Raw genomic sequence first — 144,179 nt, 5'->3', positions numbered from 1 at the left:
AAAAGGTTTACCGGCATCGTAGACCCCCTAAAGTCCAGAAAATGTTGGTGGCCCAAAGACATTGTGAGAGAGCTCTGAATGTCCCAAAAACATTAGCAGCACAAAAGGGACATGAACCCAAATCCTAGACCACTGAAATTACCAAAAATATTTCTGGCACGAAAAATGCATCCTACACCCCTGAAAGCTCAGAAAATGTTAGCAGCCCAAAAAAGGCCTTAAAATGCATCTTAGGCCTGCAAAAATGTTGAAATGTTTGGATGCCCAAAAAAGGGCTTTACAGGCATCGTAGACCCCCTAAAGTCCAGAAAATGTCGGTGGCCCAAAAACATTGTGAGAGATCTCTGAATGTCCCAAAAACATTTACAGCCTAAAAAGGGGCATTAACCCACATCCTAGACCACGGTAATTCTCCAAAATATTTTTGCCACGAAAAATGCATCCTACATCCCCGAAAGTACAGAATATGTTAGCAGCCCAAAAAAGGCCTTAAAATGCATTTTAGGCCGGCAAAAATGTTGAAATCTTTGGAGGCCCAAAAAAGGGGTTTACGGGCATCGTAGACCACCTGAAGTCCAGAAAATGTTGGTGGCCCAAAAGCAGTGTGAGAGAGCTCGGAATGTCCCAAAAGCATTTTCAGCTTGAAAGGGGCATTAACCCGCATCCTAGACCACTGAAATTCCCAAAAATATTTTTGGCACGAAAAATGCATCCTACCCCCCTGAAAGTACAGAATAAGTTAGCAGCCCAAAAAAAGGCCTTAAATGCATTTTAGGCCTGCAAAAATGTTGAAATGTTTCGAGGCCCAAAAAAAAGGTTTACAGGCATCGTAGACCCCCTAAAGTCCAGAAAATGTTGGTGGCCCAAAAACATTGTGAGAGAGCTCTGAATGTCCCAAAAACATTTGCAGCCTGAAAGGGGCATTAACCCACATCCTAGACCACTGTAATTCTCCAAAATATTTTTGCCACGAAAAATGCATCCTACATCCCCGAAAGTACAGAATATGTTAGCAGCCCAAAAAAGGCCTTAAAATGCATCTTAGGCCGGCAAAAATGTTGAAATCTTTGGAGGCCCAAAAAAGGGGTTTACGGGCATCGTAGACCACCTAAAGTCCAGAAAATGTTGGTGGCCCAGAAGCAGTGTGAGAGAGCTCGGAATGTCCCAAAAGCATTTTCAGCTTGAAAGGGGCATTAACCCGCATCCTAGACCACTGAAATTCCCAAAAATATTTTTGGCACGAAAAATGCATCCTACCCCCCTGAAAGTACAGAATATGTTAGCAGCCCAAAAAAGGCCTTAAATGCATTTTAGGCCTGCAAAAATGTTGAAATGTTTGGAGGCCCAAAAAAAAGGTTTACAGGCATCGTAGACCCCCTAAAGTCCAGAAAATGTTGGTGGCCCAAAAACATTGTGAGAGAGCTCTGAATGTCCCAAAAACATTTGCAGCCTGAAAGGGGCATTAACCCAAATCCTAGACCACTGAAATTACCAAAAATATTTCTGGCACGAAAAATGCATCCTACACCCCTGAAAGTTCAGAAAATGTTAGCAGCCCAAAAAAGGCCTTAAAATGCATCTTAGGCCTGCAAAAATGTTGAAATGTTTGGATGCCCAAAAAAGTGGTTTACAGGCATCGTAGACCCCCTAAAGTTCAGAAAATGTTGGTGGCCCAAAAACAGTGTGAGAGAGCTCTGAATGTCCCAAAAACATTTACAGCCTGAAAGGGGCATTAACCCACATCCTAGACCACTGTAATTCTCCAAAATATTTTTGCCACGAAAAATGCATCCTACATCCCCGAAAGTACAGAATATGTTAGCAGCCGAAAAAAGGCCTTAAAATGCACCTTAGGCCGGCAAAAATGTTGAAATCTTTGGAGGCCCAAAAAAGGGGTTTACAGGCATCGTAGACCACCTAAAGTCCAGAAAATGTTGGTGGCCCAAAAGCAGTGTGAGAGAGCTCGGAATGTCCCAAAAGCATTTGCAGCTTGAAAGGGGCATTAACCCGCATCCTAGACCACTGAAATTCCCAAAAATATTTTTGGCACGAAAAATGCATCCTACCCCCCTGAAAGTACAGAATGTGTTAACAGCCCAAAAAAGGCCTTAAATGCATTTTAGGCCTGCAAAAATGTTGAAATGTTTGGAGGCCCAAAAAAAGGGTTTACAGGCATCGTAGACCCCCTAAAGTCCAGAAAATGTTGGTGGCCCAAAAACATTGTGAGAGAGCTCTGAATGTCCCAAAAACATTTGCAGCCTGAAAGGGGCATTAACGCAAATCCTAGACTACTGAAATTACCAAAAATATTTCTGGCACGAAAAAAGCATCCTACACCCCTGAAAGTTCAGAAAATGTTAGCAGCCCAAAAAGGCCTTAAAATGCATCTTAGGCCTGCAAAAATGTTGAAATGTTTGGATGCCCAAAAAAGGGGTTTACAGGCATCGTAGACCCCCTAAAGTCCAGAATATGTCGGTGGCCCAAAAACAGTGTGAGAGAGCTCTGAATCTCCCAAAAACATGTGCAGTCTGAAAAGGACATTAACCCGCATGCTAGACCCCTGAAATTCCCAAAAATATTTTTAGCACCAAAAATGCATCCTACAACCCTGAAAGTTCAGAATATGTCAGCATTCCAAAAAAGGCCTTAAAATGCATCTTAGGCCGGCAAAAATGTTGAAATCTTTGGAGGCCCAAAAAAGGGGTTTACAGGCATCGTAGACCCCCTAAAGTCTGGAAAATGTTGGTGGCCCAAAAACATTGTGAGAGAGCTCTGAATGTCCCAAAAACATTTGCAGCCTGAAAGGGGCATTAACCCAAATCCTAGACCACTGAAATTCCCAAAAATATTTTTGGCACGAAAAATGCATCCTAAACTCCTGAAAGTACAGAATATGTTAGCAGCCCAAAAAAGGCCTTAAATGCAATTTAGGCCTGCAAAAATGTTGAAATGTTTGGAGGCCCAAAAAAAAGGTTTACCGGCATCGTAGACCCCCTAAAGTCCAGAAAATGTTGGTGGCCCAAAGACATTGTGAGAGAGCTCTGAATGTCCCAAAAACATTAGCAGCACAAAAGGGACATGAACCCAAATCCTAGACCACTGAAATTACCAAAAATATTTCTGGCACGAAAAATGCATCCTACACCCCTGAAAGCTCAGAAAATGTTAGCAGCCCAAAAAAGGCCTTAAAATGCATCTTAGGCCTGCAAAAATGTTGAAATGTTTGGATGCCCAAAAAAGGGCTTTACAGGCATCGTAGACCCCCTAAAGTCCAGAAAATGTCGGTGGCCCAAAAACATTGTGAGAGATCTCTGAATGTCCCAAAAACATTTACAGCCTAAAAAGGGGCATTAACCCACATCCTAGACCACGGTAATTCTCCAAAATATTTTTGCCACGAAAAATGCATCCTACATCCCCGAAAGTACAGAATATGTTAGCAGCCCAAAAAAGGCCTTAAAATGCATTTTAGGCCGGCAAAAATGTTGAAATCTTTGGAGGCCCAAAAAAGGGGTTTACGGGCATCGTAGACCACCTAAAGTCCAGAAAATGTTGGTGGCCCAAAAGCAGTGTGAGAGAGCTCGGAATGTCCCAAAAGCATTTTCAGCTTGAAAGGGGCATTAACCCGCATCCTAGACCACTGAAATTCCCAAAAATATTTTTGGCACGAAAAATGCATCCTACCCCCCTGAAAGTACAGAATAAGTTAGCAGCCCAAAAAAAGGCCTTAAATGCATTTTAGGCCTGCAAAAATGTTGAAATATTTCGAGGCCCAAAAAAAAGGTTTACAGGCATCGTAGACCCCCTAAAGTCCAGAAAATGTTGGTGGCCCAAAAACATTGTGAGTGAGCTCTGAATGTCCCAAAAACATTTGCAGCCTGAAAGGGGCATTAACCCACATCCTAGACCACTGTAATTCTCCAAAATATTTTTGCCACGAAAAATGCATCCTACATCCCCGAAAGTACAGAATATGTTAGCAGCCCAAAAAAGGCCTTAAAATGCATCTTAGGCCGGCAAAAATGTTGAAATCTTTGGAGGCCCAAAAAAGGGGTTTACGGGCATCGTAGACCACCTAAAGTCCAGAAAATGTTGGTGGCCCAAAAGCAGTGTGAGAGAGCTTGGAATGTCCCAAAAGCATTTTCAGCTTGAAAGGGGCATTAACCCGCATCCTAGACCACTGAAATGCCCAAAAATATTTTTGGCACGAAAAATGCATCCTACCCCCCTGAAAGTACAGAATATGTTAGCAGCCCAAAAAAGGCCTTAAATGCATTTTAGGCCTGCAAAAATGTTGAAATGTTTGGAGGCCCAAAAAAAAGGTTTACAGGCATCGTAGACCCCCTAAAGTCCAGAAAATGTTGGTGGCCCAAAAACATTGTGAGAGAGCTCTGAATGTCCCAAAAACATTTGCAGCCTGAAAGGGGCATTAACCCAAATCCTAGACCACTGAAATTACCAAAAATATTTCTGGCACGAAAAATGCATCCTACACCCCTGAAAGTTCAGAAAATGTTAGCAGCCCAAAAAAGGCCTTAAAATGCATCTTAGGCCTGCAAAAATGTTGAAATGTTTGGATGCCCAAAAAAGTGGTTTACAGGCATCGTAGACCCCCTAAAGTTCAGAAAATGTTGGTGGCCCAAAAACAGTGTGAGAGAGCTCTGAATGTCCCAAAAACATTTACAGCCTGAAAGGGGCATTAACCCACATCCTAGACCACTGTAATTCTCCAAAATATTTTTGCCACGAAAAATGCATCCTACATCCCCGAAAGTACAGAATATGTTAGCAGCCGAAAAAAGGCCTTAAAATGCACCTTAGGCCGGCAAAAATGTTGAAATCTTTGGAGGCCCAAAAAAGGGGTTTACAGGCATCGTAGACCACCTAAAGTCCAGAAAATGTTGGTTGCCCAAAAGCAGTGTGAGAGAGCTCGGAATGTCCCAAAAGCATTTGCAGCTTGAAAGGGGTATTAACCCGCATCCTAGACCACTGAAATTCCCAAAAATATTTTTGGCACGAAAAATGCATCCTACCCCCCTGAAAGTACAGAATATGTTAGCAGCCCAAAAAAGGACTTAAATGCATTTTAGGCCTGCAAAAATGTTGAAATGTTTGGAGGCCCAAAAAAAAGGTTTACAGGCATCGTAGACCCCCTAAAGTCCAGAAAATGTTGGTGGCCCAAAAACATTGTGAGAGAGCTCCGAATGTCCCAAAAACATTTGCAGCCTGAAAGGGGCATTAACCCAAATCCTAGACCACTGAAATTCCCAAAAATATTTTTGGCACGAAAAATGCATCCTAAACCCCTGAAAGTACAGAATATGTTAGCAGCCCAAAAAAGGCCTTAAAATGCATCTTAGGCCTGCAAAAATGTTGAAATGTTTGGATGCCCAAAAAAGTGGTTTACAGGCATCGTAGACCCCCTAAAGTTCAGAAAATGTTGGTGGCCCAAAAACAGTGTGAGAGAGCTCTGAATGTCCCAAAAACATTTACAGCCTGAAAGGGGCATTAACCCACATCCTAGACCACTGTAATTCTCCAAAATATTTTTGCCACGAAAAATGCATCCTACATCCCCGAAAGTACAGAATATGTTAGCAGCCGAAAAAAGGCCTTAAAATGCACCTTAGGCCGGCAAAAATGTTGAAATCTTTGGAGGCCCAAAAAAGGGGTTTACAGGCATCGTAGACCACCTAAAGTCCAGAAAATGTTGGTGGCCCAAAAGCAGTGTGAGAGAGCTCGGAATGTCCCAAAAGCATTTGCAGCTTGAAAGGGGCATTAACCCGCATCCTAGACCACTGAAATTCCCAAAAATATTTTTGGCACGAAAAATGCATCCTACCCCCCTGAAAGTACAGAATGTGTTAACAGCCCAAAAAAGGCCTTAAATGCATTTTAGGCCTGCAAAAATGTTGAAATGTTTGGAGGCCCAAAAAAAGGGTTTACAGGCATCGTAGACCCCCTAAAGTCCAGAAAATGTTGGTGGCCCAAAAACATTGTGAGAGAGCTCTGAATGTCCCAAAAACATTTGCAGCCTGAAAGGGGCATTAACGCAAATCCTAGACTACTGAAATTACCAAAAATATTTCTGGCACGAAAAAAGCATCCTACACCCCTGAAAGTTCAGAAAATGTTAGCAGCCCAAAAAGGCCTTAAAATGCATCTTAGGCCTGCAAAAATGTTGAAATGTTTGGATGCCCAAAAAAGGGGTTTACAGGCATCGTAGACCCCCTAAAGTCCAGAATATGTCGGTGGCCCAAAAACAGTGTGAGAGAGCTCTGAATCTCCCAAAAACATGTGCAGTCTGAAAAGGACATTAACCCGCATGCTAGACCCCTGAAATTCCCAAAAATATTTTTAGCACCAAAAATGCATCCTACAACCCTGAAAGTTCAGAATATGTCAGCATTCCAAAAAAGGCCTTAAAATGCATCTTAGGCCGGCAAAAATGTTGAAATCTTTGGAGGCCCAAAAAAGGGGTTTACAGGCATCGTAGACCCCCTAAAGTCTGGAAAATGTTGGTGGCCCAAAAACATTGTGAGAGAGCTCTGAATGTCCCAAAAACATTTGCAGCCTGAAAGGGGCATTAACCCAAATCCTAGACCACTGAAATTCCCAAAAATATTTTTGGCACGAAAAATGCATCCTAAACTCCTGAAAGTACAGAATATGTTAGCAGCCCAAAAAAGGCCTTAAATGCAATTTAGGCCTGCAAAAATGTTGAAATGTTTGGAGGCCCAAAAAAAAGGTTTACCGGCATCGTAGACCCCCTAAAGTCCAGAAAATGTTGGTGGCCCAAAGACATTGTGAGAGAGCTCTGAATGTCCCAAAAACATTAGCAGCACAAAAGGGACATGAACCCAAATCCTAGACCACTGAAATTACCAAAAATATTTCTGGCACGAAAAATGCATCCTACACCCCTGAAAGCTCAGAAAATGTTAGCAGCCCAAAAAAGGCCTTAAAATGCATCTTAGGCCTGCAAAAATGTTGAAATGTTTGGATGCCCAAAAAAGGGATTTACAGGCATCGTAGACCCCCTAAAGTCCAGAAAATGTCGGTGGCCCAAAAACATTGTGAGAGATCTCTGAATGTCCCAAAAACATTTACAGCCTAAAAAGGGGCATTAACCCACATCCTAGACCACGGTAATTCTCCAAAATATTTTTGCCACGAAAAATGCATCCTACATCCCCGAAAGTACAGAATATGTTAGCAGCCCAAAAAAGGCCTTAAAATGCATTTTAGGCCGGCAAAAATGTTGAAATCTTTGGAGGCCCAAAAAAGGGGTTTACGGGCATCGTAGACCACCTAAAGTCCAGAAAATGTTGGTGGCCCAAAAGCAGTGTGAGAGAGCTCGGAATGTCCCAAAAGCATTTTCAGCTTGAAAGGGGCATTAACCCGCATCCTAGACCACTGAAATTCCCAAAAATATTTTTGGCACGAAAAATGCATCCTACCCCCCTGAAAGTACAGAATAAGTTAGCAGCCCAAAAAAAGGCCTTAAATGCATTTTAGGCCTGCAAAAATGTTGAAATATTTCGAGGCCCAAAAAAAAGGTTTACAGGCATCGTAGACCCCCTAAAGTCCAGAAAATGTTGGTGGCCCAAAAACATTGTGAGTGAGCTCTGAATGTCCCAAAAACATTTGCAGCCTGAAAGGGGCATTAACCCACATCCTAGACCACTGTAATTCTCCAAAATATTTTTGCCACGAAAAATGCATCCTACATCCCCGAAAGTACAGAATATGTTAGCAGCCCAAAAAAGGCCTTAAAATGCATCTTAGGCCGGCAAAAATGTTGAAATCTTTGGAGGCCCAAAAAAGGGGTTTACGGGCATCGTAGACCACCTAAAGTCCAGAAAATGTTGGTGGCCCAAAAGCAGTGTGAGAGAGCTCGGAATGTCCCAAAAGCATTTTCAGCTTGAAAGGGGCATTAACCCGCATCCTAGACCACTGAAATGCCCAAAAATATTTTTGGCACGAAAAATGCATCCTACCCCCCTGAAAGTACAGAATATGTTAGCAGCCCAAAAAAGGCCTTAAATGCATTTTAGGCCTGCAAAAATGTTGAAATGTTTGGAGGCCCAAAAAAAAGGTTTACAGGCATCGTAGACCCCCTAAAGTCCAGAAAATGTTGGTGGCCCAAAAACATTGTGAGAGAGCTCTGAATGTCCCAAAAACATTTGCAGCCTGAAAGGGGCATTAACCCAAATCCTAGACCACTGAAATTACCAAAAATATTTCTGGCACGAAAAATGCATCCTACACCCCTGAAAGTTCAGAAAATGTTAGCAGCCCAAAAAAGGCCTTAAAATGCATCTTAGGCCTGCAAAAATGTTGAAATGTTTGGATGCCCAAAAAAGTGGTTTACAGGCATCGTAGACCCCCTAAAGTTCAGAAAATGTTGGTGGCCCAAAAACAGTGTGAGAGAGCTCTGAATGTCCCAAAAACATTTACAGCCTGAAAGGGGCATTAACCCACATCCTAGACCACTGTAATTCTCCAAAATATTTTTGCCACGAAAAATGCATCCTACATCCCCGAAAGTACAGAATATGTTAGCAGCCGAAAAAAGGCCTTAAAATGCACCTTAGGCCGGCAAAAATGTTGAAATCTTTGGAGGCCCAAAAAAGGGGTTTACAGGCATCGTAGACCACCTAAAGTCCAGAAAATGTTGGTTGCCCAAAAGCAGTGTGAGAGAGCTCGGAATGTCCCAAAAGCATTTGCAGCTTGAAAGGGGTATTAACCCGCATCCTAGACCACTGAAATTCCCAAAAATATTTTTGGCACGAAAAATGCATCCTACCCCCCTGAAAGTACAGAATATGTTAGCAGCCCAAAAAAGGACTTAAATGCATTTTAGGCCTGCAAAAATGTTGAAATGTTTGGAGGCCCAAAAAAAAGGTTTACAGGCATCGTAGACCCCCTAAAGTCCAGAAAATGTTGGTGGCCCAAAAACATTGTGAGAGAGCTCCGAATGTCCCAAAAACATTTGCAGCCTGAAAGGGGCATTAACCCAAATCCTAGACCACTGAAATTCCCAAAAATATTTTTGGCACGAAAAATGCATCCTAAACCCCTGAAAGTACAGAATATGTTAGCAGCCCAAAAAAGGCCTTAAATGCAATTTAGGCCTGCAAAAATGTTGAAATGTTTGGAGGCCCAAAAAAAAGGTTTACCGGCATCGTAGACCCCCTAAAGTCCAGAAAATGTTGGTGGCCCAAAGACATTGTGAGAGAGCTCTGAATGTCCCAAAAACATTACCAGCCCAAAAGGGGCATTAACCCAAATCCTAGACCACTGAAATTACCAAAAATATTTCTGGCACGAAAAATGCATCCTACACCCCTGAAAGTTCAGAAAATGTTAGCAGCCCAAAAAAGGCCTTAAAATGCATCTTAGGCCTGCAAAAATGTTGAAATGTTTGGATGCCCAAAAAAGGGGTTTACAGGCATCGTAGACCCCCTAAAGTTCAGAAAATGTTGGTGGCCCAAAAACAGTGTGAGAGAGCTCTGAATGTCCCAAAAGCATTTGCAGCCTGAAAGGTGCATTAACCCACATCCTAGACCACTGAAATTCCCAAAACAAAAATATTTTTGCCATGAAAAATGGATCCTACAACCCCGAAAGTACAGAATATGTTAGCAGCCCAAAAAAGGCCGTAAAATGCATCTTAGGCCTGCAAAAATGTTGAAATGTTTGGAGGGCCAAAAAAGGGGTTTACAGGCATCGTAGACCCCCTAAAGTCCAGAAAATGTCGGTGGCCCAAAAACGGTGTGAGAGAGCTCTGAATCTCCCAAAAACATGTGCAGTCTGAAAAGGACATTAACCCGCATGCTAGACCCCTGAAATTCCCAAAAATATTTTTGGCACGAAAAATGCATCCTACAACCCTGAAAGTTCAGAATATGTCAGCATTCCAAAAAAGGCCTTAAAATGCATCTTAGGCCTGAAAAAATGTTGAAATCTTTGGAGGCCCAAAAAAGGGGTTTACAGGCATCGTAGACCACCTAAAGTCCAGAAAATGTTGGTGGCCCAAAAGCAGTGTGAGAGAGCTCGGAATGTCCCAAAAGCATTTGCAGCTTGAAAGGGGCATTAACCCGCATCCTAGACCACTGAAATTCCCAAAAATATTTTTGGCACGAAAAATGCATCCTACCCCCCTGAAAGTACAGAATGTGTTAACAGCCCAAAAAAGGCCTTAAATGCATTTTAGGCCTGCAAAAATGTTGAAATGTTTGGAGGCCCAAAAAAAGGGTTTACAGGCATCGTAGACCCCCTAAAGTCCAGAAAATGTTGGTGGCCCAAAAACATTGTGAGAGAGCTCTGAATGTCCCAAAAACATTTGCAGCCTGAAAGGGGCATTAACGCAAATCCTAGACTACTGAAATTACCAAAAATATTTCTGGCACGAAAAAAGCATCCTACACCCCTGAAAGTTCAGAAAATGTTAGCAGCCCAAAAAGGCCTTAAAATGCATCTTAGGCCTGCAAAAATGTTGAAATGTCTGGATGCCCAAAAAAGGGGTTTACAGGCATCGTAGACCCCCTAAAGTCCAGAATATGTCGGTGGCCCAAAAACGGTGTGAGAGAGCTCTGAATCTCCCAAAAACATGTGCAGTCTGAAAAGGACATTAACCCGCATGCTAGACCCCTGAAATTCCCAAAAATATTTTTGCCACGAAAAATGCATCCTACAACCCTGAAAGTTCAGAATATGTCAGCATTCCAAAAAAGGCCTTAAAATGCATCTTAGGCCTGAAAAAATGTTGAAATCTTTGGATGCCCAAAAAAGGGCTTTACAGGCATCGTAGACCCCCTAAAGTCCAGAAAATGTTGGTGGCCCAAAAACATTGTGAGAGATCTCTGAATGTCCCAAAAACATTTACAGCCTGAAAGGGGCATTAACCCACATCCTAGACCACGGTAATTCTCCAAAATATTTTTGCCACGAAAAATGCATCCTACATCCCCGAAAGTACAGAATATGTTAGCAGCCCAAAAAAGGCCTTAAAATGCATCTTAGGCCTTAAAAAATGTTGAAATCTTTGGAGGCCCAAAAAAGGGGTTTACAGGCATCGTAGACCACCTAAAGTCCATAAAATGTTGGTGGTCCAAAAGCAGTGTGAGAGAGCTCGGAATGTCCCAAAAGCATTTGCAGCTTGAAAGGGGCATTAACCCGCATCCTAGACCACTGAAATTCCCAAAAATATTTTTGGCACGAAAAATGCATCCTACCCCCCTGAAAGTACAGAATAAGTTAGCAGCCCAAATAAAGGCCTTAAATGCATTTTAGGCCTGCAAAAATGTTGAAATGTTTGGAGGCCCAAAAAAAAGGTTTACTGGCATCGTAGACCCCCTAAAGTCCAGAAAATGTTGGTGGCCCAAAAACATTGTGAGAGAGCTCTGAATGTCCCAAAAACATTTGCAGCCTGAAAGGGGCATTAACCCACATCCTAGACCACTGTAATTCTCCAAAATATTTTTGCCACGAAAAATGCATCCTACATCCCCGAAAGTACAGAATATGTTAGCAGCCCAAAAAAGGCCTTAAAATGCATCTTAGGCCGGAAAAAATGCTGAAATCTTTGGAGGCCCAAAAAAGGGGTTTACAGGCATCGTAGACAACCTAAAGTCCATAAAATGTTGGTGGCCCAAAAGCAGTGTGAGAGAGCTCGGAATGTCCCAAAAGCATTTGCAGCTTGAAAGGGGCATTAACCCGCATCCTAGACCACTGAAATTCCCAAAAATATTTTTGGCACGAAAAATGCATCCTACCCCCCTGAAAGTACAGAATATGTTAGCAGTCCAAAAAAAGGCCTTAAATGCATTTTAGGCCTGCAAAAATGTTGAAATGTTTGGAGGCCCAAAAAAAAGGTTTACAGGCATCGTAGACCCCCTAAAGTCCAGAAAATGTTGGTGGCCCAAAAACATTGTGAGAGAGCTCTGAATGTCCCAAAAACATTTGCAGCCTGAAAGGGGCATTAACCCACATCCTAGACCACTGTAATTCTCCAAAATATTTTTGCCACGAAAAATGCATCCTACATCCCCGAAAGTACAGAATATGTTAGCAGCCCAAAAAAGGCCTTAAAATGCATCTTAGGCCGGCAAAAATGTTGAAATCTTTGGAGGCCCAAAAAAGGGGTTTACAGGCATCGTAGACCACCTAAAGTCCAGAAAATGTTGGTGGCCCAAAAGCAGTGTGAGAGAGCTTGGAATGTCCCAAAAGCATTTGCAGCTTGAAAGGGGCATTAACCCGCATCCTAGACCACTGAAATTCCCAAAAATATTTTTGGCACGAAAAATGCATCCTACCCCCATGAAAGTACAGAATATGTTAGCAGCCCAAAAAAGGCCTTAAATGCATTTTAGGCCTGCAAAAATGTTGAAATGTTTGGATGCCCAAAAAAATGGTTTACAGGCATCGTAGACCCACTAAAGTCCAGAAAATGTTGGTGGCCCAAAAACATTGTGAGAGAGCTCTGAATGTCGCAAAAATATTTGCAGCCTGAAAGGGGCATTAACCCAAATCCTAGACCACTGAAATTACCAAAAATATTTCTGGCACGAAAAATGCATCCTACACCCCTGAAAGTTCAGAAAATGTTAGCAGCCCAAAAAGGCCTTAAAATGCATCTTAGGCCTGCAAAAATGTTGAAATGTTTGGATGCCCAAAAAAGGGGTTTACAGGCATCGTAGACCCACTAAAGTCCAGAATATGTCGGTGGCCCAAAAACGGTGTGAGAGAGCTCTGAATCTCCCAAAAACATTTGCAGTCTGAAAAGGACATTAACCCGCATGCTAGACCCCTGAAATTCCCAAAAATATTTTTGGCACGAAAAATGCATCCTACAACCCTGAAAGTTCAGAATATGTCAGCATTCCAAAAAAGGCCTTAAAATGCATCTTAGGCCTGAAAAAATGTTGAAATCTTTGGAGGCCCAAAAAAGGGGTTTACAGGCATCGTAGACCCCCTAAAGTCTGGAAAATGTTGGTGGCCCAAAAACATTGTGAGAGATCTCTGAATGTCCCAAAAACATTTACAGCCTGAAAGGGGCATTAACCCACATCCTAGACCACTGTAATTCTCCAAAATATTTTTGCCACGAAAAATGCATCCTACATCCCCGAAAGTACAGAATATGTTAGCAGCCCAAAAAAGGCCTTAAAATGCATCTTAGGCCGGCAAAAATGTTGAACTCTTTGGAGGCCCAAAAAAGGGGTTTACAGGCATCGTAGACCACCTAAAGTCCAGAAAATGTTGGTGGCCCAAAAGCAGTGTGAGAGAGCTCGGAATGTACCAAAAGCATTTGCAGCTTGAAAGGGGCATTAACCCGCATCCTAGACCACTGAAATTCCCAAAAATAATTTTGGCACGAAAAATGCATCCTACCCCCCTGAAAGTACAGAATATGTTAGCAGCCCAAAAAAGACCTTAAATGCATTTTAGGCCTGCAAAAATGTTGAAATGTTTGGAGGCCCAAAAAAAAGGTTTACCGGCATCGTAGACCCCCTAAAGTCCAGAAAATGTTGGTGGCCCAAAGACTTTGTGAGAGAGCTCTGAATGTCCCAAAAACATTAGCAGCCCAAAAGGGGCATTAACCCAAATCCTAGACCACTGAAATTCCCAAAAATATTTTTGGCACGAAAAATGCATCCTAAACCCCTGAAAGTACAGAATATGTTAGCAGCCCAAAAAAGGCCTTAAATGCAATTGAGGCCTGCAAAAATGTTGAAATGTTTGGAGGCCCAAAAAAAAGGTTTACCGGCATCGTAGACCCCCTAAAGTCCAGAAAATGTTGGTGGCCCAAAGACATTGTGAGAGAGCTCTGAATGTCCCAAAAACATTAGCAGCCCAAAAGGGTCATTAACCCAAATCCTAGACCACTGAAATTACCAAAAATATTTCTGGCACGAAAAATGCATCCTACACCCCTGAAAGTTCAGAAAATGTTAGCAGCCCAAAAAAGGCCTTAAAATGCATCTTAGGCCTGCAAAAATGTTGAAATGTTTGGATGCCCAAAAAAGAAGTCTACAGGCATCGTAGACCCCCTAAAGTTCAGAAAATGTTGGTGGCCCAAAAACAGTGTGAGAGAGCTCTGAATGTCCCAAAAACATTTACAGCCTGAAAGGGGCATTAACCCACATCCTAGACCACTGTAATTCTCCAAAATATTTTTGCCACGAAAAATGCATCCTACATCCCCGAAAGTACAGAATATGTTAGCAGCCCAAAAAAGGCCTTAAAATGCATCTTAGGCCGGCAAAAATGTTGAAATCTTTGGAGGCCCAAAAAAGGGGTTTACAGGCATCGTAGACCACCTAAAGTCCAGAAAATGTTGGAGGCCCAAAAGCAGTGTGAGAGAGCTCGGAATGTCCCAAAAGCATTTGCAGCTTGAAAGGGGCATTAACCCGCATCCTAGACCACTGAAATTCCCAAAAATATTTTTGGCACGAAAAATGCATCCTACCCCCCTGAAAGTACAGAATATGTTAGCAGCCCAAAAAAGGCCTTAAATGCATTTTAGGCCTGCAAAAATGTTGAAATGTTTGGAGGCCCAAAAAAAGGTTTACAGGCATCGTAGACCCCCTAAAGTCCAGGAAATGTTGGTGGCCCAAAAACATTGTGAGAGAGCTCTGAATGTCCCAAAAACATTTGCAGCCTGAAAGGGGCATTAACCCAAATCCTAGACCACTGAAATTACCAAAAATATTTCTGGCACGAAAAATGCATCCTACACCCCTGAAAGTTCAGAAAATGTTAGCAGCCCAAAAAGGCCTTAAAATGCATCTTAGGCCTGAAAAAATGTTGAAATCTTTGGAGGCCCAAAAAAGGGGTTTACAGGCATCGTAGACCCCCTAAAGTCTGGAAAATGTTGGTGGCCCAAAAACATTGTGAGAGAGCTCTGAATGTCCCAAAAACATTTGCAGCCTGAAAGGGGCATTAACCCAAATCCTAGACCACTGAAATTCCCAAAAATATTTTTGGCACGAAAAATGCATCCTAAACTCCTGAAAGTACAGAATATGTTAGCAGCCCAAAAAAGGCCTTAAATGCAATTTAGGCCTGCAAAAATGTTGAAATGTTTGGAGGCCCAAAAAAAAGGTTTACCGGCATCGTAGACCCCCTAAAGTCCAGAAAATGTTGGTGGCCCAAAGACATTGTGAGAGAGCTCTGAATGTCCCAAAAACATTAGCAGCACAAAAGGGACATTAACCCAAATCCTAGACCACTGAAATTACCAAAAATATTTCTGGCACGAAAAATGCATCCTACACCCCTGAAAGTTCAGAAAATGTTAGCAGCCCAAAAAAGGCCTTAAAATGCATCTTAGGCCTGCAAAAATGTTGAAATGTTTGGATGCCCAAAAAAGGGGTTTACAGGCATCGTAGACCCCCTAAAGTCCAGAAAATGTTGGTTGCCCAAAAACATTGTGAGAGATCTCTGAATGTCCCAAAAACATTTACAGCCTGAAAGGGGCATTAACCCACATCCTAGACCACGGTAATTCTCCAAAATATTTTTGCCACGAAAAATGCATCCTATATCCCCGAAAGTACAGAATATGTTAGCAGCCCAAAAAAGGCCTTAAAATGCATCTTAGGCCGGAAAAAATGTTGAAATCTTTGGAGGCCCAAAAAAGGGGTTTACAGGCATCGTAGACCACCTAAAGTCCATAAAATGTTGGTGGCCCAAAAGCAGTGTGAGAGAGCTTGGAATGTCCCAAAAGCATTTGCAGCTTGAAAGGGGCATTAACCCGCATCCTAGACCACTGAAATTCCCAAAAATATTTTTGGCACGAAAAATGCATCCCTCCCCCCTGAAAGTACAGAATAAGTTAGCAGCCCAAAAAAAGGCCTTAAATGCATTTTAGGCCTGCAAAAATGTTGAAATGTTTGGAAGCCCAAAAAAAAGGTTTACAGGCATCGTAGACCCCCTAAAGTCCAGAAAATGTTGGTGGCCCAAAAACATTGTGAGAGAGCTCTGAATGTCCCAAAAACATTTGCAGCCTGAAAGGGGCATTAACCCAAATCCTAGACCACTGAAATTACCAAAAATATTTCTGGCACGAAAAATGCATCCTACAGCCCTGAAAGTTCAGAAAATGTTAGCAGCCCAAAAAGGCCTTAAAATGCATCTTAGGCCTGCAAAAATGTTGAAATGTTTGGATGCCCAAAAAAGGGGTTTACAGGCATCGTAGACCCCCTAAAGTCCAGAATATGTCGGTGGCCCAAAAACGGTGTGAGAGAGCTCTGAATCTCCCAAAAACATGTGCAGTCTGAAAAGGACATTAACCCGCATGCTAGACCCCTGAAATTCCCAAAAATATTTTTGGCACGAAAAATGCATCCTACAACCCTGAAAGTTCAGAATATGTCAGCATTCCAAAAAAGGCCTTAAAATGCATCTTAGGCCTGAAAAAATGTTGAAATCTTTGGAGGCCCAAAAAAGGGGTTTACAGGCATCGTAGACCCCCTAAAGTCTGGAAAATGTTGGTGGCCCAAAAACATTGTGAGAGATCTCTGAATGTCCCAAAAACATTTACAGCCTGAAAGGGGCATTAACCCACATCCTAGACCACTGTAATTCTCCAAAATATTTTTGCCACGAAAAATGCATCCTACATCCCCGAAAGTACAGAATATGTTAGCAGCCCAAAAAAGGCCTTAAAATGCATCTTAGGCCGGCAAAAATGTGGAAATCTTTGGAGGCCCAAAAAAGGGGTTTACAGGCATCGTAGACCACCTAAAGTCCAGAAAATGTTGGTGGCCCAAAAGCAGTGTGAGAGAGCTTGGAATGTCCCAAAAGCATTTGCAGCTTGAAAGGGGCATTAACCCGCATCCTAGACCACTGAAATTCCCAAAAATATTTTTGGCACGAAAAATGCATCCTACCCCCCTGAAAGTACAGAATATGTTAGCAGCCCAAAAAAGGCCTTAAATGCATTTTAGGCCTGCAAAAATGTTGAAATGTTTGGAGGCCCAAAAAAAGGTTTACAGTCATCGTAGACCCCCTAAAGTCCAGAAAATGTTGGTGGCCCAAAAACATTGTGAGAGAGCTCTGAATGTCCCAAAAACATTTGCAGCCTGAAAGGGGCATTAACCCAAATCCTAGACCACTGAAATTACCAAAAATATTTCTGGCACGAAAAATGCATCCTACACCCCTGAAAGTTCAGAAAATGTTAGCAGCCCAAAAAGGCCTTAAAATGCATCTTAGGCCTGAAAAAATGTTGAAATCTTTGGAGGCCCAAAAAAGGGGTTTACAGGCATCGTAGACCCCCTAAAGTCTGGAAAATGTTGGTGGCCCAAAAACATTGTGAGAGAGCTCTGAATGTCCCAAAAACATTTGCAGCCTGAAAGGGGCATTAACCCAAATCCTAGACCACTGAAATTCCCAAAAATATTTTTGGCACGAAAAATGCATCCTAAACTCCTGAAAGTACAGAATATGTTAGCAGCCCAAAAAAGGCCTTAAATGCAATTTAGGCCTGCAAAAATGTTGAAATGTTTGGAGGCCCAAAAAAAAGGTTTACCGGCATCGTAGACCCCCTAAAGTCCAGAAAATGTTGGTGGCCCAAAGACATTGTGAGAGAGCTCTGAATGTCCCAAAAACATTAGCAGCACAAAAGGGACATTAACCCAAATCCTAGACCACTGAAATTACCAAAAATTTTTCTGGCACGAAAAATGCATCCTACACCCCTGAAAGTTCAGAAAATGTTAGCAGCCCAAAAAAGGCCTTAAAATGCATCTTAGGCCTGCAAAAATGTTGAAATGTTTGGATGCCCAAAAAAGGGGTTTACAGGCATCGTAGACCCCCTAAGGTCCAGAAAATGTTGGTGGCCCAAAAACATTGTGAGAGATCTCTGAATGTCCCAAAAACATTTACAGCCTGAAAGGGGCATTAACCCACATCCTAGACCACGGTAATTCTCCAAAATATTTTTGCCACGAAAAATGCATCCTACATCCCCGAAAGTACAGAATATGTTAGCAGCCCAAAAAAGGCCTTAAAATGCATCTTAGGCCGGAAAAAATGTTGAAATCTTTGGAGGCCCAAAAAAGGGGTTTACAGGCATCGTAGACCACCTAAAGTCCATAAAATGTTGGTGGCCCAAAAGCAGTGTGAGAGAGCTCGGAATGTCCCAAAAGCATTTGCAGCTTGAAAGGGGCATTAACCCGCATCCTAGACCACTGAAATTCCCAAAAATATTTTTGGCACGAAAAATGCATCCTACCCCCTTGAAAGTACAGAATAAGTTAGCAGCCCAAAAAAAGGCCTTAAATGCATTTTAGGCCTGCAAAAATGTCGAAATGTTTGGAGGCCCAAAAAAAAGGTTTACAGGCATCGTAGACCCCCTAAAGTCCAGAAAATGTAGGTGGCCCAAAAACATTGTGAGAGAGCTCTGAATGTCCCAAAAACATTTGCAGCCTGAAAGGGGCATTAACCCAAATCCTAGACCACTGAAATTACCAAAAATATTTCTGGCACGAAAAATGCATCCTACAGCTCTGAAAGTTCAGAAAATGTTAGCAGCCCAAAAAGGACTTAAAATGCATCTTAGGCCTGCAAAAATGTTGAAATGTTTGGATGCCCAAAAAAGGGGTTTACAGGCATCGTAGACCCCCTAAAGTCTGGAAAATGTTGGTGGCCCAAAAACATTGTGAGAGATCTCTGAATGTCCCAAAAACATTTACAGCCTGAAAGGGGCATTAACCCACACCCTAGACCACTGTAATTCTCCAAAATATTTTTGCCACGAAAAATGCATCCTACATCCCCGAAAGTACAGAATATGTTAGCAGCCCAAAAAAGGCCTTAAAATGCATCTTAGGCCGGCAAAAATGTTGAAATCTTTGGAGGCCCAAAAAAGGGGTTTACAGGCATCGTAGACCACCTAAAGTCCAGAAAATGTTGGTGGCCCAAAAGCAGTGTGAGAGAGCTTGGAATGTCCCAAAAGCATTTGCAGCTTGAAAGGGGCATTAACCCGCATCCTAGACCACTGAAATTCCCAAAAATATTTTTGGCACGAAAAATGCATTCTACCCCCCTGAAAGTACAGAATATGTTAGCAGCCCAAAAAAGGCCTTAAATGCATTTTAGGCCTGCAAAAATGTTGAAATGTTTGGAGGCCCAAAAAAAAGGTTTACAGGCATCGTAGACCCACTAAAGTCCAGAAAATGTTGGTGGCCCAAAAACATTGTGAGAGAGCTCTGAATGTCGCAAAAATATTTGCAGCCTGAAAGGGGCATTAACCCAAATCCTAGACCACTGAAATTACCAAAAATATTTCTGGCACGAAAAATGCATCCTACACCCCTGAAAGTTCAGAAAATGTTAGCAGCCCAAAAAGGCCTTAAAATGCATCTTAGGCCTGCAAAAATGTTGAAATGTTTGGATGCCCAAAAAAGGGTTTTACAGGCATCGTAGACCCCCTAAAGTCCAGAATATGTCGGTGGCCCAAAAACGGTGTGAGAGAGCTCTGAATCTCCCAAAAACATGTGCAGTCTGAAAAGGACATTAACCCGCATGCTAGACCCCTGAAATTCCCAAAAATATTTTTGGCACGAAAAATGCATCCTACAACCCTGAAAGTTCAGAATATGTCAGCATTCCAAAAAAGGCCTTAAAATGCATCTTAGGCCTGAAAAAATGTTGAAATCTTTGGAGGCCCAAAAAAGGGGTTTACAGGCATCGTAGACCCCCTAAAGTCTGGAAAATGTTGGTGGCCCAAAAACATTGTGAGAGATCTCTGAATGTCCCAAAAACATTTACAGCCTGAAAGGGGCATTAACCCACATCCTAGACCACTGTAATTCTCCAAAATATTTTTGCCACGAAAAATGCATCCTACATCCCCGAAAGTACAGAATATGTTAGCAGCCCAAAAAAGGCCTTAAAATGCATCTTAGGCCGGCAAAAATGTTGAAATCTTTGGAGGCCCAAAAAAGGGGTTTACAGGCATCGTAGACCACCTAAAGTCCAGAAAATGTTGGTGGCCCAAAAGCAGTGTGAGAGAGCTTGGAATGTCCCAAAAGCATTTGCAGCTTGAAAGGGGCATTAACCCGCATCCTAGACCACTGAAATTCCCAAAAATATTTTTGGCACGAAAAATGCATTCTACCCCCCTGAAAGTACAGAATATGTTAGCAGCCCAAAAAAGGCCTTAAATGCATTTTAGGCCTGCAAAAATGTTGAAATGTTTGGAGGCCCAAAAAAAAGGTTTACCGGCATCGTAGACCCCCTAAAGTCCAGAAAATGTTGGTGGCCCAAAGACTTTGTGAGAGAGCTCTGAATGTCCCAAAAACATTAGCAGCCCAAAAGGGGCATTAACCCAAATCCTAGACCACTGAAATTCCCAAAAATATTTTTGGCACGAAAAATGCATCCTAAACCCCTGAAAGTACAGAATATGTTAGCAGCCCAAAAAAGGCCTTAAATGCAATTTAGGCCTGCAAAAATGTTGAAATGTTTGGAGGCCCAAAAAAAAGGTTTACCGGCATCGTAGACCCCCTAAAGTCCAGAAAATGTTGGTGGCCCAAAGACATTGTGAGAGAGCTCTGAATGTCCCAAAAACATTAGCAGCCCAAAAGGGGCATTAACCCAAATCCTAGACCACTGAAATTACCAAAAATATTTCTGGCACGAAAAATGCATCCTACACCCCTGAAAGTTCAGAAAATGTTAGCAGCCCAAAAAAGGCCTTAAAATGCATCTTAGGCCTGCAAAAATGTTGAAATGTTTGGATGCCCAAAAAAGAAGTCTACAGGCATCGTAGACCCCCTAAAGTTCAGAAAATGTTGGTGGCCCAAAAACAGTGTGAGAGAGCTCTGAATGTCCCAAAAGCATTTGCAGCCTGAAAGGGGCATTAACCCACATCCTAGACCACTGAAATTCCCAAAACAAAAATATTTTTGCCACGAAAAATGGATCCTACAACCCCGAAAGTACAGAATATGTTAGCAGCCCAAAAAAGGCCTTAAAATGCATCTTAGGCCTGCAAAAATGTTGAAATCTTTGGAGGGCCAAAAAAAAGGTTTACCGGCATCGTAGACCCCCTAAAGTCCAGAAAATGTTGGTGGCCCAAAAACATTGTGAGAGAGCTCTGAATGTCCCAAAAACATTTGCAGCCTGAAAGGGGCATTAACCCAAATCCTAGACCACTGAAATTGCCAAAAATATTTCTGGCACGAAAAATGCATCCTACACCCCTGAAAGTTCAGAAAATGTTAGCAGCCCAAAAAGGCCTTAAAATGCATCTTAGGCCTGAAAAAATGTTGAAATCTTTGGAGGCCCAAAAAAGGGGTTTACAGGCATCGTAGACCCCCTAAAGTCTGGAAAATGTTGGTGGCCCAAAAACATTGTGAGAGAGCTCTGAATGTCCCAAAAACATTTGCAGCCTGAAAGGGGCATTAACCCAAATCCTAGACCACTGAAATTCCCAAAAATATTTTTGGCACGAAAAATGCATCCTAAACTCCTGAAAGTACAGAATATGTTAGCAGCCCAAAAAAGGCCTTAAATGCAATTTAGGCCTGCAAAAATGTTGAAATGTTTGGAGGCCCAAAAAAAAGGTTTACCGGCATCGTAGACCCCCTAAAGTCCAGAAAATGTTGGTGGCCCAAAGACATTGTGAGAGAGCTCTGAATGTCCCAAAAACATTAGCAGCACAAAAGGGACATTAACCCAAATCCTAGACCACTGAAATTACCAAAAATTTTTCTGGCACGAAAAATGCATCCTACACCCCTGAAAGTTCAGAAAATGTTAGCAGTCCAAAAAAGGCCTTAAAATGCATCTTAGGCCTGCAAAAATGTTGAAATGTTTGGATGCCCAAAAAAGGGGTTTACAGGCATCGTAGACCCCCTAAGGTCCAGAAAATGTTGGTGGCCCAAAAACATTGTGAGAGATCTCTGAATGTCCCAAAAACATTTACAGCCTGAAAGGGGCATTAACCCACATCCTAGACCACGGTAATTCTCCAAAATATTTTTGCCACGAAAAATGCATCCTACATCCCCGAAAGTACAGAATATGTTAGCAGCCCAAAAAAGACCTTAAAATGCATCTTAGGCCGGAAAAAATGTTGAAATCTTTGGAGGCCCAAAAAAGGGGTTTACAGGCATCGTAGACCACCTAAAGTCCATAAAATGTTGGTGGCCCAAAAGCAGTGTGAGAGAGCTCGGAATGTCCCAAAAGCATTTGCAGCTTGAAAGGGGCATTAACCCGCATCCTAGACCACTGAAATTCCCAAAAATATTTTTGGCACGAAAAATGCATCCTACCCCCCTGAAAGTACAGAATAAGTTAGCAGCCCAAAAAAAGGCCTTAAATGCATTTTAGGCCTGCAAAAATGTTGAAATGTTTGGAGGCCCAAAAAAAAGGTTTACAGGCATCATAGACCCCCTAAAGTCCAGAAAATGTTGGTGGCCCAAAAACATTGTGAGAGAGCTCTGAATGTCCCAAAAACATTTGCAGCCTGAAAGGGGCATTAACCCAAATCCTAGACCACTGAAATTACCAAAAATATTTCTGGCACGAAAAATGCATCCTACAGCTCTGAAAGTTCAGAAAATGTTAGCAGCCCAAAAAGGACTTAAAATGCATCTTAGGCCTGCAAAAATGTTGAAATGTTTGGATGCCCAAAAAAGGGGTTTACAGGCATCGTAGACCCCCTAAAGTCTGGAAAATGTTGGTGGCCCAAAAACATTGTGAGAGATCTCTGAATGTCCCAAAAACATTTACAGCCTGAAAGGGGCATTAACCCACATCCTAGACCACTGTAATTCTCCAAAATATTTTTGCCACGAAAAATGCATCCTACATCCCCGAAAGTACAGAATATGTTAGCAGCCCAAAAAAGGCCTTAAAATGCATCTTAGGCCGGCAAAAATGTTGAAATCTTTGGAGGCCCAAAAAAGGGGTTTACAGGCATCGTAGACCACCTAAAGTCCAGAAAATGTTGGTGGCCCAAAAGCAGTGTGAGAGAGCTTGGAATGTCCCAAAAGCATTTGCAGCTTGAAGGGGCATTAACCCGCATCCTAGACCACTGAAATTCCCAAAAATATTTTTGGCACGAAAAATGCATTCTACCCCCCTGAAAGTACAGAATATGTTAGCAGCCCAAAAAAGGCCTTAAATGCATTTTAGGCCTGCACAAATGTTGAAATGTTTGGAGGCCCAAAAAAAAGGTTTACAGGCATCGTAGACCCACTAAAGTCCAGAAAATGTTGGTGGCCCAAAAACATTGTGAGAGAGCTCTGAATGTCGCAAAAATATTTGCAGCCTGAAAGGGGCATTAACCCAAATCCTAGACCACTGAAATTACCAAAAATATTTCTGGCACGAAAAATGCATCCTACACCCCTGAAAGTTCAGAAAATGTTAGCAGCCCAAAAAGGCCTTAAAATGCATCTTAGGCCTGCAAAAATGTTGAAATGTTTGGATGCCCAAAAAAGGGCTTTACAGGCATCGTAGACCCACTAAAGTCCAGAATATGTCGGTGGCCCTAAAACGGTGTGAGAGAGCTCTGAATCTCCCAAAAACATTTGCAGTCTGAAAAGGACATTAACCCGCATGCTAGACCCCTGAAATTCCCAAAAATATTTTTGGCACGAAAAATGCATCCTACAACCCTGAAAGTTCAGAATATGTCAGCATTCCAAAAAAGGCCTTAAAATGCATCTTAGGCCTGAAAAAATGTTGAAATCTTTGGAGGCCCAAAAAAGGGGTTTACAGGCATCGTAGACCCCCTAAAGTCTGGAAAATGTTGGTGGCCCAAAAACATTGTGAGAGATCTCTGAATGTCCCAAAAACATTTACAGCCTGAAAGGGGCATTAACCCACATCCTAGACCACTGTAATTCTCCAAAATATTTTTGCCACGAAAAATGCATCCTACATCCCCGAAAGTACAGAATATGTTAGCAGCCCAAAAAAGGCCTTAAAATGCATCTTAGGCCGGCAAAAATGTTGAACTCTTTGGAGGCCCAAAAAAGGGGTTTACAGGCATCGTAGACCACCTAAAGTCCAGAAAATGTTGGTGGCCCAAAAGCAGTGTGAGAGAGCTCGGAATGTCCCAAAAGCATTTGCAGCTTGAAAGGGGCATTGGCCCGCATCCTAGACCACTGAAATTCCCAAAAATAATTTTGGCACGAAAAATGCATCCTACCCCCCTGAAAGTACAGAATATGTTAGCAGCCCAAAAAAGGCCTTAAATGCATTTTAGACCTGCAAAAATGTTGAAATGTTTGGAGGCCCAAAAAAAAGGTTTACCGGCATCGTAGACCCCCTAAAGTCCAGAAAATGTTGGTGGCCCAAAAACATTGTGAGAGAGCTCTGAATGTCCCAAAAACATTTGCAGCCTGAAAGGGGCATTAACCCAAATCCTAGACCACTGAAATTCCCAAAAATATTTTTGGCACGAAAAATGCATCCTAAACCCCTGAAAGTACAGAATATGTTAGCAGCCCAAAAAAGGCCTTAAATGCAATTTAGGCCTGCAAAAATGTTGAAATGTTTGGAGGCCCAAAAAAAAGGTTTACCGGCATCGTAGACCCCCTAAAGTCCAGAAAATGTTGGTGGCCCAAAGACATTGTGAGAGAGCTCTGAATGTCCCAAAAACATTAGCAGCCCAAAAGGGGCTTTAACCCAAATCCTAGACCACTGAAATTACCAAAAATATTTCTGGCACGAAAAATGCATCCTACACCCCTGAAAGTTCAGAAAATGTTAGCAGCCCAAAAAAGGCCTTAAAATGCATCTTAGGCCTGCAAAAATGTTGAAATGTTTGGATGCCCAAAAAAGGGGTTTACAGGCATCGTAGACCCCCTAAAGTTCAGAAAATGTTGGTGGCCCAAAAACAGTGTGAGAGAGCTCTGAATGTCCCAAAAGCATTTGCAGCCTGAAAGGGGCATTAACCCACATCCTAGACCACTGAAATTCCCAAAACAAAAATATTTTTGCCACGAAAAATGGATCCTACAACCCCGAAAGTACAGAATATTGAAGAGGGAAAATCGAGACCAAATCCATGCCCCCGCACCCCAAGCGCATACATAGAAGAACACCAGGAAGAACAAGGAGCGCACTTATCATTTGAACCAGGCCCAGCGCACCCATGGGTGACAAATATGCTGAAACACACCCACTTCACCAACAGTGCAACTTCTATGCTACATTAGAATCAATGCTGCAATATCAGAATCTACAAACACAAAAATCCCTCTTTAAAGGCTTGCAAATGCCTATATGAATTAACATGGTCTAAATGCACAGTGTAAAGCTATGTTTCAGGAAAATTACAGCTAAGTTCATTTCACTCACTGAACACTGGCTGCGGGAGCCTTATCAACATTCCTCGCAAAACAAGTCCGACCTGCCAAGGCCGCAAGTTCAAGATAAAATTGTTTTCTGCAGACAGACATTTTTTAATTATCCACAAATGCGACTAAATCACGGCAACCCAGTGTGCTTGTTTTTTCTTTCTGGGAAAGAAAGACATTTTCTCAAGGACACGCACAACATTGAAACATAACTTGTAACAAGCCAGAGCCCAGGTGCGAACTGCTTGTTCAGCTAAATGTTATGGGAACAAAGTCACATTGCAACAAGATTAGAATTAGGTAATGGGGGCTGGCACAGCTAAATCAACCCACTGACGCAGGAGGTTAATATCCAATTATCAGGCTCTCTATAAGGGCTACATATTTAACCCACCACTTTGCAGCCAATAACAGGAGGAGATAGGTTTCTGGGAGCTGATCCAATTCTGTGAGGTCAGCCTGCAGTGTGATTATAAAACGTACTTGCAAGACAGCCCCGGGGGAGACGGCGCCTGAACTCGCGAAGCACGAAGCTCTGTGCTTTTCTTGGGTTTTTTTCTTTTTTCTTTGCCTAGAAATAAATGCAATTTGAAACATGCTGCCTGCTTGGGACTCTGTTGCATTTCTGGGGGCCATATGGGAGGTGTTGGGGCCTCCCATAGCTGGTGAGGGTATGGCTGCTGGCCCCCCACTGCCCTGGGGGGGGGGGATCCAGCTTCTCCCCGACAAGTTGGTGCCCTCTGTGAGGCTCATTGCTCATTGTAACATGGGTAAATGAGCTCTGCCTGCACAAGCTCTGCGATGGACTGAGCTCCCTGCCGCCGACTCAAGGAAGCTGTGAGACCCTCGCCTGCACCTGAAGACCACCGGAAAAACGCGTAACCGGCTAAAGGCTTCGGGGGCCACTTGGAAATACCCCGCTTGAGGGCAGGTGAGAGCCCTGCAGGAGAAGGGGTCCGGTGAAGCGCATTGAGGGGGTGTCCAGCAGCGGTGCAACTGCCAGTGCAGCATAGGAAAATGTAAGTAAACCAGCAACATGGGCTCTGAGGGGGGGAAATGTTTAAAGTAGAAATGTTAAAGTGTTTTTTTGGGTAGAAACTGAGGGAGGGATTGTAAATTGGGTGGTGGGTGATTGTACATTGTCACAAAATTCAGCGCATTGGTAGTGATCGGCACGTGAATTGTAGTTGGGACTGGGGTGGTGGCAGTGGTCCCTTCTTGTGTTTTTGAGCATATTGGGTGGGGTAGTGACTCCCTACACATAGAACAGGAGTGCCGCGCTGATTGGTCTAGAACAGGAGTGCCGCGCTGATTGGTCTGGATGGTGATTTCATGTACGGGGTCTGGATTTCCTATGAATTGACGTTATAGATCAATGAGTAGATGAGGTTCCCTGCTAATTGAGCGTTTAGTTCAGTGAGTGGAAGATAGTTGGCTGGTTAAGGTCCCCTGGTGAGGAGCGTATCATGCACTAGGCGACGCAGTGTGTGCAGTCCAATTATAAGAGTTTATTGTGGTTTACCTTGTTCCAGTTGAGACAGGAAGACAGCTGTGGGGATTGTGGGGTTTTATTTAGGGATTTTTGTGGGGTTGGGAGAAATGGGTTATTGTTCTGTGTATGCACATTTGTCTTTTCATTTGCATTGTGTTTTTAGTTTGGTGACGTCACCTTCAGATTGATGCATAAGGACACAAAGTTTTGATGGTGAGGAGATAGTGGTGTGGTTTTGGATTTGGAGAATAGGTGACCCAGAGGCGGTGTGTGGAAGACACATGCGCAAGATTGTGGGGGTGTAGGGTATTTTGTGGAGATTTGGGGCCTGACGGTATTTTATTACCGCCGAAAAATAACTTAGCAATAATCACTCTTTGTATTCAGATTTGGCCATGTGCAACAATAATACAATGGACATGCATTATTTCAGCACCCAGACCTGCATATTTGGTATACGTGGTTGGTGGTATTTTGGTGAGCATAATTCCCTTGTTTTATTTGTGGCCCCAATGTCCAGAATCCCTTATCTTTGCTTAGATTTTTCATGTGATCACTAGAGAGACCTCAGACCTGCATTCTAGGAATACCACATTTCCAGTGATAGTGTTGGTGTGCCACCATGGGCGAACTCACTGACTTATTTACGACAGAGAGCTATATGTGGTAGTCTTGTGGTAATTTCCACTACCTTATATACGGTAGGGAGCTATGTTCAGAGAGTCTCTCTTCCCGTTGGCTCATGTACCTCCAACAAGTTATGCTACAGTTACTCACAATTATTCATACTGATTCTGACATACACACATCTGTCTTAAAATGACCATTGCACTGTTTAAAAATCTCCCCACATCATTGGCATTGTAATGGTAAATAGAAAATAAACCACCCGTCTGTTTTCAAATATTTTCTGTATTATAAAAGTTGCATTTAGACATGATCTCATTCTTTACAGAAATAAATAAAATGGTACAGTAAAAGCATTTTCTATGTCACACTGCAAAGAGCGTGGCGGAGAACAGAACTCAAATTGCAACATTGGTATTTGATTAAGACACGCACAGGAATCCTACACTGACTGCATATTTTCGTGCACACACCCGGCTCCCACGCTTAGGTAATTACCTTATCTGAGTGTTCTTCAGTTGTTCTCTTTGTGAATGTGGCTCTCTTGGATTAACTCCAGCAAAAAGGAACGCTTGCCTTCTCAAGCCGGGGTCATTGCCTGGAATTCTCAGCTTTTTCAGATAGGAATGCCTCAGCCAGTGGAAAGGTTTTTCTTTCAGCTCTCCCCAGTCTCGACTGCAGCAGGACACCGGAATTTGCATTCAGTCAGGACCCCACAGCCAGGTCTTCTCCCCAGTAGTGCAGAAAGATGTCTGCCTGTCTTTTTCCCTGATACTGCCCACTAAAACTTTCCTCTCAGCCCTCTGTATGACGTGTCCCAATGAAATCCATCATCTCTCATCCTCCTACTCTTCAACAATAGCTTCGCTTATACATTTGCAATTGTTGCAAATCTGACTTCCTCCTTCCTGCAGTTACTGTGCACAAAAACACGGAGAATCAGGCAGAGAAGAGAAGAGAAAAAATCTGCACACACATTTAAATGGTTTTCAGAGTATGCCTAATTCTGCAGTGGAGAACACATTTTATTAGTGGGTTATATTAAAATAAGGTTTTATTAGTCAGGTTAATGGTTAATAGGTTAGCTGTTAATTTTCAAATGTGTCTCTAGCAATATAGGCATTTCAGGTGAAAAATAGTGTGCATTTTTAAATGAACACGTGTGCTTTTAACTGTAAAAATAGATTTGCATCTTATATGTTAAAATCGTTTTTGACTGAATAGTCTGTCTTTCCTTGTTAATCTGCTAACCCATATAGCAATGCACCGCACCCTTGTGGTGGTGGTGCTGCAAAAAAAATTTTGTTACTTGTGCAGTATTGCTGTACTCTGTACTGTAACACGCCAAATATCCTTACATATACCCTCCTTTTGTTTTTAGAACTTGGCTATAATCCAAGCCAATTCCTAAAAACAACTTTTTCTTACAATATAGCAATCCAACAAAATGAATATTCATGTGCATCAATGAAAATTTGCAATCAACATTTCATCTGAGTCCATCAGTTCATAAAATGTTCCACATTTGCCTTCTCAGTGGAAGTGGCATTACTTTAAGTTTAAATTTTCCAAGTCAATTAAAAACAATGAAATAAAACAACTAACTAAAATAAATAAGTAATATAACAAGTTAAAATAAATAATTAAAATAATAAATACGTGGAACTTCATATGCCGGAACTTTTGTTTTGTCTCTTTTGGTATGTCCCGACCAGCGATGTTATTCGGTTCATTCGAGTACTCTTTCATCTTGGCAATCTTGAATCCACAGTAGTCATCTCTTTTGGCATTCCGGTTATTTTGTCTTCACCTCCACCTGGAGGCAGGCATCTTTTGGTCTTCATCCAGGGGACTCCAGGACTCCATCGTCTCCCGTGGCCTCTGATCCCGGAACCTCCGACCAAATAATGTTAATTGTCTAAATCAAGATAGAAAATAAACAGATTAAGTACATAGCACAATACTAACTTCATCCTTTTGCCAAAAATAAAACATGCTTGGTAAAAATATTTCTTTTCTTTTTTTTTTTTCTGAAATTAAACACAAGTTAAAAGAAAACAAACACATATAAAACAGCATTCAATATTTAATACACTTTCTCTCTGCACACCAACCATGAGCTTCCATTATATGTGCATTTATTTATTTATTTATTTATTTTATATTATATATTTTACATATACTACAGTGTTTATGTGCCATCATAACAATCAACTTTTTAACTTCTTTGTCACTGCCTCCTGATTGTACCCATTTATTTTCTCAAGGGACTCTATCTGTTTCTACATGCTCAAGCTGCCTGATCTCATGCCTGGGATGGCATGGTTTGATTTGATTTACATGGACAAACTGCTCTATTGCTGTTTCACCTTCATTTTTCAAAATTTTATACACTACAGGAGAGACTTTATCTATAATTCGAAATGGCCCCTGCCAGGCTGCTAGAAATTTAGAATTGTTCTGTTTACTTTTTCCAAAATGAAACTTGTACACCTGATCCCCTACATTGTATTCCTTTACTGATGTCTTTTTATCATAATATGACTTAGCACTGTCAGCAGCTCTTTCCAGATTTCTCTGCACAAAAGCAAATGCGTGTTGCAAATGCCTCCTCAGTTCATCAATATATTCATGAACTGTGGATGCACTCACTAGAGTTTGCTCATGTGTTCTGTATAGTAGGTGTTGTGGTAACACCATTTTCCTACCTGTTAAGACCTCATGGGGGCTAACACCTGTTGCTTTGGCAGGAGTCGACCTGATTGCCATCAAAACCAATGGTAAACGCAAATCCCAGCTGGAACCTGCTTCTGCCACAAATTTCTTTAAAATATCCACAACAGACCTATTGCTTCTTTCAACTGTACCTGAAGACGCCGCCCGATATGCGATATGTAGTTTCCTTTTCACACCTAGTATTTGCCATACCTTGCTCATTAGAGTACTTGTGAAATGACTTCCTCTGTCTGACTCAATTCTTTGCGGCAACCCAAACCTTGAGAACACATGGTTCACCAGCAATGTGGCTGCTGTTTGCGCACTACAATCTGGTGCAGGAATGCATTCAATCCACTTTGACATCAAACATACCACACTCAAAATATAATGGTGTCCCCTGCTCGACCTTTTTAAAGGACCTACATAGTCTATTTGCAAATCTGACCATGGAAGAGTTAGGCCTCTTTTCATCAATGGTGCTCTGTGCATTGGTGAAGCAGGTTTAAATTGGGCGCATACTAGACATCCTCTAGTATATAATTCCACATCTTGGGACATATGAGGCCAGTAAGCATAATCTTTTAGTATTTCTAATGTTTTTTGTGAACCTCTATGGCCTGCAGTTATGGCATCATGTGCATGGTGTAGCATTAGTCCTCTGAATGAAAGGGGTACTACCCACTGTATTTGTCCTGTTATGGACTCTCTAATCATGAGTCCATCCTGTAATCTAATTCGTGTTTTGTTCTTTAATAACACCCTCAACTCTTCTTTTCCCATACAATCATTTTCTGTTAAAGGATTTTGTTCAGGATCTATCAAATGATTATAATAGATTCCCAAAATTTGATCATTCTTTTGTGCCTCAATCAAATCTTGGTCTGGCGTGTCATGACTCCACTGCACCACCGGTTGATCTACCTCCTTTGGTGCTTTAGAACGTGTGACTGCATAAATTTGTATTTCACCCATTAAATAATCAATAGGTAGCAATTCTCCCATCACAGCCCCAATCTTAGCCAGATGGTCTGCCTTATCATTTCCCTCCTTATCCTCTCCTGGTGTTTTTAAATGCCCACGAATTTTTCTCCAGTATATTGTTAAATTATTTTCTGACACCAATTTGTCTATGGCTTGTATCATTTTTCCATGTTTAAGTGGCTTTTTGTTGTATGTAACCATGCCTCTTGCTTTCCAACCAGGCAAATACTCCACAAAGCTATTCCGTGCATAGTCAGAATCAGTCACCAGGACAATTTCACTGAACCTTTTATCAACTGCAGTAGCAATCGCTTTATAGATGGCTGCCAATTCCGCCACCTGACTGCTCCTATCTCCAATCCTCATCCCTATACTAGGAACGCCTTCACATTTCAACCAGACATTTCCTATTCCTGCCACTAATTGTTTATTACTGTCATTTTCAATGTGAAAAGCACAACCATCCACATATACAGTTGGCAAATCCTTGCATGTTTTTTCATCAAAAGCTTTGTGTGGTGATTGTTCAAATTCCTGTAAACTAGCTTCCACATCCATTTCATTTGTTATTTGTTCAGCTGCACAGTCATGTAAGTCAGCTAACCCTTGAGCAATTGGGCTCTTTTTATTTTGTCCATATCTTACTTCTACGGGAAAACCTTGTAATGCCAGCGTCCATGAAGTGATTCTGGATTGCGCTAGATTGCCTGATCTAATTCTTTTACTCTCTAAAAATTGCAAAGGTTGATGATTTGTTTCAATAATCACCTTTTCTCCCTGAACAATGGGGCGAAAATGTTGTAGCGCCCACACAGTGGTTAATAGGGCCTTTTCACATTCATTAAATTTCATTTCAACTTGGGAAAATGCCTTACTTGCATATGCAATGGTTTTGTGATTCAAATCGTGTTTTTGTGATAACACTGCTGACATACAATGTTCAGAAAAGCCTATTTCTATAAAGAAATCCCTGTCCTTTATGGGGTATGCTAAACATGGTGCCTTTACAAGACATTCCTTCAATCTAGCCACTGCATCAGACTGCTCTCTTTCCCATCTCCAGGGAGTATTTAGTTTAAGCAGTTTAGTTAATGGTTGAGTGATTTCTGCATAATTCTCAATGAACTTTCTGTTATAGCCTGTCATCCCTAATAAACTTTTTACTCCTTTCACATTTTTAGGATCTTTTAATCTTTGAATGGCCTCTATTTTCTTCCTTTGTGGATTTAGCCCATGTTCAGTCACTTCATGCCCTAGAAAGTTCACTTTTTTCTTGCACCATTGTGCTTTTTGTAAAGATACTTTGGCGCCTGCTTTCTGCAATTGGCCAAGCACATGTCTTATTTCACCAAAATGGCTTTTAAGGTTTTCATTTTTTATCAGGACATCATCCACATAAACTATTGTTCCTCTTTCCGCTGCATCCGGCATGGCCTTTCTCAAAAATATGCCAAATTCACTCCCACTATTGATGTACCCGAACGGAGCTCTAAGCCAGGCATATTGAGTCCTGTCAAATGTAAAGGAAAATAGGTGTTGTATCTCCTCTGCCAATGGCACACACCAATATCCAGATGTGAGATCTAATGTGGTAAATACATTTGAACCATGTATCTGAGCTAGGCCCTGATCAATGAATGGTAGTGGCCATCTAGATACTGGTACTCTTTTATTTAACTCTCTTAAGTCTGCACACAGCCGCCATTGACCATTTGGCTTTAACACACCTAAAATAGGCGTATTGGATGTGCTATGAATGGGCCTAATTATTCCCCGTGATTCCAAATTTTTAATAATCTCTGCCAATGATTCTAAACATGCCAGCGGTAGTCTATACTGGCGTACAAACACTGGATTTCTGCTACAACCTTCTGGTAGTGTGGCCACATGTAAATCAGTTAAACCACAATCATAAGCATCTTTTGCAAATACATCCTTAAACTCCATAAATATTTCCCTCAGGTCGTCTCGATCCTCATCGCTGTCACATGCATCCGCTAAGGAGATCTGCTCTTCTACCATTCTGGAAAATTCTGGAAACTCTTCTGGTAAAGGAATCTCAGCGCTTTCCTCTAACTGTGTGGCTGTGTCTTTTTGTAGAGCTGCCACTTTTAAATATTTTGGCATATCAGCTTCCACTTCAATGGGCTGATTTCCTGTTTCATTTTCATTTAAATTAAATATTATGCAATCCTCTTGATGGCAGCACACTGTCTCATTTGAATCATAAGGATACACAGAATGAATTTTAAATATTCCTTTGGGCTTAGAGTCCAGGTGTTCTGGCAACTCGCCCTTGGCATCTACATATTTTTCAGGAATATTCCCAATCACCATGTTATTTAAATCTGCCGTATAATGTGATTTTTGTATGGCCATTCCTAATGGGGAGTTTTCCTCTAAATGAATATCCTGACAACCTTTATTATTTACCATGATTTTTACAGATCCCTCACCAATGTCTACCAATGGAATGTATTCATAATCCAGGCCTTGCTGTTTTATGGATTCATTCAAGCATACAAATGCATCAGAGCCTTTCATCTGCTGTCCATTTTTGCATTTCAGTGTTATTGCAAACTGTTTTGTAAATGCAGGAACAATAGTATTTTTCCTCATTTGTAATTCGACTGCATAAGGAACTAGTTGTGCACAATGATAAGCCCTTCTTTTGTCTTCAAATTCAGGTGCCGGCCCACCTAGGCGTGACCATATTTTTTGATTAAGGAAATCTAACACCATACACATTCTGTGCATGATGTCATTGCCCATGTAAAATTCATTTTGTGCTCCATTCACTATCCATACATTATGGTAAATTGTTTTCTGCCCAATGCTAATTTTAAGCATGCATCTGCCTGTAATTCGGTTTTCAAAGTCTGGACTGTCCAACCCAGAAACATATTGGTTTTTAATCCTAAATTTCGGGATTTCTTCCCTCTCCATAATTTTTTGCAACAATTTCTCATTAATGAAACTCCTTTCATGTTCAAGCGCTAAAGTGGCTTTTATTGTTTTAAGATAATCATTTATACCAACGTGAACCCATGGTTGCTCATCTTCCATGTGTATTTCTGCCAGAGTGGTAATGTGTTTTTCTGAATCTGTTTTAGGAACAATATTCTGTTTGCATGTATTCTCTTTTAAGTAAAAACGTAATGTGTGCTCATCTATAGCAGTCTGCCAATCTTTCCTTGGGTCCAAGTATATTTGTACAGGTAGTTTCTCATTGTCGCTCTGATCTTTGTCTTGACACATTAATATAACAGTGACACTAGGTATGCAGCTATTCTGGAGATATACCTCCACAGCATCATTTGTTTTGGCAACGGTTTGACATTCTTTTATATTGCTGTTTTGTGATTTTAGTTTCTTAGGCCTCAATGGTTTTTTGGTTAAGGACCACAGCACTCCATTCACCCCATCTATGAGAGGAGACAATCTTTTCAGGCAATCTGTCCCCATCAGAAATGGAATTTCACAAATAGATGTGATCAATACCTCTTGTTTCATTCTGTGCTTTCCTATTTTTATGTCAACCTCAGTTACACCTATGATGGGCACCTCCTCCCCATTAAAGTTATGCACTGGGCCTTGATTTGCCTTCACTGTGATCTGACTCTGTGGAGGCCTCCCTTCATTGATACTCTTTACCAGCTCCTTGGACATAATTGTGGCCTGTGCGCCAGTGTCAATCATAGCGAAGGTGTGGCATTTTTCTTCTACAGTGATGGGTGCATAATATCTGTCCTCAACTTCCTCTAATACACATAAGAAATGTGAATTCTTACTGATTTCAGGGCTCACCTTTCTCAGGTCTTTTTCACTTTTGGCTAAGCACATTGGTAAATGAAAAGACATTTTTCCCTCCTTTTTACCCATTTCTGTGCGAGATATTTTATTCATTTCTCCATGTTCAGAGGTTTTTTGGAGTGTGGCCACTGTTCGCCCATCCATCTGGGTAACATCAGAGACCACATTACAACCTCCCAACTGAACATGTGTAACAACATCATTCAGCAATTTGTCATTTTTTAATTCTGTGCATTTGTGATCATTTAGTGTAATACCAGCCCTTTCAGCCTCTTCAAAAATATGTGGCTCAAAGAATTTTTCAGGTGATTGACTTGTACCCTCCTTGTGAGTATTTCCTTTTTCTGTCTGTGTTTGGTCATTGTTTTGCTTGCCCAGGGAAGGAGCTATGGCATCCCCACTTACTCCCTGTTCACTGGTATTCCCCATGCATGAGTCATTTTTCTTAAATCTGTTCCTTTGTTCTTTTGGAATTCCTAATGTTTCTTTTTCATTTGTGCAAATCTTTACTGTTTTATTTAGCTCTAAGTTAAACCGTACCTCTTTTTTAGAAATATTTGCACTTTCTGTCACAATTTCATTTACTGGTACTTTCATTTTTAATCCATTAGTCACCTCAGAGTTGTCATGCAAAATTATATCAGAGCAATCTGTCATTTTGGCACTGCGATTATCATGAGTACTTAGTCACTTTTCGGAAGCCCCCCGGTCATTGCTATGGCCATCAGCCCCCTCTTTGGAAGGTTGTTTTTGCGCTGTATAGAGCTTTCCTATTTGCTCAGCTAACATTTTCACTTGGGCCTCAAGGCACTGGAACCTTTCCATCTCTCTAGGATCCTCTTTCTGTGGCCTAGGTCGATATTGGTTGTTTTCCCCCTGATTGGATCTATTCTGATACCTCTCAGGTGATTGATACCGGTTGGGATGGTTTCTGAACTCTTGATTCATTTGTGGAGGGGAGCGGGTTGCACCCATCCTTTGATTATAGTCCCCTGGTGGGGAATCATTGTACTGGCGTGGACTGTAGTTCACGTTTTGCCTCATGTCCTGTCTCTCAGATTGTGGGTACTGGCCCCTATGTTGATTTCCATTATCATTAAATCGATCCACATATCGGGGCCTATCCTGATTACCATATATCATGGTGTTGGGATCAAACCTACTCTGTGTCCCCAATGACTGGTAGGGACCATCGTTTCTTTGATCTTGATTTTGTCTCTGGTTATTGTTCATACCTGCCATATCAGACCGGTATCTTACCCGGGGTCTATCTCCTAAATATCTAGGGCTGATGTAGCTCTCTCTATTACTAGGATCATGTGATTGGAACATTGGTACAGGAAATGGCGATCTTTGTTGATTACCCCTTTGTTCAGGTGTCACATTATTTTTACCTTGGCTTTGAGCAGACTCAAGGGACATTTTGGCTGACCTGATTTCCATTACTGTGGCTGAGGGTTCTTTAGATTTAGGCCTAGTATCTTTCATTTTATCACTTTCTCTACCCTGACAATAGAGTACCTCATATAGCTTTGTGCTTTGATGTACAATCCATTCAAGGGACTTGTCACGGTCAAATTCACGGACCAATTGGGATATGATGTCTTTCTGTAGCCCATAGAAGTATGCGGTTTTAAACTCATTGGAATTTGAGTCAAAAGATACATCAAAGCGAGAGAATGCTCTTTTTAAGTCTTGTAAAAATTGGCGAGGGGATGTATTAGGTCCAGCAGTAATAGTGTACGCGACTTTCTTTGCCTCCTGCAATGACTGAAAAGGAGAAAAATGACGCCTAATTTCTTTTTCAAACTCCAGCCATGTCATATTCTGCTGTTCATTTAATCCCCTTATGATGCTGGCCGTCGGGGCATCTAAAGTTAAATGAAAATATTGTCTGTACTGTTCCTTAGGTATCTGGAGCGCTTTAAAAATGTCATGTACCGCTTCTAAGTGATCCTCAATGCAGCATATACCTCCCTTTTTAAATGGTTTGATCAGGGCTTTAATGGATTTCATTATTTTTATGGGGCTACTTGTTGCAATGCATGGAATTGCACTATTTTGTGATTCAATCCTGTTTTCAGGTGTATGAGATTGGTGGCTGCCCCCAATGGGAGTATCAAATCCCCCAAGGGCGCTGCAACCAAGTTCAGTCACCGGCCCTGTCACTGGGGCACTAGCTCTTTGGGCAGAGCTAGAATTCACCTCCACTCCATTGAATGTGGTACCCTGCCGCCTCTCCTGGGACCTGGGAATGCACATTTGCTGTTCTAAGTCCTTACACTTTTTAAGGAGTCTGTTGGCTTCATCATGCAAATAATTATTTTCATCACTCATTTTATTAATCGCCTCCTGCATATCGCACATTTGCATTTGGCATTCATTGAACTCTTTATTTCTCTTGTCTCTTTCTTGGATCATTTTAATCATTTCTTGTTCTGCACTCTGGAGATCACCTTCTTTTTCGCAATGTTCTTTTTGTAAAATCTGCATTTCTGAAACAACCTCATCTTTATCCTGCCTAATGTGATCCACTAAGGCTTTTAAGTGTGTCAATTCTTGCTCACTATCTTCAAATTGTTTCTTGCTTTTGGATAACTGAGTATCAAAGTCTCTGCATTTTAATTGCATGTCTTTTTGGCATACATCCAATTCTGCTCTCAACATTTCCTGATTTTTACTTGCCCCATCTAATTCAGTCTTTAACCTGTTAATTAGCTGAGTATCATTCTCTTGCATTCGCAGGGACTTGTTTAAAATAAACCATATTTTGCCGCATAGCCGTATTAAACAGTCTTTCTCTGCACTTTTATCGGCTGCATTCAATAATCTTGTAAGGCAGACCTGAATTATGCTGCCTTCTGCAAAAATATTGTCTAGTTTTTCTTTCTGCACCTCACCCTGAATGCGGTTACTCCATTCTAACGTGCTATTCGAAGACCAATTCCCATGTGCAAATAACTTTGCCTCTAAATATTGCACTAGATCTGAGAATGTGGTTTCCCTTTGTGACATTCTGAAATTCGTTTTTAGTGGCACACTGCTATTATAAAATGGGTTCCCTTTAATGTGCAAATGGCAGTGTGAGACACGCTTGCCACGCCCAGTAGGTACTCTATGATCACTTTCCCGGCCTGCAACGCACCATAAATATGTAGGGTATTTTGTGGAGATTTGGGGCCTGACGGTATTTTATTACCGCCGAAAAATAACTTAGCAATAATCACTCTTTGTATTCAGATTTGGCCATGTGCAACAATAATACAATGGACATGCATTATTTCAGCACCCAGACCTGCATATTTGGTATACGTGGTTGGTGGTATTTTGGTGAGCATAATTCCCTTGTTTTATTTGTGGCCCCAATGTCCAGAATCCCTTATCTTTGCTTAGATTTTTCGTGTGATCACTAGAGAGACCTCAGACCTGCATTCTAGGAATACCACATTTCCAGTGATAGTGTTGGTGTGCCACCATGGGCGAACTCACTGACTTATTTACGACAGAGAGCTATATGTGGTAGTCTTGTGGTAATTTCCACTACCTTATATACGGTAGGGAGCTATGTTCAGAGAGTCTCTCTTCCCGTTGGCTCATGTACCTCCAACAAGTTATGCTACAGTTACTCACAATTATTCATACTGATTCTGACATACACACATCTGTCTTAAAATGACCATTGCACTGTTTAAAAATCTCCCCACATCATTGGCATTGTAATGGTAAATAGAAAATAAACCACCCGTCTGTTTTCAAATATTTTCTGTATTATAAAAGTTGCATTTAGACATGATCTCATTCTTTACAGAAATAAATAAAATGGTACAGTAAAAGCATTTTCTATGTCACACTGCAAAGAGCGTGGCGGAGAACAGAACTCAAATTGCAACATTGGTATTTGATTAAGACACGCACAGGAATCCTACACTGACTGCATATTTTCGTGCACACACCCGGCTCCCACGCTTAGGTAATTACCTTATCTGAGTGTTCTTCAGTTGTTCTCTTTGTGAATGTGGCTCTCTTGGATTAACTCCAGCAAAAAGGAACGCTTGCCTTCTCAAGCCGGGGTCATTGCCTGGAATTCTCAGCTTTTTCAGATAGGAATGCCTCAGCCAGTGGAAAGGTTTTTCTTTCAGCTCTCCCCAGTCTCGACTGCAGCAGGACACCGGAATTTGCATTCAGTCAGGACCCCACAGCCAGGTCTTCTCCCCAGTAGTGCAGAAAGATGTCTGCCTGTCTTTTTCCCTGACACTGCCCACTAAAACTTTCCTCTCAGCCCTCTGTATGACGTGTCCCAATGAAATCCATCATCTCTCATCCTCCTACTCTTCAACAATAGCTTCGCTTATACATTTGCAATTGTTGCAAATCTGACTTCCTCCTTCCTGCAGTTACTGTGCACAAAAACACGGAGAATCAGGCAGAGAAGAGAAGAGAAAAAATCTGCACACACATTTAAATGGTTTTCAGAGTATGCCTAATTCTGCAGTGGAGAACACATTTTATTAGTGGGTTATATTAAAATAAGGTTTTATTAGTCAGGTTAATGGTTAATAGGTTAGCTGTTAATTTTCAAATGTGTCTCTAGCAATATAGGCATTTCAGGTGAAAAATAGTGTGCATTTTTAAATGAACACGTGTGCTTTTAACTGTAAAAATAGATTTGCATCTTATATGTTAAAATCGTTTTTGACTGAATAGTCTGTCTTTCCTTGTTAATCTGCTAACCCATATAGCAATGCACCGCACCCTTGTGGTGGTGGTGCTGCAAAAAAAATTTTGTTACTTGTGCAGTATTGCTGTACTCTGTACTGTAACACGCCAAATATCCTTACAGGGCGTGCCGGAGAAGGCAATGGTTTGGTGAAGATGGATTGCACGTGGAGTGCACTGGCTAAGGTGCGGAGCAAAGAAGGCTCACAGAAGTTGAAAAAAATGTTCAATTATCTTCTAACTTTTGCTCCCTGAACAGCGGACTATCGAAATTTTCGAATTGAATAGAGGTAAAATGTATCACACAATACAGAAATGACTCCCCTTCACTTTTTGTGTAGCACACAGCTTCCATGCTGAAATAAGTCAGTAAAACATAGTGTGCAAAGATTGAAAAGTACTGAAGGTAAATTAAAAAGACCATGGCTGCTCATAGGCGGCTTCTCCAGAAGCGTGCAGCAATCGCTAAGGACACACATACACAGCACTTACACGGGAATAGCTTTAAAAGCACATGGCTACAGTTGAACTGTGTGCACAAAGGAAAGGGAAAATGCGAGGGGTCAGCTGATGCTGAACGAGCGCGAGCATAGGGAAGAGGGGACTCACCCTTCTGAACCTCCGGGAGTGTAATATTTGATGACACAGGGGCAGAGAAAGGCAGATGAGGACAAGTAGGCACAAAATAAATCATTCAAGCATGCGATGGGAGGGGCAGTTAAAACAGCTTCAGCACACACGCACAAGAATCACAATAGCAGTGTCAACAATCACCACAATATGAACCGCCCATGTGGGGAGGATACATGGGGCAGGATGGGATCATTTCAGCAGACACCACAAGCACCAATGCAGGTACTGTTACCACTACATGTACAGACACAACAAATGACAGCACCACTACCCCAGGACTGACTAGAATGACAACACAGGGGCACTGCACAGCAGCCAGCACCCATACAGAACACTGACACAATAGCAATGGTACCGGTTGCATGACTTGGAGGGGTCGTCCTGATGAGGGACAAATCTTTCAAAGGACATAGATTGACATTATACCGCTAATAGGACAGCCCAAGACAAACTTGATTTGACTCACTCTACCACACACACTCATGCTCCGCTTCACCGACAGAGCGGGCGAGACGCGCGCCGACACACACACTCACGCACACTCAATAATGCAGAGGACAATTGCATAGGGGTGGTGATAGGTATCAAAACATTTTCTTTTCTGGGTGACAGTGGGGCGATTAGGCCATGTATTAGGGAAGAGACATTTGTGACATCATGAGCAATGTGGATATGACCACCTTATTAACAGAGAAATCCATAACTTGTTAAACACCAGGCATACACATGTTGAAAGTAAGGAAGATTGTTTAAGAATAATGGGGGTGCACGGTACAGAGGGGGGTGCATAATGATAACACTTCACAAGAGAGTACATTTAGCTACATTTTGAGCACACATCTTTCAGTGAGGAGACTGGGCTCATGAATACACGATTAACACAGAACAATTAAATGAAACACACAAGGTGGAAGAAGGTGCACTTGAGGGGGGGGGCTACATTTCATTGACAGTTCACCACAGGAGGAGAGAAATAGGGGTAAAGGGTGGATGATCCATGTTCCCAACAGAATTAATTTGGCGACAAAATAACAGTGCAAGTGGTACTGCCACTAGCGCTTTTGAAAATAACACTGGCACAAATGCATTAGCCAACACACATAGGGAAAGAGGTCATTGCTGCACGAACTGGAGCATAATGGTTGTATTAAAATTTGAGAGCAGATATTGGGGGGAGAAATATATATTGTTTAAATGTAACAGTAATTAGAAATATATATTGTTTAAATGTAACAGTAATTACAGTAGTGGAGTAATAAAATACTAGACTAAATGTGTAATTAACAGAGTAGGTAGGCTTTAAAAAGTGGACATGGGGTGGGATAGAGAGAATGGGAGTAAATTGGTAGCGGATTTCATTAGTACCAGCTTAAAGTGCCTGCAGTTCACTGCGAGGCACGCCCTGAGAAGTGAGAGAGGAGCCATAGAAAAAAAAAAGTTTTAAAAACCCTGCGATTATCTTAACTAAGTAACATGGTGCACTTAATTTAGAAACACAGCCACCCTATATGACAAATTTACCACCCTGATGTTTCCCTATTTAGCTTGTCAGTGCCTGATGCCCCACGGGACAAAGGCACGCACTATAAATAACTTACAACAAAAGCACAGTAAATATAAAGATCCAAAGGCCCATTTGTACACTAGCACCCAAATTGCATATATATGATCCAAGTGTGTAATGAGTATCTTCACATAAATTAAGTGCCTACCAATTTTCTGGGTACATTCCGGATTGTGTAATAATTTACAGTCAGACCGCCATTGAACGCCACCAGGTGGTGACAGGATGGTGCATAGGTGTACCATTGGCTCCTCCCACTAGGACACTGAATAGTGTGAGAGTAGTGCAGAGAGGTTAGGTCAAGAAAATGAAGAATATGTAAATTCTCAGGTCTCAAGCGCTTCCATTTCATTTCTCGCCAGATACAAAGGACCCAGGGCAGGCCTGAAGACAACGGACAACCAACACCCAATGGCTATGGACTACAGTGGGGCATTTTCCCCTCCTGACAGACTTTGTCAGAAGTGTAAGGCGTCAAGCCCTACAAAGCGGTGGCCACCCTGGCAACGAGGGAGCGACGATCATCAGGGCCAACGCAAGAGATTTTCATGAACTGCAAAATAGCACGAACTCTCCCGAGTTAGGGAAACATGGCCATCCCATGGTCCAACGCACACTAGCAACTAGAATAGGGACTGACACACGCATTTTCAAAGTTTAATTGAGTTTCATATACATTTTTTGCACCTACAGCTGTAACACTGTTTTGTTTCTTCTCTTTTCCCCGCACATGCAGGTTGTTGCGTATGTATGCTGTTAGAAATGTGTAGGAAATTTCCTTAATGTTATCTTCCATTAGAAACTGTGAGGCCTACTGATTAAAACATTGTGTAGCATTCCCCACTCAATTGCCCACCCTATCAAGAACCTCAGACCCCTTAGAACATGTTTCCCTGAAGTATATTTCCTTGCTTGCATTGAATAAACAGCCCAAGATTTTCCCTACCCATATTGAGAAATTTTGAAAACACGAAATGTCCAGGGGAAGGTTTGATTTTTGCCCTTAGTGATTGTTTAGTTCGCGGAGCTTGAGGTTACTAACAAGTACTAACGTATTAACGCTTTTCTTGCGATTTTCAGGCGGGCAACTTTATCATCTCATCAGCTGCAAGGACCCAGCAGCGTAAGTGGTTATGGGCACGCAAATAAGGACTTTTACCTTCACGATGGGACTATTACTGATGAACGAAATAATGGGGGTGGTAATTTGAAAATTAGTTGTAATAATGAGCGTTACCGCTGTATCCCCTGCTAACATTCCCTTACCTAAGCAGGAAGAGTTACGGCGTCAGTGGGTAAGGAAAAGCTGCTGCTAAAGTAAAGAGAGTTAAGGGCAGACACAAAGGGAGTAAAACATACACATAACACACATATCAGAAGTGACCAACAACATGCACACATGTACAAAATTGGTAGGGACACCACTGGAGAGAGCTGTCCTGACTGTTCTTTAACATATGCCGGAAGAGAATTCATTACAACAGAAATTACTACAGCAGAGCACGACGCCCATGTATGACAAGGTGCGAAGAAGATTGCAAGGGAAGACAGCAACATTGAGATTGAAAAAATAAATAAATAAATAAATAAATAAATAATAAAAGAAGAAAGAAAAACAAAAAGAGAGAAGAAAAAATAAAATGAAAAAGACAAAAATATGATAAGTGCCTAACAGAGTGGGAGAAAAGAGCAAAGATGGTCACTGAAGAAGGACGTATACTGTTAAGGTACCAACGTTATGTTACCAGCACAACAGTGACAAGAAGTGGACAATCATGCTGGATGCAAGAAGGTTGAGAGAAGTTGCGAGATGAGAGCAGGAACATCACTGCTTATGGACTACTATTGAGCACATGCATCCAAAGATCAAGAGAAACTACCACTGAATTGGGGAGGAGAGTGTTCATTGGTGCGCATCAGCATGCCCTTGTTGGTGATGACCAAGGAAGATGTGAAGAGTGACACATTAACAAAGATGGAAAACAACGGAAGAAGAGAAACAGACAGAGAAGTAAAAAGAGGGGGGAATTACTTCTCGAGCGAGAAAGAAGAATGAGTGGGTGCAGTACCAGCATACCAAAGACTGATCAGCAAAAAATGCATCTGAAAAGAGAAAGCAAAGAACTAGCTAGTGCTTGCATGGTGATGGATGACATCATGACTGCCTAGTTGCTTGAAGGTGATAACGGAAGGACGAGTACCGAGCACAGCACCATTGTGCAAGATAGAGATACATTGCAAGAGAACAACAGAAGAAGACATCGGAATTCAAATAAGAGACATGGTGAAAGGAAGAGCCGGACTAAGATAGCGGTGCGCAACATGGTTCCAGCAGTAATAAAGGTGGCCACTCCCTGTGATAAGAGGAAGTACGAAGGGAAGTGAGTGTGGTGGAACACAGAAGGAGAACACTCCTATATGTACTGTTGATCAACAACCATGCAGAAAATTATGGACACTTCAAGGAATTGGCAAGGATATGCAGACCGGAAGGAGGTGAATGTTGCTTGGTGGTGTGGTCGACAAAGTCGACCAGAGGGGGGACTGAAGAGGGAAAATCGAGACCAAATCCATGCCCCCGCACCCCAAGCGCATACATAGAAGAACACCAGGAAGAACAAGGAGCGCACTTATCATTTGAACCAGGCCCAGCGCACCCATGGGTGACAAATATGCTGAAACACACCCACTTCACCAACAGTGCAACTTCTATGCTACATTAGAATCAATGCTGCAATATCAGAATCTACAAACACAAAAATCCCTGTTTAAAGGCTTGCAAATGCCTATATGAATTAACATGGTCTAAATGCACAGTGTAAAGCTATGTTTCAGGAAAATTACAGCTAAGTTCATTTCACTCACTGAACACTGGCTGCGGGAGCCTTATCAACATTCCTCGCAAAACAAGTCCGACCTGCCAAGGCCGCAAGTTCAAGATAAAATTGTTTTCTGCAGACAGACATTTTTTAATTATCCACAAATGCGACTAAATCACGGCAACCCAGTGTGCTTGTTTTTTCTTTCTGGGAAAGAAAGACATTTTCTCAAGGACACGCACAACATTGAAACATAACTTGTAACAAGCCAGAGCCCAGGTGCGAACTGCTTGTTCAGCTAAATGTTATGGGAACAAAGTCACATTGCAACAAGATTAGAATTAGGTAATGGGGGCTGGCACAGCTAAATCAACCCACTGACGCAGGAGGTTAATATCCAATTATCAGGCTCTCTATAAGGGCTACATATGTAACCCACCACTTTGCAGCCAATAACAGGAGGAGATAGGTTTCTGGGAGCTGATCCAATTCTGTGAGGTCAGCCTGCAGTGTGATTATAAAACTTACTTGCAAGACAGCCTGAACTCGCGAAGCACGAAGCTCTGTGCTTTTCTTGGGTTTTTTTCTTTTTTCTTTGCCTAGAGATAAATGCAATTTGAAACATGCTGCCTGCTTGCTGCATTTCTGGGGGCCATATGGGAGGTGTTGGGGCCTCCCATAGCTGGTGAGGGTATGGCTGCTGGCCCCCCACTGCCCTGGGGGGGGTCCAGCTTCTCCCCGACAATATGTTAGCAGCCCAAAAAAGGCCTTAAAATGCATCTTAGGCCTGCAAAAATGTTGAAATCTTTGGAGGCCCAAAAAAGGGGTTTACAGGCATCGTAGACCGCCTAAAGTCTGTAAAATGTTGGTGGCCCAAAAACATTGTGAGAGATCTCTGAATGTCCCAAAAACATTTACAGCCTGAAAGGGGCATTAACCCACATCCTAGACCACTGTAATTCTCCAAAATATTTTTGCCACGAAAAATGCATCCTACATCCCCGAAAGTACAGAATATGTTAGCAGCCCAAAAAAGGCCTTAAAATGCATCTTAGGCCGGCAAAAATGTTGAAATCTTTGGAGGCCCAAAAAAGGGGTTTACAGGCATCGTAGACCACCTAAAGTCCATAAAATGTTGGTGGCCCAAAAGCAGTGTGAGAGAGCTTGGAATGTCCCAAAAGCATTTGCAGCTTGAAAGGGGCATTAACCCGCATCCTAGACCACTGAAATTCCCAAAAATATTTTTGGCACGAAAAATGCATCCTACCCCCCTGAAAGTACAGAATATGTTAGCAGCCCAAAAAAAGGCCTTAAATGCATTTTAGGCCTGCAAAAATGTTGAAATGTTTGGAGGCCCAAAAAAAAGGTTTACAGGCATCGTAGACCCCCTAAAGTCCAGAAAATGTTGGTGGCCCAAAAACATTGTGAGAGAGCTCTGAATGTCCCAAAAACATTTGCAGCCTGAAAGGGGCATTAACCCAAATCCTAGACCACTGAAATTACCAAAAATATTTCTGGCACGAAAAATGCATCCTACAGCCCTGAAAGTTCAGAAAATGTTAGCAGCCCAAAAAGGCCTTAAAATGCATCTTAGGCCTGCAAAAATATTGAAATGTTTGGATGCCCAAAAAAGGGGTTTACAGGCATCGTAGACCCCCTAAAGTCCAGAATATGTCGGTGGCCCAAAAACGGTGTGAGAGAGCTCTGAATCTCCCAAAAACATTTGCAGTCTGAAAAGGACATTAACCCGCATGCTAGACCCCTGAAATTCCCAAAAATGTTTTTGGCACGAAAAATGCATCCTACAACCCTGAAAGTTCAGAATATGTCAGCATTCCAAAAAAGGCCTTAAAATGCATCTTAGGCCTGAAAAAATGTTGAAATCTTTGGAGGCCCAAAAAAGTGGTTTACAGGCATCGTAGACCCCCTAAAGTTCAGAAAATGTTGGTGGCCCAAAAACAGTGTGAGAGAGCTCTGAATGTCCCAAAAGCATTTGCAGCCTGAAAGGGGCATTAACCCACATCCTAGACCACTGAAATTCCCAAAACAAAAATATTTTTGCCACGAAAAATGGATCCTACAACCCCGAAAGTACAGAATATGTTAGCAGCCCAAAAAAGGCCTTAAAATGCATCTTAGGCCTGCAAAAATGTTGAAATCTTTGGAGGGCCAAAAAAGGGGTTTACAGGCATCGTAGACCCCCTAAAGTCTGTAAAATGTTGGTGGCCCAAAAACATTGTGAGAGATCTCTGAATGTCCCAAAAACATTTACAGCCTGAAAGGGGCATTAACCCACATCCTAGACCACTGTAATTCTCCAAAATATTTTTGCCACGAAAAATGCATCCTACATCCCCGAAAGTACAGAATATGTTAGCAGCCCAAAAAAGGCCTTAAAATGCATCTTAGGCCGGCAAAAATGTTGAAATCTTTGGAGGCCCAAAAAAGGGGTTTACAGGCATCGTAGACCACCTAAAGTCCAGAAAATGTTGATGGCCCAAAAGCAGTGTGAGAGAGCTCAGAATGTCCCAAAAGCATTTGTAGCTTGAAAGGGGCAATAACCCGCATCCTAGACCACTGAAATTCCCAAAAATATTTTTGGCACGAAAAATGCATCCTACCCCCTGAAAGTACAGAATGTGTTAACAGCCCAAAAAAGGCCTTAAATGCATTTTAGGCCTGCAAAAATGTTGAAATGTTTGGATGCCCAAAAAAAAGGTTTACAGGCATCGTAGACCCCCTAAAGTCCAGAAAATGTTGGAGGCCCAAAAACATTGTGAGAGAGCTCTGAATGTCCCAAAAACATTTGCAGCCTGAAAGGGGCATTAACGCAAATCCTAGACTACTGAAATTACCAAAAATATTTCTGGCACGAAAAAAGCATCCTACACCCCTGAAAGTTCAGAAAATGTTAGCAGCCCAAAAAGGCCTTAAAATGCATCTTAGGCCTGCAAAAAATGTTGAAATGTTTGGATGCCCAAAAAAGGGGTTTACAGGCATCGTAGACCCCCTAAAGTCCAGAATATGTCGGTGGGCCAAAAACGGTGTGAGAGAGCTCTGAATCTCCCAAAAACATTTGCAGTCTGAAAAGGACATTAACCCGCATGCTAGACCCCTGAAATTCCCAAAAATATTTTTGGCACGTAAAATGCATCCTACAACCCTGAAAGTTCAGAATATGTCAGCATTCCAAAAAAGGACTTAAAATGCATCTTAGGCCTGAAAAAATGTTGAAATCTTTGGAGGCCCAAAAAAGGGGTTTACAGGCATCGTAGACCCCCTAAAGTCTGGAAAATGTTGGTGGCCCAAAAATATTGTGAGAGATCTCTGAATGTCCCAAAAGCATTTGCAGCCTGAAAGGGGCATTAACCCACATCCTAGACCACTGAAATTCCCAAAACAAAAATATTTTTGCCACGAAAAATGGATCCTACAACCCCGAAAGTACAGAATATGTTAGCAGCCCAAAAAAGGCCTTAAAATGCATCTTAGGCCTGCAAAAATGTTGAAATCTTTGGAGGGCCAAAAAAGGGGTTTACAGGCATCGTAGACCCCCTAAAGTCTGTAAAATGTTGGTGGCCCAAAAACATTGTGAGAGATCTCTGAATGTCCCAAAAACATTTACAGCCTGAAAGGGGCATTAACCCACATCCTAGACCACTGTAATTCTCCAAAATATTTTTGCCACGAAAAATGCATCCTACATCCCCGAAAGTACAGAATATGTTAGCAGCCCAAAAAAGGCCTTAAAATGCATCTTAGGCCGGCAAAAATGTTGAAATCTTTGGAGGCCCAAAAAAGGGGTTTACAGGCATCGTAGACCACCTAAAGTCCAGAAAATGTTGATGGCCCAAAAGCAGTGTGAGAGAGCTCAGAATGTCCCAAAAGCATTTGTAGCTTGAAAGGGGCAATAACCCGCATCCTAGACCACTGAAATTCCCAAAAATATTTTTGGCACGAAAAATGCATCCTACCCCCTGAAAGTACAGAATGTGTTAACAGCCCAAAAAAGGCCTTAAATGCATTTTAGGCCTGCAAAAATGTTGAAATGTTTGGATGCCCAAAAAAAAGGTTTACAGGCATCGTAGACCCCCTAAAGTCCAGAAAATGTTGGAGGCCCAAAAACATTGTGAGAGAGCTCTGAATGTCCCAAAAACATTTGCAGCCTGAAAGGGGCATTAACGCAAATCCTAGACTACTGAAATTACCAAAAATATTTCTGGCACGAAAAAAGCATCCTACACCCCTGAAAGTTCAGAAAATGTTAGCAGCCCAAAAAGGCCTTAAAATGCATCTTAGGCCTGCAAAAATGTTGAAATGTTTGGATGCCCAAAAAAGGGGTTTACAGGCATCGTAGACCCCCTAAAGTCCAGAATATGTCGGTGGGCCAAAAACGGTGTGAGAGAGCTCTGAATCTCCCAAAAACATTTGCAGTCTGAAAAGGACATTAACCCGCATGCTAGACCCCTGAAATTCCCAAAAATATTTTTGGCACGTAAAATGCATCCTACAACCCTGAAAGTTCAGAATATGTCAGCATTCCAAAAAAGGACTTAAAATGCATCTTAGGCCTGAAAAAATGTTGAAATCTTTGGAGGCCCAAAAAAGGGGTTTACAGGCATCGTAGACCCCCTAAAGTCTGGAAAATGTTGGTGGCCCAAAAATATTGTGAGAGATCTCTGAATGTCCCAAAAACATTTACAGCCTGAAAGGGACATTAACCCACATCCTAGACCGCTGTAATTCTCCAAAATATTTTTTGCCACGAAAAATGCATCCTACATCCCCGAAAGTACAGAATATGTTAGCAGCCCAAAAAAGGCCTTAAAATGCATCTTAGGCCGGCAAAAATGTGGAAATCTTTGGAGGCCCAAAAAAGGGGTTTACAGGCATCGTAGACCACCTAAAGTCCAGAAAATGTTGGTGGCCCAAAAGCAGTGTGAGAGACCTCGGAATGTCCCAAAAGCATTTGCAGCTTGAAAGGGGCATTAACCTGCATCCTAGACCACTGAAATTCCCAAAAATATTTTTGGCACGAAAAATGCATCCTACCCCCCTGAAAGTACAGAATATGTCAGCAGCCCAAAAAAGGCCTTAAATGCAGTTTAGGCCTGCAAAAATGTTGAAATGTTTTGAGGCCCAAAAAAAAGGTTTACAGGCATCGTAGACCCCCTAAAGTCTAGAAAATGTTGGTGGCCCAAAAACATTGTGAGAGAGCTCTGAATGTCCCAAAAACATTTGCAGCCTGAAAGGGGCATTAACCCAAATCCTAGACCACTGAAATTACCAAAAATATTTCTGGCACGAAAAATGCATCCTACACCCCTGAAAGTTCAGAAAATGTTAGCAGCCCAAAAAGGCCTTAAAATGCATCTTAGGCCTGCAAAATGTTGAAATGTTTGGATGCCCAAAAAAGGGGTTTACAGGCATCGTAGATCCCCTAAAGTCCAGAATATGTCGGTGGCCCAAAAACATTGTGAGAGAGCTCTGAATGTCCCAAAAACATTTGCAGCCTGAAAGGGGCATTAACCCAAATCCTAGACCACTGAAATTACCAAAAATATTTCTGGCACGAAAAATGCATCCTACACCCCTGAAAGTTCAGAAAATGTTAGCAGCCCAAAAAGGCCTTAAAATGCATCTTAGGCCTGCAAAAATGTTGAAATGTTTGGATGCCCAAAAAAGGGGTTTACAGGCATCGTAGACCCCCTAAAGTCCAGAATATGTCGGTGGCCCAAAAACGGTGTGAGAGAGCTCTGAATCTCCCAAAAACATTTGCAGTCTGAAAAAGGACATTAACCCGCATGCTAGACCCCTGAAATTCCCAAAAATATTTTTGGCACGAAAAATGCATCCTACAACCCTGAAAGTTCAGAATATGTCAGCATTCCAAAAAAGGCCTTAAAATGCATCTTAGGCCTGAAAAAATGTTGAAATCTTTGGAGGCCCAAAAAAGGGGTTTACAGGCATCGTAGACCCCCTAAAGTCTGGAAAATGTTGGTGGCCCAAAAACATTGTGAGAGATCTCTGAATGTCCCAAAAACATTTACAGCTTGAAACGGGCATTAACCCACATCCTAGACCACTGTAATTCTCCAAAATATTTTTGCCACGAAAAATGCATCCTACATCCCCGAAAGTACAGAATATGTTAGCAGCCCAAAAAAGGCCTTAAAATGCATCTTAGGCCAGCAAAAATGTTGAAATCTTTGGAGGCCCAAAAAAGGGGTTTACAGGCATCGTAGACCCCCTAAAGTCCAGAAAATGTTGGTGGCCCAAAAACATTGTGAGAGAGCTCTGAATGTCCCAAAAACATTTGCAGCCTGAAAGGGGCATTAACCCAAATCCTAGACCACTGAAATTCCCAAAAATATTTTTGGCACGAAAAATGCATCCTAAACCCCTGAAAGTACAGAATATGTTAGCAGCCCAAAAAAGGCCTTAAAATGCATCTTAGGCCTGCAAAAATGTTGAAATGTTTGGATGCCCAAAAAAGGGGTTTGCAGGCATCGTAGACCCCCTAAAGTTCAGAAAATGTTGGTGGCCCAAAAACGGTGTGAGAGAGCTCTGAATCTCCCAAAAACATTTGCAGTCTGAAAAGGACATTAACCCGCATGCTAGACCCCTGAAATTCCCAAAAATATTTTTGGCACGAAAAATGCATCCTACAACCCTGAAAGTTCAGAATATGTCAGCATTCCAAAAAAGGCCTTAAAAAAATGCATCTTAGGCCTGAAAAAATGTTGAAATCTTTGGAGGCCCAAAAAAGGGGTTTACAGGCATCGTAGACCCCCTAAAGTCTGGAAAATGTTGGTGGCCCAAAAACATTGTGAGAGATCTCTGAATGTCCCAAAAACATTTACAGCCTGAAAGGGGCATTAACCCACATCCTAGACCACTGTAATTCTCCAAAATATTTTTGCCACGAAAAATGCATCCTACATCCCCGAAAGTACAGAATATGTTAGCAGCCCAAAAAAGGCCTTAAAATGCATCTTAGGCCGGCAAAAATGTTGAAATCTTTGGAGGCCCAAAAAAGGGGTTTACAGGCATCGTAGACCACCTAAAGTCCAGAAAATGTTGGTGGCCCAAAAGCAGTGTGAGAGAACTCGGAATGTCCCAAAAGCATTTGCAGCTTGAAAGGGGCATTAACCCGCATCCTAGACCACTGAAATTCCCAAAAATATTTTTGGCACGAAAAATGCATCCTACCCCCCTGAAAGTACAGAATATGTTAGCAGCCCAAAAAAGGCCTTAAATGCATTTTAGGCCTGCAAAAATGTTGAAATGTTTGGAGGCCCAAAAAAAAGGTTTACAGGCATCGTAGACCCCCTAAAGTCCAGAAAATGTTGGTGGCCCAAAAACATTGTGAGAGAGCTCTGAATGTCCCAAAAACATTTGCAGCCTGAAAGGGGCATTAACCCAAATCCTAGACCACTGAAATTCCCAAAAATAATTTTGGCACGAAAAATGCATCCTAAACCCCTGAAAGTACCGAATATGTTAGCAGCCCAAAAAAGGCCTTAAATGCAATTTAGGCCTGCAAAAATGTTGAAATGTTTGGAGGCCCAAAAAAAAGGTTTACCGGCATCGTAGACCCCCTAAAGTCCAGAAAATGTTGGTGGCCCAAAGACATTGTGAGAGAGCTCTGAATGTCCCAAAAACATTAGCAGCCCAAAAGGGGCATTAACCCAAATCCTAGACCACTGAAATTACCAAAAATATTTCTGGCACGAAAAATGCATCCTACACCCCTGAAAGTTCACAAAATGTTAGCAGCCCAAAAAAGGCCTTAAAATGGATCTTAGGCCTGCAAAAATGTTGAAATGTTTGGATGCCCAAAACAGGGGTTTACAGGCATCGTAGACCCCCTAAAGTTCAGAAAATGTTGGTGGCCCAAAAACAGTGTGAGAGAGCTCTGAATGTCCCAAAAGCATTTGCAGCCTGAAAGGGGCATTAACCCACATCCTAGACCACTGAAATTCCCACAACAAAAATATTTTTGCCACGAAAAATGGATCCTACAACCCCGAAAGTACAGAATATGTTAGCAGCCCAAAAAAGGCCTTAAAATGCATCTTAGGCCTGCAAAAATGTTGAAATCTTTGGAGGGCCAAAAAAGGGGTTTACAGGCATCGTAGACCCCCTAAAGTCTGTAAAATGTTGGTGGCCCAAAAACATTGTGAGAGATCTCTGAATGTCCCAAAAACATTTACAGCCTGAAAGGGGCATTAACCCACATCCTAGACCACTGTAATTCTCCAAAATATTTTTGCCACGAAAAATGCATCCTACATCCCCGAAAGTACAGAATATGTTAGCAGCCCAAAAAAGGCCTTAAAATGCATCTTAGGCCGGCAAAAATGTTGAAATCTTTGGAGGCCCAAAAAAGGGGTTTACAGGCATCGTAGACCACCTAAAGTCCAGAAAATGTTGGTGGCCCAAAAGCAGTGTGAGAGAGCTCAGAATGTCCCAAAAGCATTTGTAGCTTGAAAGGGGCAATAACCCGCATCCTAAACCACTGAAATTCCCAAAAATATTTTTGGCACGAAAAATGCATCCTACCCCCTGAAAGTACAGAATGTGTTAACAGCCCAAAAAAGGCCTTAAATGCATTTTAGGCCTGCAAAAATGTTGAAATGTTTGGAGGCCCAAAAAAAAGGTTTACAGGCATCGTAGACCCCCTAAAGTCCAGAAAATGTTGGTGGCCCAAAAACATTGTGAGAGAGCTCTGAATGTCCCAAAAACATTTGCAGCCTGAAAGGGGCATTAACGCAAATCCTAGACTACTGAAATTACCAAAAATATTTCTGGCACGAAAAAAGCATCCTACACCCCTGAAAGTTCAGAAAATGTTAGCAGCCCAAAAAGGCCTTAAAATGCATCTTAGGCCTGCAAAAATGTTGAAATGTTTGGATGCCCAAAAAAGGGGTTTACAGGCATCGTAGACCCCCTAAAGTCCAGAATATGTCGGTGGGCCAAAAACGGTGTGAGAGAGCTCTGAATCTCCCAAAAACATTTGCAGTCTGAAAAGGACATTAACCCGCATGCTAGACCCCTGAAATTCCCAAAAATATTTTTGGCACGTAAAATGCATCCTACAACCCTGAAAGTTCAGAATATGTCAGCATTCCAAAAAAGGACTTAAAATGCATCTTAGGCCTGAAAAAATGTTGAAATCTTTGGAGGCCCAAAAAAGGGGTTTACAGGCATCGTAGACCCCCTAAAGTCTGGAAAATGTTGGTGGCCCAAAAATATTGTGAGAGATCTCTGAATGTCCCAAAAACATTTACAGCCTGAAAGGGGCATTAACCCACATCCTAGACCACTGTAATTCTCCAAAATATTTTTTGCCACGAAAAATGCATCCTACATCCCCGAAAGTACAGAATATGTTAGCAGCCCAAAAAAGGCCTTAAAATGCATCTTAGGCCGGCAAAAATGTGGAAATCTTTGGAGGCCCAAAAAAGGGGTTTACAGGCATCGTAGACCACCTAAAGTCCAGAAAATGTTGGTGGCCCAAAAGCAGTGTGAGAGACCTCGGAATGTCCCAAAAGCATTTGCAGCTTGAAAGGGGCATTAACCTGCATCCTAGACCACTGAAATTCCCAAAAATATTTTTGGCACGAAAAATGCATCCTACACCCCTGAAAGTTCAGAAAATGTTAGCAGCCCAAAAAGGCCTTAAAATGCATCTTAGGCCTGCAAAATGTTGAAATGTTTGGATGCCCAAAAAAGGGGTTTACAGGCATCGTAGATCCCCTAAAGTCCAGAATATGTCGGTGGCCCAAAAACATTGTGAGAGAGCTCTGAATGTCCCAAAAACATTTGCAGCCTGAAAGGGGCATTAACCCAAATCCTAGACCACTGAAATTACCAAAAATATTTCTGGCACGAAAAATGCATCCTACACCCCTGAAAGTTCAGAAAATGTTAGCAGCCCAAAAAGGCCTTAAAATGCATCTTAGGCCTGCAAAAATGTTGAAATGTTTGGATGCCCAAAAAAGGGGTTTACAGGCATCGTAGACCCCCTAAAGTCCAGAATATGTCGGTGGCCCAAAAACGGTGTGAGAGAGCTCTGAATCTCCCAAAAACATTTGCAGTCTGAAAAAGGACATTAACCCGCATGCTAGACCCCTGAAATTCCCAAAAATATTTTTGGCACGAAAAATGCATCCTACAACCCTGAAAGTTCAGAATATGTCAGCATTCCAAAAAAGGCCTTAAAATGCATCTTAGGCCTGAAAAAATGTTGAAATCTTTGGAGGCCCAAAAAAGGGGTTTACAGGCATCGTAGACCCCCTAAAGTCTGGAAAATGTTGGTGGCCCAAAAACATTGTGAGAGATCTCTGAATGTCCCAAAAACATTTACAGCTTGAAACGGGCATTAACCCACATCCTAGACCACTGTAATTCTCCAAAATATTTTTGCCACGAAAAATGCATCCTACATCCCCGAAAGTACAGAATATGTTAGCAGCCCAAAAAAGGCCTTAAAATGCATCTTAGGCCAGCAAAAATGTTGAAATCTTTGGAGGCCCAAAAAAGGGGTTTACAGGCATCGTAGACCCCCTAAAGTCCAGAAAATGTTGGTGGCCCAAAAACATTGTGAGAGAGCTCTGAATGTCCCAAAAACATTTGCAGCCTGAAAGGGGCATTAACCCAAATCCTAGACCACTGAAATTCCCAAAAATATTTTTGGCACGAAAAATGCATCCTAAACCCCTGAAAGTACAGAATATGTTAGCAGCCCAAAAAAGGCCTTAAAATGCATCTTAGGCCTGCAAAAATGTTGAAATGTTTGGATGCCCAAAAAAGGGGTTTGCAGGCATTGTAGACCCCCTAAAGTTCAGAAAATGTTGGTGGCCCAAAAACGGTGTGAGAGAGCTCTGAATCTCCCAAAAACATTTGCAGTCTGAAAAGGACATTAACCCGCATGCTAGACCCCTGAAATTCCCAAAAATATTTTTGGCACGAAAAATGCATCCTACAACCCTGAAAGTTCAGAATATGTCAGCATTCCAAAAAAGGCCTTAAAATGCATTTTAGGCCTGAAAAAATGTTGAAATCTTTGGAGGCCCAAAAAAGGGGTTTACAGGCATCGTAGACCCCCTAAAGTCTGGAAAATGTTGGTGGCCCAAAAACATTGTGAGAGATCTCTGAATGTCCCAAAAACATTTACAGCCTGAAAGGGGCACTAACCCACATCCTAGACCACTGTAATTCTCCAAAATACTTTTGCCATGAAAAATGCATCCTACATCCCCGAAAGTACAGAATATGTTAGCAGCCCAAAAAAGGCCTTAAAATGGATCTTAGGCCGGCAAAAATGTTGAAATCTTTGGAGGCCCAAAAAAGGGGTTTACAGGCATCATAGACCACCTAAAGTCCAGAAAATGTTGGTGGACCAAAAGCAGTGTGAGAGAGCTCGGAATGTCCCAAAAGCATTTGCAGCTTGAAAGGGGCATTAACCCGCATCCTAGACCACTGAAATTCCCAAAAATATTTTTGGCACGAAAAATGCATCCTACCCCCCTGAAAGTACAGAATATGTTAGCAGCCCAAAAAAGGCGTTTAAATGCATTTTAGGCCTGCAAAAATGTTGAAATGTTTGGAGGCCCAAAATAAAGGTTTACCGGCATCGTAGACCCCCTAAAGTCCAGAAAATGTTGGTGGCCCAAAGACATTGTGAGAGAGCTCTGAATGTCCCAAAAACATTAGCAGCCCAAAAGGGGCATTAACCCAAATCCTAGACCACTGAAATTACCAAAAATATTTCTGGCACGAAAAATGCATCCTACACCCCTGAAAGTTCAGAAAATGTTAGCAGCCCAAAAAAGGCCTTAAAATGCATCTTAGGCCTGCAAAAATGTTGAAATGTTTGGATGCCCAAAAAAGGGGTTTACAGGCATCGTAGACCCCCTAAAGTTCAGAAAATGTTGGTGGCCCGAAAACAGTGTGAGAGAGCTCTGAATGTCCCAAAAGCATTTGCAGCCTTAAAGGGGCATTAACCCACATCCTAGACCACTGTAATTCTCCAAAATATTTTTGCCATGAAAAATGCATCCTACATCCCCGAAAGTACAGAATATGTTAGCAGCCCAAAAAAGGCCTTAAAATGCATCTTAGGCCGGCAAAAATGTTGAAATCTTTGGAGGCCTAAAAAAGGGGTTTACAGGCATCGTAGACCACCTAAAGTCCATAAAATGTTGGTGGCCCAAAAGCAGTGTGAGAGAGCTCGGAATGTCCCAAAAGCATTTGCAGCTTGAAAGGGGCATTAACCCGCATCCTAGACCACTGAAATTCCCAAAAATATTTTTGGCACGAAAAATGCATCCTACCCCCCTGAAAGTACAGAATATGTTAGCAGCCCAAAAAAGGCCTTAAAATGCATTTTAGGCCTGCAAAAATGTTGAAATGTTTGGATGTCCAAAAAAGGGGTTTACAGGCATCGTAGACCCCCTAAAGTCCAGAATATGTCGGTGGCCCAAAAACGGTGTGAGAGAGCTCTGAAAAACATAGTCTGAAAAGGACATTAACCCGCATGCTAGACCCCTGAAATTCCCAAAAATATTTTTGGCACGAAAAATGCATCCTACAACCCTGAAAGTACAGAATATGTCAGCAGCCCAAAAAAGGCCTTAAATGCAGTTTAGGCCTGCAAAAATGTTGAAATGTTTTGAGGCCCAAAAAAAAGGTTTACAGGCATCGTAGACCCCCTAAAGTCTAGAAAATGTTGGTGGCCCAAAAACATTGTGAGAGAGCTCTGAATGTCCCAAAAACATTTGCAGCCTGAAAGGGGCATTAACCCAAATCCTAGACCACTGAAATTACCAAAAATATTTCTGGCACGAAAAATGCATCCTACACCCCTGAAAGTTCAGAAAATGTTAGCAGCCCAAAAAGGCCTTAAAATGCATCTTAGGCCTGCAAAATGTTGAAATGTTTGGATGCCCAAAAAAGGGGTTTACAGGCATCGTAGACCCCCTAAAGTCCAGAATTTGTCGGTGGCCCAAAAACATTGTGAGAGAGCTCTGAATGTCCCAAAAACATTTGCAGCCTGAAAGGGGCATTAACCCAAATCCTAGACCACTGAAATTACCAAAAATATTTCTGGCACGAAAAATGCATCCTACACCCCTGAAAGTTCAGAAAATGTTAGCAGCCCAAAAAGGCCTTAAAATGCATCTTAGGCCTGCAAAAATGTTGAAATGTTTGGATGCCCAAAAAAGGGGTTTACAGGCATCGTAGACCCCCTAAAGTCCAGAATATGTCGGTGGGCCAAAAACGGTGTGAGAGAGCTCTGAATCTCCCAAAAACATTTGCAGTCTGAAAAGGACATTAACCCGCATGCTAGACCCCTGAAATTCCCAAAAATATTTTTGGCACGTAAAATGCATCCTACAACCCTGAAAGTTCAGAATATGTCAGCATTCCAAAAAAGGACTTAAAATGCATCTTAGGCCTGAAAAAATGTTGAAATCTTTGGAGGCCCAAAAAAGGGGTTTACAGGCATCGTAGACCCCCTAAAGTCTGGAAAATGTTGGTGGCCCAAAAATATTGTGAGAGATCTCTGAATGTCCCAAAAACATTTACAGCCTGAAAGGGGCATTAACCCACATCCTAGACCACTGTAATTCTCCAAAATATTTTTTGCCACGAAAAATGCATCCTACATCCCCGAAAGTACAGAATATGTTAGCAGCCCAAAAAAGGCCTTAAAATGCATCTTAGGCCGGCAAAAATGTGGAAATCTTTGGAGGCCCAAAAAAGGGGTTTACAGGCATCGTAGACCACCTAAAGTCCAGAAAATGTTGGTGGCCCAAAAGCAGTGTGAGAGACCTCGGAATGTCCCAAAAGCATTTGCAGCTTGAAAGGGGCATTAACCTGCATCCTAGACCACTGAAATTCCCAGAAATATTTTTGGCACGAAAAATGCATCCTACACCCCTGAAAGTTCAGAAAATGTTAGCAGCCCAAAAAGGCCTTAAAATGCATCTTAGGCCTGCAAAATGTTGAAATGTTTGGATGCCCAAAAAAGGGGTTTACAGGCATCGTAGATCCCCTAAAGTCCAGAATATGTCGGTGGCCCAAAAACATTGTGAGAGAGCTCTGAATGTCCCAAAAACATTTGCAGCCTGAAAGGGGCATTAACCCAAATCCTAGACCACTGAAATTACCAAAAATATTTCTGGCACGAAAAATGCATCCTACACCCCTGAAAGTTCAGAAAATGTTAGCAGCCCAAAAAGGCCTTAAAATGCATCTTAGGCCTGCAAAAATGTTGAAATGTTTGGATGCCCAAAAAAGGGGTTTACAGGCATCGTAGACCCCCTAAAGTCCAGAATATGTCGGTGGCCCAAAAACGGTGTGAGAGAGCTCTGAATCTCCCAAAAACATTTGCAGTCTGAAAAAGGACATTAACCCGCATGCTAGACCCCTGAAATTCCCAAAAATATTTTTGGCACGAAAAATGCATCCTACAACCCTGAAAGTTCAGAATATGTCAGCATTCCAAAAAAGGCCTTAAAATGCATCTTAGGCCTGAAAAAATGTTGAAATCTTTGGAGGCCCAAAAAAGGGGTTTACAGGCATCGTAGACCCCCTAAAGTCTGGAAAATGTTGGTGGCCCAAAAACATTGTGAGAGATCTCTGAATGTCCCAAAAACATTTACAGCTTGAAACGGGCATTAACCCACATCCTAGACCACTGTAATTCTCCAAAATATTTTTGCCACGAAAAATGCATCCTACATCCCCGAAAGTACAGAATATGTTAGCAGCCCAAAAAAGGCCTTAAAATGCATCTTAGGCCAGCAAAAATGTTGAAATCTTTGGAGGCCCAAAAAAGGGGTTTACAGGCATCGTAGACCCCCTAAAGTCCAGAAAATGTTGGTGGCCCAAAAACATTGTGAGAGAGCTCTGAATGTCCCAAAAACATTTGCAGCCTGAAAGGGGCATTAACCCAAATCCTAGACCACTGAAATTCCCAAAAATATTTTTGGCACGAAAAATGCATCCTAAACCCCTGAAAGTACAGAATATGTTAGCAGCCCAAAAAAGGCCTTAAAATGCATCTTAGGCCTGCAAAAATGTTGAAATGTTTGGATGCCCAAAAAAGGGGTTTGCAGGCATTGTAGACCCCCTAAAGTTCAGAAAATGTTGGTGGCCCAAAAACGGTGTGAGAGAGCTCTGAATCTCCCAAAAACATGTGCAGTCTGAAAAGGACATTAACCCGCATGCTAGACCCCTGAAATTCCCAAAAATATTTTTGGCACGAAAAATGCATCCTACAACCCTGAAAGTTCAGAATATGTCAGCATTCCAAAAAAGGCCTTAAAATGCATTTTAGGCCTGAAAAAATGTTGAAATCTTTGGAGGCCCAAAAAAGGGGTTTACAGGCATCGTAGACCCCCTAAAGTCTGGAAAATGTTGGTGGCCCAAAAACATTGTGAGAGATCTCTGAATGTCCCAAAAACATTTACAGCCTGAAAGGGGCACTAACCCACATCCTAGACCACTGTAATTCTCCAAAATACTTTTGCCATGAAAAATGCATCCTACATCCCCGAAAGTACAGAATATGTTAGCAGCCCAAAAAAGGCCTTAAAATGGATCTTAGGCCGGCAAAAATGTTGAAATCTTTGGAGGCCCAAAAAAGGGGTTTACAGGCATCATAGACCACCTAAAGTCCAGAAAATGTTGGTGGACCAAAAGCAGTGTGAGAGAGCTCGGAATGTCCCAAAAGCATTTGCAGCTTGAAAGGGGCATTAACCCGCATCCTAGACCACTGAAATTCCCAAAAATATTTTTGGCACGAAAAATGCATCCTACCCCCCTGAAAGTACAGAATATGTTAGCAGCCCAAAAAAGGCGTTTAAATGCATTTTAGGCCTGCAAAAATGTTGAAATGTTTGGAGGCCCAAAATAAAGGTTTACCGGCATCGTAGACCCCCTAAAGTCCAGAAAATGTTGGTGGCCCAAAGACATTGTGAGAGAGCTCTGAATGTCCCAAAAACATTAGCAGCCCAAAAGGGGCATTAACCCAAATCCTAGACCACTGAAATTACCAAAAATATTTCTGGCACGAAAAATGCATCCTACACCCCTGAAAGTTCAGAAAATGTTAGCAGCCCAAAAAAGGCCTTAAAATGCATCTTAGGCCTGCAAAAATGTTGAAATGTTTGGATGCCCAAAAAAGGGGTTTACAGGCATCGTAGACCCCCTAAAGTTCAGAAAATGTTGGTGGCCCGAAAACAGTGTGAGAGAGCTCTGAATGTCCCAAAAGCATTTGCAGCCTTAAAGGGGCATTAACCCACATCCTAGACCACTGTAATTCTCCAAAATATTTTTGCCATGAAAAATGCATCCTACATCCCCGAAAGTACAGAATATGTTAGCAGCCCAAAAAAGGCCTTAAAATGCATCTTAGGCCGGCAAAAATGTTGAAATCTTTGGAGGCCTAAAAAAGGGGTTTACAGGCATCGTAGACCACCTAAAGTCCATAAAATGTTGGTGGCCCAAAAGCAGTGTGAGAGAGCTCGGAATGTCCCAAAAGCATTTGCAGCTTGAAAGGGGCATTAACCCGCATCCTAGACCACTGAAATTCCCAAAAATATTTTTGGCACGAAAAATGCATCCTACCCCCCTGAAAGTACAGAATATGTTAGCAGCCCAAAAAAGGCCTTAAAATGCATTTTAGGCCTGCAAAAATGTTGAAATGTTTGGATGTCCAAAAAAGGGGTTTACAGGCATCGTAGACCCCCTAAAGTCCAGAATATGTCGGTGGCCCAAAAACGGTGTGAGAGAGCTCTGAAAAACATAGTCTGAAAAGGACATTAACCCGCATGCTAGACCCCTGAAATTCCCAAAAATATTTTTGGCACGAAAAATGCATCCTACAACCCTGAAAGTACAGAATATGTCAGCAGCCCAAAAAAGGCCTTAAATGCAGTTTAGGCCTGCAAAAATGTTGAAATGTTTTGAGGCCCAAAAAAAAGGTTTACAGGCATCGTAGACCCCCTAAAGTCTAGAAAATGTTGGTGGCCCAAAAACATTGTGAGAGAGCTCTGAATGTCCCAAAAACATTTGCAGCCTGAAAGGGGCATTAACCCAAATCCTAGACCACTGAAATTACCAAAAATATTTCTGGCACGAAAAATGCATCCTACACCCCTGAAAGTTCAGAAAATGTTAGCAGCCCAAAAAGGCCTTAAAATGCATCTTAGGCCTGCAAAATGTTGAAATGTTTGGATGCCCAAAAAAGGGGTTTACAGGCATCGTAGACCCCCTAAAGTCCAGAATTTGTCGGTGGCCCAAAAACATTGTGAGAGAGCTCTGAATGTCCCAAAAACATTTGCAGCCTGAAAGGGGCATTAACCCAAATCCTAGACCACTGAAATTACCAAAAATATTTCTGGCACGAAAAATGCATCCTACACCCCTGAAAGTTCAGAAAATGTTAGCAGCCCAAAAAGGCCTTAAAATGCATCTTAGGCCTGCAAAAATGTTGAAATGTTTGGATGCCCAAAAAAGGGGTTTACAGGCATCGTAGACCCCCTAAAGTCCAGAATATGTCGGTGGCCCAAAAACAGTGTGAGAGAGCTCTGAATCTCCCAAAAACATTTGCAGTCTGAAAAAGGACATTAACCCGCATGCTAGACCCCTGAAATTCCCAAAAATATTTTTGGCACGAAAAATGCATCCTACAACCCGAAAGTTCAGAATATGTCAGCATTCCAAAAAAGGCCTTAAAATGCATCTTAGGCCTGAAAAAATGTTGAAATCTTTGGAGGCCCAAAAAAGGGGTTTACAGGCATCGTAGACCCCCTAAAGTCTGGAAAATGTTGGTGGCCCAAAAACATTGTGAGAGATCTCTGAATGTCCCAAAAACATTTACAGCTTGAAACGGGCATTAACCCATATCCTAGACCACTGTAATTCTCCAAAATATTTTTGCCACGAAAAATGCATCCTACATCCCCGAAAGTACAGAATATGTTAGCAGCCCAGAAAAGGCCTTAAAATGCATCTTAGGCCAGCAAAAATGTTGAAATCTGTGGAGGCCCAAAAAAGGGGTTTACAGGCATCGTAGACCACCTAAAGTCCAGAAAATGTTGGTGGCCCAAAAGCAGTGTGAGAGAGCTTGGAATGTCCCAAAAGCATTTGCAGCTTGAAAGGGGCATTAACCCGCATCCTAGACCACTGAAATTCCCAAAAATATTTTTGGCACGAAAAATGCATCCTACCCCCCTGAAAGTACAGAATATGTTAGCAGCGCAAAAAAGGCCTTAAATGCATTTTAGGCCTGCAAAAATGGTGAAATGTTTGGAGGCCCAAAAAAAAGGTTTACCGGCATCGTAGACCCCCTAAAGTCCAGAAAATGTTGGTGGCCCAAAGACATTGTGAGAGAGCTCTGAATGTCCCAAAAACATTAGCAGCCCAAAAGGGGCATTAACCCAAATCCTAGACCACTGAAATTACCAAAAATATTTCTGGCACGAAAAATGCATCCTACACTCCTGAAAGTTCAGAAAATGTTAGCAGCCCAAAAAAGGCCTTAAAATGCATCTTAGGCCTGCAAAAATGTTGAAATGTTTGGATGCCCAAAAAAGGGGTTTGCAGGCATCGTAGACCCCCTAAAGTTCAGAAAATGTTGGTGGCCCAAAAACGGTGTGAGAGAGCTCTGAATCTCCCAAAAACATTTGCAGTCTGAAAAGGACATTAACCCGCATGCTAGACCCCTGAAATTCCCAAAAATATTTTTGGCACGAAAAATGCATCCTACAACCCTGAAAGTTCAGAATATGTCAGCATTCCAAAAAAGGCCTTAAAATGCATCTTAGGCCTGAAAAAATGTTGAAATCTTTGGAGGCCCAAAAAAGGGGTTTACAGGCATCGTAGACCCCCTAAAGTCTGGAAAATGTTGGTGGCCCAAAAACATTGTGAGAGATCTCTGAATGTCCCAAAAACATTTACAGCCTGAAAGGGGCACTAACCCACATCCTAGACCACTGTAATTCTCCAAAATACTTTTGCCATGAAAAATGCATCCTACATCCCCGAAAGTACAGAATATGTTAGCAGCCCAAAAAAGGCCTTAAAATGCATCTTAGGCCGGCAAAAATGTTGAAATCTTTGGAGGCCCAAAAAAGGGGTTTACAGGCATCATAGACCACCTAAAGTCCAGAAAATGTTGGTGGACCAAAAGCAGTGTGAGAGAGCTCGGAATGTCCCAAAAGCATTTGCAGCTTGAAAGGGGCATTAACCCGCATCCTAGACCACTGAAATTCCCAAAAATATTTTTGGCACGAAAAATGCATCCTACCCCCCTGAAAGTACAGAATATGTTAGCAGCCCAAAAAAGGCGTTTAAATGCATTTTAGGCCTGCAAAAATGTTGAAATGTTTGGAGGCCCAAAATAAAGGTTTACCGGCATCGTAGACCCCCTAAAGTCCAGAAAATGTTGGTGGCCCAAAGACATTGTGAGAGAGCTCTGAATGTCCCAAAAACATTAGCAGCCCAAAAGGGGCATTAACCCAAATCCTAGACCACTGAAATTACCAAAAATATTTCTGGCACGAAAAATGCATCCTACACCCCTGAAAGTTCAGAAAATGTTAGCAGCCCAAAAAAGGCCTTAAAATGCATCTTAGGCCTGCAAAAATGTTGAAATGTTTGGAAGCCAAAAAAAGGGGTTTACAGGCATCGTAGACCCCCTAAAGTTCAGAAAATGTTGGTGGCCCGAAAACAGTGTGAGAGAGCTCTGAATGTCCCAAAAGCATTTGCAGCCTTAAAGGGGCATTAACCCACATCCTAGACCACTGTAATTCTCCAAAATATTTTTGCCATGAAAAATGCATCCTACATCCCCGAAAGTACAGAATATGTTAGCAGCCCAAAAAAGGCCTTAAAATGCATCTTAGGCCGGCAAAAATGTTGAAATCTTTGGAGGCCTAAAAAAGGGGTTTACAGGCATCGTAGACCACCTAAAGTCCATAAAATGTTGGTGGCCCAAAAGCAGTGTGAGAGAGCTCGGAATGTCCCAAAAGCATTTGCAGCTTGAAAGGGGCATTAACCCGCATCCTAGACCACTGAAATTCCCAAAAATATTTTTGGCACGAAAAATGCATCCTACCCCCCTGAAAGTACAGAATATGTTAGCAGCCCAAAAAAGGCCTTAAAATGCATTTTAGGCCTGCAAAAATGTTGAAATGTTTGGATGTCCAAAAAAGGGGTTTACAGGCATCGTAGACCCCCTAAAGTCCAGAATATGTCGGTGGCCCAAAAACGGTGTGAGAGAGCTCTGAAAAACATAGTCTGAAAAGGACATTAACCCGCATGCTAGACCCCTGAAATTCCCAAAAATATTTTTGGCACGAAAAATGCATCCTACAACCCTGAAAGTACAGAATATGTCAGCAGCCCAAAAAAGGCCTTAAATGCAGTTTAGGCCTGCAAAAATGTTGAAATGTTTTGAGGCCCAAAAAAAAGGTTTACAGGCATCGTAGACCCCCTAAAGTCTAGAAAATGTTGGTGGCCCAAAAACATTGTGAGAGAGCTCTGAATGTCCCAAAAACATTTGCAGCCTGAAAGGGGCATTAACCCAAATCCTAGACCACTGAAATTACCAAAAATATTTCTGGCACGAAAAATGCATCCTACACCCCTGAAAGTTCAGAAAATGTTAGCAGCCCAAAAAGGCCTTAAAATGCATCTTAGGCCTGCAAAATGTTGAAATGTTTGGATGCCCAAAAAAGGGGTTTACAGGCATCGTAGACCCCCTAAAGTCCAGAATTTGTCGGTGGCCCAAAAACATTGTGAGAGAGCTCTGAATGTCCCAAAAACATTTGCAGCCTGAAAGGGGCATTAACCTAAATCCTAGACCACTGAAATTACCAAAAATATTTCTGGCACGAAAAATGCATCCTACACCCCTGAAAGTTCAGAAAATGTTAGCAGCCCAAAAAGGCCTTAAAATGCATCTTAGGCCTGCAAAAATGTTGAAATGTTTGGATGCCCAAAAAAGGGGTTTACAGGCATCGTAGACCCCCTAAAGTCCAGAATATGTCGGTGGCCCAAAAACAGTGTGAGAGAGCTCTGAATCTCCCAAAAACATTTGCAGTCTGAAAAAGGACATTAACCCGCATGCTAGACCCCTGAAATTCCCAAAAATATTTTTGGCACGAAAAATGCATCCTACAACCCGAAAGTTCAGAATATGTCAGCATTCCAAAAAAGGCCTTAAAATGCATCTTAGGCCTGAAAAAATGTTGAAATCTTTGGAGGCCCAAAAAAGGGGTTTACAGGCATCGTAGACCCCCTAAAGTCTGGAAAATGTTGGTGGCCCAAAAACATTGTGAGAGATCTCTGAATGTCCCAAAAACATTTACAGCTTGAAACGGGCATTAACCCACATCCTAGACCACTGTAATTCTCCAAAATATTTTTGCCACGAAAAATGCATCCTACATCCCCGAAAGTACAGAATATGTTAGCAGCCCAAAAAAGGCCTTAAAATGCATCTTAGGCCAGCAAAAATGTTGAAATCTGTGGAGGCCCAAAAAAGGGGTTTACAGGCATCGTAGACCACCTAAAGTCCAGAAAATGTTGGTGGCCCAAAAGCAGTGTGAGAGAGCTTGGAATGTCCCAAAAGCATTTGCAGCTTGAAAGGGGCATTAACCCGCATCCTAGACCACTGAAATTCCCAAAAATATTTTTGGCACGAAAAATGCATCCTACCCCCCTGAAAGTACAGAATATGTTAGCAGCGCAAAAAAGGCCTTAAATGCATTTTAGGCCTGCAAAAATGGTGAAATGTTTGGAGGCCCAAAAAAAAGGTTTACCGGCATCGTAGACCCCCTAAAGTCCAGAAAATGTTGGTGGCCCAAAGACATTGTGAGAGAGCTCTGAATGTCCCAAAAACATTAGCAGCCCAAAAGGGGCATTAACCCAAATCCTAGACCACTGAAATTACCAAAAATATTTCTGGCACGAAAAATGCATCCTACACTCCTGAAAGTTCAGAAAATGTTAGCAGCCCAAAAAAGGCCTTAAAATGCATCTTAGGCCTGCAAAAATGTTGAAATGTTTGGATGCCCAAAAAAGGGGTTTGCAGGCATCGTAGACCCCCTAAAGTTCAGAAAATGTTGGTGGCCCAAAAACGGTGTGAGAGAGCTCTGAATCTCCCAAAAACATTTGCAGTCTGAAAAGGACATTAACCCGCATGCTAGACCCCTGAAATTCCCAAAAATATTTTTGGCACGAAAAATGCATCCTACAACCCTGAAAGTTCAGAATATGTCAGCATTCCAAAAAAGGCCTTAAAATGCATCTTAGGCCTGAAAAAATGTTGAAATCTTTGGAGGCCCAAAAAAGGGGTTTACAGGCATCGTAGACCCCCTAAAGTCTGGAAAATGTTGGTGGCCCAAAAACATTGTGAGAGATCTCTGAATGTCCCAAAAACATTTACAGCCTGAAAGGGGCACTAACCCACATCCTAGACCACTGTAATTCTCCAAAATACTTTTGCCATGAAAAATGCATCCTACATCCCCGAAAGTACAGAATATGTTAGCAGCCCAAAAAAGGCCTTAAAATGCATCTTAGGCCGGCAAAAATGTTGAAATCTTTGGAGGCCCAAAAAAGGGGTTTACAGGCATCATAGACCACCTAAAGTCCAGAAAATGTTGGTGGACCAAAAGCAGTGTGAGAGAGCTCGGAATGTCCCAAAAGCATTTGCAGCTTGAAAGGGGCATTAACCCGCATCCTAGACCACTGAAATTCCCAAAAATATTTTTGGCACGAAAAATGCATCCTACCCCCCTGAAAGTACAGAATATGTTAGCAGCCCAAAAAAGGCGTTTAAATGCATTTTAGGCCTGCAAAAATGTTGAAATGTTTGGAGGCCCAAAATAAAGGTTTACCGGCATCGTAGACCCCCTAAAGTCCAGAAAATGTTGGTGGCCCAAAGACATTGTGAGAGAGCTCTGAATGTCCCAAAAACATTAGCAGCCCAAAAGGGGCATTAACCCAAATCCTAGACCACTGAAATTACCAAAAATATTTCTGGCACGAAAAATGCATCCTACACCCCTGAAAGTTCAGAAAATGTTAGCAGCCCAAAAAAGGCCTTAAAATGCATCTTAGGCCTGCAAAAATGTTGAAATGTTTGGAAGCCAAAAAAAGGGGTTTACAGGCATCGTAGACCCCCTAAAGTTCAGAAAATGTTGGTGGCCCGAAAACAGTGTGAGAGAGCTCTGAATGTCCCAAAAGCATTTGCAGCCTTAAAGGGGCATTAACCCACATCCTAGACCACTGTAATTCTCCAAAATATTTTTGCCATGAAAAATGCATCCTACATCCCCGAAAGTACAGAATATGTTAGCAGCCCAAAAAAGGCCTTAAAATGCATCTTAGGCCGGCAAAAATGTTGAAATCTTTGGAGGCCTAAAAAAGGGGTTTACAGGCATCGTAGACCACCTAAAGTCCATAAAATGTTGGTGGCCCAAAAGCAGTGTGAGAGAGCTCGGAATGTCCCAAAAGCATTTGCAGCTTGAAAGGGGCATTAACCCGCATCCTAGACCACTGAAATTCCCAAAAATATTTTTGGCACGAAAAATGCATCCTACCCCCCTGAAAGTACAGAATATGTTAGCAGCCCAAAAAAGGCCTTAAAATGCATTTTAGGCCTGCAAAAATGTTGAAATGTTTGGATGTCCAAAAAAGGGGTTTACAGGCATCGTAGACCCCCTAAAGTCCAGAATATGTCGGTGGCCCAAAAACGGTGTGAGAGAGCTCTGAAAAACATAGTCTGAAAAGGACATTAACCCGCATGCTAGACCCCTGAAATTCCCAAAAATATTTTTGGCACGAAAAATGCATCCTACAACCCTGAAAGTACAGAATATGTCAGCAGCCCAAAAAAGGCCTTAAATGCAGTTTAGGCCTGCAAAAATGTTGAAATGTTTTGAGGCCCAAAAAAAAGGTTTACAGGCATCGTAGACCCCCTAAAGTCTAGAAAATGTTGGTGGCCCAAAAACATTGTGAGAGAGCTCTGAATGTCCCAAAAACATTTGCAGCCTGAAAGGGGCATTAACCCAAATCCTAGACCACTGAAATTACCAAAAATATTTCTGGCACGAAAAATGCATCCTACACCCCTGAAAGTTCAGAAAATGTTAGCAGCCCAAAAAGGCCTTAAAATGCATCTTAGGCCTGCAAAATGTTGAAATGTTTGGATGCCCAAAAAAGGGGTTTACAGGCATCGTAGACCCCCTAAAGTCCAGAATTTGTCGGTGGCCCAAAAACATTGTGAGAGAGCTCTGAATGTCCCAAAAACATTTGCAGCCTGAAAGGGGCATTAACCTAAATCCTAGACCACTGAAATTACCAAAAATATTTCTGGCACGAAAAATGCATCCTACACCCCTGAAAGTTCAGAAAATGTTAGCAGCCCAAAAAGGCCTTAAAATGCATCTTAGGCCTGCAAAAATGTTGAAATGTTTGGATGCCCAAAAAAGGGGTTTACAGGCATCGTAGACCCCCTAAAGTCCAGAATATGTCGGTGGCCCAAAAACAGTGTGAGAGAGCTCTGAATCTCCCAAAAACATTTGCAGTCTGAAAAAGGACATTAACCCGCATGCTAGACCCCTGAAATTCCCAAAAATATTTTTGGCACGAAAAATGCATCCTACAACCCGAAAGTTCAGAATATGTCAGCATTCCAAAAAAGGCCTTAAAATGCATCTTAGGCCTGAAAAAATGTTGAAATCTTTGGAGGCCCAAAAAAGGGGTTTACAGGCATCGTAGACCCCCTAAAGTCTGGAAAATGTTGGTGGCCCAAAAACATTGTGAGAGATCTCTGAATGTCCCAAAAACATTTACAGCTTGAAACGGGCATTAACCCACATCCTAGACCACTGTAATTCTCCAAAATATTTTTGCCACGAAAAATGCATCCTACATCCCCGAAAGTACAGAATATGTTAGCAGCCCAAAAAAGGCCTTAAAATGCATCTTAGGCCAGCAAAAATGTTGAAATCTGTGGAGGCCCAAAAAAGGGGTTTACAGGCATCGTAGACCACCTAAAGTCCAGAAAATGTTGGTGGCCCAAAAGCAGTGTGAGAGAGCTTGGAATGTCCCAAAAGCATTTGCAGCTTGAAAGGGGCATTAACCCGCATCCTAGACCACTGAAATTCCCAAAAATATTTTTGGCACGAAAAATGCATCCTACCCCCCTGAAAGTACAGAATATGTTAGCAGCGCAAAAAAGGCCTTAAATGCATTTTAGGCCTGCAAAAATGGTGAAATGTTTGGAGGCCCAAAAAAAAGGTTTACCGGCATCGTAGACCCCCTAAAGTCCAGAAAATGTTGGTGGCCCAAAGACATTGTGAGAGAGCTCTGAATGTCCCAAAAACATTAGCAGCCCAAAAGGGGCATTAACCCAAATCCTAGACCACTGAAATTACCAAAAATATTTCTGGCACGAAAAATGCATCCTACACTCCTGAAAGTTCAGAAAATGTTAGCAGCCCAAAAAAGGCCTTAAAATGCATCTTAGGCCTGCAAAAATTTTGAAATGTTTGGATGCCCAAAAAAGGGGTTTGCAGGCATCGTAGACCCCCTAAAGTTCAGAAAATGTTGGTGGCCCAAAAACGGTGTGAGAGAGCTCTGAATCTCCCAAAAACATTTGCAGTCTGAAAAGGACATTAACCCGCATGCTAGACCCCTGAAATTCCCAAAAATATTTTTGGCACGAAAAATGCATCCTACAACCCTGAAAGTTCAGAATATGTCAGCATTCCAAAAAAGGCCTTAAAATGCATCTTAGGCCTGAAAAAATGTTGAAATCTTTGGAGGCCCAAAAAAGGGGTTTACAGGCATCGTAGACCCCCTAAAGTCTGGAAAATGTTGGTGGCCCAAAAACATTGTGAGAGATCTCTGAATGTCCCAAAAACATTTACAGCCTGAAAGGGGCACTAACCCACATCCTAGACCACCATAATTCTCCAAAATACTTTTGCCATGAAAAATGCATCCTACATCCCCGAAAGTACAGAATATGTTAGCAGCCCAAAAAAGGCCTTAAAATGCATCTTAGGCCGGCAAAAATGTTGAAATCTTTGGAGGCCCAAAAAAGGGGTTTACAGGCATCATAGACCACCTAAAGTCCAGAAAATGTTGGTGGACCAAAAGCAGTGTGAGAGAGCTCGGAATGTCCCAAAAGCATTTGCAGCTTGAAAGGGGCATTAACCCGCATCCTAGACCACTGAAATTCCCAAAAATATTTTTGGCACGAAAAATGCATCCTACCCCCCTGAAAGTACAGAATATGTTAGCAGCCCAAAAAAGGCGTTTAAATGCATTTTAGGCCTGCAAAAATGTTGAAATGTTTGGAGGCCCAAAAAAAAGGTTTACCGGCATCGTAGACCCCCTAAAGTCCAGAAAATGTTGGTGGCCCAAAGACATTGTGAGAGAGCTCTGAATGTCCCAAAAACATTAGCAGCCCAAAAGGGGCATTAACCCAAATCCTAGACCACTGAAATTACCAAAAATATTTCTGGCACGAAAAATGCATCCTACACCCCTGAAAGTTCAGAAAATGTTAGCAGCCCAAAAAAGGCCTTAAAATGCATCTTAGGCCTGCAAAAATGTTGAAATGTTTGGATGCCCAAAAAAGGGGTTTACAGGCATCGTAGACCCCCTAAAGTTCAGAAAATGTTGGTGGCCCGAAAACAGTGTGAGAGAGCTCTGAATGTCCCAAAAGCATTTGCAGCCTGAAAGGGGCATTAACCCACATCCTAGACCACTGAAATTCCCAAAAACAAAAATATTTTTGCCACGAAAAATGGATCCTACAACCCCGAAAGTACAGAATATGTTAGCAGCCCAAAAAAGGCCTTAAAATGCATCTTAGGCCTGCAAAAATGTTGAAATCTTTGGAGGCCCAAAAAAGGGGTTTACAGGCATCGTAGACCCCCTAAAGTCTGTAAAATGTTGGTGGCCCAAAAACATTGTGAGAGATCTCTGAATGTCCCAAAAACATTTACAGCCTGAAAGGGGCTTTAACCCACATCCTAGACCACTGTAATTCTCCAAAATATTTTTGCCACGAAAAATGCATCCTACATCCCCGAAAGTACAGAATATGTTAGCAGCCCAAAAAAGGCCTTAAAATGCATCTTAGGCCGGCAAAAATGTTGAAATCTTTGGAGGCCTAAAAAAGGTGTTTACAGGCATCGTAGACCACCTAAAGTCCATAAAATGTTGGTGGCCCAAAAGCAGTGTGAGAGAGCTCGGAATGTCCCAAAAGCATTTGCAGCTTGAAAGGGGCATTAACCCGCATCCTAGACCACTGAAATTCCCAAAAATATTTTTGGCACGAAAAATGCATCCTACCCCCCTGAAAGTACAGAATATGTTAGCAGCCCAAAAAAGGCCTTAAAATGCATCTTAGGCCTGCAAAAATGTTGAAATGTTTGGATGTCCAAAAAAGGGGTTTACAGGCATCGTAGACCCCCTAAAGTCCAGAATATGTCGGTGGCCCAAAAACGGTGTGAGAGAGCTCTGAATCTCCCAAAAACATGTGCAGTCTGAAAAGGACATTAACCCGCATGCTAGACCCCTGAAATTCCCAAAAATATTTTTGGCACGAAAAATGCATCCTACAACCCTGAAAGTTCAGAATATGTCAGCATTCCAAAAAAGGCCTTAAAATGCATCTTAGGCCTGAAAATTGTTGAAATCTTTGGAGGCCGAAAAAAGGGGTTTACAGGCATCGTAGACCCCCTAAAGTCTGGAAAATGTTGGTGGCCCAAAAACATTGTGAGAGATCTCTGAATGTCCCAAGAACATTTACAGCCTGAAAGGGGCATTAACCCACATCCTAGACCACTGTAATTCTCCAAAATACTTTTGCCACGAAAAATGCATCCTACATCCCCGAAAGTACAGAATATGTTAGCAGCCCAAAAAAGGCCTTAAAATACATCTTAGGCCGGCAAAAATGTTGAAATCTTTGGAGGCCCAAAAAAGGGGTTTACAGGCATCGTAGACCACCTAAAGTCCAGACAATGTTGGTGGCCCAAAAGCAGTGTGAGAGAGCTTGGAATGTCCCAAAAGCATTTGCAGCTTGAAAGGGGCATTAACCCGCATCCTAGACCACTGAAATTCCCAAAAATATTTTTGGCACGAAAAATGCAACCTACCCCCCTGAAAGTACAGAATATGTTAGCAGCCCAAAAAAGGCCTTAAATGCATTTTAGGCCTGCAAAAATGTTGAAATGTTTGGAGGCCCAAAAAAAAGGTTTACAGGCATCGTAGACCCCCTAAAGTCCAGAAAATGTTGGTGGCCCAAAAACATTGTGAGAGAGCTCTGAATGTCCCAAAAACATGTGCAGCCTGAAAGGGGCATTAACCCAAATCCTAGACCACTGAAATTCCCAAAAATATTTTTGGCACGAAAAATGCATCCTAAACCCCTGAAAGTACAGAATATGTTAGCAGCCCAAAAAAGGCCTTAAATGCAATTTAGGCCTGCAAAAATGTTGAAATGTTTGGAGGCCCAAAAAAAAGAGGTTTACCGGCATCGTAGACCCCCTAAAGTCCAGAAAATGTTGGTGGCCCAAAGACATTGTGAGAGAGCTCTGAATGTCCCAAAAACATTAGCAGCCCAAAAGGGGCATTAACCCAAATCCTAGACCACTGAAATTACCAAAAATATTTCTGGCACGAAAAATGCATCCTACACCCCTGAAAGTTCAGAAAATGTTAGCAGCCCAAAAAAGGCCTTAAAATGCATCTTAGGCCTGCAAAAATGTTGAAATGTTTGGATGCCCAAAAAAGGGGTTTACAGGCATCGTAGACCCCCTAAAGTTCAGAAAATGTTGGTGGCCCAAAAACATTGTGAGAGAGCTCTGAATGTCCCAAAAACATTTGCAGCCTGAAAGGGGCATTAACCCAAATCCTAGACCACTGAAATTCCCAAAAATATTTTTGGCACGAAAAATGCATCCTAAACCCCTGAAAGTACAGAATATGTTAGCAGCCCAAAAAAGGCCTTAAATGCAATTTAGGCCTGCAAAAATGTTGAAATGTTTGGAGGCCCAAAAAAAAGGTTTACCGGCATCGTAGACCCCCTAAAGTCCAGAAAATGTTGGTGGCCCAAAGACATTGTTAGAGAGCTCTGAATGTCCCAAAAACATTTGCAGTCTGAAAAGCACATTAACCCGCATGCTAGACCACTGAAATTACCAAAAATATTTCTTGCACGAAAAATGCATCCTACACCCCTGAAAGTTCAGAAAATGTTAGCAGCCCAAAAAAGGCCTTGAAATGCATCTTAGCCCTGCAAAAATGTTGAAATGTTTGGATGCCCAAAAAAGGGGTTTACAGGCATCGTAGACCCCCTAAAGTTCAGAAAATGTTGGCATCCCAAAAACAGTGTGAGAGAGCTCTGAATGTCCCAAAAGCATTTGCAGCCTGAAAGGGGCATTAACCCACATCCTAGACCAATGAAATTCCCAAAAATATTTTTGCCACAAAAATGGATCCTACAACCCCGAAAGTACAGAATATGTTAGCAGCCCAAAAAAGGCCTTAAAATGCATCTTAGGCCTGCAAAAATGTTGAAATCTTTGGAGGCCCAAAAAAGGGGTTTACAGGCATCGTAGACCCCCTAAAGTCTGGAAAATGTTGGTGGCCCAAAAACATTGTGAGAGATCTCTGAATGTCCCAAAAACATTTACAGCCTGAAAGGGGCATTATCCCACATCCTAGACCACTGAAATTCCCAAAAATATTTTTGTCACGAAAAATGCATCCTACCCCCCTGAAAGTACAGAATATGTTAGCAGCCCAAAAAAGGCCTTAAATGCATTTTAGGCCTGCAAAAATGTTGAAATGTTTGGAGGCCCAAAAAAAGGGGTTTACAGGCATCGTAGACCCCCTAAAGTCCAGAAAATGTTGGTGGCCCAAAAACAGTGTGAGAGAGCTCTGAATGTCCCAAAAGCATTTGCAGCCTGAAAGGGGCATTAACCCACATCCTAGACCACTGAAATTCCCAAAAACATTTTTGCCACGAAAAATGCATCCTACACCCCTGAAAGTACAGAATATGTTAGCAGCCCAAAAAAGGCCTTAAATGCATTTTACCCCTGCAAAAATGTTGAAATGTTTGGAGGCCCAAAAAAGGGGTTTAAGGCATCCCAGACCCCCTAAAGTCCAGAATATGTTGGTGGCCGAAAAACGGTGTGAGAGAGCTCTGAATGTCCCAAACACATTTGCAGCCTGAAAGGGGCATTAACCCAAATCCTAGACCACTGAAATTACCAAAATTATTTCTGGCACGAAAAATGCATCCTACACCCCTGAAAGTTCAGAATATGTCAGCATTCCAAAAAAGGCCTTAAAATGCATTTTAGGCCTGAAAAAATGTTGAAATCTTTGGAGGCCCAAAAAAGGGGTTTACAGGCATCGTAGACCCCCTAAAGTCTGGAAAATGTTGGTGGCACAAAAGCAGTGTGAGAGAGCTCGGAATGTCCCAAAAGCATTTGCAGCTTGAAAGGGGCATTAACCCGCAGCCTAGACCACTGAAATTCCCAAAAATATTTTTGTCACGAAAAATGCATCCTACAACCCGAAAGTTCAGAATATGTCAGCATTCCAAAAAAGGCCTTAAAATGCATCTTAGGCCTGAAAAAATGTTGAAATCTTTGGAGGCCCAAAAAAGGGGTTTACAGGCATCGTAGACCCCCTAAAGTCTGGAAAATGTTGGTGGCCCAAAAACATTGTGAGAGATCTCTGAATGTCCCAAAAACATTTACAGCTTGAAACGGGCATTAACCCACATCCTAGACCACTGTAATTCTCCAAAATATTTTTGCCATGATAAATACATCCTACATCCCCGAAAGTACAGAATATGTTAGCAGCCCAAAAAAGGCCTTAAAATGCATCTTAGGCCAGCAAAAATGTTGAAATCTGTGGAGGCCCAAAAAAGGGGTTTACAGGCATCGTAGACCACCTAAAGTCCAGAAAATGTTGGTGGCCCAAAAGCAGTGTGAGAGAGCTTGGAATGTCCCAAAAACATTTACAGCTTGAAACGGGCATTAACCCGCATCCTAGACCACTGAAATTCCCAAAAATATTTTTGGCACGAAAAATGCATCCTACCCCCCTGAAAGTACAGAATATGTTAGCAGCGCAAAAAAGGCCTTAAATGCATTTTAGGCCTGCAAAAATGGTGAAATGTTTGGAGGCCCAAAGAAAAGGTTTACCGGCATCGTAGACCCCCTAAAGTCCAGAAAATGTTGGTGGCCCAAAGACATTGTGAGAGAGCTCTGAATGTCCCAAAAACATTAGCAGCCCAAAAGGGGCATTAACCCAAATCCTAGACCACTGAAATTACCAAAAATATTTCTGGCACGAAAAATGCATCCTACACTCCTGAAAGTTCAGAAAATGTTAGCAGCCCAAAAAAGGCCTTAAAATGCATCTTAGGCCTGCAAAAATGTTGAAATGTTTGGATGCCCAAAAAAGGGGTTTACAGGCATCGTAGACCCCCTAAAGTCTGGAAAATGTTGGTGGCCCAAAAACATTGTGAGAGAGCTCTGAATCTCCCAAAAACATTTGCAGTCTGAAAAGGACATTAACCCGCATGCTAGACCCCTGAAATTCCCAAAAATATTTTTGGCACGAAAAATGCATCCTACAACCCTGAAAGTTCAGAATATGTCAGCATTCCAAAAAAGGCCTTAAAATGCATCTTAGGCCTGAAAAAATGTTGAAATCTTTGGAGGCCCAAAAAAGGGGTTTACAGGCATCGTAGACCCCCTAAAGTCTGGAAAATGTTGGTGGCCCAAAAACATTGTGAGAGATCTCTGAATGTCCCAAAAACATTTACAGCCTGAAAGGGGCACTAACCCACATCCTAGACCACTATAATTCTCCAAAATACTTTTGCCATGAAAAATGCATCCTACATCCCCGAAAGTACAGAATATGTTAGCAGCCCAAAAAAGGCCTTAAAATGCATCTTAGGCCGGCAAAAATGTTGAAATCTTTGGAGGCCCAAAAAAGGGGTTTACAGGCATCATAGACCACCTAAAGTCCAGAAAATGTTGGTGGACCAAAAGCAGTGTGAGAGAGCTCGGAATGTCCCAAAAGCATTTGCAGCTTGAAAGGGGCATTAACCCGCATCCTAGACCACTGAAATTCCCAAAAATATTTTTGGCACGAAAAATGCATCCTACCCCCCTGAAAGTACAGAATATGTTAGCAGCCCAAAAAAGGCCTTAAATGCAATTTAGGCCTGCAAAAATGTTGAAATGTTTGGAGGCCCAAAAAAAAGAGGTTTACCGGCATCGTAGACCCCCTAAAGTCCAGAAAATGTTGATGGCCCAAAGACATTGTGAGAGAGCTCTGAATGTCCCAAAAACATTAGCAGCCCAAAAGGGGCATTAACCCAAATCCTAGACCACTGAAATTACCAAAAATATTTCTGGCACGAAAAATGCATCCTACACCCCTGAAAGTTCAGAAAATGTTAGCAGCCCAAAAAAGGCCTTGAAATGCATCTTAGCCCTGCAAAAATGTTGAAATGTTTGGATGCCCAAAAAAGGGGTTTACAGGCATCGTAGACCCCCTAAAGTTCAGAAAATGTTGGCATCCCAAAAACAGTGTGAGAGAGCTCTGAATGTCCCAAAAGCATTTGCAGCCTGAAAGGGGCATTAACCCACATCCTAGACCAATGAAATTCCCAAAAATATTTTTGCCACAAAAATGGATCCTACAACCCCGAAAGTACAGAATATGTTAGCAGCCCAAAACAGGCCTTAAAATGCATCTTAGGCCTGCAAAAATGTTGAAATCTTTGGAGGCCCAAAAAAGGGGTTTACAGGCATCGTAGACCACCTAAAGTCCAGAAAATGTTGGTGGCCCAAAAGCAGTGTGAGAGAGCTCGGAATGTCCCAAAAGCATTTGCAGCTTGAAAGGGGCATTAACCCGCAGCCTAGACCACTGAAATTCCCAAAAATATTTTTGTCACGAAAAATGCATCCTACCCCCCTGAAAGAACAGAATATGTTAGCAGCCCAAAAAAGGCCTTAAATGCATTTTAGGCCTGCAAAAATGTTGAAATGTTTGGAGGCCCAAAAAAAAGGTTTACAGGCATTGTAGACCCCCTAAAGTCCAGAAAATGTTGGTGGCCTAAAAACATTGTGAGAGAGCTCTGAATGTCCCAAAAACATTTGCAGCCTGAAAGGGGCATTAACCCAAATCCTAGACCACTGAAATTCCCAAAAATATTTTTGGCACGAAAAATGCATCCTAAACCCCTGAAAGTACAGAATATGTTAGCAGCCCAAAAAAGGCCTTAAATGCAATTTAGGCCTGCAAAAATGTTGAAATGTTTGGAGGCCCAAAAAAAAGGTTTACCGGCATCGTAGACCCCCTAAAGTCCAGAAAATGTTGGTGGCCCAAAGACATTGTGAGAGAGCTCTGAATGTCCCAAAAACATTAGCAGCCCAAAAGGGGCATTAACCCAAATCCTAGACCACTAAAATTAACAAAAATATTTCTGGCACGAAAAATGCATCCTACACCCCTGAAAGTTCAGAAAATGTTAGCAGCCCAAAAAAGGCCTTAAAATGCATCTTAGGCCTGCAAAAATGTTGAAATGTTTGGATGCCCAAAAAAGGGGTTTACAGGCATCGTAGACCCCCTAAAGTTCAGAAAATGTTGGTGGCCCAAAAACAGTGTGAGAGAGCTCTGAATGTCTTAAAAGCATTTGCAGCCTGAAAGGGGCATTAACCCACATCCTAGACCACTGAAATTCCCAAAACAAAAATATTTTTGCCACGAAAAATGGATCCTACAACCCCGAAAGTACAGAATATGTTAGCAGCCCAAAAAAGGCCTTAAAATGCATCTTAGTCCTGCAAAAATGTTGAAATCTTTGGAGGCCCAAAAAAGGGGTTTACAGGCATCGTAGACCCCCTAAAGTCTGTAAAATGTTGGTGGCCCAAAAACATTGTGAGAGATCTCTGAATGTCCCAAAAACATTTACAGCCTGAAAGGGGCATTAACCCACATCCTAGACCACTGTAATTCTCCAAAATATTTTTGCCACGAAAAATGCATCCTACATCCCCGAAAGTACAGAATATGTTAGCAGCCCAAAAAGGCCTTAAAATGCACCTTAGGCCGGCAAAAATGTTGAAATCTTTGGAGGCCCAAAAAAGGGGTTTACAGGCATCGTAGACCACCTAAAGTCCATAAAATGTTGGTGGCCCAAATGCAGTGTGAGAGAGCTCGGAATGTCCCAAAAGCATTTGCAGTTTGAAAGGGGCATTAACCCGCATCCTAGACCACTGAAATTCCCAAAAATATTTTTGGCACGAAAAATGCATCCTACCCCCCTGAAAGTACAGAATATGTTAGCAGCTCAAAAAAGGCCTTAAATGCATTTTAGGCCTGCAAAAATGTTGAAATGTTTGGAGGCCCAAAAAAGGGGTTTACCGGCATCGTAGACCCCCTAAAGTCCAGAATATGTCGGTGGCCCAAAAACGGTGTGAGAGAGCTCTGAATCTCCCAAAAACATTTGCAATCTGAAAAGGACATTAACCTGGATGCTAGACCCCTGAAATTCCCAAAAATATTTTTGGCATGAAAAATGCATCCTACAACCCTGAAAGTTCAGAATATGTTAGCAGCCCAAAAAAGGCCTTAAAATGCATCTTAGGCCGGCAAAAATGTTGAAATCTTTGGAGGCCCAAAAAAGGGGTTTACAGGGATCGTAGACCACCTAAAGTCCAGAAAATGTTGGTGGCCCAAAAGCAGTGTGAGAGAGCTCGGAATGTCCCAAAAGCATTTGCAGCTTGAAAGGGGCATTAACCCGCATCCTAGACCACTGAAATTCCCAAAAATATTTTTGTCACGAAAAATGCATCCTACCCCCCTGAAAGTACAGAATATGTTAGCAGCCCAAAAAGGCCTTAAATGCATTTTAGGCCTGCAAAAATGTTGAAATGTTTGGAGGCCCAAAAAAGGGGTTTACAGGCATCCCAGACCCCCTAAAGTCCAGAATATGTTGGTGGCCGAAAAACGGTGTGAGAGAGCTCTGAATGTCCCAAACACATTTGCAGCCTGAAAGGGGCATTAACCCAAATCCTAGACCACTGAAATTACCAAAATTATTTCTGGCACGAAAAATGCATCCTACACCCCTGAAAGTGCAGAATATGTCAGCATTCCAAAAAAGGCCTTAAAATGCATTTTAGGCCTGAAAAAATGTTGAAATCTTTGGAGGCCCAAAAAAGGGGTTTACAGGCATCGTAGACCCCCTAAAGTCTGGAAAATGTTGGTGGCCCAAAAACATTGTGAGAGATCTCTGAATGTCCCAAAAACATTTACAGCCTGAAAGGGGCATTAACACAAATCCTAGACCACTGTAATTCTCCAAAATATTTTTGCCACGAAAAATGCACCCTACATCCCCGAAAGTACAGAATATGTTAGCAGCCCAAAAAAGGCCTTAAAATGCATCTTAGGCCGGCAAAAATGTTGAAATCTTTGGAGGCCCAAAAAAGGGGTTTACAGGCATCGTAGACCACCTAAAGTCCAGAAAATGTTGGTGGCCCAAAAGTAGTGTGAGAGAGCTCGGAATGTCCCAAAAGCATTTGCAGCTTGAAAGGGGCATTAACCCGCAGCCTAGACCACTGAAATTCCCAAAAATATTTTTGGCACGAAAAATGCATCCTACCCCCCTGAAAGAACAGAATATGTTAGCAGCCCAAAAAAGGCCTTAAATGCATTTTAGGCCTGCAAAAATGTTGAAATGTTTGGAGGCCCAAAAAAAAGGTTTACAGGCATCGTAGACCCCCTAAAGTCCAGAAAATGTTGGTGGCCCAAAAACATTGTGAGAGAGCTCTGAATGTCCCAACAACATTTGCAGCCTGAAAGGGGCATTAACCCAAATCCTAGACCACTGAAATTCCCAAAAATATTTTTGGCACGAAAAATGCATCCTAAAGCCCTGAAAGTACAGAATATGTTAGCAGCCCAAAAAAGGCCTTAAATGCAATTTAGGCCTGCAAAAATGTTGAAATGTTTGGAGGCCCAAAAAAAAGGTTTACCGGCATCGTAGACCCCCTAAAGTCCAGAAAATGTTGGTGGCCCAAAGACATTGTGAGAGAGCTCTGAATGTCCCGAAAACATTAGCAGCCCAAAAGGGGCATTAACCCAAATCCTAGACCACTAAAATTACCAAAAATATTTCTGGCACGAAAAATGCATCCTACACCCCTGAAAGTTCAGAAAATGTTAGCAGCCCAAAAAAGGCCTTAAAATGCATCTTAGGCCTGCAAAAATGTTGAAATGTTTGGATGCCCAAAAAAGGGGTTTACAGGCATCGTAGACCCCCTAAAGTTCAGAAAATGTTGGTGGCCCAAAAACAGTGTGAGAGAGCTCTGAATGTCCCAAAAACATTTGCAGCCTGAAAGGGGCATTAACCCACATCCTAGACCACTGAAATTCCCAAAACAAAAATATTTTTGCCACGAAAAATGGATCCTACAACCCCGAAAGTACAGAATATGTTAGCAGCCCAAAAAAGGCCTTAAAATGCATCTTAGTCCTGCAAAAATGTTGAAATCTTTGGAGGCCCAAAAAAGGGTTTTACAGGCATCGTAGACCCCCTAAAGTCTGTAAAATGTTGGTGGCCCAAAAACATTGTGAGAGATCTCTGAATGTCCCAAAAACATTTACAGCCTGAAAGGGGCATTAACCCACATCCTAGACCACTGTAATTCTCCAAAATATTTTTGCCACGAAAAATGCATCCTACATCCCCGAAAGTACAGAATATGTTAGCAGCCCAAAAAAGGCCTTAAAATGCACCTTAGGCCGGCAAAAATGTTGAAATCTTTGGAGGCCCAAAAAAGGGCTTTACAGGCATCGTAGACCACCTAAAGTCCATAAAATGTTGGTGGCCCAAAAGCAGTGTGAGAGAGCTCGGAATGTCCCAAAAGCATTTGCAGCTTGAAAGGGGCATTAACCCGCATCCTAGACCACTGAAATTCCCAAAAATATTTTGGGCACGAAAAATGCATCCTACCCCCCTGAAAGTACAGAATATGTTAGCAGCTCAAAAAAGGCCTTAAATGCATTTTAGGCCTGCAAAAATGTTGAAATGTTTGGAGGCCCGAAAAAGGGGTTTACAGGCATCGTAGACCCCCTAAAGTCCAGAATACGTCGGTGGCCCAAAAACGGTGTGAGAGAGCTCTGAATCTCCCAAAAACATTTGCAGTCTGAAAAGGACATTAACCCGCATGCTAGACCCCTGAAATTCCCAAAAATATTTTTGGCACGAAAAATGCATCCTGCAACCCTGAAAGTTCAGAATATGTCAGCATTCCAAAAAAGGCCTTAAAATGCATCCTAGGCCTGAAAAAATGTTGAAATCTTTGGAGGCCCAAAAAAGGGGTTTACAGGCATCGTAGACCCCCTAAAGTCTGGAAAATGTTGGTGGCCCAAAAACATTGTGAGAGATCTCTGAATGTCCCAAAAACATTTACAGCCTGAAAGGGGCATTAACCCACATCCTAGACAACTGTAATTCTCCAAAATATTTTTGCCACGAAAAATGCATCCTACATCCCCGAAAGTACAGAATATGTTAGCAGCCCAAAAAAGGCCTTAAAATGCGTCTTAGGCCGGCAAAAATGTTGAAATCTTTGGAGGCCCAAAAAAGGGGTTTACAGGGATCGTAGACCGCCTAAAGTCCAGAAAATGTTGGTGGCCCAAAAGCAGTGTGAGAGAGCTCGGAATGTCCCAAAAGCATTTGCAGCTTGAAAGGGGCATTAACCCGCATCCTAGACCACTGAAATTCCCAAAAATATTTTTGGCACGAAAAATGCATCCTACCCCCCTGAAAGTACAGAATATGTTAGCAGCCCAAAAAAGGCCTTAAATGCATTTTAGGCCTGCAAAAATGTTGAAATGTTTGGAGGCCCAAAAAAAAGGTTTAAAGGCATCGTAGACCCCCTAAAGTCCAGAAAATGTTGGTGGCCCAAAAACATTGTGAGAGAGCTCTGAATGTCCCAAAAACATTTGCAGCCTGAAAGGGGCATTAACCCAAATCCTAGACCACTGAAATTACCAAAAATATTTCTGGCACGAAAAATGCATCCTACACCCCTGAAAGTTCAGAAAATGTTAGCAGCCCAAAAAGGCCTTAAAATGCATCTTAGGCCTGCAAAAATGTTGAAATGTTTGGAGGCCCAAAAAAGGGGTTTACAGGCATCCCAGACCCCCTAAAGTCCAGAATATGTTGGTGGCCGAAAAACGGTGTGAGAGAGCTCTGAATGTCCCAAACACATGTGAAGCCTGAAAGGGGCATTAACCCAAATCCTAGACCACTGAAATTACCAAAAATATTTCTGGCACGAAAAATGCATCCTACACCCCTGAAAGTTCAGAATATGTCAGCATTCCAAAAAAGGCCTTAAAATGCATCTTAGGCCTGAAAAAATGTTGAAATCTTTGGAGGCCCAAAAAAGGGGTTTACAGGCATCGTAGACCCCCTAAAGTCTGGAAAATGTTGGTGGCCTAAAAACATTGTGAGAGAGCTCTGAATGTCCCAAAAACATTTGCAGCCTGAAAGGGGCATTAACCCAAATCCTAGACCACTGAAATTCCCAAAAATATTTTTGGCACGAAAAATGCATCCTAAACCCCTGAAAGTACAGAATATGTTAGCAGCCCAAAAAGGCCTTAAATGCAATTTAGGCCTGCAAAAATGTTGAAATGTTTGGAGGCCCAAAAAAAAGGTTTACCGGCATCCTAGACCCCCTTAAGTCCAGAAAATGTTGGTGGCCCAAAGACATTGTGAAAGAGCTCTGAATGTCCCAAAAACATTAGCAGCCCAAAAGGGGCATTAACCCAAATCCTAGACCCCTGAAATTCCCAAAAATATTTTTGGCACGAAAAATGCATCCTACAACCCTGAAAGTTCAGAATATGTCAGCATTCCAAAAAAGGCCTTAAAATGCATCCTAGGCCTGAAAAAATGTTGAAATCTTTGGAGGCCCAAAAAAGGGGTTTACAGGCATCGTAGACCCCCTAAAGTCTGGAAAATGTTGGTGGCCCAAAAACATTGTGAGAGATCTCTGAATGTCCCAAAAACATTTACAGCCTGAAAGGGGCATTAACCCACATCCTAGACAACTGTAATTCTCCAAAATATTTTTGCCACGAAAAATGCATCCTACATCCCCGAAAGTACAGAATATGTTAGCAGCCCAAAAAAGGCCTTAAAATGCGTCTTAGGCCGGCAAAAATGTTGAAATCTTTGGAGGCCCAAAAAAGGGGTTTACAGGGATCGTAGACCACCTAAAGTCCAGAAAATGTTGGTGGCCCAAAAGCAGTGTGAGAGAGCTCGGAATGTCCCAAAAGCATTTGCAGCTTGAAAGGGGCATTAACCCGCATCCTAGACCACTGAAATTCCCAAAAATATTTTTGGCACGAAAAATGCATCCTACCCCCCTGAAAGTACAGAATATGTTAGCAGCCCAAAAAAGGCCTTAAATGCATTTTAGGCCTGCAAAAATGTTGAAATGTTTGGAGGCCCAAAAAAAAGGTTTAAAGGCATCGTAGACCCCCTAAAGTCCAGAAAATGTTGGTGGCCCAAAAACATTGTGAGAGAGCTCTGAATGTCCCAAAAACATTTGCAGCCTGAAAGGGGCATTAACCCAAATCCTAGACCACTGAAATTACCAAAAATATTTCTGGCACGAAAAATGCATCCTACACCCCTGAAAGTTCAGAAAATGTTAGCAGCCCAAAAAGGCCTTAAAATGCATCTTAGGCCTGCAAAAATGTTGAAATGTTTGGAGGCCCAAAAAAGGGGTTTACAGGCATCCCAGACCCCCTAAAGTCCAGAATATGTTGGTGGCCGAAAAACGGTGTGAGAGAGCACTGAATGTCCCAAACACATGTGAAGCCTGAAAGGGGCATTAACCCAAATCCTAGACCACTGAAATTACCAAAAATATTTCTGGCACGAAAAATGCATCCTACACCCCTGAAAGTTCAGAATATGTCAGCATTCCAAAAAAGGCCTTAAAATGCATCTTAGGCCTGAAAAAATGTTGAAATCTTTGGAGGCCCAAAAAAGGGGTTTACAGGCATCGTAGACCCCCTAAAGTCTGGAAAATGTTGGTGGCCTAAAACATTGTGAGAGAGCTCTGAATGTCCCAAAAACATTTGCAGCCTGAAAGGGGCATTAACCCAAATCCTAGACCACTGAAATTCCCAAAAATATTTTTGGCACGAAAAATGCATCCTAAACCCCTGAAAGTACAGAATATGTTAGCAGCCCAAAAAGGCCTTAAATGCAATTTAGGCCTGCAAAAATGTTGAAATGTTTGGAGGCCCAAAAAAAAGGTTTACCGGCATCCTAGACCCCCTAAAGTCCAGAAAATGTTGGTGGCCCAAAGACATTGTGAAAGAGCTCTGAATGTCCCAAAAACATTAGCAGCCCAAAAGGGGCATTAACCCAAATCCTAGACCACTAAAATTACCAAAAATATTTCTGGCACGAAAAATGCATCCTACACCCCTGAAAGTTCAGAAAATGTTAGCAGCCCAAAAAAGGCCTTAAAATGCATCTTAGGCCTGCAAAAATGTTGAAATGTTTGGATGCCCAAAAAAGGGGTTTACAGGCATCGTAGACCCCCTAAAGTTCAGAAAATGTTGGTGGCCCAAAAACAGTGTGAGAGAGCTCTGAATGTCCCAAAAGCATTTGCAGCCTGAAAGGGGCATTAACCCACATCCTAGACCACTGAAATTCCCAAAACAAAAATATTTTTGCCACGAAAAATGGATCCTACAACCCCGAAAGTACAGAATATGTTAGCAGCCCAAAAAAGGCCTTAAAATGCATCTTAGTCCTGCAAAAATGTTGAAATCTTTGGAGGCCCAAAAAAGGGGTTTACAGGCATCGTAGACCCCCTAAAGTCTGGAAAATGTTGGTGGCCCAAAAACATTGTGAGAGATCTCTGAATGTCCCAAAAACATTTACAGCCTGAAAGGGGCATTAACCCACATCCTAGACCACTGTAATTCTCCAAAATATTTTTGCCACGAAAAATGCATCCTACATCCCCGAAAGTACAGAATATGTTAGCAGCCCAAAAAAGGCCTTAAAATGCATCTTAGGCCGGCAAAAATGTTGAAATCTTTGGAGGCCCAAAAAAGGGGTTTACAGGCATCGTAGACCCCCTAAAGTCCAGAAAATGTTGGTGGCCCAAAAGCAGTGTGAGAGAGCTCGGAATGTCCCAAAAGCATTTGCAGCTTGAAAGGGGCATTAACCCGCATCCTAGACCACTGAAATTCCCAAAAATATTTTTGGCACGAAAAATGCATCCTACCCCCCTGAAAGTACAGAATATGTTAGCAGCCCAAAAAAGGCCTTAAATGCATTTTAGGCCTGCAAAAATGTTGAAATGTTTGGAGGCCCAAAAAAGGGGTTTACAGGCATCGTAGACCCCCTAAAGTCCAGAATATGTCGGTGGCCCAAAAACGGTGTGAGAGAGCTCTGAATCTCCCAAAAACATTTGCAGTCTGAAAAGGACATTAACCCGCATGCTAGACCCCTGAAATTCCCAAAAATATTTTTGGCACGAAAAATGCATCCTACAACCCTGAAAGTTCAGAATATGTCAGCATTCCAAAAAAGGCCTTAAAATGCATCTTAGACCTGAAAAAAAGTTGAAATCTTTGGAGGCCCAAAAAAGGGGTTTACAGGCATCGTAGACCCCCTAAAGTCTGGAAAATGTTGGTGGCCCAAAAACATTGTGAGAGATCTCTGAATGTCCCAAAAACATTTACAGCCTGAAAGGGGCATTAACCCACATCCTAGACCACTGTAATTCTCCAAAATATTTTTGCCACGAAAAATGCATCCTACATCCCCGAAAGTACAGAATATGTTAGCAGCCCAAAAAAGGCCTTAAAATGCATCTTAGGCCGGCAAAAATGTTGAAATCTTTGGAGGCCCAAAAAAGGGGTTTACAGGGATCGTAGACCACCTAAAGTCCAGAAAATGTTGGTGGCCCAAAAGCAGTGTGAGAGAGCTCGGAATGTCCCAAAAGCATTTGCAGCTTGAAAGGGGCATTAACCCGCATCCTAGACCACTGAAATTACCAAAAATATTTCTGGCACGAAAAATGCATCCTACACCCCTGAAAGTTCAGAAAATGTTAGCAGCCCAAAAAGGCCTTAAAATGCATCTTAGGCCTGCAAAAATGTTGAAATGTTTGGATGCCCAAAAAAAGGGGTTTACAGGCATCGTAGACCCCCTAAAGTCCAGAATATGCCGGTGGCCCAAAAACGGTGTGAGAGAGCTCTGAATCTCCCAAAAACATTTGCAGTCTGAAAAGGACATTAACCCGCATGCTAGACCCCTGAAATTCCCAAAAATATTTTTGGCACGAAAAATGCATCCTACAACCCTGAAAGTTCAGAATATGTCAGCATTCCAAAAAAGGCCTTAAAATGCATCTTAGGCCTGAAAAAATGTTAAAAACTTTGGAGGCCCAAAAAAAGGGGTTTACAGACATCGTAGACCCCCTAAAGTTCAGAAAATGTTGGTGGCCCAAAAACAGTGTGAGAGAGCTCTGAATGTCCCAAAAGCATCTGCAGCCTGAAAGGGGCATTAACCCACATCCTAGACCACTGAAATTCCCAAAAATATTTTTGCCACGAAAAATGCAACCTAAACCCCTGAAAGTACAGAATATGTTAGCAGCCCAAAAAAGGCCTTAAATGCATTTTAGCCCTGCAAAAATGTTGAAATGTTTGGAGGCCCAAAAAAGGGGTTTACAGGCATCCCAGACCCCCTAAAGTCCAGAATATGTTGGTGGCCGAAAAACGGTGTGAGAGAGCTCTGAATGTACTAAACACATTTGCAGCCTGAAAGGGGCATTAACCCAAATCCTAGACCACTGAAATTACCAAAAATATTTCTGGCACGAAAAATGCATCCTACACCCCTGAAAGTTCAGAATATGTCAGCATTCCAAAAAAGGCCTTAAAATGCATTTCAGGCCTGAAAAAATGTTGAAATCTTTGGAGGCCCAAAAAAGGGGTTTACAGGCATCGTAGACCCCCTAAAGTCTGGAAAATGTTGGTGGCCCAAAAACATTGTGAGAGATCTCTGAATGTCCCAAAAACATTTACAGCCTGAAAGGTGCATTAACCCACATCCTAGACCACTGTAATTCTCCAAAATATTTTTGCCACGAAAAATGCATCCTACATCCCCGAAAGTACAGAATATGTTAGCAGCCCAAAAAAGGCCTTAAAATGCATCTTAGGCCGGCAAAAATGTTGAAATCTTTGGAGGCCCAAAAAAGGGGTTTACAGGCATCGTAGACCACCTAAAGTCCAGAAAATGTTGGTGGCCCAAAAGCAGTGTGAGAGAGCTCGGAATGTCCCAAAAGCATTTGCAGCTTGAAAGGGGCATTAACCCGCATCCTAGACCACTGAAATTCCCAAAAATATTTTTGGCACGAAAAATGCATCCTACCCCCCTGAAAGAACAGAATATGTTAGCAGCCCAAAAAAGGCCTTAAATGCATTTTAGGCCTGCAAAAATGTTGAAATGTTTGGAGGCCCAAAAAAAAGGTTTACAGGCATCGCAGACCCCCTAAAGTCCAGAAAATGTTGGTGGCCCAAAAACATTGTGAGAGAGCTCTGAATGTCCCAAAAACATTTGCAGCCTGAAAGGGGCATTAACCCAAATCCTAGACCACTGAAATTCCCAAAAATATTTCTGGCACGAAAAATGCATCCTACACCCCTGAAAGTTCAGAAAATGTTAGCAGCCCAAAAAAGGCCTTCAAATGCATCTTAGGCCTGCAAAAATGTTGAAATGTTTGGATGCCCAAAAAAGGGGTTTACAGGCATCGTAGACCCCCTAAAGTTCAGAAAATGTTGGTGGCCCAAAAACAGTGTGAGAGAGCTCTGAATGTCCCAAAAGCATTTGCAGCCTGAAAGGGGCATTAACCCACATCCTAGACCACTGAAATTCCCAAAACAATATTTTTGCCACGAAAAATGGATCCTACAACCCCGAAAGTACAGAATATGTTAGCAGCCCAAAAAAGGCCTTAAAATGCATCTTAGGCCTGCAAAAATGTTGAAATCTTTGGAGGCCCAAAAAAGGGGTTTACAGGCATCGTAGACCACCTAAAGTCCAGAAAATGTTGGTGGCCCAAAAGCAGTGTGAGAGAGCTCGGAATGTCCCAAAAGCATTTGCAGCTTGAAAGGGGCATTAACCCGCATCCTAGACCACTGAAATTCCCAAAAATATTTTTGGCACGAAAAATGCATCCTACCCCCCTGAAAGTACAGAATATGTTAGCAGCCCAAAAAAGGCCTTAAATGCATTTTAGGCCTGCAAAAATGTTGAAATGTTTGGAGGTCCAAAAAAAAGGTTTACAGGCATCGTAGACCCCCTAATGTCCAGAAAATGTTGGTGCCCAAAAACATTGTGAGAGAGCTCTGAATGTCCCAAAAACATTTGCAGCCTGAAAGGTGCATTAACCCAAATCCTAGACCACTGAAATTACCAAAAATATTTCTGGCACGAAAAATGCATCCTACACCCCTGAAAGTTCTGAAAATGTTAGCAGCCCAAAAAGGCCTTAAAATGCATCTTAGGCCTGCAAAAATGTTGAAATGTTTGGATGCCCAAAAAAGGGGTTTACAGGCATCGTAGACCCCCTAAAGTCCAGAATATGTCGGTGGCCCAAAAACGGTGTGAGAGAGCTCTGAATCTCCCAAAAACATTTGCTGTCTGAAAAGGACATTAACCCGCATGCTAGACCCCTGAAATTCCCAAAAATATTTTTGGCACGAAAAATGCATCCTACAACCCTGAAAGTTCAGAAAATGTCAGCATTCCAAAAAAGGCCTTAAAATGCATCTTAGGCCTGAAAAAATGTTGAAATCTTTGGAGGCCCAAAAAAGGGGTTTACAGGCATCGTAGACAACCTAAAGTCCAGAAAATGTTGGTGGCCGAAAAACGGTGTGAGAGAGCTCTGAATGTCCCAACTACATTTGCAGCCTGAAAGGGGCATTAACCCAAATCCTAGACCACTGAAATTACCAAAAATATTTCTGGCACGAAAAATGCATCCTAAACCCCTGAAAGTACAGAATATGTTAGCAGCCCAAAAAAGGCCTTAAATGCAATTTAGGCCTGCAAAAATGTTGAAATTTTTGGAGGCCCAAAAAAAAGGTTTACCGGCATCCTAGACCCCCTAAAGTCCAGAAAATGTTGGTGGCCCAAAGACATTGTGAGAGAGCTCTGAATGTCCCAAAAACATTAGCAGCCCAAAAGGGGCATTAACCCAAATCTTAGACCACTGAAATTACCAAAAATATTTCTGGCACGAAAAATGCATCCTACACCCCTGAAAGTTCAGAAAATGTTAGCAGCCCAAAAAAGGCCTTAAAATGCATCTTAGGCCTGCAAAAATGTTGAAATGTTTGGATGCCCAAAAAAGGGGTTTACAGGCATCGTAGACCCCCTAAAGTTCAGAAAATGTTGGTGGCCCAAAAACAGTGTGAGAGAGCTCTGAATGTCCCAAAAGCATTTGCAGCCTGAAAGGGGCATTAACCCACATCCTAGACCACTGAATTTCCCAAAACAAAAATATTTTTGCCACGAAAAATGGATCCTACAACCCCGAAAGTACAGAATATGTTAGCAGCCCAAAAAAGGCCTTAAAATGCATCTTAGGCCTGCAAAAATGTTGAAATCTTTGGAGGTCCAAAAAAGGGGTTTACAGGCATCGTAGACCCCCTAAAGTCTGTAAGATGTTGGTGGCCCAAAAACATTGTGAGAGATCTCTGAATGTCCCAAAAACATTTACAGCCTGAAAGGGGCATTAAACCACATCCTAGACCACTGTAATTCTCCAAAATATTTTTGCCACGAAAAATGCATCCTACATCCCCGAAAGTACAGAATATGTTAGCAGCCCAAAAAGGCCTTAAAATGCATCTTAGGCCTGCAAAAATGTTGAAATGTTTGGAGGTCCAAAAAAGGGGTTTACAGGCATCGTAGACCCCCTAAAGTCTGTAAGATGTTGGTGGCCCAAAAACATTGTGAGAGATCTCTGAATGTCCCAAAAGCATTTGCAGCTTGAAAGGGGCATTAACCCGCATCCTAGACCACTGAAATTACCAAAAATATTTCTGGCACGAAAAATGCATCCTACACCACTGAAAGTTCAGAAAATGTTAGCAGCCCAAAAAGGCCTTAAAATGCATCTTAGGCCTGCAAAAATGTTGAAATGTTTGGATCCCCAAAAAAGGGGTTTACAGGCATCGTAGACCCCTGTAGTCCAGAATATGTCGGTGGCCCAAAAGCAGTGTGAGAGAGCTTGGAATGTCCCAAAAGCATTTGCAGCTTGAAAGGGGCATTAACCCGCATCCTAGACCACTGAAATTCCCAAAAATATTTTTGGCACGAAAAATGCATCCTACCCCCCTGAAAGTACAGAATATGTTAGCAGCCCAAAAAAGGCCTTAAATGCATCTTAGGCCGGCAAAAATGTTGAAATCTTTGGAGGCCCAAAAAAAGGTTTACAGGCATCGTAGACCCCCTAAAGTCCAGAAAATGTTGGTGGCCCAAAAACATTGTGAGAGAGCTCTGAATGTCCCAAAAACATTTGCAGCCTGAAAGGGGCATTAACCCAAATCCTAGACCACTGAAATTACCAAAAATATTTCTGGCACGAAAAATGCATCCTACACCCCTGAAAGTTCAGAAAGTGTTAGCAGCCCAAAAAGGCCTTAAAATGCATCTTAGGCCTGCAAAAATGTTGAAATGTTTGGATGCCCAAAAAAGGGGTTTACAGGCATCGTAGACCCCCTAAAGTCCAGAATATGTCGGTGGCCCAAAAACGGTGTGAGAGAGCTCTGAATCTCCCAAAAATATTTGCCGTCTGAAAAGGACATTAACCCGCATGCTAGACCCCTGAAATTCCCAAAAATATTTTTGGCACGAAAAATGCATCCTACAACCCTGAAAGTTCAGAATATGTCAGCATTCCAAAAAAGGCCTAAAAATGCATCTTAGGCCTGAAAAAATGTTGAAATCTTTGGAGGCCCAAAAAAGGGGTTTACAGGCATCGTAGACCCCCTAAAGTCTGGAAAATGTTGGTGGCCCAAAAACATTGTGAGAGATCTCTGAATGTCCCAAAAACATTTACAGCCTGAAAGGGGCATTAACCCACATCCTAGACCACTGTAATTCTCCAAAATATTTTTGCCACGAAAAATGCATCCTACATCCCCGAAAGTACAGAATATGTTAGCAGCCCAAAAAAGGCCTTAAAATGCATCTTAGGCCGGCAAAAATGTTGAAATCTTTGGAGGCCCAGAAAAGGGGTTTACAGGCATCGTAGACCACCTAAAGTCCAGAAAATGTTGGTGGCCCAAAAGCAGTGTGAGAGAGCTCGGAATGTCCCAAAAGCATTTGCAGCTTGAAAGGGGCATTAACCCGCATCCTAGACCACTGAAATTCCCAAAAATATTTTTGGCACGAAAAATGCATCCTGCCCCCCTGAAAGTACAGAATATGTTAGCAGCCCAAAAAAGGCCTTAAATGCATTTTAGGCCTGCAAAAATGTTGAAATGTTTGGAGGCCCAAAAAAAAGGTTTACAGGCATCGTAGACCCCCTAAAGTCCAGAAAATGTTGGTGGCCCAAAAACATTGTGAGAGAGCTCTGAATGTCCCAAAAACATTTGCAGCCTGAAAGGGGCATTAACCCACATCCTAGACCACTGAAATTCCCAAAACAAAAATATTTTTGCCACAAAAAATGGATCCTACAACCCCGAAAGTACGGAATATGTTAGCAGCCCAAAAAAGGCCTTAAAATGCATCTTAGGCCTGCAAAAATGTTGAAATATTTGGAGGTCCAAAAAAGGGGTTTACAGGCATCGTAGACCCCCTAAAGTCTGTAAGATGTTGGTGGCCCAAAAACATTGTGAGAGATCTCTGAATGTCCCAAAAACATTTGCAGCTTGAAAGGGGCATTAACCCGCATCCTAGACCACTGAAATTACCAAAAATATTTCTGGCACGAAAAATGCATCCTACACCACTGAAAGTTCAGAAAATGTTAGCAGCCCAAAAAGGCCTTAAAATGCATCTTAGGCCTGCAAAAATGTTGAAATGTTTGGATCCCCAAAAAAGGGGTTTACAGGCATCGTAGACCCCTAAAGTCCAGAATATGTCGGTGGCCCAAAAGCAGTGTGAGAGAGCTTGGAATGTCTTAAAAGCATTTGCAGCTTGAAAGGGGCATTAACCCGCATCCTAGACCACTGAAATTCCCAAAAATATTTTTGGCACGAAAAATGCATCCTACCCCCCTGAAAGAACAGAATATGTTAGCAGCCCAAAAAAGGCCTTAAATGCATTTTAGGCCTGCAAAAATGTTGAAATGTTTGGAGGCCCAAAAAAAAGGTTTACAGGCATCGCAGACCCCCTAAAGTCCAGAAAATGTTGGTGGCCCATAAACATTGTGAGAGAGCTCTGAATGTCCCAAAAACATTTGCAGCCTGAAAGGGGCATTAACCCAAATCCTAGACCACTGAAATTCCCAAAAATATTTCTGGCACGAAAAATGCATCCTACACCCCTGAAAGTTCAGAAAATGTTAGCAGCCCAAAAAAGGCCTTCAAATGCATCTTAGGCCTGCAAAAATGTTGAAATGTTTGGATGCCCAAAAAAGGGGTTTACAGGCATCGTAGACCCCCTAAAGTTCAGAAAATGTTGGTGGCCCAAAAACAGTGTGAGAGAGCTCTGAATGTCCCAAAAGCATTTGCAGCCTGAAAGGGGCATTAACCCACATCCTAGACCACTGAAATTCCCAAAACAATATTTTTGCCACGAAAAATGGATCCTACAACCCCGAAAGTACAGAATATGTTAGCAGCCCAAAAAAGGCCTTAAAATGCATCTTAGGCCTGAAAAAATGTTGAAATCTTTGGAGGCCCAAAAAAGGGGTTTACAGGCATCGTAGACCCCCTAAAGTCTGTAAAATGTTGGTGGCCCAAAAACATTGTGAGAGATCTCCGAATGTCCCAAAAACATTTACAGCCTGAAAGGGGCATTAACCCACATCCTAGACCACTGTAATTCTCCAAAATATTTTTGCCACGAAAAATGCATCCTACATCCCCGAAAGTACAGAATATGTTAGCAGCCCAAAAAAGGCCTTAAAATGCATCTTAGGCCGGCAAAAATGTTGAAATCTTTGGAGGCCCAAAAAAGGGGTTTACAGGCATAGTAGACCACCTAAAGTCTATAAAATGTTGGTGGCCCAAAAGCAGTGTGAGAAAGCTTGGAATGTCCCAAAAGCATTTGCAGCTTGAAAGGGGCATTAACCCGCATCCTAGACCACTGAAATTCCCAAAAATATTTTTGGCACGAAAAATGCATCCTACCCCCCTGAAAGTACAGAATATGTTAGCAGCCCAAAAAAGGCCTTAAATGCATTTTAGGCCTGCAAAAATGTTGAAATGTTTGGAGGCCCAAAAAAAAGGTTTACAGGCATCGTAGACCCCCTAATGTCCAGAAAATGTTGGTGCCCAAAAACATTGTGAGAGAGCTCTGAATGTCCCAAAAACATTTGCAGCCTGAAAGGTGCATTAACCCAAATCCTAGACCACTGAAATTACCAAAAATATTTCTGGCACGAAAAATGCATCCTACACCCCTGAAAGTTCTGAAAATGTTAGCAGCCCAAAAAGGCCTTAAAATGCATCTTAGGCCTGCAAAAATGTTGAAATGTTTGGATGCCCAAAAAAGGGGTTTACAGGCATCGTAGACCCCCTAAAGTCCAGAATATGTCGGTGGCCCAAAAACGGTGTGAGAGAGCTCTGAATCTCCCAAAAACATTTGCTGTCTGAAAAGGACATTAACCCGCATGCTAGACCCCTGAAATTCCCAAAAATATTTTTGGCACGAAAAATGCATCCTACAACCCTGAAAGTTCAGAAAATGTCAGCATTCCAAAAAAGGCCTTAAAATGCATCTTAGGCCTGAAAAAATGTTGAAATCTTTGGAGGCCCAAAAAAGGGGTTTACAGGCATCGTAGACAACCTAAAGTCCAGAAAATGTTGGTGGCCGAAAAACGGTGTGAGAGAGCTCTGAATGTCCCAACTACATTTGCAGCCTGAAAGGGGCATTAACCCAAATCCTAGACCACTGAAATTACCAAAAATATTTCTGGCACGAAAAATGCATCCTAAACCCCTGAAAGTACAGAATATGTTAGCAGCCCAAAAAAGGCCTTAAATGCAATTTAGGCCTGCAAAAATGTTGAAATTTTTGGAGGCCCAAAAAAAAGGTTTACCGGCATCCTAGACCCCCTAAAGTCCAGAAAATGTTGGTGGCCCAAAGACATTGTGAGAGAGCTCTGAATGTCCCAAAAACATTAGCAGCCCAAAAGGGGCATTAACCCAAATCTTAGACCACTGAAATTATCAAAAATATTTCTGGCACGAAAAATGCATCCTACGCCCCTGAAAGTTCAGAAAATGTTAGCAGCCCAAAAAAGGCCTTAAAATGCATCTTAGGCCTGCAAAAATGTTGAAATGTTTGGATGCCCAAAAAAGGGGTTTACAGGCATCGTAGACCCCCTAAAGTTCAGAAAATGTTGGTGGCCCAAAAACAGTGTGAGAGAGCTCTGAATGTCCCAAAAGCATTTGCAGCCTGAAAGGGGCATTAACCCACATCCTAGACCACTGAAATTCCCAAAACAAAAATATTTTTGCCACGAAAAATGGATCCTACAACCCCGAAAGTACAGAATATGTTAGCAGCCCAAAAAAGGCCTTAAAATGCATCTTAGGCCTGCAAAAATGTTGAAATCTTTGGAGGTCCAAAAAAGGGGTTTACAGGCATCGTAGACCCCCTAAAGTCTGTAAAATGTTGGTGGCCCAAAAACATTGTGAGAGATCTCTGAATGTCCCAAAAACATTTACAGCCTGAAAGGGGCATTAAACCACATCCTAGACCACTGTAATTCTCCAAAATATTTTTGCCACGAAAAATGCATCCTACATCCCCGAAAGTACAGAATATGTTAGCAGCCCAAAAAAGGCCTTAAAATGCATCTTAGGCCGGCAAAAATGTTGAAATCTTTGGAGGCCCAAAAAAGGGGTTTACAGGCATCGTAGACCACCTAAAGTCCATAAAATGTTGGTGGCCCAAAAGCAGTGTGAGAGAGCTCGGAATGTCCCAAAAGCATTTGCAGCTTGAAAGGGGCATTAACCCGCATCCTAGACCACTGAAATTACCAAAAATATTTCTGGCACGAAAAATGCATCCTACACCACTGAAAGTTAAGAAAATGTTAGCAGCCCAAAAAGGCCTTAAAATGCATCTTAGGCCTGCAAAAATGTTGAAATGTTTGGATCCCCAAAAAAGGGGTTTACAGGCATCGTAGACCCCTAAAGTCCAGAATATGTCGGTGGCCCAAAAGCAGTGTGAGAGAGCTTGGAATGTCCCAAAAGCATTTGCAGCTTGAAAGGGGCATTAACCCGCATCCTAGACCACTGAAATTCCCAAAAATATTTTTGGCACGAAAAATGCATCCTACCCCCCTGAAAGTACAGAATATGTTAGCAGCCCAAAAAAGGCCTTAAATGCATCTTAGGCCGGCAAAAATGTTGAAATCTTTGGAGGCCCAAAAAAAGGTTTACAGGCATCGTAGACCCCCCTAAAGTCCAGAAAATGTTGGTGGCCCAAAAACATTGTGAGAGAGCTCTGAATGTCCCAAAAACATTTGCAGCCTGAAAGGGGCATTAACCCAAATCCTAGACCACTGAAATTACCAAAAATATTTCTGGCACGAAAAATGCATCCTACACCCCTGAAAGTTCAGAAAGTGTTAGCAGCCCAAAAAGGCCTTAAAATGCATCTTAGGCCTGCAAAAATGTTGAAATGTTTGGATGCCCAAAAAAGGGGTTTACAGGCATCGTAGACCCCCTAAAGTCCAGAATATGTCGGTGGCCCAAAAACGGTGTGAGAGAGCTCTGAATCTCCCAAAAATATTTGCCGTCTGAAAAGGACATTAACACGCATGCTAGACCCCTGAAATTCCCAAAAATATTTTTGGCATGAAAAATGCATCCTACAACCCTGAAAGTTCAGAATATGTCAGCATTCCAAAAAAGGCCTAAAAATGCATCTTAGGCCTGAAAAAATGTTGAAATCTTTGGAGGCCCAAAAAAGGGGTTTACAGGCATCGTAGACCCCCTAAAGTCTGGAAAATGTTGGTGGCCCAAAAACATTGTGAGAGATCTCTGAATGTCCCAAAAACATTTACAGCCTGAAAGGGGCATTAACCCACATCCTAGACCACTGTAATTCTCCAAAATATTTTTGCCACGAAAAATGCATCCTACATCCCCGAAAGTACAGAATATGTTAGCAGCCCAAAAAAGGCCTTAAAATGCATCTTAGGCCGGCAAAAATGTTGAAATCTTTGGAGGCCCAGAAAAGGGGTTTACAGGCATCGTAGACCACCTAAAGTCCAGAAAATGTTGGTGGCCCAAAAGCAGTGTGAGAGAGCTCGGAATGTCCCAAAAGCATTTGCAGCTTGAAAGGGGCATTAACCCGCATCCTAGACCACTGAAATTCCCAAAAATATTTTTGGCACGAAAAATGCATCCTGCCCCCCTGAAAGTACAGAATATGTTAGCAGCCCAAAAAAGGCCTTAAATGCATTTTAGGCCTGCAAAAATGTTGAAATGTTTGGAGGCCCAAAAAAAAGGTTTACAGGCATCGTAGACCCCCTAAAGTCCAGAAAATGTTGGTGGCCCAAAAACATTGTGAGAGAGCTCTGAATGTCCCAAAAACATTTGCAGCCTGAAAGGGGCATTAACCCACATCCTAGACCACTGAAATTCCCAAAACAAAAATATTTTTGCCACGAAAAATGGATCCTACAACCCCGAAAGTACAGAATATGTTAGCAGCCCAAAAAAGGCCTTAAAATGCATCTTAGGCCTGCAAAAATGTTGAAATCTTTGGAGGTCCAAAAAAGGGGTTTACAGGCATCGTAGACCCCCTAAAGTCTGTAAGATGTTGGTGGCCCAAAAACATTGTGAGAGATCTCTGAATGTCCCAAAAACATTTGCAGCTTGAAAGGGGCATTAACCCGCATCCTAGACCACTGAAATTACCAAAAATATTTCTGGCACGAAAAATGCATCCTACACCACTGAAAGTTCAGAAAATGTTAGCAGCCCAAAAAGGCCTTAAAATGCATCTTAGGCCTGCAAAAATGTTGAAATGTTTGGATCCCCAAAAAAGGGGTTTACAGGCATCGTAGACCCCTAAAGTCCAGAATATGTCGGTGGCCCAAAAGCAGTGTGAGAGAGCTTGGAATGTCCCAAAAGCATTTGCAGCTTGAAAGGGGCATTAACCCGCATCCTAGACCACTGAAATTCCCAAAAATATTTTTGGCACGAAAAATGCATCCTACCCCTTGAAAGTACAGAATATGTTAGCAGCCCAAAAAAGGCCTTAAATGCATCTTAGGCCGGCAAAAATGTTGAATTCTTTGGAGGCCCAAAAAAAGGTTTACAGGCATCGTAGACCCCCTAAAGTCCAGAAAATGTTGGTGGCCCAAAAACATTGTGAGAGAGCTCTGAATGTCCCAAAAACATTTGCAGCCTGAAAGGGGCATTAACCCAAATCCTAGACCACTGAAATTACCAAAAATATTTCTGGCACGAAAAATGCATCCTACACCCCTGAAAGTTCAAAAAGTGTTAGCAGCCCAAAAAGGCCTTAAAATGCATCTTAGGCCTGCAAAAATGTTGAAATGTTTGGATGCCCAAAAGAGGGGTTTACAGGCATCGTAGACCCCCTAAAGTCCAGAATATGTCGGTGGCCCAAAAACGGTGTGAGAGAGCTCTGAATCTCCCAAAAATATTTGCCGTCTGAAAAGGACATTAACCCGCATGCTAGACCCCTGAAATTCCCAAAAATATTTTTGGCACGAAAAATGCATCCTACAACCCTGAAAGTTCAGAATATGTCAGCATTCCAAAAAAGGCCTAAAAATGCATCTTAGGCCTGAAAAATGTTGAAATCTTTGGAGGCCCAAAAAAGGGGTTTACAGGCATCGTAGACCCCCTAAAGTCTGGAAAATGTTGGTGGCCCAAAAACATTGTGAGAGATCTCTGAATGTCCCAAAAACATTTACAGCCTGAAAGGGGCATTAACCCACATCCTAGACCACTGTAATTCTCCAAAATATTTTTGCCACGAAAAATGCATCCTACATCCCCAAAAGTACAGAATATGTTAGCAGCCCAAAAAAGGCCTTAAAATGCATCTTAGGCCGGCAAAAATGTTGAAATCTTTGGAGGCCCAGAAAAGGGGTTTACAGGCATCGTAGACCACCTAAAGTCCAGAAAATGTTGGTGGCCCAAAAGCAGTGTGAGAGAGCTTGGAATGTCCCAAAAGCATTTGCAGCTTGAAAGGGGCATTAACCCGCATCCTAGACCACTGAAATTCCCAAAAATATTTTTGGCACGAAAAATGCATCCTGCCCCCCTGAAAGTACAGAATATGTTAGCAGCCCAAAAAAGGCCTTAAATGCATTTTAGGCCTGCAAAAATGTTGAAATGTTTGGAGGCCCAAAAAAAAGGTTTACAGGCATCGTAGACCCCCTAAAGTCCAGAAAATGTTGGTGGCCCAAAAACATTGTGAGAGAGCTCTGAATGTCCCAAAAACATTTGCAGCCTGAAAGGGGCATTAACCCAAATCCTAGACCACTGAAATTCCCTAAAATATTTTTGGCATGAAAAATGCATCCTAAACCCCTGAAAGTACAGAACATGTTAGCAGCCCAAAAAAGGCCTTAAATGCAATTTAGGCCTGCAAAAATGTTCAAATGTTTGGAGGCCCAAAAAAAAGGTTTACCGGCATCGTAGACCCCCTAAAGTCCAGAAAATGTTGGTGGCCCAAAGACATTGTGAGAGAGCTCTGAATGTCCCAAAAACATTAGCAGCCCAAAAGGGGCATTAACCCAAATCCTAGACCACTGAAATTACCAAAAATATTTCTGGCACGAAAAATGCATCCTACACCCCTGAAAGTTCAGAAAATGTTAGCAGCCCAAAAAAGGCCTTAAAATGCATCTTAGGCCTGCAAAAATGTTGAAATGTTTGGATGCCCAAAAAAGGGGTTTACAGGCATCGTAGACCCCCTAAACTTCAGAAAATGTTGGTGGCCCAAAAACAATGTGAGAGAGCTCTGAATGTCCCAAAAGCATTTGCAGCCTGAAAGGGGCATTAACCCACATCCTGGACCACTGAAATTCCCAAAACAAAAATATTTTTGCCACGAAAAATGGATCCTACAACCCTGAAAGTACAGAATATGTTAGCAGCCCAAAAAAGGCCTTAAAATGCATCTTAGGCCTGCAAAAATGTTGAAATGTTTGGATGCCCAAAAAAGGGGTTTACAGGCATCGTAGACCCCCTAAAGTCCAGAATATGTCAGTGGCCCAAAAACGGTGTGAGAGAGCTCTGAATCTCCCAAAAACATTTGCAGTCTGAAAAGGACATTAACCCGCATGCTAGACCCCTGAAATTCCCAAAAATATTTTTGGCACGAAAAATGCATCCTACAACCCTGAAAGTTCAGAATATGTCAGCATTCCAAAAAAGGCCTTAAAATGCATCTTAGGCCTGAAAAAATGTTGAAATCTTTGGAGGCCCAAAAAAGGGGTTTACAGGCATCGTAGACCACGTAAAGTCCAGAAAATGTTGGTGGCCCAAAAGCAGTGTGAGAGAGCTCGGAATGTCCCAAAAGCATTTGCAGCTTGAAAGGGGCATTAACCCACATCCTAGACCACTGTAATTCTCCAAAATATTTTTGCCACGAAAAATGCATCCTACATCCCCGAAAGTACAGAATATGTTAGCAGCCCAAAAAAGGCCTTAAAATGCATCTTAGGCCGGCAAAAATGTTGAAATCTTTGGAGGCCCAAAAAAGGGGTTTACAGGCATCGTAGACCACCTAAAGTCCAGAAAATGTTGGTGGCCCAAAAGCAGTGTGAGAGAGCTCGGAATGTCCCAAAAGCATTTGCAGCTTGAAAGGGGCATTAACCCGCATCCTAGACCACTGAAATTCCCAAAAATATTTTTGGCACGAAAAATGCATCCTACCCCCCTGAAAGTACAGAATATGTTAGCAGCCCAAAAAAGGCCTTAAATGCATTTTAGGCCTGCAAAAATGTTGAAATGTTTGGAGGCCCAAAAAAAAGGTTTACAGGCATCGTAGACCCCCTAAAGTCCAGAAAATGTTGGCGGCCCAAAAACATTGTGAGAGAGCTCTGAATGTCCAAAAAACATTTACAGCCTGAAAGGGGCATTAACCCACATCCTAGACCACTGTAATTCTCCAAAATATTTTTACCACGAAAAATGCATCCTACATCCCCGAAAGTACAGAATATGTTAGCAGCCCAAAAAAGGCCTTAAAATGCATCTTAGGCCGGCAAAAATGTTGAAATCTTTGGAGGCCCAAAAAAGGGGTTTACAGGCATCGTAGACCCCCTAAAGTCCAGAAAATGTTGGTGGCCCAAAAACATTGTGAGAGAGCTCTGAATGTCCCAAAAACATTTGCAGCCTGAAAGGGGCATTAACCCAAATCCTAGACCACTGAAATTCCCAAAAATATTTTTGGCACGAAAAATGCATCCTAAACCCCTGAAAGTACAGAATATGTTAGCAGCCCAAAAAAGGCCTTCAATGCAATTTAGGCCTGCAAAAATGTTGAAATGTTTGGAGGCCCAAAAAAAAGGTTTACCGGCATCGTAGACCCCCTAAAGTCCAGAAAATGTTGGTGGCCCAAAGACATTGTGAGAGAGCTCTGAATGTCCCAAAAACATTAGCAGCCCAAAAGGGGCATTAACCCAAATCCTAGACCACTGAAATTACCAAAAATATTTCTGGCACGAAAAATGCATCCTACACCCCCGAAAGTTCAGAAAATGTTAGCAGCCCAAAAAAGGCCTTAAAATGCATCTTAGGCCTGCAAAAATGTTGAAATGTTTGGATGCCCAAAAAAGGGGTTTACAGGCATCGTAGACCCCCTAAAGTCTGTAAAATGTTGGTGGCCCAAAAACATTGTGAGAGATCTCTGAATGTCCCAAAAACATTTACAGCCTGAAAGGGGCATTAACCCACATCCTGGACCACTGTAATTCTCCAAAATATTTTTGCCACGCAAAATGCATCCTACATCCCCGAAAGTACAGAATATGTTAGCAGCCCAAAAAAGGCCTTAAAATGCATCTTAGGCCGGCAAAAATGTTGAAATATTTGGAGGCCCAAAAAAGGGGTTTACAGGCATTGTAGACCACCTAAAGTCCAGAATATGTCGGTGGCCCAAAAACGGTGTGAGAGAGCTCTGAATCTCCCAAAAACATTTGCAGTCTGAAAAGGACATTAACCCGCATGCTAGACCCCTGAAATTCCCAAAAATATTTTTGGCACGAAAAATGCATCCTACACCCCTGAAAGTTCAGAAAATGTTAGCAGCCCAAAAAGGCCTTAAAATGCATCTTAGGCCTGCAAAAATGTTGAAATGTTTGGATCCCCAAAAAAGGGGTTTACAGGCATCGTAGACCCCTAAAGTCCAGAATATGTCGGTGGCCCAAAAGCAGTGTGAGAGAGCTTGGAATGTCCCAAAAGCATTTGCAGCTTGAAAGGGGCATTAACCCGCATCCTAGACCACTGAAATTCCCAAAAATATTTTTGGCACGAAAAATGCATCCTACACCCCTGAAAGTTCAGAAAATGTTAGCAGCACAAAAAAGGCCTTCAAATGCATCTTAGGCCTGCAAAAATGTTGAAATGTTTGGATGCCCAAAAAAGGGGTTTACAGGCATCGTAGACCCCCTAAAGTTCAGAAAATGTTGGTGGCCCAAAAACAGTGTGAGAGAGCTCTGAATGTCCCAAAAGCATTTGCAGCCTGAAAGGGGCATTAACCCACATCCTAGACCACTGAAATTCCCAAAACAATATTTTTGCCACGAAAAATGGATCCTACAACCCCGAAAGTACAGAATATGTTAGCAGCCCAAAAAAGGCCTTAAAATGCATCTTAGGCCTGCAAAAATGTTGAAATCTTTGGAGGCCCAAAAAAGGGGTTTACAGGCATTGTAGACCCCCTAAAGTCTGTAAAATGTTGGTGGCCCAAAAACATTGTGAGAGATCTCTGAATGTCCCAAAAACATTTACAGCCTGAAAGGGGCATTAACCCACATCCTAGACCACTGTAATTCTCCTAAATATTTTTGCCACGAAAAATGCATCCTACATCCCCGAAAGTACAGAATATGTTAGCAGCCCAAAAAAGGCCTTAAAATGCATCTTAGGCCGGCAAAAATGTTGAAATCTTTGGAGGCCCAAAAAAGGGGTTTACAGGCATAGTAGACCACCTAAAGTCTATAAAATGTTGGTGGCCCAAAAGCAGTGTGAGAAAGCTTGGAATGTCCCAAAAGCATTTGCAGCTTGAAAGGGGCATTAACCCGCATCCTAGACCACTGAAATTCCCAAAAATATTTTTGCCACGAAAAAATGCATCCTACCCCCCTGAAAGTACAGAATATGTTAGCAGCCCAAAAAAGGCCTTAAATGCATTTTAGGCCTGCAAAAATGTTGAAATGTTTGGAGGCCCAAAAAAAAGGTTTACAGGCATCGTAGACCCCCTAATGTCCAGAAAATGTTGGTGCCCAAAAACATTGTGAGAGAGCTCTGAATGTCCCAAAAACATTTGCAGCCTGAAAGGTGCATTAACCCAAATCCTAGACCACTGAAATTACCAAAAATATTTCTGGCACGAAAAATGCATCCTACACCCCTGAAAGTTCTGAAAATGTTAGCAGCCCAAAAAGGCCTTAAAATGCATCTTAGGCCTGCAAAAATGTTGAAATGTTTGGATCCCCAAAAAAGGGGTTTACAGGCATCGTAGACCCCTAAAGTCCAGAATATGTCGGTGGCCCAAAAGCAGTGTGAGAGAGCTTGGAATGTCCCAAAAGCATTTGCAGCTTGAAAGGGGCATTAACCCGCATCCTAGACCACTGAAATTCCCAAAAATATTTTTGGCACGAAAAATGCATCCTACAACCCCGAAAGTACAGAATATGTTAGCAGCCCAAAAAAGGCCTTAAAATGCATCTTAGGCCTGCAAAAATGTTGAAATCTTTGGAGGCCCAAAAAAGGGGTTTACAGGCATCGTAGACCCCCTAAAGTCTGTAAAATGTTGGTGGCCCAAAAACATTGTGAGAGATCTCTGAATGTCCCAAAAACATTTACAGCCTGAAAGGGGCATTAACCCACATCCTAGACCACTGTAATTCTCCAAAATATTTTTGCCACGAAAAATGCATCCTACATCCCCGAAAGTACAGAATATGTTAGCAGCCCAAAAAAGGCCTTAAAATGCATCTTAGGCCGGCAAAAATGTTGAAATCTTTGGAGGCCCAAAAAAGGGGTTTACAGGCATAGTAGACCACCTAAAGTCTATAAAATGTTGGTGGCCCAAAAGCAGTGTGAGAAAGCTTGGAATGTCCCAAAAGCATTTGCAGCTTGAAAGGGGCATTAACCCGCATCCTAGACCACTGAAATTCCCAAAAATATTTTTGCCACGAAAAATGCATCCTACCCCCCTGAAAGTACAGAATATGTTAGCAGCCCAAAAAAGGCCTTAAATGCATTTTAGGCCTGCAAAAATGTTGAAATGTTTGGAGGCCCAAAAAAAAGGTTTACAGGCATCGTAGACCCCCTAATGTCCAGAAAATGTTGGTGCCCAAAAACATTGTGAGAGAGCTCTGAATGTCCCAAAAACATTTGCAGCCTGAAAGGTGCATTAACCCAAATCCTAGACCACTGAAATTACCAAAAATATTTCTGGCACGAAAAATGCATCCTACACCCCTGAAAGTTCAGAAAGTGTTAGCAGCCCAAAAAGGCCTTAAAATGCATCTTAGGCCTGCAAAAATGTTGAAATGTTTGGATGCCCAAAAAAGGGGTTTACAGGCATCGTAGACCCCCTAAAGTCCAGAATATGTCGGTGGCCCAAAAACGGTGTGAGAGAGCTCTGAATCTCCCAAAAATATTTGCCGTCTGAAAAGGACATTAACCCGCATGCTAGACCCCTGAAATTCCCAAAAATATTTTTGGCACGAAAAATGCATCCTACAACCCTGAAAGTTCAGAATATGTCAGCATTCCAAAAAAGGCCTAAAAATGCATCTTAGGCCTGAAAAAATGTTGAAATCTTTGGAGGCCCAAAAAAGGGGTTTACAGGCATCGTAGACCCCCTAAAGTCTGGAAAATGTTGGTGGCCCAAAAACATTGTGAGAGATCTCTGAATGTCCCAAAAACATTTACAGCCTGAAAGGGGCATTAACCCACATCCTAGACCACTGTAATTCTCCAAAATATTTTTGCCACGAAAAATGCATCCTACATCCCCGAAAGTACAGAATATGTTAGCAGCCCAAAAAAGGCCTTAAAATGCATCTTAGGCCGGCAAAAATGTTGAAATCTTTGGAGGCCCAGAAAAGGGGTTTACAGGCATCGTAGACCACCTAAAGTCCAGAAAATGTTGGTGGCCCAAAAGCAGTGTGAGAGAGCTCGGAATGTCCCAAAAGCATTTGCAGCTTGAAAGGGGCATTAACCCGCATCCTAGACCACTGAAATTCCCAAAAATATTTTTGGCACGAAAAATGCATCCTGCCCCCCTGAAAGTACAGAATATGTTAGCAGCCCAAAAAAGGCCTTAAATGCATTTTAGGCCTGCAAAAATGTTGAAATGTTTGGAGGCCCAAAAAAAAGGTTTACAGGCATCGTAGACCCCCTAAAGTCCAGAAAATGTTGGTGGCCCAAAAACATTGTGAGAGAGCTCTGAATGTCCCAAAAACATTTGCAGCCTGAAAGGGGCATTAACCCACATCCTAGACCACTGAAATTCCCAAAACAAAAATATTTTTGCCACAAAAAATGGATCCTACAACCCCGAAAGTACGGAATATGTTAGCAGCCCAAAAAAGGCCTTAAAATGCATCTTAGGCCTGCAAAAATGTTGAAATATTTGGAGGTCCAAAAAAGGGGTTTACAGGCATCGTAGACCCCCTAAAGTCTGTAAGATGTTGGTGGCCCAAAAACATTGTGAGAGATCTCTGAATGTCCCAAAAACATTTGCAGCTTGAAAGGGGCATTAACCCGCATCCTAGACCACTGAAATTACCAAAAATATTTCTGGCACGAAAAATGCATCCTACACCACTGAAAGTTCAGAAAATGTTAGCAGCCCAAAAAGGCCTTAAAATGCATCTTAGGCCTGCAAAAATGTTGAAATGTTTGGATCCCCAAAAAAGGGGTTTACAGGCATCGTAGACCCCTAAAGTCCAGAATATGTCGGTGGCCCAAAAGCAGTGTGAGAGAGCTTGGAATGTCTTAAAAGCATTTGCAGCTTGAAAGGGGCATTAACCCGCATCCTAGACCACTGAAATTCCCAAAAATATTTTTGGCACGAAAAATGCATCCTACCCCCCTGAAAGAACAGAATATGTTAGCAGCCCAAAAAAGGCCTTAAATGCATTTTAGGCCTGCAAAAATGTTGAAATGTTTGGAGGCCCAAAAAAAAGGTTTACAGGCATCGCAGACCCCCTAAAGTCCAGAAAATGTTGGTGGCCCATAAACATTGTGAGAGAGCTCTGAATGTCCCAAAAACATTTGCAGCCTGAAAGGGGCATTAACCCAAATCCTAGACCACTGAAATTCCCAAAAATATTTCTGGCACGAAAAATGCATCCTACACCCCTGAAAGTTCAGAAAATGTTAGCAGCCCAAAAAAGGCCTTCAAATGCATCTTAGGCCTGCAAAAATGTTGAAATGTTTGGATGCCCAAAAAAGGGGTTTACAGGCATCGTAGACCCCCTAAAGTTCAGAAAATGTTGGTGGCCCAAAAACAGTGTGAGAGAGCTCTGAATGTCCCAAAAGCATTTGCAGCCTGAAAGGGGCATTAACCCACATCCTAGACCACTGAAATTCCCAAAACAATATTTTTGCCACGAAAAATGGATCCTACAACCCCGAAAGTACAGAATATGTTAGCAGCCCAAAAAAGGCCTTAAAATGCATCTTAGGCCTGAAAAAATGTTGAAATCTTTGGAGGCCCAAAAAAGGGGTTTACAGGCATCGTAGACCCCCTAAAGTCTGTAAAATGTTGGTGGCCCAAAAACATTGTGAGAGATCTCCGAATGTCCCAAAAACATTTACAGCCTGAAAGGGGCATTAACCCACATCCTAGACCACTGTAATTCTCCAAAATATTTTTGCCACGAAAAATGCATCCTACATCCCCGAAAGTACAGAATATGTTAGCAGCCCAAAAAAGGCCTTAAAATGCATCTTAGGCCGGCAAAAATGTTGAAATCTTTGGAGGCCCAAAAAAGGGGTTTACAGGCATAGTAGACCACCTAAAGTCTATAAAATGTTGGTGGCCCAAAAGCAGTGTGAGAAAGCTTGGAATGTCCCAAAAGCATTTGCAGCTTGAAAGGGGCATTAACCCGCATCCTAGACCACTGAAATTCCCAAAAATATTTTTGGCACGAAAAATGCATCCTACCCCCCTGAAAGTACAGAATATGTTAGCAGCCCAAAAAAGGCCTTAAATGCATTTTAGGCCTGCAAAAATGTTGAAATGTTTGGAGGCCCAAAAAAAAGGTTTACAGGCATCGTAGACCCCCTAATGTCCAGAAAATGTTGGTGCCCAAAAACATTGTGAGAGAGCTCTGAATGTCCCAAAAACATTTGCAGCCTGAAAGGTGCATTAACCCAAATCCTAGACCACTGAAATTACCAAAAATATTTCTGGCACGAAAAATGCATCCTACACCCCTGAAAGTTCTGAAAATGTTAGCAGCCCAAAAAGGCCTTAAAATGCATCTTAGGCCTGCAAAAATGTTGAAATGTTTGGATGCCCAAAAAAGGGGTTTACAGGCATCGTAGACCCCCTAAAGTCCAGAATATGTCGGTGGCCCAAAAACGGTGTGAGAGAGCTCTGAATCTCCCAAAAACATTTGCTGTCTGAAAAGGACATTAACCCGCATGCTAGACCCCTGAAATTCCCAAAAATATTTTTGGCACGAAAAATGCATCCTACAACCCTGAAAGTTCAGAAAATGTCAGCATTCCAAAAAAGGCCTTAAAATGCATCTTAGGCCTGAAAAAATGTTGAAATCTTTGGAGGCCCAAAAAAGGGGTTTACAGGCATCGTAGACAACCTAAAGTCCAGAAAATGTTGGTGGCCGAAAAACGGTGTGAGAGAGCTCTGAATGTCCCAACTACATTTGCAGCCTGAAAGGGGCATTAACCCAAATCCTAGACCACTGAAATTACCAAAAATATTTCTGGCACGAAAAATGCATCCTAAACCCCTGAAAGTACAGAATATGTTAGCAGCCCAAAAAAGGCCTTAAATGCAATTTAGGCCTGCAAAAATGTTGAAATTTTTGGAGGCCCAAAAAAAAGGTTTACCGGCATCCTAGACCCCCTAAAGTCCAGAAAATGTTGGTGGCCCAAAGACATTGTGAGAGAGCTCTGAATGTCCCAAAAACATTAGCAGCCCAAAAGGGGCATTAACCCAAATCTTAGACCACTGAAATTATCAAAAATATTTCTGGCACGAAAAATGCATCCTACGCCCCTGAAAGTTCAGAAAATGTTAGCAGCCCAAAAAAGGCCTTAAAATGCATCTTAGGCCTGCAAAAATGTTGAAATGTTTGGATGCCCAAAAAAGGGGTTTACAGGCATCGTAGACCCCCTAAAGTTCAGAAAATGTTGGTGGCCCAAAAACAGTGTGAGAGAGCTCTGAATGTCCCAAAAGCATTTGCAGCCTGAAAGGGGCATTAACCCACATCCTAGACCACTGAAATTCCCAAAACAAAAATATTTTTGCCACGAAAAATGGATCCTACAACCCCGAAAGTACAGAATATGTTAGCAGCCCAAAAAAGGCCTTAAAATGCATCTTAGGCCTGCAAAAATGTTGAAATCTTTGGAGGTCCAAAAAAGGGGTTTACAGGCATCGTAGACCCCCTAAAGTCTGTAAAATGTTGGTGGCCCAAAAACATTGTGAGAGATCTCTGAATGTCCCAAAAACATTTACAGCCTGAAAGGGGCATTAAACCACATCCTAGACCACTGTAATTCTCCAAAATATTTTTGCCACGAAAAATGCATCCTACATCCCCGAAAGTACAGAATATGTTAGCAGCCCAAAAAAGGCCTTAAAATGCATCTTAGGCCGGCAAAAATGTTGAAATCTTTGGAGGCCCAAAAAAGGGGTTTACAGGCATCGTAGACCACCTAAAGTCCATAAAATGTTGGTGGCCCAAAAGCAGTGTGAGAGAGCTCGGAATGTCCCAAAAGCATTTGCAGCTTGAAAGGGGCATTAACCCGCATCCTAGACCACTGAAATTACCAAAAATATTTCTGGCACGAAAAATGCATCCTACACCACTGAAAGTTAAGAAAATGTTAGCAGCCCAAAAAGGCCTTAAAATGCATCTTAGGCCTGCAAAAATGTTGAAATGTTTGGATCCCCAAAAAAGGGGTTTACAGGCATCGTAGACCCCTAAAGTCCAGAATATGTCGGTGGCCCAAAAGCAGTGTGAGAGAGCTTGGAATGTCCCAAAAGCATTTGCAGCTTGAAAGGGGCATTAACCCGCATCCTAGACCACTGAAATTCCCAAAAATATTTTTGGCACGAAAAATGCATCCTACCCCCCTGAAAGTACAGAATATGTTAGCAGCCCAAAAAAGGCCTTAAATGCATCTTAGGCCGGCAAAAATGTTGAAATCTTTGGAGGCCCAAAAAAAGGTTTACAGGCATCGTAGACCCCCCTAAAGTCCAGAAAATGTTGGTGGCCCAAAAACATTGTGAGAGAGCTCTGAATGTCCCAAAAACATTTGCAGCCTGAAAGGGGCATTAACCCAAATCCTAGACCACTGAAATTACCAAAAATATTTCTGGCACGAAAAATGCATCCTACACCCCTGAAAGTTCAGAAAGTGTTAGCAGCCCAAAAAGGCCTTAAAATGCATCTTAGGCCTGCAAAAATGTTGAAATGTTTGGATGCCCAAAAAAGGGGTTTACAGGCATCGTAGACCCCCTAAAGTCCAGAATATGTCGGTGGCCCAAAAACGGTGTGAGAGAGCTCTGAATCTCCCAAAAATATTTGCCGTCTGAAAAGGACATTAACACGCATGCTAGACCCCTGAAATTCCCAAAAATATTTTTGGCATGAAAAATGCATCCTACAACCCTGAAAGTTCAGAATATGTCAGCATTCCAAAAAAGGCCTAAAAATGCATCTTAGGCCTGAAAAAATGTTGAAATCTTTGGAGGCCCAAAAAAGGGGTTTACAGGCATCGTAGACCCCCTAAAGTCTGGAAAATGTTGGTGGCCCAAAAACATTGTGAGAGATCTCTGAATGTCCCAAAAACATTTACAGCCTGAAAGGGGCATTAACCCACATCCTAGACCACTGTAATTCTCCAAAATATTTTTGCCACGAAAAATGCATCCTACATCCCCGAAAGTACAGAATATGTTAGCAGCCCAAAAAAGGCCTTAAAATGCATCTTAGGCCGGCAAAAATGTTGAAATCTTTGGAGGCCCAGAAAAGGGGTTTACAGGCATCGTAGACCACCTAAAGTCCAGAAAATGTTGGTGGCCCAAAAGCAGTGTGAGAGAGCTCGGAATGTCCCAAAAGCATTTGCAGCTTGAAAGGGGCATTAACCCGCATCCTAGACCACTGAAATTCCCAAAAATATTTTTGGCACGAAAAATGCATCCTGCCCCCCTGAAAGTACAGAATATGTTAGCAGCCCAAAAAAGGCCTTAAATGCATTTTAGGCCTGCAAAAATGTTGAAATGTTTGGAGGCCCAAAAAAAAGGTTTACAGGCATCGTAGACCCCCTAAAGTCCAGAAAATGTTGGTGGCCCAAAAACATTGTGAGAGAGCTCTGAATGTCCCAAAAACATTTGCAGCCTGAAAGGGGCATTAACCCACATCCTAGACCACTGAAATTCCCAAAACAAAAATATTTTTGCCACGAAAAATGGATCCTACAACCCCGAAAGTACAGAATATGTTAGCAGCCCAAAAAAGGCCTTAAAATGCATCTTAGGCCTGCAAAAATGTTGAAATCTTTGGAGGTCCAAAAAAGGGGTTTACAGGCATCGTAGACCCCCTAAAGTCTGTAAGATGTTGGTGGCCCAAAAACATTGTGAGAGATCTCTGAATGTCCCAAAAACATTTGCAGCTTGAAAGGGGCATTAACCCGCATCCTAGACCACTGAAATTACCAAAAATATTTCTGGCACGAAAAATGCATCCTACACCACTGAAAGTTCAGAAAATGTTAGCAGCCCAAAAAGGCCTTAAAATGCATCTTAGGCCTGCAAAAATGTTGAAATGTTTGGATCCCCAAAAAAGGGGTTTACAGGCATCGTAGACCCCTAAAGTCCAGAATATGTCGGTGGCCCAAAAGCAGTGTGAGAGAGCTTGGAATGTCCCAAAAGCATTTGCAGCTTGAAAGGGGCATTAACCCGCATCCTAGACCACTGAAATTCCCAAAAATATTTTTGGCACGAAAAATGCATCCTACCCCTTGAAAGTACAGAATATGTTAGCAGCCCAAAAAAGGCCTTAAATGCATCTTAGGCCGGCAAAAATGTTGAATTCTTTGGAGGCCCAAAAAAAGGTTTACAGGCATCGTAGACCCCCTAAAGTCCAGAAAATGTTGGTGGCCCAAAAACATTGTGAGAGAGCTCTGAATGTCCCAAAAACATTTGCAGCCTGAAAGGGGCATTAACCCAAATCCTAGACCACTGAAATTACCAAAAATATTTCTGGCACGAAAAATGCATCCTACACCCCTGAAAGTTCAAAAAGTGTTAGCAGCCCAAAAAGGCCTTAAAATGCATCTTAGGCCTGCAAAAATGTTGAAATGTTTGGATGCCCAAAAGAGGGGTTTACAGGCATCGTAGACCCCCTAAAGTCCAGAATATGTCGGTGGCCCAAAAACGGTGTGAGAGAGCTCTGAATCTCCCAAAAATATTTGCCGTCTGAAAAGGACATTAACCCGCATGCTAGACCCCTGAAATTCCCAAAAATATTTTTGGCACGAAAAATGCATCCTACAACCCTGAAAGTTCAGAATATGTCAGCATTCCAAAAAAGGCCTAAAAATGCATCTTAGGCCTGAAAAATGTTGAAATCTTTGGAGGCCCAAAAAAGGGGTTTACAGGCATCGTAGACCCCCTAAAGTCTGGAAAATGTTGGTGGCCCAAAAACATTGTGAGAGATCTCTGAATGTCCCAAAAACATTTACAGCCTGAAAGGGGCATTAACCCACATCCTAGACCACTGTAATTCTCCAAAATATTTTTGCCACGAAAAATGCATCCTACATCCCCAAAAGTACAGAATATGTTAGCAGCCCAAAAAAGGCCTTAAAATGCATCTTAGGCCGGCAAAAATGTTGAAATCTTTGGAGGCCCAGAAAAGGGGTTTACAGGCATCGTAGACCACCTAAAGTCCAGAAAATGTTGGTGGCCCAAAAGCAGTGTGAGAGAGCTTGGAATGTCCCAAAAGCATTTGCAGCTTGAAAGGGGCATTAACCCGCATCCTAGACCACTGAAATTCCCAAAAATATTTTTGGCACGAAAAATGCATCCTGCCCCCCTGAAAGTACAGAATATGTTAGCAGCCCAAAAAAGGCCTTAAATGCATTTTAGGCCTGCAAAAATGTTGAAATGTTTGGAGGCCCAAAAAAAAGGTTTACAGGCATCGTAGACCCCCTAAAGTCCAGAAAATGTTGGTGGCCCAAAAACATTGTGAGAGAGCTCTGAATGTCCCAAAAACATTTGCAGCCTGAAAGGGGCATTAACCCAAATCCTAGACCACTGAAATTCCCTAAAATATTTTTGGCATGAAAAATGCATCCTAAACCCCTGAAAGTACAGAACATGTTAGCAGCCCAAAAAAGGCCTTAAATGCAATTTAGGCCTGCAAAAATGTTCAAATGTTTGGAGGCCCAAAAAAAAGGTTTACCGGCATCGTAGACCCCCTAAAGTCCAGAAAATGTTGGTGGCCCAAAGACATTGTGAGAGAGCTCTGAATGTCCCAAAAACATTAGCAGCCCAAAAGGGGCATTAACCCAAATCCTAGACCACTGAAATTACCAAAAATATTTCTGGCACGAAAAATGCATCCTACACCCCTGAAAGTTCAGAAAATGTTAGCAGCCCAAAAAAGGCCTTAAAATGCATCTTAGGCCTGCAAAAATGTTGAAATGTTTGGATGCCCAAAAAAGGGGTTTACAGGCATCGTAGACCCCCTAAACTTCAGAAAATGTTGGTGGCCCAAAAACAATGTGAGAGAGCTCTGAATGTCCCAAAAGCATTTGCAGCCTGAAAGGGGCATTAACCCACATCCTGGACCACTGAAATTCCCAAAACAAAAATATTTTTGCCACGAAAAATGGATCCTACAACCCTGAAAGTACAGAATATGTTAGCAGCCCAAAAAAGGCCTTAAAATGCATCTTAGGCCTGCAAAAATGTTGAAATGTTTGGATGCCCAAAAAAGGGGTTTACAGGCATCGTAGACCCCCTAAAGTCCAGAATATGTCAGTGGCCCAAAAACGGTGTGAGAGAGCTCTGAATCTCCCAAAAACATTTGCAGTCTGAAAAGGACATTAACCCGCATGCTAGACCCCTGAAATTCCCAAAAATATTTTTGGCACGAAAAATGCATCCTACAACCCTGAAAGTTCAGAATATGTCAGCATTCCAAAAAAGGCCTTAAAATGCATCTTAGGCCTGAAAAAATGTTGAAATCTTTGGAGGCCCAAAAAAGGGGTTTACAGGCATCGTAGACCACGTAAAGTCCAGAAAATGTTGGTGGCCCAAAAGCAGTGTGAGAGAGCTCGGAATGTCCCAAAAGCATTTGCAGCTTGAAAGGGGCATTAACCCACATCCTAGACCACTGTAATTCTCCAAAATATTTTTGCCACGAAAAATGCATCCTACATCCCCGAAAGTACAGAATATGTTAGCAGCCCAAAAAAGGCCTTAAAATGCATCTTAGGCCGGCAAAAATGTTGAAATCTTTGGAGGCCCAAAAAAGGGGTTTACAGGCATCGTAGACCACCTAAAGTCCAGAAAATGTTGGTGGCCCAAAAGCAGTGTGAGAGAGCTCGGAATGTCCCAAAAGCATTTGCAGCTTGAAAGGGGCATTAACCCGCATCCTAGACCACTGAAATTCCCAAAAATATTTTTGGCACGAAAAATGCATCCTACCCCCCTGAAAGTACAGAATATGTTAGCAGCCCAAAAAAGGCCTTAAATGCATTTTAGGCCTGCAAAAATGTTGAAATGTTTGGAGGCCCAAAAAAAAGGTTTACAGGCATCGTAGACCCCCTAAAGTCCAGAAAATGTTGGCGGCCCAAAAACATTGTGAGAGAGCTCTGAATGTCCAAAAAACATTTACAGCCTGAAAGGGGCATTAACCCACATCCTAGACCACTGTAATTCTCCAAAATATTTTTACCACGAAAAATGCATCCTACATCCCCGAAAGTACAGAATATGTTAGCAGCCCAAAAAAGGCCTTAAAATGCATCTTAGGCCGGCAAAAATGTTGAAATCTTTGGAGGCCCAAAAAAGGGGTTTACAGGCATCGTAGACCCCCTAAAGTCCAGAAAATGTTGGTGGCCCAAAAACATTGTGAGAGAGCTCTGAATGTCCCAAAAACATTTGCAGCCTGAAAGGGGCATTAACCCAAATCCTAGACCACTGAAATTCCCAAAAATATTTTTGGCACGAAAAATGCATCCTAAACCCCTGAAAGTACAGAATATGTTAGCAGCCCAAAAAAGGCCTTCAATGCAATTTAGGCCTGCAAAAATGTTGAAATGTTTGGAGGCCCAAAAAAAAGGTTTACCGGCATCGTAGACCCCCTAAAGTCCAGAAAATGTTGGTGGCCCAAAGACATTGTGAGAGAGCTCTGAATGTCCCAAAAACATTAGCAGCCCAAAAGGGGCATTAACCCAAATCCTAGACCACTGAAATTACCAAAAATATTTCTGGCACGAAAAATGCATCCTACACCCCCGAAAGTTCAGAAAATGTTAGCAGCCCAAAAAAGGCCTTAAAATGCATCTTAGGCCTGCAAAAATGTTGAAATGTTTGGATGCCCAAAAAAGGGGTTTACAGGCATCGTAGACCCCCTAAAGTCTGTAAAATGTTGGTGGCCCAAAAACATTGTGAGAGATCTCTGAATGTCCCAAAAACATTTACAGCCTGAAAGGGGCATTAACCCACATCCTGGACCACTGTAATTCTCCAAAATATTTTTGCCACGCAAAATGCATCCTACATCCCCGAAAGTACAGAATATGTTAGCAGCCCAAAAAAGGCCTTAAAATGCATCTTAGGCCGGCAAAAATGTTGAAATATTTGGAGGCCCAAAAAAGGGGTTTACAGGCATTGTAGACCACCTAAAGTCCAGAATATGTCGGTGGCCCAAAAACGGTGTGAGAGAGCTCTGAATCTCCCAAAAACATTTGCAGTCTGAAAAGGACATTAACCCGCATGCTAGACCCCTGAAATTCCCAAAAATATTTTTGGCACGAAAAATGCATCCTACACCCCTGAAAGTTCAGAAAATGTTAGCAGCCCAAAAAGGCCTTAAAATGCATCTTAGGCCTGCAAAAATGTTGAAATGTTTGGATCCCCAAAAAAGGGGTTTACAGGCATCGTAGACCCCTAAAGTCCAGAATATGTCGGTGGCCCAAAAGCAGTGTGAGAGAGCTTGGAATGTCCCAAAAGCATTTGCAGCTTGAAAGGGGCATTAACCCGCATCCTAGACCACTGAAATTCCCAAAAATATTTTTGGCACGAAAAATGCATCCTACACCCCTGAAAGTTCAGAAAATGTTAGCAGCACAAAAAAGGCCTTCAAATGCATCTTAGGCCTGCAAAAATGTTGAAATGTTTGGATGCCCAAAAAAGGGGTTTACAGGCATCGTAGACCCCCTAAAGTTCAGAAAATGTTGGTGGCCCAAAAACAGTGTGAGAGAGCTCTGAATGTCCCAAAAGCATTTGCAGCCTGAAAGGGGCATTAACCCACATCCTAGACCACTGAAATTCCCAAAACAATATTTTTGCCACGAAAAATGGATCCTACAACCCCGAAAGTACAGAATATGTTAGCAGCCCAAAAAAGGCCTTAAAATGCATCTTAGGCCTGCAAAAATGTTGAAATCTTTGGAGGCCCAAAAAAGGGGTTTACAGGCATTGTAGACCCCCTAAAGTCTGTAAAATGTTGGTGGCCCAAAAACATTGTGAGAGATCTCTGAATGTCCCAAAAACATTTACAGCCTGAAAGGGGCATTAACCCACATCCTAGACCACTGTAATTCTCCTAAATATTTTTGCCACGAAAAATGCATCCTACATCCCCGAAAGTACAGAATATGTTAGCAGCCCAAAAAAGGCCTTAAAATGCATCTTAGGCCGGCAAAAATGTTGAAATCTTTGGAGGCCCAAAAAAGGGGTTTACAGGCATAGTAGACCACCTAAAGTCTATAAAATGTTGGTGGCCCAAAAGCAGTGTGAGAAAGCTTGGAATGTCCCAAAAGCATTTGCAGCTTGAAAGGGGCATTAACCCGCATCCTAGACCACTGAAATTCCCAAAAATATTTTTGCCACGAAAAAATGCATCCTACCCCCCTGAAAGTACAGAATATGTTAGCAGCCCAAAAAAGGCCTTAAATGCATTTTAGGCCTGCAAAAATGTTGAAATGTTTGGAGGCCCAAAAAAAAGGTTTACAGGCATCGTAGACCCCCTAATGTCCAGAAAATGTTGGTGCCCAAAAACATTGTGAGAGAGCTCTGAATGTCCCAAAAACATTTGCAGCCTGAAAGGTGCATTAACCCAAATCCTAGACCACTGAAATTACCAAAAATATTTCTGGCACGAAAAATGCATCCTACACCCCTGAAAGTTCTGAAAATGTTAGCAGCCCAAAAAGGCCTTAAAATGCATCTTAGGCCTGCAAAAATGTTGAAATGTTTGGATCCCCAAAAAAGGGGTTTACAGGCATCGTAGACCCCTAAAGTCCAGAATATGTCGGTGGCCCAAAAGCAGTGTGAGAGAGCTTGGAATGTCCCAAAAGCATTTGCAGCTTGAAAGGGGCATTAACCCGCATCCTAGACCACTGAAATTCCCAAAAATATTTTTGGCACGAAAAATGCATCCTACAACCCCGAAAGTACAGAATATGTTAGCAGCCCAAAAAAGGCCTTAAAATGCATCTTAGGCCTGCAAAAATGTTGAAATCTTTGGAGGCCCAAAAAAGGGGTTTACAGGCATCGTAGACCCCCTAAAGTCTGTAAAATGTTGGTGGCCCAAAAACATTGTGAGAGATCTCTGAATGTCCCAAAAACATTTACAGCCTGAAAGGGGCATTAACCCACATCCTATACCACTGTAATTCTCCAAAATATTTTTGCCACGAAAAATGCATCCTACATCCCCGAAAGTACAGAATATGTTAGCAGCCCAAAAAAGGCCTTAAAATGCATCTTAGGCCGGCAAAAATGTTGAAATCTTTGGAGGCCCAAAAAAGGGGTTTACAGGCATAGTAGACCACCTAAAGTCTATAAAATGTTGGTGGCCCAAAAGCAGTGTGAGAAAGCTTGGAATGTCCCAAAAGCATTTGCAGCTTGAAAGGGGCATTAACCCGCATCCTAGACCACTGAAATTCCCAAAAATATTTTTGCCACGAAAAATGCATCCTACCCCCCTGAAAGTACAGAATATGTTAGCAGCCCAAAAAAGGCCTTAAATGCATTTTAGGCCTGCAAAAATGTTGAAATGTTTGGAGGCCCAAAAAAAAGGTTTACAGGCATCGTAGACCCCCTAATGTCCAGAAAATGTTGGTGCCCAAAAACATTGTGAGAGAGCTCTGAATGTCCCAAAAACATTTGCAGCCTGAAAGGTGCATTAACCCAAATCCTAGACCACTGAAATTACCAAAAATATTTCTGGCACGAAAAATGCATCCTACACCCCTGAAAGTTCTGAAAATGTTAGCAGCCCAAAAAGGCCTTAAAATGCATCTTAGGCCTGCAAAAATGTTGAAATGTTTGGATGCCCAAAAAAGGGGTTTACAGGCATCGTAGACCCCCTAAAGTCCAGAATATGTCGGTGGCCCAAAAACGGTGAGAGAGAGCTCTGAATCTCCCAAAAACATTTGCAGTCTGAAAAGGACATTAACCCGCATGCTAGACCCCTGAAATTCCCAAAAATATTTTTGGCACGAAAAATGCATCCTACAACCCTGAAAGTTCAGAAAATGTCAGCATTCCAAAAAAGGCCTTAAAATGCATCTTAGGCCTGAAAAAATGTTGAAATCTTTGGAGGCCCAAAAAAGGGGTTTACAGGCATCGTAGACCCCCTAAAGTCTGGAAAATGTTGGTGGCCCAAAAACATTGTGAGAGATCTCTGAATGTCCCAAAAACATTTACAGCCTGAAAGGGGCATTAACCCACATCCAAGACCACTGTAATTCTCCAAAATATTTTTGCCACGAAAAATGCATCCTACATCCGCGAAAGTACAGAATATGTTAGCCCAAAAAAGGCCTTAAAATGCATCTTAGGCCGGCAAAAATGCTGAAATCTTTGCGGGCCCAAAAAAGGGGTTTACAGGCATCGTAGACCCCCTAAAGTCTGGAAAATGTTGGTGGCCCAAAAACATTGTGAGAGATCTCTGAATGTCCCAAAAACATTTACAGCCTGAAAGGGGCATTAACCCACATCCAAGACCACTGTAATTCTCCAAAATATTTTTGCCACGAAAAATGCATCCTACATCCGCGAAAGTACAGAATATGTTAGCCCAAAAAAGGCCTTAAAATGCATCTTAGGCCGGCAAAAATGTTGAAATCTTTGGAGGCCCAAAAAAGGGGTTTAGAGGCATCGTAGACCACCTAAAGTCCAGAAAATGTTGGTGGCCGAAAAACGGTGTGAGAGAGCTCTGAATGTTCCAACTACATTTGCAGCCTGAAAGGGGCATTAACCCAAATCCTAGACCACTGAAATTACCAAAAATATTTCTGGCACGAAAAATGCATCCTACACCCCTGAAAGTTCAGAATATGTCAGCATTCCAAAAAAGGCCTTAAAATGCATCATAGGCCTGAAAACATGTTGAAATCTTTGGAGGCCCAAAAAACAGGTTTACCGGCATCGTAGACCCCCGAAAGTCCAGAAAATGTTGGTGGCCCAAAGACATTGAGAGAGATCTGAATGTCCCAAAAACATTAGCAGCACAAAAGGGGCATTAACCCAAATCCTAGACCACTGAAATTACCAAAAATATTTCTGGCACGAAAAATGCATCCTACACCCCTGAAAGTTCAGAAAATGTTAGCAGCCCAAAAAAGGCCTTAAAATGCATCTTAGGCCTGCAAAAATGTTGAAATGTTTGGATGCCCAAAAAAGGGGTTTACAGGCATCGTAGACCCCCTAAAGTTCAGAAAATGTTGGTGGCCCAAAAACAGTGTGCGAGAGCTCTGAATGTCCCAAAAGCATTTGCAGCCTGAAAGGGGCATTAACCCACATCCTAGACCACTAAAATTGCCAAAACAAAAATATTTTTGCCACGAAAAATGGATCCTACAACCCCGAAAGTACAGAATATGTAAGCAGCCCAAAAAAGGCCTTAAAATGCATCTTAGGCCTGCAAAAATGTTGAAATCTTTGGAGGCCCAAAAAAGGGGTTTACAGGCATCGTAGACCCCCTAAAGTCTGTAAAATTTTGGTGGCCCAAAAACATTGTGAGAGATCTCTGAATGTCCCAAAAACATTTACAGCCTGAAAGGGGCATTAACCCACATCCTAGACCACTGTAATTCTCCAAAATCTTTTTGCCACGAAAAATGCATCCTAAATCCCCGAAAGTACAGAATATGTTAGCAGCCCAAAAAAGGCCTTAAAATGCATCTTAGGCCAGCAAAAATGTTGAAATCTTTGGAGGTCCAAAAAAGGGGTTTACAGGCATCGTAGACCACCTAAAGTCCATAAAATGTTGGTGGCCCAAAAGCAGTGTGAGAGAGCTCGGAATGTCCCAAAAGCATTTGCAGCTTGAAAGGGGCATTAACCCACATCCTAGACCACTGAAATTCCCAAAAATATTTTTGGCACGAAAAATGCATCCTACCCCCCTGAAAGTACAGAATATGTTAGCAGCCCAAAAAAGGCCTTAAATGCATTTTAGGCCTGCAAAAATGTTGAAATGTTTGGAGGCCCAAAAAAAAGGTTTACAGGCATCGTAGACCCCCTAAAGTCCAGAAAATGTTGGTGGCCCAAAAACATTGTGAGAGAGCTCTGAATGTCCCAAAAACATTTGCAGCCTGAAAGGGGCATTAACCCAAATCCTAGACCACTGAAATTACCAAAAATATTTCTGGCACGAAAAATGCATCCTACACCCCTGAAAGTTCAGAAAATGTTAGCAGCCCAAAAAGGCCTTAAAATGCATCTTAGGCCTGCAGAAATGTTGAAATGTTTGGCTGCCCAAAAAAGGGGTTTACAGGCATCGTAGACCCCCTAAAGTCCAGAATATGTCGGTGGCCCAAAAACGGTGTGAGAGAGCTCTGAATCTCCCAAAAGCATTTGCAGCTTGAAAGGGGCATTAACCTGCATCCTAGACCACTGAAATTCCCAAAAATATTTTTGGCACGAAAAATGCATCCTACCCCCCTGAAAGTACAGAATATGTTAGCAGCCCAAAAAAGGCCTTAAATGCATTTTAGGCCTGCAAAAATGTTGAAATGTTTGGAGGCCCAAAAAAAAGGTTTACAGGCATCGTAGACCCCCTAAAGTCCAGAAAATGTTGGTGGCCCAAAAACATTGTGAGAGAGCTCTGAATGTCCCAAAAACATTTGCAGCCTGAAAGGGGGCATTAACCCAAATCCTAGACCACTGAAATTACCAAAAATATTTCTGGCACGAAAAATGCAGCCTACACCCCTGAAAGTTCAGAAAATGTTAGCAGCCCAAAAAGGCCTTAAAATGCATCTTAGGCCTGCAAAAATGTTGAAATGTTTGGGTGCCCAAAAAAGGGGTTTACAGGCATCGTAGACCCCATAAAGTCCAGAATATGTCGGTGGCCCAAAAACGGTGTGAGAGAGCTCTGAATCTCCCAAAAACATTTGCAGTCTGAAAAGGACATTAACCCGCATGCTAGACCCCTGAAATTCCCAAAAATATTTTTGGCACGAAAAATGCATCCTACAACCCTGGAAGTTCAGAATATGTCAGCATTCCAAAAAAGGAATGAAAATGCATCTTAGGCCTGAAAAAATGTTGAAATCTTTGGAGGCCCAAAAAAGGGGTTTACAGGCATCGTAGACCCCCTAAAGTCTGGAAAATGATGGTGGCCCAAAAACATTGTGAGAGATCTCTGAATGTCCCAAAAACATTTACAGCCTGAAAGGGGCATTAACCCGCATCCTAGACCACTGAAATTCCCAAAAATATTTTTGGTACGAAAAATGCATCCTACCCCCCTGAAAGTACAGAATATGTTAGCAGCCCAAAAAAGGCCTTAAATGCATTTTAGGCCTGAAAAAATGTTGAAATCTTTGGAGGCCCAAAAAAAAGGTTTACAGGCATCGTAGACCCCCTAAAGTCTGGAAAATGTTGGTGGCCCAAAAACATTGTGAGAGATCTCTGAATGTCCCAAAAACATTTACAGCCTGAAAGGGTCATTAACCCACATCCTAGACCACTGTAATTCTCCAAAATATTTTTGCCACGAAAAATGCATCCTACATCCCCGAAAGTACAGAATATATTAGCAGCCCAAAAAAGGCCTTAAAATGCATCTTAGGCCGGCAAAAATGTTGAAATCTTTGGAGGCCCAAAAAAGGGGTTTACAGGCATCGTAGACCACCTAAAGTCCAGAAAATGTTGGTGGCCCAAATGCAGTGTGAGAGAGCTTAGAATGTCCCAAAAGCATTTGCAGCTTGAAAGGGGCATTAACCCGCATCCTAGACCACTGAAATTCCCAAAAATATTTTTGGCACGAAAAATGCATCCTACATCCCCGAAAGTACAGAATATGTTAGCAGCCAAAAAAAGGCCTTAAAATGCATCTTAGGCCGGCAAAAATGTTGAAATCTTTGGAGGCCCAAAAAAGGGGTTTACAGACATCGTAGACCCCCTAAAGTCCAGAAAATGTTGGTGGACCAAAAACATTGTGAGAGAGCTCTGAATGTCCCAAAAACATTTGCAGCCTGAAAGGGGCATTAACCCAAATCCTAGACCACTGAAATTCCCAAAAATATTTTTGGCACGAAAAATGCATCCTAAACCCCTGAAAGTACAGAATATGTTAGCAGCCCAGAAAAAAGGCCTTAAATGCAATTTAGGCCTGCAAAAATGTTGAAATGTTTGGAGGCCCAAAAAAAAGGTTTACCGGCATCGTAGACCCCCTAAAGTCCAGAAAATGTTGGTGGCCCAAAGACATTGTGAGAGAGCTCTGAATGTCCCAAAAACATTAGCAGCCCAAAAGGGGCATTAACCCAAATCCTAGACCACTGAAATTACCAAAAATATTTCTGGCACGAAAAATGCATCCTACACCCCTGAAAGTTCAGAAAATGTTAGCAGCCCAAAAAAGGCCTTAACATGCATCTTAGGCCTGCAAAAATGTTGAAATGTTTGGATGCCCAAAAAAGGGGTTTACAGGCATCTTAGACCCCCTAAAGTTCAGAAAATGTTGGTGGCCCAAAAACAGTGTGAGAGAGCTCTGAATGTCCCAAAAGCATTTGCAGCCTGAAAGGGGCATTAACCCACATCCTAGACCACTGAAATTCCCAAAACAAAAATATTTTTGCCACGAAAAATGGATCCTACAACCCCGAAAGTACAGAATATGTTAGCAGCCCAAAAAAGGCCTTAAAATGCATCTTAGGCCTGCAAAAATGTTGAAATCTTTGGAGGCCCAAAAAAGGGGTTTACAGGCATCGTAGACCCCCTAAAGTCTGTAAAATGTTGGTGGCCCAAAAACATTGTGAGAGATCTCTGAATGTCCCAAAAGCATTTGCAGCTTGAAAGGGGCATTAACCCACATCCTAGACCACTGAAATTACCAAAAATATTTCTGGCACGAAAAAATGCATCCTACACCCCTGAAAGTTCAGAAAATGTTAGCAGCCCAAAAAGGCCTTAAAATGCATCTTAGGCCTGCAAAAATGTTGAAATGTTTGTATGCCCAAAAAAGGGGTTTACAGGCATCGTAGACCCCCTAAAGTCTGGAAAATGTTGGTGGCCCAAAACCATTGTGAGAGATCTCTGAATGTCCCAAAAACATTTACAGCCTGAAAGGGGCATTAACCCGCATCCTAGACCACTGAAATTCCCAAAAATATTTTTGGTACGAAAAATGCATCCTACCCCCCTGAAAGTACAGAATATGTTAGCAGCCCAAAAAAGGCCTTAAATGCATTTTAGGCCTGAAAAAATGTTGAAATCTTTGGAGGCCCAAAAAAGGGGTTTAATGGCATCGTAGACCCCCTAAAGTCTGGAAAATGTGTGTGGCCCAAAAACATTGTGAGAGATCTCTGAATGTCCCAAAAACATTTACAGCCTGAAAGGGGCATTAACCCACATCCTAGACCACTGTAATTCTCCAAAATATTTTTGCCACGAAAAATGCATCCTACATCCCCGAAAGTACAGAATATGTTAGCAGCCCGAAAAAGGCCTTAAAATGCATCTTAGGCCGGCAAAAATGTTGAAATCTTTGGAGGCCCAAAAAAGGGGTTTACAGGCATCGTAGACCACCTAAAGTCCAGAAAATGTTGGTGGCCCAAAGACATTGTGAGAGAGCTCTGCATGTCCCAAAAACATTAGCAGCCCAAAAGGGGCATTAACCCAAATCCTAGACCGCTGAAATTACCAAAAATATTTCTGGCACGAAAAATGCATCCTACACCCCTGAAAGTTCAGAAAATGTTAGCAGCCCAAAAAAGGCCTTAACATGCATCTTAGGCCTGCAAAAATGTTGAAATGTTTGGATGCCCAAAAAAGGGGTTTACAGGCATCTTAGACCCCCTAAAGTTCAGAAAATGTTGGTGGCCCAAAAACAGTGTGAGAGAGCTCTGAATGTCCCAAAAGCATTTGCAGCCTGAAAGGGGCATTAACCCACATCCTAGACCACTGGAATTCCCAAAACAAAAATATTTTTGCCACGAAAAATGGATCCTACAACCCCGAAAGTACAGAATATGTTAGCAGCCCAAAAAAGGCCTTAAAATGCATCTTAGGCCTGCAAAAATGTTGAAATCTTTGGAGGCCCAAAAAAGGGGTTTACAGGCATCGTAGACCCCCTAAAGTCTGTAAAATGTTGGTGGCCCAAAAACATTGTGAGAGATCTCTGAGTGTCCCAAAAGCATTTGCAGCTTGAAAGGGGCATTAACCCATATCCTAGACCACTGAAATTACCAAAAATATTTCTGGCACGAAAAAATGCATCCTACACCCCTGAAAGTTCAGAAAATGTTAGGAGCCCAAAAAGGCCTTAAAATGCATCTTAGGCCTGCAAAAATGTTGAAATGTTTGTATGCCCAAAAAAGGGGTTTACAGGCATCGTAGACCCCCTAAAGTCCAGAATATGTCGGTGGCCCAAAAACGGTGTGAGAGAGCTCTGAATCTCCCAAAAACATTTGCAGTCTGAAAAGGACATTAACCCGCATGCTAGACCCCTGAAATTCCCAAAAATATTTTTGGCACGAAAAATGCATCCTACAACCCTGAAAGTTCAGAATATGTCAGAATTCCAAAAAAGGCCTTAAAATGCATCTTAGGCCTGAAAAAATGTTGAAATCTTTGGAGGTCCAAAAAAGGGGTTTACAGGCATCGTAGGCCCCCTAAAGTCTGGAAAATCTTGGTGGCCCAAAAACATTGTGAGAGATCTCTGAATGTCCCAAAAACATTTACAGCCTGAAAGGGGCATTAACCCACATCCTAGACCAGTGTAATTCTCCAAAATATTTTTGCCACGAAAAATGCATCCTACACCCCTGAAAGTTCAGAAAATGTTAGCAGCACAAAAAAGGCCTTAAAATGCATCTTAGGCCTGCAAAAATGTTGAAATCTTTGGAGGCGCAAAAAAGGGGTTTACAGGCATCGTAGACCCCCTAAAGTCTGGAAAATGTTGGTGGCCCAAAAACATTGTGAGAGAGCTCTGAATGTCCCAAAACATTTGCAGCCTGAAAGGGGCATTAACCCAAATCCTAGACCACTGAAATTCCCAAAAATATTTTTGGCACGAAAAATGCATCCTAAACCCCTGAAAGTACAGAATATGTTAGCAGCCCAAAAAAGGCCTTAAATGCAATTTTGGCCTGCAAAAATGTTGAAATGTTTGGAGGCCCAAAAAAAAGGTTTACCGGCATCGTAGACCCCCTAAAGTCCAGAAAATGTTGGTGGCCCAAAGATATTGTGAGAGAGCTCTGAATGTCCCAAAAACATTAGCAGCCCAAAAGGGGCATTAACCCAAATCCTAGACCACTGAAATTCCCAAAACAAAAATATTTTTGCCACGAAAAATGGATCCTACAACCCCGAAAGCACAGAATATGTTAGCAGCCCAAAAAAGGCCTTAAAATGCATCTTAGGCCTGCAAAAATGTTGAAATCTTTGGAGGCCCAAAAAAGGGGTTTACAGGCATCGTAGACCCCCTAAAGTCCATAAAATGTTGGTGGCCCAAAAGCAGTGTGAGAGAGCTCAGAATGTCCCAAAAGCATTTGCAGCTTGAAAGGGGCATTAACCTGCATCCTAGACCACTGAAATTCCCAAAAATATTTTTGGCACGAAAAATGCATCCTACCCCCCTGAAAGTACAGAATATGTTAGCAGCCCAAAAAAGGCCTTAAATGCATTTTAGGCCTGCAAAAATGTTGAAATGTTTGGAGGCCCAAAAAAAAGGTTTACAGGCATCGTAGACCCCCTAAAGTCCAGAAAATGTTGGTGGCCCAAAAACATTGTGAGAGAGCTCTGAATGCCCCAAAAACATTGCAGCCTGAAAGGGGCATTAACCCAAATCCTAGACCACTGAAATTACCAAAAATATTTCTGGCACGAAAAATGCATCCTACACCCCTGAAAGTTCAGAAAATGTTAGCAGCCCAAAAAGGCCTTAAAATGCATCTTAGGCCTGCAAAAATGTTGAAATGTTTGGATGCCCAAAAAAGGGGTTAACAGGCATCGAAGTCCCCCTAAAGTCCAGAATATGTCGGTGGCCCAAAAACGGTGTGAGAGAGCTCTGAATCTCCCAAAAACATTTGCAGTCTGAAAAGGACATTAACCCGCATGCTAGACCCCTGAAATTCCCAAAAATATTTTTGGCACGAAAAATGCATCCTACAACCCTGAAAGTTCAGAATATGTCAGCATTCCAAAAAAGGCATTAAAATGCATCTTAGGCCTGAAAAAATGTTGAAATCTTTGGAGGCCCAAAAAAGGGGTTTACAGGCATCGTAACCCCCTAAAGTCTGGAAAATGTTGCTGGCCCAAAACCATTGTGAGAGATCTCTGAATGTCCCAAAAACATTTACAGCCTGAAAGGGGCATTAACCCGCATCCTAGACCACTGAAATTCCCAAAAATATTTTTGGTACGAAAAATGCATCCTACCCCCCTGAAAGTACAGAATATGTTAGCAGCCCAAAAAAGGCCTTAAATGCATTTTAGGCCTGAAAAAATGTTGAAATCTTTGGAGGCCCAAAAAAGGGGTTTACAGGCATCGTAGACCCCCTAAAGTCTGGAAAATGTTGGTGGCCCAAAAACATTGTGAGAGATCTCTGAATGTCCCAAAAACATTTACAACCTGAAAGGGGCATTAACCCACATCCTAGACCACTGTAATTCTCCAAAATATTTTTGCCACGAAAAATGCATCCTACATCCCCGAAAGTACAGAATATGTTAGCAGCCCGAAAAAGGCCTTAAAATGCATCTTAGGCTGGCAAAAATGTTGAAATTTTTGGATTCCCAAAAAAGGGGTTTACAGGCATCGTAGACCACCTAAAGTCCAGAAAATGTTGGTGGCCCAAAAGCAGTGTGAGAGAGCTCAGAATGTCCCAAAAGCATTTGCAGCTTGAAAGGGGCATTAACCCGCATCCTAGACCAGTGAAATTCCCAAAAATATTTTTGGCACGAAAAATGCATCCTACATCCCCGAAAGTACAGAATATGTTAGCAGCCAAAAAAAGGCCTTAAAATGCATCTTAGGCAGGCAAAAATGTTGAAATCTTTGGAGGCCCAAAAAAGGGGTTTACAGACATCGTAGACCCCCTAAAGTCCAGAAAATGTTGGTGGCCCAAAAACATTGTGAGAGAGCTCTGAATGTCCCAAAAACATTTGCAGCCTGAAAGGGGCATTAACCCAAATCCTAGACCACTGAAATTCCCAAAAATATTTTTGGCACGAAAAATGCATCCTAAACCCCTGAAAGTACAGAATATGTTAGCAGCCCAAAAAAGGCCTTAAATGCAATTTAGGCCTGCAAAAATGTTGAAATGTTTGGAGGCCCAAAAAAAAGGTTTACCGGCATCGTAGACCCCCTAAAGTCCAGAAAATGTTGGTGGCCCAAAGACATTGTGAGGGAGCTCTGAATGTCCCAAAAACATTAGCAGCCCAAAAGGGGCATTAACCCAAATCCTAGACCACTGAAATTACCAAAAATATTTCTGGCACGAAAAATGCATCCTACACCCCTGAAAGTTCAGAAAATGTTAGCAGCCCAAAAAAGGCCTTAAAATGCATCTTAGGCCTGCAAAAATGTTGAAATGTTTGGATGCCCAAAAAAGGGGTTTACAGGCATCTTAGACCCCCTAAAGTTCAGAAAATGTTGGTGGCCCAAAAACAGTGTGAGAGAGGTCTGAATGTCCCAAAAGCATTTGCAGCCTGAAAGGGGCATTAACCCACATCCTAGACCACTGAAATTCCCAAAACAAAAATATTTTTGCCACGAAAAATGGATCCTACAACCCCGAAAGCACAGAATATGTTAGCAGCCCAAAAAAGGCCTTAAAATGCATCTTAGGCCTGCAAAAATGTTGAAATCTTTGGAGGCCCAAAAAAGGGGTTTACAGGCATCGTAGACCCCCTAAGGTCCAGAAAATGTTGGTGGCCCAAAAACATTGTGAGAGATCTCTGAATGTCCCAAAAACATTTACAGCCTGAAAGGGGCATTAACCCACATCCTAGACCACTGTAATTCTCCAAAATATTTTTGCCACGAAAAATGCATCCTACATCCCCGAAAGTACAGAATATGTTAGCAGCCCAAAAAAGGCCTTAAAATGCATCTTAGGCCGGCAAAAATGTTGAAATCTTTGGAGGCCCAAAAAAGGGGTTTACAGGCATCGTAGACCACCTAAAGTCCATAAAATGTTGGTGGCCCAAAAGCAGTGTGAGAGAGCTCGGAATGTCCCAAAAGCATTTGCAGCTTGAAAGGGGCATTAACCTGCATCCTAGACCACTGAAATTCCCAAAAATATTTTTGGCACTAAAAATGCATCCTACCCCCCTGAAAGTACAGAATATGTTAGCAGCCCAAAAAAGGCCTTAAATGCATTTTAGGCCTGCAAAAATGTTGAAATGTTTGGAGGCCCAAAAAAAAAGGTTTACAGGCATTGTAGACCCCCTAAAGTCCAGAAAATGTTGGTGGCCCAAAAACATTGTGAGAGAGCTCTGAATGTCCCAAAAACATTTGCAGCCTGAAAGGGGCATTAACCCAAATCCTAGACCACTGAAATTACCAAAAATATTTCTGGCACGAAAAATGCATCCTACACCCCTGAAAGTTCAGAAAATGTTAGCAGCCCAAAAAGGCCTTAAAATGCATCTTAGGCCTGCAAAAATGTTGAAATGTTTGGATGCCCAAAAAAGGGGTTTACAGGCATCGTAGACCCCATAAAGTCCAGAATATGTCGGTGGCCCAAAAACGGTGTGAGAGAGCTCTGAATCTCCCAAAAACATTTGCAGTCTGAAAAGGACATTAACCCGCATGCTAGACCCCTGAAATTCCCAAAAATATTTTTGGCACGAAAAATGCATCCTACAACCCTGAAAGTTCAGAATATGTCAGCATTCCAAAAAAGGCCTAAAATGCATCTTAGGCCTGAAAAAATGTTGAAATCTTTGGAGGCCCAAAAAAGGGGTTTACAGGCATCGTAGACCACCTAAAGTCCATAAAATGTTGTTGGCCCAAAAGCAGTGTGAGAGAGCTCGGAATGTCCCAAAAGCATTTGCAGCTTGAAAGGGGCATTAACCCGCATCCTAGACCACTGAAATTCGCAAAAATATTTTTGGCACGAAAAATGCATCCTACCCCCCTGAAAGTACAGAATATGTTAGCAGCCCAAAAAAGGCCTTAAATGCATTTTAGGCCTGCAAAAATGTTGAAATTTTTGGAGGCCCAAAAAAAAGGTTTACAGGCATTGTAGACCCCCTAAAGTCCAGAAAATGTTGGTGGCCCAAAAACATTGTGAGAGAGCTCTGAATGTCCCAAAAACATTTGCAGCCTGAAAGGGGCATTAACCCAAATCCTAGACCACTGAAATTCCCAAAAATATTTTTGGCACGAAAAATGCATCCTAAACCCCTGAAAGTTCAGAAAATGTTAGCAGCCCAAAAAAGGCCTTAAATGCAATTTAGGCCTGCAAAAATGTTGAAATGTTTGGAGGCCCAAAAAACAGGTTTACCGGCATCGTAGACCCCCGAAAGTCCAGAAAATGTTGGTGGCCCAAAGACATTGAGAGAGATCTGAATGTCCCAAAAACATTAGCAGCACAAAAGGGGCATTAACCCAAATCCTAGACCACTGAAATTACCAAAAATATTTCTGGCACGAAAAATGCATCCTACACCCCTGAAAGTTCAGAAAATGTTAGCAGCCCAAAAAAGGCCTTAAAATGCATCTTAGGCCTGCAAAAATGTTGAAATGTTTGGATGCCCAAAAAAGGGGTTTACAGGCATCGTAGACCCCCTAAAGTTCAGAAAATGTTGGTGGCCCAAAAACAGTGTGCGAGAGCTCTGAATGTCCCAAAAGCATTTGCAGCCTGAAAGGGGCATTAACCCACATCCTAGACCACTAAAATTCCCAAAACAAAAATATTTTTGCCACGAAAAATGGATCCTACAACCCCGAAAGTACAGAATATGTAAGCAGCCCAAAAAAGGCCTTAAAATGCATCTTAGGCCTGCAAAAATGTTGAAATCTTTGGAGGCCCAAAAAAGGGGTTTACAGGCATCGTAGACCCCCTAAAGTCTGTAAAATTTTGGTGGCCCAAAAACATTGTGAGAGATCTCTGAATGTCCCAAAAACATTTACAGCCTGAAAGGGGCATTAACCCACATCCTAGACCACTGTAATTCTCCAAAATCTTTTTGCCACGAAAAATGCATCCTAAATCCCCGAAAGTACAGAATATGTTAGCAGCCCAAAAAAGGCCTTAAAATGCATCTTAGGCCAGCAAAAATGTTGAAATCTTTGGAGGTCCAAAAAAGGGGTTTACAGGCATCGTAGACCACCTAAAGTCCATAAAATGTTGGTGGCCCAAAAGCAGTGTGAGAGAGCTCGGAATGTCCCAAAAGCATTTGCAGCTTGAAAGGGGCATTAACCCACATCCTAGACCACTGAAATTCCCAAAAATATTTTTGGCACGAAAAATGCATCCTACCCCCCTGAAAGTACAGAATATGTTAGCAGCCCAAAAAAGGCCTTAAATGCATTTTAGGCCTGCAAAAATGTTGAAATGTTTGGAGGCCCAAAAAAAAGGTTTACAGGCATCGTAGACCCCCTAAAGTCCAGAAAATGTTGGTGGCCCAAAAACATTGTGAGAGAGCTCTGAATGTCCCAAAAACATTTGCAGCCTGAAAGGGGCATTAACCCAAATCCTAGACCACTGAAATTACCAAAAATATTTCTGGCACGAAAAATGCATCCTACACCCCTGAAAGTTCAGAAAATGTTAGCAGCCCAAAAAGGCCTTAAAATGCATCTTAGGCCTGCAAAAATGTTGAAATGTTTGGCTGCCCAAAAAAGGGGTTTACAGGCATCGTAGACCCCCTAAAGTCCAGAATATGTCGGTGGCCCAAAAACGGTGTGAGAGAGCTCTGAATCTCCCAAAAACATTTGCAGTCTGAAAAGGACATTAACCCGCATGCTAGACCCCTGAAATTCCCAAAAATATTTTTGGCACGAAAAATGCATCCTACAACCCTGAAAATTCAGAATATGTCAGCATTCCAAAAAAGGCCTTAAAATGCATCTTAGGCCTGAAAAAATGTTGAAATCTTTGGAGGCCCAAAAAAGGGGTTTACAGGCATCGTAGACCGCCTAAAGTCTGGAAAATGTTGGTGGCCTAAAAAGATTGTGAGAGATCTCTGAATGTCCCAAAAACATTTACAGCCTGAAAGGGGCATTAACCCACATCCTAGACCACTGTAATTCTCCAAAATATTTTTGCCACGAAAAATGCATCCTACATCCCCGAAAGTACAGAATATGTTAGCAGCCCAAAAAAGGCCTTAAAATGCATCTTAGGCCAGCAAAAATGTTGAAATCTTTGGAGGCCCAAAAAAGGGGTTTACAGGCATCATAGACCACCTAAAGTCCAGAAAATGTTGGTGGCCCAAAAGCAGTGTGAGAGAGCTCGGAATGTCCCAAAAGCATTTGCAGCTTGAAAGGGGCATTAACCCGCATCCTAGACCACTGAAATTCCCAAAAATATTTTTGGCACGAAAAATGCATCCTACCCCCCTGAAAGTACATAATATGTTAGCAGCCCAAAAAAGGCCTTAAATGCATTTTAGGCCTGCAAAAATGTTGAAATGTTTGTAGGCCCAAAAAAAAGGTTTACAGGCATCGCAGACCCCCTAAAGTCCAGAAAATGTTGGTGGCCCAAAAACATTGTGAGAGAGCTCTGAATGTCCCAAAAACATTTGCAGCCTGAAAGGGGCATTAACCCAAATCCTAGACCACTGAAATTACCAAAAATATTTCTGGCACGAAAAATGCATCCTACACCCCTGAAAGTTCAGAAAATGTTAGCAGCCCAAAAAGGCCTTAAAATGCATCTTAGGCCTGCAAAAATGTTGAAATGTTTGGATGCCCATAAAAAGGGGTTTACAGGCATCGTAGACCCCCTAAAGTCCAGAATATGTCGGTGGCCCAAAAACGGTGTGAGAGAGCTCTGAATCTCCCAAAAACATTTGCAGTCTGAAAAGGACATTAACCCGCATGCTAGACCCCTGAAATTCCCAAAAATATTTTTGGCACGAAAAATGCATCCTACAACCCTGAAAGTTCAGAATATGTCAGCATTCCAAAAAAGGCATTAAAATGCATCTTAGGCCTGAAAAAATGTTGAAATCTTTGGAGGCCCAAAAAAGGGGTTTACAGGCATCGTAGACCCCCTAAAGTCTGGAAAATGTTGGTGGCCCAAAAACATTGTGAGAGATCTCTGAATGTCCCAAAAACATTTACAGCCTGAAAGGGGCATTAACCCGCATCCTAGACCACTGAAATTCCCAATAATATTTTTGGTACGAAAAATGCATCCTACCCCCCTGAAAGTACAGAATATGTTAGCAGCCCAAAAAAGGCCTTAAAATGCATCTTAGGCCTGCAAAAATGTTGAAATGTTTGGATGCCCAAAAAAGGGGTTTACAGCCATCTTAGACCCCCTAAAGTTCAGAAAATGTTGGTGGCCCAAAAACAGTGTGAGAGAGGTCTGAATGTCCCAAAAGCATTTGCAGCCTGAAAGGGGCATTAACCCACATCCTAGACCACTGTAATTCTCCAAAATATTTTTGCCACGAAAAATGCATCCTACATCCCCGAAAGTACAGAATATGTTAGCAGCCCGAAAAAGGCCTTAAAATGCATCTTAGGCCGGCAAAAATGTTGAAATCTTTGGAGGCCCAAAAAAGGGGTTTACAGGCATCGTAGACCACCTAAAGTCCAGAAAATGTTGGTGGCCCAAAAGCAGTGTGAGAGAGCTCAGAATGTCCCAAAAGCATTTGCAGCTTGAAAGGGGCATTAACCCGCATCCTAGACCACTGAAATTCCCAAAAATATTTTTGGCACGAAAAATGCATCCTACATCCCCGAAAGTACAGAATATGTTAGCAGCCAAAAAAAGGTCTTAAAATGCATCTTAGGCCGGCAAAAATGTTGAAATCTTTGGAGGCCCAAAAAAGGGGTTTACAGACATCGTAGACCCCCTATAGTCCAGAAAATGTTGGTGGCCCAAAAACATTGTGAGAGAGCTCTGAATGTCCCAAAAACATTTGCAGCCTGAAAGGGGCATTAACCCAAATCCTAGACCACTGAAATTCCCAAAAATATTTTTGGCACGAAAAATGCATCCTAAACCCCTGAAAGTACAGAATATGTTAGCAGCCCAAAAAAGGCCTTAAATGCAATTTAGGCCTGCAAAAATGTTGAAATGTTTGGAGGCCCAAAAAAAAGGTTTACCGGCATCGTAGACCCCCTAAAGTCCAGAAAATGTTGGTGGCCCAAAGACATTGTGAGAGAGCTCTGAATGTCCCAAAAACATTAGCAGCCCAAAAGGGGCATTAACCCAAATCCTAGACCACTGAAATTACCAAAAATATTTCTGGCACGAAAAATGCATCCTACACCCCTGAAAGTTCAGAAAATGTTAGCAGCCCAAAAAAGGCCTTAAAATGCATCTTAGGCCTGCAAAAATGTTGAAATGTTTGGATGCCCAAAAAAGGGGTTTACAGGCATCTTAGACCCCCTAAAGTTCAGAAAATGTTGGTGGCCCAAAAACAGTGTGAGAGAGGTCTGAATGTCCCAAAAGCATTTGCAGCCTGAAAGGGGCATTAACCCACATCCTAGACCACTGAAATTCCCAAAACAAAAATATTTTTGCCACGAAAAATGGATCCTACAACCCCGAAAGCACAGAATATGTTAGCAGCCCAAAAAAGGCCTTAAAATGCATCTTAGGCCTGCATAAATGTTGAAATCTTTGGAGGCCCAAAAAAGGGGTTTACAGGCATCGTAGACCCCCTAAAGTCTGTAAAATGTTGGTGGCCCAAAAACATTGTGAGAGATCTCTGAATGTCCCAAAAACATTTACAGCCTGAAAGGGGCATTAACCCACATCCTAGACCACTGTAATTCTCCAAAATATTTTTGCCACGAAAAATGCATCCTACATCCCCGAAAGTACAGAATATGTTAGCAGCCCAAAAAAGGCCTTAAAATGCATCTTAGGCCGGCAAAAATGTTGATATCTTTGGAGGCCCAAAAAAGGGGTTTACAGGCATCGTAGACCACCTAAAGTCCAGAAAATGCTGGTGGCCCAAAAGCAGTTTGAGAGAGCTTGGAATGTCCCAAAAGCATTTGCAGCTTGAAAGGGGCATTAACCCGCATCCTAGACCACTGAAATTCCCAAAAATATTTTTGGCACGAAAAATGATCCTACCCCCCTGAAAGTACAGAATATGTTAGCAGCCCAAAAAAGGCCTTAAATGCATTTTAGGCCTGCAAAAATGTTGAAATGTTTGGAGGCCCAAAAAAAAGGTTTACAGGCATCGTAGACCCCCTAAAGTCCAGAAAATATTGGTGGCCCAAAAACATTGTGAGAGAGCTCTGAATGTCCCAAAAACATTTGCAGCCTGAAAGGGGCATTAACCCAAATCCTAGACCACTGAAATTACCAAAAATATTTCTGGCACGAAAAATGCATCCTACACCCCTGAAAGTTCAGAAAATGTTAGCAGCCCAAAAAGGCCTTAAAATGCATCTTAGGCCTGCAAAAATGTTGAAATGTTTGGATGCCCAAAAAAGGGGTTAACAGGCATCGAAGACCCCTAAAGTCCAGAATATGTCGGTGGCCCAAAAACGGTGTGAGAGAGCTCTGAATCTCCCAAAAACATTTGCAGTCTGAAAAGGACATTAACCCGCATGCTAGACCCCTGAAATTCTCAAAAATATTTTTGGCACGAAAAATGCATCCTACAACCCTGAAAGTTCAGAATAAGTCAGCATTCCAAAAAAGGCATTAAAATGCATCTTAGGCCTGAAAAAATGTTGAAATCTTTGGAGGCCCAAAAAAGGGGTTTACAGGCATCGTAGACCCCCTAAAGTCTGGAAAATGATGGTGGCCCAAAAACATTGTGAGAGATCTCTGAATGTCCCAAAAACATTTATAGCCTGAAAGGGGCATTAACCAGCATCCTAGACCACTGAAATTCCCAAAAATATTTTTGATACGAAAAATGCATCCTACCCCCCTGAAAGTACAGAATATGTTAGCAGCCCAAAAAAGGCCTTAAATGCATTTTAGGCCTGAAAAAATGTTGAAATCTTTGGAGGCCCAAAAAGGGGTTTACAGGCATCGTAGACCCCCTAAAGTCTGGAAAATGTTGGTGGCCCAAAAACATTGTGAGAGATCTCTGAATGTCCCAAAAACATTTACAGCCTGAAAGGGGCATTAACCCACATCCTAGACCACTGTAATTCTCCAAAATGTTTTTGCCACGAAAAATGCATCCTACATCCCAGAAAGTACAGAATATGTTAGCAGCCCAAAAAAGGCCTTAAAATGCATCTTAGGCCGGCAAAAATGTTGAAATCTTTGGAGGCCCAAAAAAGGGGTTTACAGGCATTGTAGACCATTTAAAGTCCAGAAAATGTTGTTGGCCCAAAAGCAGTGTGAGAGAGCTCAGAATGTCCCAAAAGCATTTGCAGCTTGAAAGGGGCATTAACACGCATCCTAGACCACTGAAATTCCCAAAAATATTTTTGGCACGAAAAATGCATCCTACATCCCCGAAAGTACAGAATATGTTAGCAGCCAAAAAAAGGCCTTAAAATGCATCTTAGGCCGGCAAAAATGTTGAAATCTTTGGAGGCCCAAAAAAGGGGTTTACAGACATCGTAGACCCCCTAAAGTCCAGAAAATGTTGGTGGCCCAAAAACATTGTGAGAGAGCTCTGAATGTCCCAAAAACATTTGCAGCCTGAAAGGGGCATTAACCCAAATCCTAGACCACTGAAATTCCCAAAAATATTTTTGGCACGAAAAATGCATCCTAAACCCCTGAAAGTACAGAATATGTTAGCAGCCCAAAAAAGGCCTTAAAATGCATCTTAGGCCGGCAAAAATGTTGATATCTTTGGAGGCCCAAAAAAGGGGTTTACAGGCATCGTAGACCACCTAAAGTCCAGAAAATGCTGGTGGCCCAAAAGCAGTTTGAGAGAGCTTGGAATGTCCCAAAAGCATTTGCAGCTTGAAAGGGGCATTAACCCGCATCCTAGACCACTGAAATTCCCAAAAATATTTTTGGCACGAAAAATGATCCTACCCCCCTGAAAGTACAGAATATGTTAGCAGCCCAAAAAAGGCCTTAAATGCATTTTAGGCCTGCAAAAATGTTGAAATGTTTGGAGGCCCAAAAAAAAGGTTTACAGGCATCGTAGACCCCCTAAAGTCCAGAAAATATTGGTGGCCCAAAAACATTGTGAGAGAGCTCTGAATGTCCCAAAAACATTTGCAGCCTGAAAGGGGCATTAACCCAAATCCTAGACCACTGAAATTACCAAAAATATTTCTGGCACGAAAAATGCATCCTACACCCCTGAAAGTTCAGAAAATGTTAGCAGCCCAAAAAGGCCTTAAAATGCATCTTAGGCCTGCAAAAATGTTGAAATGTTTGGATGCCCAAAAAAGGGGTTAACAGGCATCGAAGACCCCTAAAGTCCAGAATATGTCGGTGGCCCAAAAACGGTGTGAGAGAGCTCTGAATCTCCCAAAAACATTTGCAGTCTGAAAAGGACATTAACCCGCATGCTAGACCCCTGAAATTCTCAAAAATATTTTTGGCACGAAAAATGCATCCTACAACCCTGAAAGTTCAGAATAAGTCAGCATTCCAAAAAAGGCATTAAAATGCATCTTAGGCCTGAAAAAATGTTGAAATCTTTGGAGGCCCAAAAAAGGGGTTTACAGGCATCGTAGACCCCCTAAAGTCTGGAAAATGATGGTGGTCCAAAAACATTGTGAGAGATCTCTGAATGTCCCAAAAACATTTATAGCCTGAAAGGGGCATTAACCAGCATCCTAGACCACTGAAATTCCCAAAAATATTTTTGATACGAAAAATGCATCCTACCCCCCTGAAAGTACAGAATATGTTAGCAGCCCAAAAAAGGCCTTAAATGCATTTTAGGCCTGAAAAAATGTTGAAATCTTTGGAGGCCCAAAAAGGGGTTTACAGGCATCGTAGACCCCCTAAAGTCTGGAAAATGTTGGTGGCCCAAAAACATTGTGAGAGATCTCTGAATGTCCCAAAAACATTTACAGCCTGAAAGGGGCATTAACCCACATCCTAGACCACTGTAATTCTCCAAAATGTTTTTGCCACGAAAAATGCATCCTACATCCCAGAAAGTACAGAATATGTTAGCAGCCCAAAAAAGGCCTTAAAATGCATCTTAGGCCGGCAAAAATGTTGAAATCTTTGGAGGCCCAAAAAAGGGGTTTACAGGCATTGTAGACCATTTAAAGTCCAGAAAATGTTGTTGGCCCAAAAGCAGTGTGAGAGAGCTCAGAATGTCCCAAAAGCATTTGCAGCTTGAAAGGGGCATTAACACGCATCCTAGACCACTGAAATTCCCAAAAATATTTTTGGCACGAAAAATGCATCCTACATCCCCGAAAGTACAGAATATGTTAGCAGCCAAAAAAAGGCCTTAAAATGCATCTTAGGCCGGCAAAAATGTTGAAATCTTTGGAGGCCCAAAAAAGGGGTTTACAGACATCGTAGACCCCCTAAAGTCCAGAAAATGTTGGTGGCCCAAAAACATTGTGAGAGAGCTCTGAATGTCCCAAAAACATTTGCAGCCTGAAAGGGGCATTAACCCAAATCCTAGACCACTGAAATTCCCAAAAATATTTTTGGCACGAAAAATGCATCCTAAACCCCTGAAAGTACAGAATATGTTAGCAGCCCAAAAAAGGCCTTAAATGCAATTTAGGCCTGCAAAAATGTTGAAATGTTTGGAGGCCCAAAAAAAAGGTTTACCAGCATCGTAGACCCCCTAAAGTCCAGAAAATGTTGGTGGCCCAAAGACATTGTGAGAGAGCTCTGAATGTCTCAAAAACATTAGCAGCCCAAAAGGGGCATTAACCCAAATCCTAGACCACTGAAATTACCAAAAATATTTCTGGCACGAAAAATGCATCCTACACCCCTGAAAGTTCAGAAAATGTTAGCAGCCCAAAAAAGGCCTTAAAATGCATCTTAGGCCTGCAAAAATGTTGAAATGTTTGGATGCCCAAAAAAGGGGTTTACAGGCATCTTAGACCCCCTAAAGTTCAGAAAATGTTGGTGGCCCAAAAACAGTGTGAGAGAGCTCTGAATGTCCCAAAAGCATTTGCAGCCTGAAAGGGGCATTAACCCACATCCTAGACCACTGAAATTCCCAAAACAAAAATATTTTTGCCACGAAAAATGGATCCTACAACCCCGAAAGTACAGAATATGTTAGCAGCCCAAAAAAGGCCTTAAAATGCATCTTAGGCCTGCAAAAATGTTGAAATCTTTGGAGGCCCAAAAAAGGGGTTTACAGGCATCGTATACCCCCTAAAGTCTGTAAAATGTTGGTGGCCCAAAAACATTGTGAGAGATCTCTGAATGTCCCAAAAGCATTTGCAGCTTGAAAGGGGCATTAACCCGCATCCTAGACCACTGAAATTACCAAAAATATTTCTGGCACGAAAAAATGCATCCTACACCACTGAAAGTTCAGAAAATGTTAGCAGCCCAAAAAGGCCTTAAAATGCATCTTAGGCCTGCAAAAATGTTGAAATGTTTGTATGCCCAAAAAAGGGGTTTACAGGCATCGTAGACCCCCTAAAGTCCAGAATATGTCGGTGGCCCAAAAACGGTGTGAGAGAGCTCTGAATCTCCCAAAAACATTTGCAGTCTGAAAAGGACATTAACCCGCATGCTAGACCCCTGAAATTCCCAAAAATATTTTTGGCACGAAAAATGCATCCTACAACCCTGAAAGTTCAGAATATGTCAGAATTCCAAAAAAGGCCTTAAAATGCATCTTAGGCCTGAAAAAATGTTGAAATCTTTGAAGGTCCAAAAAAGGGGTTTACAGGCATCGTAGGCCCCCTAAAGTCTGGAAAATGTTGGTGGCCCAAAAACATTGTGAGAGATCTCTGAATGTCCCAAAAACATTTACAGCCTGAAAGGGGCAGTAACCCACATCCTAGACCACTGTAATTCTCCAAAATGTTTTTGCCACGAAAAATGCATCCTACACCCCTGAAAGTTCAGAAAATGTTAGCAGCACAAAAAAGACCTTAAAATGCATCTTAGGCCTGCAAAAATGTTGAAATCTTTGGAGGCCCAACAAAGGGGTTTACAGGCATCGTAGACCCCCTAAAGTCTGTAAAATGTTGGTGGCCCAAAAACATTGTGAGAGATCTCTGAATGTCCCAAAAACATTTACAGCCTGAAAGGGGCATTAACCCACATCCTAGACCACTGTAATTACCAAAAATATTTCTGGCACGAAAAATGCATCCTACACCCCTGAAAGTTCAGAAAATGTTAGCAGCCCAAAAAGGCCTTAAAATGCATTTTAGGCCTGCAAAAATGTTGAAATGTTTGGATGCCCAAAAAAGGGGTTAACAGGCATCGTAGACCCCATAAAGTCCAGAATATGTCGGTGGCCCAAAAACGGTGTGAGAGAGCTCTGAATCTCCCAAAAACATTTGCAGTCTGAAAAGGACATTAACCCGCATGCTAGACCCCTGAAATTCCCAAAAATATTTTTGGCACGAAAAATACATCCTACAACCCTGAAAGTTCAGAATATGTCAGCATTCCAAAAAAGGCCTTAAAATGCATCTTAGGCCTGAAAAAATGTTGAAATCTTTGGAGGCCCAAAAAAGGGGTTTACAGGCATCGTAGACCCCCTAAAGTCTGGAAAATGTTGGTGGCCCAAAAACATTGTGAGAGAGCTCTGAATGTCCCAAAAACATTTGCAGCCTGAAAGGGGCATTAACCCAAATCCTAGACCACTGAAATTCCCAAAAATATTTTTGGCACGGAAAATGCATCCTAAACCCCTGAAAGTACAGAATATGTTAGCAGCCCAAAAAAGGCCTTAAATGCAATTTAGGCCTGCAAAAATGTTGAAATGTTGGAGGCCCAAAAAAAAGGTTTACCGGCATCGTAGACCCCCTAAAGTCCAGAAAATGTTGGTGGCCCAAAGACATTGTGAGAGAGCTCTGAATGTCCCAAAAACATTAGCAGCCCAAAAGGGGCATTAACCCAAATCCTAGACCACTGAAATTACCAAAAATATTTCTGGCACGAAAAATGCATCCTACACCCCTGAAAGTTCAGAAAATGTTAGCAGCCCAAAAAAGGCCTTAAAATGCATCTTAGGCCTGCAAAAATGTTGAAATGTTTGGATGCCCAAAAAAGGGGTTTACAGGCATCTTAGACCCCCTAAAGTTCAGAAAATGTTGGTGGCCCAAAAACAGTGTGAGAGAGGTCTGAATGTCCCAAAAGCATTTGCAGCCTGAAAGGGGCATTAACCCACATCCTAGACCACTGAAATTCCCAAAACAAAAATATTTTTGCCACGAAAAATGGATCCTACAACCCCGAAAGCACAGAATATGTTAGCAGCCCAAAAAAGGCCTTAAAATGCATCTTAGGCCTGCAAAAATGTTGAAATCTTTGGAGGCCCAAAAAAGGGGTTTACAGGCATCGTAGACCCCCTAAAGTCTGTAAAATGTTGGTGGCCCAAAAACATTGTGAGAGATCTCTGAATGTCCCAAAAGCATTTGCAGCTTGAAAGGGGCATTAACCCACATCCTAGACCACTGAAATTACCAAAAATATTTCTGGCACGAAAAAATGCATCCTACACCCCTGAAAGTTCAGAAAATGTTAGCAGCCCAAAAAGGCCTTAAAATGCATCTTAGGCCTGCAAAAATGTTGAAATGTTTGTATGCCCAAAAAAGGGGTTTACAGGCATCGTAGACCCCCTAAAGTCTGGAAAATGTTGGTGGCCCAAAACCATTGTGAGAGATCTCTGAATGTCCCAAAAACATTTACAGCCTGAAAGGGGCATTAACCCACATCCTAGACCACTGTAATTCTCCAAAATATTTTTGCCACGAAAAATGCATCCTACATCCCCGAAAGTACAGAATATGTTAGCAGCCCGAAAAAGGCCTTAAAATGCATCTTAGGCCGGCAAAAATGTTGAAATCTTTGGAGGCCCAAAAAAGGGGTTTACAGGCATCGTAGACCACCTAAAGTCCAGAAAATGTTGGTGGCCCAAAGACATTGTGAGAGAGCTCTGAATGTCCCAAAAACATTAGCAGCCCAAAAGGGGCATTAACCCAAATCCTAGACCGCTGAAATTACCAAAAATATTTCTGGCACGAAAAATGCATCCTACACCCCTGAAAGTTCAGAAAATGTTAGCAGCCCAAAAAAGGCCTTAACATGCATCTTAGGCCTGCAAAAATGTTGAAATGTTTGGATGCCCAAAAAAGGGGTTTACAGGCATCTTAGACCCCCTAAAGTTCAGAAAATGTTGGTGGCCCAAAAACAGTGTGAGAGAGCTCTGAATGTCCCAAAAGCATTTGCAGCCTGAAAGGGGCATTAACCCACATCCTAGACCACTGAAATTCCCAAAACAAAAATATTTTTGCCACGAAAAATGGATCCTACAACCCCGAAAGTACAGAATATGTTAGCAGCCCAAAAAAGGCCTTAAAATGCATCTTAGGCCTGCAAAAATGTTGAAATCTTTGGAGGCCCAAAAAAGGGGTTTACAGGCATCGTAGACCCCCTAAAGTCTGTAAAATGTTGGTGGCCCAAAAACATTGTGAGAGATCTCTGAGTGTCCCAAAAGCATTTGCAGCTTGAAAGGGGCATTAACCCATATCCTAGACCACTGAAATTACCAAAAATATTTCTGGCACGAAAAAATGCATCCTACACCCCTGAAAGTTCAGAAAATGTTAGGAGCCCAAAAAGGCCTTAAAATGCATCTTAGGCCTGCAAAAATGTTGAAATGTTTGTATGCCCAAAAAAGGGGTTTACAGGCATCGTAGACCCCCTAAAGTCCAGAATATGTCGGTGGCCCAAAAACGGTGTGAGAGAGCTCTGAATCTCCCAAAAACATTTGCAGTCTGAAAAGGACATTAACCCGCATGCTAGACCCCTGAAATTCCCAAAAATATTTTTGGCACGAAAAATGCATCCTACAACCCTGAAAGTTCAGAATATGTCAGAATTCCAAAAAAGGCCTTAAAATGCATCTTAGGCCTGAAAAAATGTTGAAATCTTTGGAGGTCCAAAAAAGGGGTTTACAGGCATCGTAGGCCCCCTAAAGTCTGGAAAATCTTGGTGGCCCAAAAACATTGTGAGAGATCTCTGAATGTCCCAAAAACATTTACAGCCTGAAAGGGGCATTAACCCACATCCTAGACCACTGTAATTCTCCAAAATATTTTTGCCACGAAAAATGCATCCTACACCCCTGAAAGTTCAGAAAATGTTAGCAGCACAAAAAAGGCCTTAAAATGCATCTTAGGCCTGCAAAAATGTTGAAATCTTTGGAGGCGCAAAAAAGGGGTTTACAGGCATCGTAGACCCCCTAAAGTCTGGAAAATGTTGGTGGCCCAAAAACATTGTGAGAGAGCTCTGAATGTCCCAAAACATTTGCAGCCTGAAAGGGGCATTAACCCAAATCCTAGACCACTGAAATTCCCAAAAATATTTTTGGCACGAAAAATGCATCCTAAACCCCTGAAAGTACAGAATATGTTAGCAGCCCAAAAAAGGCCTTAAATGCAATTTAGGCCTGCAAAAATGTTGAAATGTTTGGAGGCCCAAAAAAAAGGTTTACCGGCATCGTAGACCCCCTAAAGTCCAGAAAATGTTGGTGGCCCAAAGATATTGTGAGAGAGCTCTGAATGTCCCAAAAACATTAGCAGCCCAAAAGGGGCATTAACCCAAATCCTAGACCACTGAAATTCCCAAAACAAAAATATTTTTGCCACGAAAAATGGATCCTACAACCCGAAAGCACAGAATATGTTAGCAGCCCAAAAAAGGCCTTAAAATGCATCTTAGGCCTGCAAAAATGTTGAAATCTTTGGAGGCCCAAAAAAGGGGTTTACAGGCATCGTAGACCCCCTAAAGTCCATAAAATGTTGGTGGCCCAAAAGCAGTGTGAGAGAGCTCGGAATGTCCCAAAAGCATTTGCAGCTTGAAAGGGGCATTAACCTGCATCCTAGACCACTGAAATTCCCAAAAATATTTTTGGCACGAAAAATGCATCCTACCCCCCTGAAAGTACAGAATATGTTAGCAGCCCAAAAAAGGCCTTAAATGCATTTTAGGCCTGCAAAAATGTTGAAATGTTTGGAGGCCCAAAAAAAAGGTTTACAGGCATCGTAGACCCCCTAAAGTCCAGAAAATGTTGGTGGCCCAAAAACATTGTGAGAGAGCTCTGAATGCCCCAAAAACATTTGCCGCCTGAAAGGGGCATTAACCCAAATCCTAGACCACTGAAATTACCAAAAATATTTCTGGCACGAAAAATGCATCCTACACCCCTGAAAGTTCAGAAAATGTTAGCAGCCCAAAAAGGCCTTAAAATGCATCTTAGGCCTGCAAAAATGTTGAAATGTTTGGATGCCCAAAAAAGGGGTTAACAGGCATCGAAGACCCCCTAAAGTCCAGAATATGTCGGTGGCCCAAAAACGGTGTGCGAGAGCTCTGAATCTCCCAAAAACATTTGCAGTCTGAAAAGGACATTAACCCGCATGCTAGACCCCTGAAATTCCCAAAAATATTTTTGGCACGAAAAATGCATCCTACATCCCTGAAAGTTCAGAATATGTCAGCATTCCAAAAAAGGCCTTAAAATGCATCTTAGTCCTGAAAAAATGTTGAAATCTTTGGAGGCCCAAAAAAGGGGTTTACAGGCATCGTAGACCCCCTAAAGTCTGGAAAATGTTGGTGGCCCAAAAACATTGTGAGAGATCTCTGAATGTCCCAAAAACATTTACAGCCTGAAAGGGGCATTAACCCGCATCCTAGACCACTAAAATTCCCAAAAATATTTTTGGTACGAAAAATGCACCCTACCCCCCTGAAAGTACAGAATA

Source organism: Ambystoma mexicanum, chromosome 8, assembly GCF_040938575.1.
Source record: "Ambystoma mexicanum isolate Mex_15411 chromosome 8, UKY_AmexF1_1, whole genome shotgun sequence".
Classification (NCBI taxonomy): domain Eukaryota; kingdom Metazoa; phylum Chordata; class Amphibia; order Caudata; family Ambystomatidae; genus Ambystoma; species Ambystoma mexicanum.
Note: the sequence above shows the minus strand (reverse complement) of the source record.